General features: G+C 41.9%; 6 protein-coding genes across 10 annotated transcripts; 4 read left to right on the top strand and 2 right to left on the bottom strand.

Moving 5' to 3' along the window:
- Positions 1 to 349: 349 nt before the first annotated feature.
- On the bottom strand, positions 350 to 13319 carry SOD2 (superoxide dismutase 2). The gene is made up of 5 exons (XM_081293794.1): positions 13160 to 13319; positions 12838 to 13040; positions 7262 to 7378; positions 4576 to 4755; positions 350 to 1955 (listed from the first exon to the last, which is right to left on the bottom strand). The coding sequence occupies exons 1-5, from the start codon at positions 13180 to 13182 to the stop codon at positions 1810 to 1812; spliced, it is 669 nt and encodes a 222-aa protein (XP_081149920.1). The 5' UTR covers positions 13183 to 13319; the 3' UTR covers positions 350 to 1809.
- Positions 13320 to 45107: 31788 nt separating this feature from the next.
- Positions 45108 to 77222, top strand: WTAP (WT1 associated protein). Of its 2 annotated transcripts, none has more exons than XM_081296679.1 (8): positions 45108 to 46205; positions 55047 to 55084; positions 58108 to 58163; positions 61164 to 61222; positions 62487 to 62614; positions 67592 to 67770; positions 74110 to 74264; positions 75947 to 77222. In XM_081296679.1, exons 2-8 carry the CDS (start codon positions 55055 to 55057, stop codon positions 76528 to 76530), a joined length of 1191 nt encoding a protein of 396 aa, XP_081152805.1. In that variant the 5' UTR covers positions 45108 to 46205; positions 55047 to 55054; the 3' UTR covers positions 76531 to 77222. The 2 variants fall into 2 exon arrangements, with proteins under 2 accessions (XP_081152805.1, XP_081152806.1); XM_081296680.1 differs by lacking the exon at positions 45108 to 46205 and adding an exon at positions 46338 to 46445.
- Positions 77223 to 83624: 6402 nt separating this feature from the next.
- On the top strand, positions 83625 to 100299 carry ACAT2 (acetyl-CoA acetyltransferase 2). Of its 2 annotated transcripts, XM_081296721.1 has the most exons (9): positions 83625 to 83783; positions 84421 to 84555; positions 87258 to 87439; positions 89394 to 89511; positions 97069 to 97212; positions 97873 to 97995; positions 98895 to 99049; positions 99546 to 99656; positions 100027 to 100299. In XM_081296721.1, exons 1-9 carry the CDS (start codon positions 83729 to 83731, stop codon positions 100195 to 100197), a joined length of 1194 nt encoding a protein of 397 aa, XP_081152847.1. In that variant the 5' UTR covers positions 83625 to 83728; the 3' UTR covers positions 100198 to 100299. The 2 variants fall into 2 exon arrangements, with proteins under 2 accessions (XP_081152847.1, XP_081152848.1); XM_081296722.1 differs by lacking the exons at positions 99546 to 99656; positions 100027 to 100299 and adding an exon at positions 99246 to 99432 and having other exon boundaries at positions 98895 to 99084.
- LOC308650597 (T-complex protein 1 subunit alpha) lies at positions 100295 to 109448 on the bottom strand. The gene is made up of 12 exons (XM_081296720.1): positions 109241 to 109448; positions 108581 to 108666; positions 108288 to 108416; positions 107057 to 107154; positions 106469 to 106579; positions 105902 to 106083; positions 105548 to 105674; positions 102340 to 102515; positions 101859 to 101982; positions 101204 to 101396; positions 100911 to 101074; positions 100295 to 100598 (listed from the first exon to the last, which is right to left on the bottom strand). The coding sequence occupies exons 1-12, from the start codon at positions 109302 to 109304 to the stop codon at positions 100382 to 100384; spliced, it is 1671 nt and encodes a 556-aa protein (XP_081152846.1). The 5' UTR covers positions 109305 to 109448; the 3' UTR covers positions 100295 to 100381.
- Positions 109449 to 109517: 69 nt separating this feature from the next.
- On the top strand, positions 109518 to 116428 carry MRPL18 (mitochondrial ribosomal protein L18). 3 transcript variants are annotated; one of them, XM_081296723.1, is made up of 6 exons: positions 109518 to 109657; positions 110258 to 110418; positions 110641 to 110821; positions 113480 to 113596; positions 115059 to 115290; positions 116055 to 116428. In XM_081296723.1, exons 2-6 carry the CDS (start codon positions 110367 to 110369, stop codon positions 116124 to 116126), a joined length of 654 nt encoding a protein of 217 aa, XP_081152849.1. In that variant the 5' UTR covers positions 109518 to 109657; positions 110258 to 110366; the 3' UTR covers positions 116127 to 116428. The 3 variants fall into 3 exon arrangements, with proteins under 3 accessions (XP_081152849.1, XP_081152850.1, XP_081152851.1); XM_081296724.1 differs by having other exon boundaries at positions 109520 to 109657; positions 110293 to 110418; XM_081296725.1 differs by lacking the exons at positions 109518 to 109657; positions 113480 to 113596 and having other exon boundaries at positions 109822 to 110418.
- Positions 116429 to 117395: 967 nt separating this feature from the next.
- On the top strand, positions 117396 to 137621 carry PNLDC1 (PARN like ribonuclease domain containing exonuclease 1). The gene is made up of 19 exons (XM_081294040.1): positions 117396 to 117554; positions 117965 to 118022; positions 118305 to 118378; positions 120185 to 120224; positions 120896 to 121019; positions 121251 to 121339; positions 123078 to 123178; positions 124913 to 124989; positions 125110 to 125253; positions 125746 to 125815; positions 127035 to 127120; positions 128482 to 128537; positions 130949 to 131013; positions 131415 to 131468; positions 131621 to 131663; positions 132989 to 133088; positions 133378 to 133553; positions 133682 to 133780; positions 135458 to 137621. Exons 1-19 carry the CDS (start codon positions 117479 to 117481, stop codon positions 135519 to 135521), a joined length of 1596 nt encoding a protein of 531 aa, XP_081150166.1. The 5' UTR covers positions 117396 to 117478; the 3' UTR covers positions 135522 to 137621.
- The last annotated feature ends 4647 nt before the right edge of the window (positions 137622 to 142268 follow it).

Below are 142268 nucleotides of genomic sequence, written 5' to 3' on the forward strand. Positions count from 1 at the left end.
TTAAAATCTGGAAGCTTAAGAGTCAAAGCTTTATGTGTCAGTAGATTCTGCAAATCTTTGTAGCTCAAGTTAAACCCTGATGTAGCAGATGTGCATTCCAAAGCCCATCTCTCAGAAAGTCCCACTTTCCTCTAAGGTCTATTAGAGGCCGGCGGTAACCACATGCCCCCCATTTGCACTCTATGAGAGCCATGTCCCTGTGATATAAAGGACAGCAATCAATCTCTAGAGTGTTTCAATCCACGCACGCACACACATACACCCTTATCAATAGTCAACACTGTTGACATTCAGAAAGCTAAATACTTTTCTAACTGAACTGTGAAGAAAAAGTATCTTGAATTTAAGGTTTGTTTTTTTTTTTTCAAACTTCAGTCTTCAATATTGAAATTGCTAAGTTACTCCATTTTTCCATGAAAAGAAATAAAAAAATTAAGTTGGGGGGAAAATGTTTAAAAATGACCTTGGGAAAACATTACTAAATAGGTTAAGAAAAAAACCTACATATAAAGAAAACATCCCAATAGAAGATTGGGATACTCACAAGAGCAAAACGGATAATAAAAAACAGAAGAAATGAAATATTCAGTAATAAAACTGTGAAATAAATTAAGAAATGCCCAAATGATAAAAGCCATATGGCCATCAAAGATAATGAGGAAGATGATGAAAGATGGGGACCTGTGACATGGCCATGCAGATACCAGCAGAATGCCTGCCTGCCTGCCGTGTGAACAGCAGGTATATGGTGCTCCTGCGCAGAACTACCCGGAACATGAGCTGAAATGCTTCACTGACCATGGGGAGTTTTCCCTTTGTTGAAAAATGATATAAAGGTTTTGGAGTGGCTATACATTCTTTAGAAGAAAACAGAAATATAAAGCACGTCTTTGGAAAGAAATCATCTGAGGGGACACAGTGCTGACGCCAGGCAGAAGTCCATTTGCCTGACTAGGGAAGGTGGCTTGTGGCCAGCACAGCTCTCAGGAGAGGGAGGCCCTTCAACAGGATGGAGAGATGGGGAGTGCCCCAGAATGCCCATGGCCTCACCCTGAGGTCCCCACTTTCAGCAGTGCCAACCAGGCCCCGATGTGCCCACCTAAAGCACTTTCATAAATATATACTTCTGTGTTCAAGAACAAAATTTTACACCAGTCTTTTGTAAGTCCAGATGCATAATTATCTTCTTATAATAAAGCAGCTTTCAATCAGCAGTAAGTCATATGGTTTTTAAATGACAAGATGATGTTAGCTATTTATACATGTGACCACAGACCATCACCATATCATTGGGTGATAGCCATCAGAAGTACCACTAGACAGAGCATTATTACATAAACGAAAAGAACAATTTTCAACAAAAGAGAAATATCAGTTTCCTATTTTACTGTGACAACTGGGGCAAAAGATTACATCTTTCTCCAAGTGCAACAGAATAGAATTACAAAGCCTTTCCCACAAACCCCCAAATATAGGATAGAATATTTTTTATTGTTCTTTGATGACAATTATAAACCACTAGTAAGTTTAGCTCTCTGACAAAAATGTTCAGTTAAGATTAAATTATACAGAGCAGTAATGATTCTCAAACAGTTGCCTAATAACAAAATTTTAAAATAGGAAATTATTCATAGCACTAAATTATTGTTATCAAATATCAAATATGCGAACATCAATGAATCACCATATGTCATCATATATCATCAACATCAATAAATGCTGTAATCAAGTGCCTTGTTAGTATACTGCAGTACTCTACTACAAAAATAGTCATAAGGAGTTTAACATACTCAATATAATGATGATGTTTTACTTTTTGCACGCCATGTACCTTTCAGTTACATTCTCCCAGTTGATTACATTCCAAATAGCTTTTAGATAATCAGGTCTGACATTTTTATACTGAAGGTAATAAGCATGCTCCCATACATCAATCCCCAGGAGTGGGATAAGACCTACCAGAAAGAAGAGAAAAAAGAAAAAAATCTTTAAATTTCAATCTAAAAATTATAGCTTCTCAATTTAAATTTTATTATTCTATGCACACAAAAATACCATTTACAACAATTTCACCTATTTGTTTATTTTCTTTCTTTCTTTTGGGGGGAGGGGGGTACCAGAGATTGAACTTGGGGGAACTCAACCACTGAGCCATGTCTCCAGCCCTTCCTTTTTTAAATTTTATTTAGAGACAGGGTCTCACTGAGTTGCTTAGTGCCTCACTGTTGCTGAGGCGGGCTTTGAACTCACGATCCTCCTGCCTCAGCCTCCTGAGCTGCTGGGATTACAGGCATGCACCACTGTGCCTGGCTGTTTCTTATTTTTTGTGTAAGAATATTCCTATAAATAAAAGATTTTAAACTTTACTTCAGAAGAAAATGTGATAAATTGAAAAAAAATTATTGAATTAGAATTGAATCCCAGCTACTTGGGAGGCTGAAGCAGAAAAATCTCAAGTTTGAACCCAGCCTGGGCAACTTAGCAAGACCCTGTCTCAAAATGAAAACTGCTGGGGACATAGTCTAGAAGTAGCACAGTCCCGAGTTCAATCTCAATTAAAAAAAAAAAAAAAAAAAAAGACTTGGGAAAATCAAGTAACTACCGTACTTTAATAGCTGTTTTTAAAATACCAACAGATTCGTAGAAGAACCAACCAGTCCCCAGCCTTCCTCACAGTGGTCTCAGATGCCACAGTAAGGATGTGCTATGTCTCGGGGCGGGAATATGGTTGAGGCTTTGTGGTCTCTTCCAAAAGGCATGAGAACTTGGGTGCTTATGAGAAACCTGCTCTGCTCCCCAAAGCTAACTGTAGTCTCTTAGGGAGTAAACACCAGTTATGAGGCACTAATAAAAGAGCAAGTTTACCAGGAAAAGGACTGAAGAAGACAACATACTATTTTCAGAAATCATATAAGGTAAATGAAGAACTCAGTTCTACCCATAAAAAAAGACACAGGCACATCCATGTTTGTAGCAGCACAGTCCACAACAGACAAACGAGGCACCAGCCTAGGTGTCCACCAATGGATAAATAAAATGTGGTATGTATAAAAATGGGGACTGGGGTCGTGGCTCAGCAGTAGTGCTCGCCTAGCATGTGCGAGGCCCTGGGTTTGATCCTCAGCACCACATATAAATAAATAAAATAAAGGTACTCCCCAAAGATTCCACCAAAAAAAATAAAAGATAAAGGTATTGTGTCCACCTACAACTAAAAATAAACATATGAATAAATGGAGTTTTATTCAGTCATAAAAAAAAATTATCATTTACAGGAAAATAGATGAAACTTGAGAACCTTATATTAAACGAAATAAGCCAACCTCAGAGGGGTCAAGGGTCATATGTTTTCTCTCAGATCAAAAAGCTAGAGAGGAAGAAGGAAAAGAAAGATGGAAGGATCTCACGACAATTGAAGGGAGATCAATAGAGGAAGATCCAAAAAGGGAGGAGGAAAGGGAAAATACTGGGGAATATATTGGCCAAATTATATTATTATACTATGTGCATGTATGAATATGTTAACAAATCCCACCATTAGATACAACCATAGGCACCAAATTAAAAAGGAAAAAAACTCTCAAACTCTTCTACCAAAATAATTCTCAACAGTATGTCTTGACCAGTTGTGAGATGTGTTGCTATCAATTTATCATTAAAAAAGCAGCAAAAAAATGTCATGATTTTTCCCAATATGTAAAAAGTCATGCCTTATCATCCGATGGGCTTTCTCCAAGCAGGAGAGAAAGAAGCATTGTGCTCAGATCCACAGAAACCAATCTTCCCAACAGGCACCTGGAGCTGCACCCGACTCTGCAACCTTCAGGCTCACAACTCTTTGATTCTTTTGGGACTTTTCCAAAAGAACTGTTTAGATTCCAGCAAAATCTGAGCGTGTCAGGGAAGTGAGTCAGGTGAGTGCAAGGGGGGAGGTGGCAGAGAACTTCCACTGCTTAATGTTAAGAAATCAGGTAAAATTCATTCCATCACAGCTTAGAGCCCCAGCTGACTGCCTATGACTTCTGACTCTATCCTATCCTCTCCAGTGACATGTTATTTGGGGTTACCAATTCAATTAGACTCAACAGAAAAAATGGATTTGCTGAGTCCAGCCCAAAGTTTCCAAGTCAAACACTTACACATACCAAGACCAGCAGATAGGTAGAGTGTGAAAACTGGAGTTCTCGCCTCAGCCTAACCAAAAGTTCTGGCAAAGGGGAGGGCACTGGAAAAGATGTGGGCCTCACTCCACTTGAGCTTCCCTCTTGTCATCTAGTTACAGTCTTTTATTTTAGTGCATATAAGTAATTAAACTAATACTGATTCTCTGTAGAACAAAGTAGGATCTAGATTAAAATGATTGTTAGTGTATCTACAAAAATTACATGTGATATTTTACAAAATAGCAGACTCTTGGAGCATTTTTTACCTACTCAAGACTCTGGGTATAAGATTTGTTTAAACTATTATATATCCATGGTAAGTTTAAACACTGTTAGTTTTCCTTATTCCTAGTTACATGCCTACATAAACCACATCTCCCAAAGGAAATAAGTAGCAGTTTTTAAATCTAACCTGTTGTTCCTTGCAATGGATCCTGATTAGAACAGGCAGCAATCTGCAAGCGTCCCTGCTCCTTATTGAAACCGAGCCAACCCCAACCTGAGCCCTGGACACCAGCAGAGACAGTTGTCAGCTTCTCCTTAAACTTGTCAAAAGAACCAAAGTCACGTTTGATAGCTTCCAGCAACTCTCCTATAAAAAAAGATTCAAAACACAAACAGATTTCAACAATTACAATAAAATATTATGTATATTAAAATATTCTTGTCACATGGCCCAAGAAGATAAACATAATCCAGCATACACCACACCAGCTTTCCTCCTGCTGACAACAGGATGGAGTTTCACACTTACGATCCACATGGTTCTTAGTGAAGCTAGTCTAATACCATTAGGGATTTCTTTATTCACTGAGCTATTTCTTTCTTTCTTTTTTTTTTTTTTTTAAAGAGAGAGAGAGAGAGAGAATTATTTTTAATATTTATTTTTTAGTTTTCAGTGGACACGACATCTTTATTTTATTTTTTTATGTGGTGCTGAGGATTGAACCCAGTTCCCCACGCATGACAGGCGAGCATGTTACCACTTGAGCCACATCCCCAGCCCCTCGCTGTGCTATTTCTACCAGTGAATAAATTCATTTTCCATTGCTTCTTTTAAAACTTTCCCCCTCAATAGAAAATTTTACTTTGACTTCTAGCCTACTTACTCTATGTCCCCATTGGGGAATAAAAAGTTATAGCTGGCCAGGCACAGTAGCACACACCTGTAATCCCAGCAGCTCGGGCGGCTGAAGCAGGAAGATTGAGGGTTCAAAGCCAGCCTCAGCAAAAACGAGGTGCTAAGCAACCCAGTGAGACCCTGTCTCTAAATAAAATACAAAATAGGGCTGGAGTGTAGCTCAGGGGCTGACTGCCCCCAAGATCAATCCTTAGTACCAAAATTTAAAAAAAAAAAAAAAAAAGTTATGGCTGTTATTCAGTTCTCCAAGGCATCCTAGATCTTTCCTCCTGCTTCAGCCTCCTGAGTCACTGGGATTACAGGCATGCACCACTGTGCCAGGCTTGATCTTCTTATCGTGATTGTTTTAAACAGGGTGATTTTCCCTTCTATTACCGAATTGAAGGTATACTTTAAGAGCTATAACTGGGCTGGGATGTAGCTCAGTAGTACAGCACTTACTTAGCATGCATGAGGTTCTATCCACTATACTGCAAAAAATGGAAAAGAGAGCCATAAACTTTTTATTCTGTAGCACTGTAGAATTAATTCTACATTGAGCATATCAACTAAATCAACTGGGTCATATCTCACTTTTCATAGACTACTGGCTTAAAAGTAATCATCTTTTATAAGTGCAAATGGAATCAAAGGGTACAGATAATAAAAAATGGCAAAGAATGCCAAAACCATTGGTTGAATATAGGTATATCTGATATTCTGGTAGCTGACAAACCTCAAAAGCATTAAGTCTCAATTCTAAGGCCTCATTCAGAAGAAATAAATTATCCACTTTCCCAGACTTATTCCCCCATTTAATATCACCCCAAAGGAAACTTTGCAGGCATAAGATAAGCTGCCTTGGATAACACTGATTAAAAACAAAGAGTAAGGGCTGGGGCTCAGTGGTAGAGTGCTTGACTAGCGCATGTGAGACACTGGTTTTATCCTCAGCACTACATAAAAAAAAGAATAATAAAAAATAAAATAAAGTTGTTGTGTCTATCTACAACTAAAATATATATATGTTTAAAAAAAACAAACAATAAAATCACAGAAACTTAGGGTATGTGTAAGGAGTCCAGACTTATGGGCTCCAACAGAGACAGCTGTCAGCTTCTCCTTAAACTCTAAAAGGAACCAAAGTCACATTCGATGGCTTCCAGAAACTCTTGTATTGAAAAAATAAGAGACCTGTACTTATGCTTCATACCTTCGGCTGGGGGTGGTGCGGGGAGCGGGGTGGAATAATGAGTCAGACAGCCACACTGACAGACAGTGAACCAGACACTGCTCTGTGTGCCCCTCGTTACCTGCAGCAGTTTTTGTTGTTTTTAATTTTTGCAGTGCTGGGCACGAACCCAGGGTCTCACACATGCTAGGCAAGTGTTCTACCACTGAGCTACTACTTCAGCCCTATTTGTAATGTTTTAAAAACACCTGGAAAACCTATTTTTTTGTGGCAAGTGACCTCATAACAGGAACATTAATGACACAGACACCTTTCTAAGCACTTTCCATTTAGTTTTGAAAACAGCCCCATTATTCCCTCTGTCTCACACAGTATCTTACCCTGGACATCCCAGGCTAGTAAGTGGAAAGTTAATCCTTTCCAAAAACTGTTTCTCAGTCTTTCCCTAATATTTAAACCAAGAAAGGGCACTGTAGTGAAATCATGTGTGTGTAAAAACTGAGGACGTAACTACCTGAATGAATTCTCCTTTCCTAGTCTTTCCCTTCGAAAGTTACAACTCTGCTATGCCCCTTGCTATGAAAAATATGCCAGTATGGTACTTTAGGGAGAATTATGGTAACAAGAAAATCAACAATGCACTGGGGATATAGCTCAGGAGTAGGGTATACTCTTGGCATGCATGAGATCCTGGCTTCAATCCCCAGCACCAAAGGGGAAAAAAAAAAATCAGCAATCTTTACTACTGTGCAAATATACAGATAAGGTGAACCAATATATACCAACCTTTGGGTTCTCCACCACCATTAGGACTCAAATTTGTCCAGAAAATGGTGTGATTGATATGACCTCCGCCATTGAACTTCAGTGCAGGTTGAAGGGCTACCTGAGCAGTAACATCTCCTGAAATGTAAAAAAGCAAACACATTTTTAAAACATTTTTATTCTTTAATCACTCTAACACTGTTTTTTTTTTCCTTTGTGAGTTAGCAGATAATTGTACCAGCTTGCTTGTTCTAAAATTCAGCAATTTCAGATTCTATCAAAAATCGGACTCTCCCCAAATTATACACCCAGTGGATTTTCAGTTCAATTAATCACATGCAGAACTGGTGAGCACAGCAGAGAAGGTAAAGCTAGGAGAAAATTCACTCCTGACCACCAAAGGCTGAGGGTTCTCTTGAATAAAAAAGACTTCGGCAAATAAAACACTAAAGAGAACAAAGAAAGTACAGTAAATGAGCTAAAATGCACGGCTCAGTGTACGTACAACAGGGAAACTTTCTGCTCTCATTTCAAGACAGACAAATACTGGGAAACGTTTTAAAGTGACATTAACAAAAAACTCAACTTGTTCACACTGAACTCCTGATTTGCAACCCCAAACTTACTCCTATGGCAGACCCCATCTCAGTGAACGCCAGCTGTCCCACAGGACATCGATGTCACCTTTAATTCCTCTCCTTTCACACCTTACACCCAATCCACTAAGATACCCATCAGCAAAGCCAGCTCTCCTTTAAGGACACAGTGGTGCACGCCTGTAATGGCATTAACTCTGGAAGCCACAGCAGAATTGCAAGTTCAAGGCCGGCCTCTATGACTTAAAAAGACCCTATCTCAAAAATTAAAAAATAAAAATGGCTGGGAGGAAGCTGGATTCAATCCCCAGTACCCCTCTCAAAAAAGACATCCAGAATCCAATCCCTTCTCCCCAACTTTGCTGCTACCTGTTGGTGCACAGCACTAGCATCTCCCACCTACTTTGGAGCCACAGTCCTGTTTCCAAAAGATGTCCCTTCTCACTAGGAGCCCGCCCCAAGTCTTACACCTAGCTGTAAGGAGGCATGTCACCTGTCACCTGACCCTTTGCCAGCCACACTGGCCGGGGAGCCTTCCAAGACAAGCTCAGCACGCCCCCTCCCTGCCAAGGATGACCACTGCTGTCTCTGCTGGAACCACTTCCCAGCTGAGGGCTTAGGCTTCACCCTCTGCCTCTTCTCATGTCTCCAAACAGCACTCTGACCAGACTTTGGCCAGGATATACAAGTTGGCAGTTCCCATCACCCCTCCAGACTCTGCATCCCATCTCTCCTAGAAGGCGGTATAACTCCTGGCACACTGCTTCATCTGTCTCCCGGCGGAGGAGGTAGTTTGGTTTTGTTTTGTGTTTGTTTTTTGGTACTGGGGATTGAACCCAGAGGTGTTCTACCACTGAACTATATCTTCGGCCATTTTCATGCCTCAAACTTGTGATCCTCCTGCCCCAGTCTCCCAAGTCACTGGCACAGTGGCTTTTGTGTATGACTTCGGTTCTCAATTCCTAACACACTACCCACTGCCACCTACACAGCAGGCACTCAATAAATATTTGTTGATTCACTAGATGATTAAATACATTGAATACGTAATGAAAATAAATAAATAAAATTTAAAAAAAGAAAAATGGCAAGAAAAAATACATTGAATACAATTTTTTCTTTTTTTTTGTTATAGTTGGTGTACAGCACTAGCATACCTTTGTTTTATTTATATTTATGTGGTGCTGAGGATCGAACCCAGTGCCTCACACATGCTAGGCAAGTGTTCTACCACTGAGCTACAACCCTAGTCCTTGAGTACAATTTCTGAGGGGAAAAAAAAAACTTTCTCCAACCTATAGTTTAACAAAAAAGAATGTCATATTTGGACAATCTGGATATATTCTCAAAACACTAGATAAACTGAAACCAAAAAGGTTTTTCTCCAGCTTGCTAAACAAGTAGGTGAAATAAGTTTTTTTCTGCTCCTTCCAGAAACTACAGATTTTTTTTTTTTTAAAGAGAGAGTGAGAGAGGGAGAGAGAGAAAGAGAGAGAATTTTAATATTTATTTATTTTTTTTTTTAAGTTATTGGCGGACACAACATCTTTGTTTGTATGTGGTGCTGAGAATCGAACCCGGGCCGCACGCATGCCAGGCGAGCGCGCTACCGCTTGAGCCACATCCCCAGCCCCAGAAACTACAGATTAACTGAAGTATTAGGAAAACAGAAATTCCCTGTACAAAACGTACCAAGTTCTTACTATTCAAATTACCAAGAAAAGCAAAGTGAAAGTGAACCACTGGACTCTGCTCTCCAGGAGCTGGAGTTGTAGAAAAAGTTCTCAACCCCTGTTCTGAACGTCTAGGTGCAGGTAAGGTGGGGCATGCCTGTCATTCTAGCGACTTCAGAGGCTGAGGCAGGAGGATCAAAAATTGAAGGCCAGCCTGGGCAACTTAGCAAGATTCTGTCTCAAAATAAAACATAAAAAAAAAAAAAAAAAGTGCTGGAGAGTTTAACCCACGGTACTGAAGGCTGGAAATAAAAAAAAAAAAAAGAACCTAGTTAAGAAATTCTATCTTCTGAAACAAGGCCAAATCTCTAATTGTTAGCAATTCAGAAGGAGAGGATTAAGTGATATCTGAATCCACAGATAACCTCTTAGGATTTTCTTTCAGAAAACTTATTTCACCTACTTGTTTAGCAAGCTGGAGTTGTGGCTCAGCAGTAGAGTGCTCGCCTAGCACATGAGAGGCCCTGGGTTCGATCTTCAATACCACATAAAAATAAGTAAATAAAGATATTGTATCCAACTACAACTAAAAAAATAAATATTCAAATAAAATAATTTTTTTTTAAAAAATGTATAAAAATATATTTATAAATCAGTGTTTCCCTTGTTAATTTTCCTTGGAGTCACCCTAAAAATGTAAACACTGGTTTTATGCTTTTTTGTTGTTGCAGTACTAGGGATCAAACCCAGGGGTGCTTAAACAGTAAGTTCTTGAGGTTCTCACTAAATTACTGAGGCTAGCCTCAGATTTTTTTATCCTCCTGCCTCAGCCTCCAGTCTCTGGGATTATAGGCATAGGCCAGCATGCCCAGCTTGTTTTTCCTAAATGAAAAAGAAACATGTTTACTAAGAGATAATTTAATAAACTCAACATTTTAAGCTGGGCAAGTAATGCACATATGTAACCCTGGCTACTTGGAGGCTGAAGCTGAAGCACTGTAAATTCAAGGCTAGCCTGGGCAATTTAACAAGACCATGTCTCAAAATAGAATAAAAAGGGCTGGGGGCTAAATGTAGTGGTACAGGCCTATAATCCCAGCAGCTCCGGAGGCTGAGGCAGGAGGATAAAGAATTCAAAGCCAGCCTCAGCAAAAGCCAGGCACTAAGCAACTCAGTGAGACCCTGTCTCTAAATAAAATACAAAAAAGGGTTTGGAATGTGACCCAGTGGTAGAGTGCGCGAGTTCAATCCTTCGTACCAAAAATAAAGGGGGGGAGGGGTGGCTGGAGAAGTAGCTCAGCGCTTCCCGGATATATGCCAACCCTGGGTTCAATATCCTTAATCCTCAATATCTCAAAAAAATAAAAAATAATAATCTCAACATCTTAAAGTTTACTTAGCCAATTTAAAGCTCTTAAGACTTTTCTGAAGTTTAACTTTTTTTTTTGTTTCAGATCAGGGTTTTCCCCTGAAATGCAATAAAAAAAGGTAAGAACTTCTGGTTGAAAAGACAGTTATGATGAGATTATTAAGTTATTTTATTTATACTCTTATCACAATATTGGAGATATGAAAATTTACTTGATAATAATTTCAAAAATATAATTTCTATGTAAAAGAAACTCTGCAATATAATACTGCAATACAACAACTTTTTTTTTCAGTGATATCATTAAGGAAGCAAAGCTTTGATTCCACAAGAAAGGGATTAAAACTAAGATGTCTTTAAAATATTGGAAAGACGGTTTCCCAGGTGTCAGATGCTGCCTTGCTGGAAATACTTTCACAACGGGGAGCTTCCCAGCTTCCCCATTACCACATCAAACGTTTGTTATTTCCTAAATCACAGCCTTTTCCCGTATTCAAATCATCTAACTGTTGCAAGCAAATCTTCCAGAATGTGGTAACTTCCTCCTCTTTAGGTGTAGCCTTTTATTTACCTCAAACACAATTTGGCTGAAATACTACATCTTTCCACTAGATGTCCCTCGTCAACCAAACGTCACTCTGAAAATTACTTAACAAATTTCATAGGCCTGAAATGCAACAAAAACACTTTTTTGAAAAAAAGGAAATTTTCTTTACTGTGTAGTTTATCAAGCAATATAGTCTGAAAACAACTATCAATTATTTTTCAGTTGTGCAAACTAATGGAACGAAAACAAAATATTATTTACAGAGATATTAAAACAATATTCCCATATACACCTTCAGAGCCATAAACACAAAAATCCATATACTACTCATTTTATCAACTCAGCACTTGAAAAGAAAAAACAACCAGGTGCCTATAACTCCAATGATTTAGGAGGCTGAGACAGGAGGATTACAAGTTCAAAGCCAGCCTCAGCAACTTAATGAAGCCCTAAACAACTTAGTAAGACCTTGTCTCAAAGTGAAAAATTAAAAGAGCTGGGGATGTGGCTTAGTGGTTAAGCATCCCTGGGTTCAATTCCTGGTACCAAAATAAAAGTTAACTCCATATTATATTTTAATCCAATTTACAAATATTGTTTCCCACAGAATGACTATTTTTCTTGTGAACTTCAACCCCTAAATTAAATACAGAAACCAAGTCCACAGGGGCCTGACCTGTCTCACAACCAGGTTAAGTGCTTTTTGGTAATGAACATCACAATGCTGACTCCTGCCTCTTCTCTCCCGCATAAAGTAAATCAAGTTTCACAGTGCGGGGCAGCTCAGGATACAAGGAATCTCCCAGTCGTAGACTGGACTCTCAGGAAGTTCCAGGAAGATGTCAAGGACCACTGTTCCTATCACCTAGCAGTCTCCTTCCTTCTCCCACTATCAGAGAGACCACACCTGACACTGCTTGCTTAACGCTACAATACACTTGAAAAAGGAGGCAGAGAGGCTGTCCTCCTCCACTTGAGGCCCAGACACAGAGAGGAAGTGGGGACAGCAAAGCCCCAGGCCACCTTTCAGGACTGACCCCAACACTCAAGAGCACTTGCATCTGGGCCACAAGTGTATGGGTGCCCTCAGACCTCCTGCTAATGATTGAGAGACCAAACATTTCCAAGAGCACACACATTACATAACGAGTGCAAATTTTAAATGCTTATGTGCAAACAGGAGCTAGAGCTTCTTTTACAACTCACCAATATGGGTAACAAAAAAGGGCTTAACACAGTCAAACCCACAACTTCCTTCGTGGGATTCTGTTTTCTGGGACGGTAAGAAAAGTTTAAACAAACCAGTCAAGACACTTTTCTACAATGATCATTATTTGCGGGCGGCCCTCATACGGGGCGAACTCGGGGGTCTCCGTGCGGAGACGGCGCGGGGCTGCGGCGCCGGCACCCACCCTTGGCCAGCGCCTCCCGGTACTTGTCCTCCGTGACGTTCAGGTTGTTCACGTAGGCCGCGTGGTGCTTGCTGTGGTGCAGCTCCATGATCTTGGCGCTGATGTGCGGCTCCAGGGCGCCGTAGTCGTAAGGCAGGTCGGGGAGGCTGTGCTTCTGCCGGCAGCCCAGAGCCCCCAGGGCCGGGGCCAGCCTTGCGCCCGCGCTGGAAGACAGAGGGCACCCGGGTCACCTGCGGCCCGCCCTGCGCCCGCCTCCCGACGCGCGCACCAGACACCTGCCGCCCCCGGCGGAGCGCCCCGGGCCCCGGCGCTCGCGTCTCACCTGCACGCTGCCCGGCACAACATAGCGCTCTCCGCCGTCGGCCGCCGCCTTAGAGCCTCTCAGACGCAACGCCGAACCAGACCAGCGAGCGTGTGGCCGCGGTGTCCTGGGCAGCACATAAGGACCTTCGCCGCCTGGGCCCCGCCCCCTCCGGCCGCGTCCACCACAGGAGGAACGCGGGGGGAACCCAGGGCGGTTGGAGAACTATCATCCCGCGCAGGCCTCACACCCTGCGTCCAGAAGGCTGGAAGAGGGAGCGGTAAGCTTTTTCTCAGTCGTGACCACCCTGCTGCCTATCTGCCTGGGCTCCGTGACGTGTAGCGAGAGGAAGTCGCACGTTTCCCCCCCCCGATGTAGAGTTGGTATGGCCCGCAGGCCCGCCCTCGTCTCCGCCCCTCCGAAGGCGGGGCCTGCGAGGCCCGCTGCAGCCCTCCCCCTCTAGGCCGCGGTGGTACTGCTGCTGCCGCACGGGGTCTGGAAGCCGCCCGGGGAAGGTTTGGGGACTTTTTCTCTCCCTAAGGGCCCCAGGGACCGTCCCTTGGAAGGCAGCCAGCGTGTTAGTGGAGGGTGAAGGGACAGTGCCCTCATGTTTTGTCTTCTTGCCAGGTGCCCTTAGTGACCTTGCTTTGCCAGTAAACTGGCCTTGAGGCCTTCACCAGGCCAGAAGCCAGGCCAGCCCCATCCCGCTGGCTGTCTAACAGTAGTGCTGCTATGAACGTCTACCATGGACTGCACTGCAAGATTTACATGCATTTATCTCTGTAAATGTATGTGTTGTCGACTCCAGGCGACAATGAAATATTGTCGCTGAGATTAAGCAGCTTGCAGTGGTCCCACGGTTAATAAGGTAAGAGTCCGGGATTAGAGGCAACAAGGTGGAGAATGCCACTAATCCCAGGGCCTCTGGAGGTTGAAGCAGGTGGATCACAAATCGCCCAGCCTGAGAAATCTAGTGAGACTCTGTCTCAAAATACAAAACAAAAAGGACTGGGGATGTAGCTTAGTGGTAGAGCATCCCTGGGTTCAATCCCCACTAAAAAAAAAAAAAAAAAAAAAAAATGTTGGAATTAGAACCCAAAACACAGAAGTCTATACTTCATGACTACTAAGCCCAGTCAGTCAAGCTGTATGTATTTGTTCAGAGTGACTTATATGAACCAATTACCCAGGAGAATATAAAAGATGGACAACAGGGAAATCTTTCCTATGCTGCTTTATAGTCCAATAAGCTGTATCAAACGTTTTCTCAACAATTTAAAAATATCCTCAATTGTGTTAATTCGGAAAACACTAAGCTGTCTTTGACATGATTTGGGTCTTTACTGAATAGAATAATATCAAAAGAAGCAAAGCTAGGAGTGGGGATGCTGGCTATAGTCCTAGCTACACAGTAGCTGAGGTGGGAGGATGACTTGAGTCCACAAGTTGGAGACCAGCCTAGGCAACACAGCCAGACCCCTCTCAAAAAAAAAGGTGGGTGGGGAGCAGAGTTTCTGTTGTTTTCTTCCACACCCTTTGCAGCCTAAGGATGACTAGGTTTCCCGTCAGGCAAAGAGGAACTTCCAGGAAGGGCTGAAGTTGTTTACAGATGGCAGGAAAATGAAACTCAGGGCATATTTGGGTGAAGGAGGAAATTCAGGTTGGGCCCTCATGATGGATTTTCTCTAAAACCCAGAAGAGCATGGATTTGATAAGATTGGTAAAAGGAAGTTAGCTGAGGTAAGACATCGAAAGTAGTTTTTCAGGCAAGGCAGTCTGGCATTGATATGAGGGCCAGGCTAGTTAGAAAGCTGTTGCGTTACTCCCAGAATGAAGTACTACCAGCAATTTTTAGAGTACTAGCTATGGGAACTTTGGGGAGAAACAACATTTTGAAGGGTGAAACAACAGAATTCAGTGATGGGTTGGGCACTGTAATGAAGGGGCTTGATCTAGTCAGAATAGAATGTCACACAAGGAGAGAGTGGTCAGGCTATATTTGTGCACTTCTTGTCTGTAGAGATATGCTACTTTGAGACTAACTGACTCCTAGGATATGTCCTTTTGAACAAGCAACAAATGTTGGGGACAGGGGGAATGACAACAGCAAAAAGAAGTATATCTAACATAATTAACTGCCTCAGCTCCATCCTTTCAGAAGACCACGCCAACCTCTGGAACACCAAGCACTGAGACCAAGGTGGTTGGGGGTGGGAGATAAAGGGAAGTTGATTGTCATCTTTGCATACCACACCTAATAAAAAGGCTTCTTTTTCTTTTTTAGATGACCACTGAAAGGAGTACCCCCCACACACATACCCCATTCAAATGGCCCAGGGAGTTACGTGTCTGTTGACTGGGTTCTGTGCTCTTACTCCAGGCAGCTCATGACATCCTCTGCAATGTCAGGTCACCATGAGTATGCACTTCCCTCAGAGACACTTCCTCAGGCTACTTCACAGCCATTGTGAGACCCCTATAGTATATGTATTGATGGGAGCAGGCAACCAATGTGGGTTGAGATGAAATTTTAAGCCAGCTGTAAATTGCATTCACATCCCAGTAGCAGCCAGTTGCAGTGTCTTAAACACAAAAGAGTATATTCCCTCACAAGGTCTGGGGTAGACAATTCAGTGATGTCATCAAGGACACAAGCTCACTAGGTGTAATGACACACACCTGAAATCCCAGAAACTCAGGAGGCTGAGGATGGAGGATCTCAAGTTTAAGGCCAGCCTGGGCAACTTAGTGAGACTTTGTCTCAGAATAAAATGGGCTGGGTGTGGGGTCTGGGGAATAGCTCAGTTGGTAGAGTGCTTACCTCACACGCACAAGACATTGGGTTTAATCCCCAGCACCACACAAAAAAAAGATGGGGGACTGGGTGTGTATCTCAGTGGTAAAAGCCCCCACAGGTTCAATCACCAGGACCAAAAAGACTTAAAAAAAATCAAAAAGAAAAGATGCAAACTCCTCTATCCCCATAGCTGCCTCATGATCTGTTAAAACTTCTAAAGTACCAGCCATGTTATTACGTTTCCAGGAAGGGGAAAGAATAAAAGGTTGGGTTCCATTTGTCTCCTTTTATGGATCCTCTGTGGGAGATTCACCCAACAAATTCTACTCAAGACATCACTGGTCAAAATTTACATAAAAAGCTACAGTTATCCAGAAGGAAAGCTGGTAAATGTAATGATTTTGCTGTGCACATTTTCAGTTTTAAAAAATGTGGAATTCTGTATCTAAAGGAATAACAAATAGTGAATTAGAAAATGACAGTTTTTGTTACAAATCCTTCTATAACTTTATTTCCACACCCTTAGACATAAACACTATCATTAATAGAATCATCTTAGGTAGATTCTCTTGTTTTTTCTTTTATGCCTTCTTTTACTTTGGTGTGTCACAGATCTTACCATACAGGAATCTAAGTGAGAAGGTCTTGTATCCAGTGTTGATCATAATCCCGAACACCAAAATCATGAATGTTGCAATACAAAATCCTGAAATCACTATTTTGAAAGATTATAATCCTGAATGTGGAAATCCTGACTGCTGAAATTCCCCAAACCTCAGTTTCGACATTGGGGAAAGCTCTCTAATGGGAGTAATCCTGTTCCGGGAAGTGATTGCCATGACAACAACTTGAGTTTAAAAATGCATCCTCTGTTTGTACTGAAGTTCTTTCCAGCTGATGAAATTTCAAATTTTTTTTATGAAGTAAAGCTGTATTTGCTTAAAGGAACTAGTGAAGTTACTGACTCACAGTTATGTGTGAATGAAATTGACCAAACTGTGTTATGTACATGTGCAAATATGCCATAATGAGCCCCACTATTGTGTGTAATTAAAACACACCAATTAAAACAAAAGAAAAAATTATATGCTCAGTTGGATAAGAAGACACAGCTGGGTGCAGTGGTACATGCCCGTAATCCCAGCAAGATGATTGAAAATTTGAGGCCAGAGCTGGGGTTGTAGCTCAGTGGTAGAGAGCACTTGCTTTGCACTTGTGAGGCACTGGGTTCCATCCTCAGCACCACATAAAAATAAATAAATAAAGATGTTGTGTCCATCTACAACTAAAAAAATATTTTAAAAAAGAAAAAGAAAATTTGAGGCCAGCTTTGGCAACTTGGTGAGACCCTATTTGAAAATCAAAAGGACTGGAGATAGAGTTCAGCACTCCTGGGTTTAATCCCCAGTACAAGAAAAAGGAAAAAGGAGATACTTATACAATAGTGTTGCTATTCAGTTGCCAGTATTGTTTCTGCCAAATCTGTGATCTGCATATGGGGGTTATGGAACAGATCTAATGACCTCCAACATTGAACTCAACCCTGTTGAGAGCCACAGCCAAAGGGGCCCCAGAAAACTTCCAGCTGCCAGCAAACTTCAGACTGCCAGCTGATGATTGGTTCACAGCGGCTCCAGCAACATCTAGCTGATTGGCTTCTCTGCGGTGATGTTCATTGGGCTGTTTCCCTGCCCTTCAGACTGCCAGCTGATGATTGGCTCACAGCGGCCCCAGCAACATCTAGCTGATTGGCTCCTCCACGGAGCTGCTCATTGGGGGACTTCTTTGGCTCCGCCCACGCGACCCAGCCAATCAGCCTCAAGAGCAGGAGGATTGTGGGAGGTGGTGAGGTTTGTGTGGGGGTGAGAGACTTGTGGGAAGCCGGTGGTGGCAGTTGGGCTCTGAGGGTTTTTTCCTGAGGAGCGGTTTTGTTTGGCATTTGTAGTTCTAAAAATAAAGTTAGTTTCTTTTGACAAGTGGCTCCTGAATTGTGCCCAGCCAGACTGCGGCATTTTTGTTTTAAGTTGCCTGTCCCTGGAGATGAGTGAGACGGAAGAAAAACCGCTCACATCTGAGGAAAAACTATTTGCATCTGAGGAACAGATAGGGAGAAAGGACGGATACACATTTCAGGAGGATAGAAAGGCTGATATAATGAATTATTGTTCCATTTTTATTGCATTCTGTCTCGGTTTTGTTTGGCGTCATCTTGTTGGGTTGTATTATAGTAGAAATACGGGATCAGCAATTAGTAAAAAACAAACCGAAAGATTGTTAAGTAAATTGTTAGAGGAAGGAGGCATCCCAGTAAAATCAAGAGCAGTCAGGGCATACGTTGATACAATACAACAATGTAGCCCATGGCTTTTTAAGGAGGAGTTGTTAGATATATCACAATGGAACCATCATGGTGAAGATTTAAAAAGAATAGAAAAGAACAACCCAGGGACTCTGCCAGTTGGCACATTGCCATTGTGGACGTTGGTATCTGGTTTGCTTAGTCCAAAGCCTTCAGTTCAGACAAAGGTAGAGGAAGGAGAAGACATATTGATTCAAGTAAAAGAGAAGGTCTCTCAAGTTAGTCAGAAAGAGGAAAAGATTCAAGTAAAAGAGAAGGTCTTTCAAGCTAGTGAGACAGAGGAAGGAAGTTTAGAGCAGAAAAAGCCATCGAGAAAAGTTACAACAGGAGACGGCTAATAACACCTTTCTATCAGAGAGCGTAAGTGTCCAACCAACAGCACCACCTCTACAGGAGACTGCTACTAACAGCATTCTATCACCAGAGGGCATAAGTGTCCAATCAACAGCACCACCTCCATATGCTAGGAGACTCCCAACCCCCACAGTTGATAGTTGGGATCCTGAGACAGGATCTCAAGTATTAACATGCCCTGTATTTGAGGTAGGAGAGCAGCGAATTTACCAGGGTTTAAATTTCAAAACAGTGAAGGAGCTAAAAGAGGCTGTAACAACCTATGGTCCTCAAGCACCCTTCACTGTAAGCTTGGTCGAATCCATTACCAACTTAAACATGACGCCAGCAGATTGGGCTAATATTTGTAAAGCTGTGCTAAATGGAGGACAATACCTGTTATGGAAGGTTGCCAATGAGGAATTTTGCAAGGAGACGGCTAGGCGAAATGCAGCAGCTGGTTATTCTCAGAGAAATCTAGATATGTTGTTAGGAAAGGGACCTTATGAGGATCGGCAGCAACAAATTGCATATGATCCTGGTGTATATTTACAAATTGCTGTAGATGCAGGTAAGGCATGGAAGACTTTACAAGGACATGGAGGTTTACAAGGTTAATTATCTAAGATAATACAAGGAGCTAATGAACCTTACACTGAATTTGTAGATAGGCTTATTCAAACAGCTACCAGAGTTTTTGGGAATAAGAACAAGCAATGCCATTAATAAAACAACTGGCTTATGACCAAGCGAATCGTTGGTGCAGAGATATCATTAGACCATGGAAACAGGAAGATTTAAACACATATATTAAATTATGTAGAGACATTAATGAACAAGAGCAAGTCATGGCAGCTGCAGTAAAACAGGCTTTAGATGCCAGAGATATTAATGAACAAGGGCAAATTGTGGCAGCTGCAGTAAAACAGGCTTTATATACCAGGCCAAGAACATACTACAATTGTCAACAAACAGGACATTTTAAAAGGAATTGCCCCATAGGAGGAGGGTTTAACAAAACTAGGTATCAAAGGAGTAGAATACTGGGTATTTGCCCACGATGCCGTAGAGGGAGACATTGGGCTAATGAATGCCGTTCTCAAACCACCATAGAGGGTACTCCATTACATTGGGCTAATGAATGCCGTTCTCAAACCACCATAGAGGGTACTCCATTACATTGGGCTAATGAATGCCGTTCTCAAACCACCATAGAGGGTACTCCATTATCAAAAAACGAACAAGGACAAGGTGTTTATCCACAATATCGTGGACAAAGGCATCGGGTTCCGTTGCCAAAAAATGGACAGGGGGCCCCAATGCTCCGGGGCCCCAAACCACAAATATATGGAGCACTGGAGGAACCCAGCAACCCCATCAGGGTAGTGACCAGGACACATTGTCCATCAGATCCCTCATCAGACAAACCAGAGGGAGCACAGGGTTGGACATCTGCGCCTCCGCCAGATCAGTACTAACTCCAGAGATGGGAGTTCAAATCATTCCCACAGGGGTAAAAGGACCTCTTCCCAAAGGAACAGTAGGCTTATTATTGGGACGCAGCTCTTCTACTCTAAAAGGACTTTTGATAAGTCCTGGGGTAATTGATCCCGATTATGAAGGTGAAATAAAAATTATAGCCAGTTCTCCAAAAGGTATATCAGTAATTTCACCAGGAGATAGAATAGCACAGTTACTAATAATACCAAGCCTACATGATAAATTTTCCAGTCATGCTGTAGAAAGAGGTTCCAAGGGATTAGGCTCCACAGGTGTAGATTGGGCTATGCTTTCTTTAAATTTAGATTCTTGCCCCATGCTAAAACTAAATATTCAAGGACATGAATTTAATGGGCTACTGGATACAGGTGCAGACCTTAGCATCATCTCTCATCAAGAATGGCCAAAACATTGGCCATTACAACAAGCCACTCAAATGCTTCGAGGCCTAGGAGTGGCGACTAATCCCGATAGAAGAGCAATGGTATTAGATTGGAAGGATCCTGAAGGATGTGAAGGAACTATACAGCCATATGTATTGGATCATCTTGCCGTAAATTTATGGGGACGAGATGTCTTAGATCAATTAGGTTTGACATTAACAAATAACACCAATCAAAATGCACCCACTATAATGGCTAGACAAGGTTTTAGGAAAGGAAAAATATTAGAAAAACAAGAACAAGGTATAGCAGCACCAATACAAATAGATCAAGGAACAGACAGACATGGGTTGGATTTTCACAAAGGGCCACTGAGACAATAAGAATTACATGGAAATCAGAAAGACCCGTATGGGTTCCTCAGTGGCCCTTGACTAAAGAAAAGATACAAGTAGCCCATGATCTGGTCAAACAACAATTAGCGGAAGGACATATACAACCTTCTGTATCTCCCCATAATACTCCCATTTTTGTCATCAAAAAGAAATCTGGTAAATGGAGATTATTGCAAGATTTAAGAGCCATTAATAATGAAATGGTCATTATGGGACCTGCTCAATCGGGGATTCCTCAATTGTCTGCTTTGCCAAAAACTTGGTATGTTTTAGTTATAGATATTAAAGATTGTTTTTTTTTCAATTCCAATTCATCCTGAGGATAGTCCACGTTTTGCATTTACTATCCCTGCACTAAATCATGAAGGTCCTGATCAGAGATGTGAATGGAAAGTACTCCCTCAAGGGATGGCTAACAGCCCAACTATGTGTCAAATTTATGTTAACAAAGTAATCCAGCCACTTAGAAATCAAAATCCTATACTACAAATATTTCACTATATGGATGATGTATTATTAGCACACAAAGCTAAAAACACATTGTTAGAATGTTATGCCACACTTACAAATTTATTAAAAAATTATAATCTAGAGATAGCAATAGATAAAGTACAATTAAATTTTCCAATTAATTATTTAGGAATTCTATTATCCTCAACCATGGTCCGTCCACCAAAAATTCAAATACGAGTAGATCAACTCAAATCACTTAATGACTTTCAAATGTTATTAGGAGACATAAATTGGATAAGGCCTTATCTAGGTATTCCAACAGGAGAATTGGGACCTTTATTTGATATCTTAAAAGGTCCATCAGATCCAAATTCACCCCGAATGTTAACACCTGAAGCAAGAAAGGCATTAAAAATCATTGAAACATAAATGGAAAATATGCATTTGGATAGAATTGATATAAGTTTGCCTTTATTATTTATTGTACTACCAACAAAAAATATTCCTACAGGAGTATTTTGGCAAGAAGGTCCATTATTATGGATACATTTATCTTATTCTCCTAACACTATTCTTACTAGGTATCCTGAGGCTGTAGGACAATTAATACTCAAAGGAATAAAAACAGCAAAGGGAGTATTTGGAATTTCTCCCAATAAAATTATTACTCCATATACTATGAATCAAATTGATGAATTAGCTAATGAGTTAAATACTTGGGCAATAATCATGTGTAAATCTAATGTTTCATTTGATAACCACTTACCATCTAATCCTTTATTGTCTTTTTGGTCATTGCATCCTGTAATTTTTCCAAAAATGACAAGAAAAACACCTATCATGAATGCTCCAAATATATTCACTGATGGGTCAAAAAAATATATTCACAGCAGCAATAGTTACACCTGATCAAACTTTTACATTTTTAGTACCCAAACAATCAGCTCAAAAGGTAGAGCTTAATGCAGTATTACAAGCTTTTGTGATGTTTAAAGATTCTGTATTTAATTTATTTTCTGATAGTCAGTATATAGTTAATGCTATAGTATCCCTTGAAGATGCTGGTAGGATTTCCCCTTCTTCTACTGTTTTCTCTTTGTTTTCCACTATACAAAGTTTAATCTGGGACAGAAAAGATCCATTCTTTATAGGACATATCAGGGCACATACAGGATTGCCTGGAGCCCTTAGTTTGGGCAATGATTTAGCAGATAAAACTACACATGACATACATATTTTCTCTACACTAGAAGAAGCTATAAATTTTCATAAAAGGTTCCATGTCAACGCTAATACTTTACAAAAGCATTTTAAAATAACTAAGGAACAAGCTAGACAAATAATAAAACAATGTCAAAATTGTGTGACCTTTTTACCACAAGTTAATCTTGGAGTCAATCCTAGAGGATTGATACCTAACCATATTTGGCAGATGGACGTCACACACTTGCCAGAATTTGGAAAATTAAAATATTTGCATGTTACAGTTGATACTTCTTCTGGATTTTTGATGGGCTCCCTTCATGCCGGAGAAAAAACTAAAGATGTTATAGCTCATTGCTTACAAAATTTTGCCACTGTGGGCATTCCAAAACAGTTAAAAACAGATAATGCCCCTGGTTATACTTCTACCTTTTTTAAACAATTTTGCTCATCATTTGGCATTACTCATATAACAGGAATCCCATACAATCCACAGGGACAAGGCATAGTTGAAAGAGCTCATCAAACTATTAAAATGTACTTATTAAAGCAAAAAGACAGAATTGGGAAGGGGTATATATTCCCCAAAGATAAACTTAAAATAACGCTTTTTACTCTAAACTTTTTAAATTTGGATTCATCAGGACTTAGTGCTGCAGAAAGGCATATGTGTCCAAAAAATGTACATAATCCCAAGGTACTTTGGAAAGATGTTCTAACAGGACAATGGAAAGGTCCTGACCCAGTAATCGTCTGGAGTTGGGGGTCTGTTTGTGTGTTTCCACAGGAAGAACAGCAGCCGATTTGGATTCCGGAGAGATTAACTAAAGTCCTGACCCAGTGATTGTCTGGAGTCGGGGGCCTGTTTGTGTATTTCCACAGGGAGAACAGCAGCCGATTTGGATTCCAGAGAGATTAACTAAAGCGATTTCTACAGACCAAAAAGAAGATGATTTGGCTCAAATCCATAACAGCTGATATCCAAAACTCCAATTTGGCTATCCTTACATCTGCGACAGAACCAGGATGCTTTTTTCAATATCTATTTTATTATTGCCCTTTCCCATATCATGAAGTTCTATTTTGTTTTTTGAGCTCATACAGACCTAGGTTAATGTTTTGCTGATCAGTTCTATTTTTTTTTTTTTGACTATAGAGTTTTTAAACATTGCAATGGAGATTTCACCTGTAAAAAGTTATAAGGCCTTTACTATTATGTTATGTGTTGTATGTATTATATTATGTGTGCACACTTGTGTTTTGTGTTATATGTTTGAATGTACGTATGTCCATATATCATATATGAGGAGCACTCATGAAAAAATGGATCCAAATATTTTTTTTTTATTCACGTGATTTAAATGGTTTAATTTAAATTGGGTAAATAACTATTAAGAATTGTTTTAATATGTAAACAAAAAAGGTTAACAGATCTGTTTGTTTACTTTCACCTTTCCTTTTCATTATATTTAATAATTCTCTTCAAGATAATGTAAATTGTTAAGAAAATTGTTTTCTTTTAGTGCCTTCTGGAATGTTACATAATTTTTTCTTTAGCCATTATTGCCAGAATTCCTATCTTCATCCCAGTGCCGGTGAAGACAAAGATAAAACTAATCTACAGTTTCTGCAATAGCCATCACTGAACTGCTTGCAGAACTTGCCTAAACTATGTGTCACTTGTATTCATTGTGAACTCACTTGTATGCATTGTGAACTATCTGTTGGTGCAGCGACTTGTGGTAGTGTTGGGGTATTTTTGCTGATGATGTCATCAGTGGTACAATTTTTCCAACAAGAGCCATCAATTGGCTTGGTGTATCTTCCTCCCTTCTGCTTGTCATGACAAAGACCTCTCCACAGGTGTGGCTGTACTGGACCGGTAGTCAATGACGGGTAAGATCCAATTACAATGGTACCAACCTAAGACAGGAGGCTGACGCCCTGAGGTCAGCTCATCTGAAGACGGGTAAGGACCATATGTAGTATTGGACAACCTAAGGCAGGCACGGTCCCTAAGCCACATGCTTGTTGTTTAAACAGAGAGGGGGAGATGTTGAGAGCCACAGCCAAAGGGGCCCCAGAAAACTTCCAGCTGCCAGCAAACTTCAGACTGCCAGCTGATGATTGGCTCACAGCGGCCCCAGCAACATCTAGCTGATTGGCTTCTCTGCGGTGATGTTCATTGGGCTGTTTCCCTGCCCTTCAGACTGCCAGCTGATGATTGGCTCACAGCGGCCCCAGCAACATCTAGCTGATTGGCTCCTCCACGGAGCTGCTCATTGGGGGACTTCTTTGGCTCCGCCCACATGACCCAGCCAATCAGCCTCAAGAGCAGGAGGATTGTGGGAGGTGGTGAGGTTTGTGTGGGGGTGAGAGGCTTGTGGGAAGCCGGTGGTGGCAGTTGGGCTCTGAGGGTTTTTTCCTGAGGAGCGGTTTTGTTTGGCGTTTGTAGTTCTAAAAATAAAGTTAGTTTCTTTTGACAAGTGGCTCCTGAATTGTGCCCAGCCAGACTGCGGCACAACCCTGTCTTGTTTGTGTAGAGTTCAAGTTAGTTTGTTTGTTTTTTGACACTGGGAATTGAACCCAAGGGGTTACTTAACCACTAAGCTACATCCCCAGCTCTTTTTATTTTTTATTTTCAGAGAGGGTCTCACTAAGTTCCGTAGGCTTTCACTAAATTGCTGAGGCTGGCCTCAAACCTGCAAACCTCCTGCCTCGACCTCCCAAGTCTCTGGGATTATAGGGATGTACCATGAAACCCAGCTCAGCACGGTTCTAAGAACAACTCTCAGGAGCTACCAAATTACTCAAAAGTGGCCCAGAGAACTGAGGACAGTGACCAGGCATAAGGATCTTGGCTGGCTATATCTCCATCAACACACAGGAGGCATAGCCTTGTGTACCATTGAGGTTCTGTGCCAGAATGTAGTCCACTGGGAACTGTATGAAAGTCAGAGCATTTGTGGGAAACTGTGTTTCGTCCCAGATGCTACCATCCTGGCTCGAATCACCCTACTCTAGTGCCAGCTTATATCTACGAGGCCCTTTGGCGAGAATGTCGCCTATTTTGCCCACTGCAGTGTGTCTATCACTGGAACAAATTTTATCACTGAGATGAATATTTCTGAGGTGCACAGGTGTGAGGTGACAGGAGACCCAAGTTTCAAATCCACCTCTCTGATGCCAATGTTTGGGGATGTTTATGGGATAAAGAAGCAGGGTAATTTCAGGCATGGGAAAATGAGATTGGAAGGGAAGTAATCAGTGATCTGCTGAAACATAATCAGCCTTTGTGGCTCTTCATAGGGTACATGTTCAGAAAATGGCAGTGTGAACATGAGATGAGGGCGTTTTCAGCCTCCTGATGTCAAAAGCTCACCTACTGGATACCTGCAGAGGCCCAAGTGAAGAGTTGGTGGTTTCCCCAAAAATGGCCCTCAGGTCCCTGAAACATAACTTAGGCAAACATCTTCATAACCCATACCTCAGTAAAGATAGTGGGGGACTAATAATGTAAAATTATTTTGAAGGACAGCTGTGTAGCCTCCAAAATCAGCAATTTAAAGCCTACTAAAAGCAAGTAACCAGCGGAAGGGGTCTCAGAGTCAGAGAAGTAAAAAGTACAAAGGGTTGATAAGTGTAAGTGAGACTAGGCCATTTGTGTTTGATGACTGGCCATTGTCAAGGTTAGGATTCTGTTGTCCCATTCCTGAGAATGGCTCTCAGGTCCTTTAGAGAAGCTTCTGAGCTGCAAAAGATGTGTATTTACAATTATAAACCTTTGTTTTAGTAAATGCCAGTAGAAGGTTGTAGCCTATCAAGCAAAGACTCAGTTTTAAGAAATTTATAAAATTATGTAAAGTAAGACTGAGAGTGTTCCATAAATTAAGTAAAAGTCACAGGAGGGCATTGTTTTGAACTGATTTCCTGCATTGGGCCCCATAGGCTGAAAATTAAAATGGAATCAACTTTGCTGAAATTCCATGTCACCAAAAGTAAAGCAAACTCTTTATCTGACCTGCTGAAGAATCAGAATCAGATAGAAACCATCCAGATTTCCCAAGCAGACTGGATTGATAATGAAGTTAATCTTTACTCCACAAAAATTAGTCTGATATTAACCAATCATTTATTTTTCTATTGTTTTTGTCTCTTTCCTGCTTTCCAAGGAAAATAACTTTGAAATGATCAATCCATTTTTTTGTTTCTGCTTTCTTCAATTTTTCACTCTCTATAAATCTAACCTTCTTTGTTCAACCTATCGTAATACTCATGCTAGTCAGCATTTCTGTGATCAGTGACAAATCCTCTGAAAGGGAAATGAGGAAAACTACCCCATTTACAATACCCTCAACAACAACAAAAAAAAACTTTGGAATCAACCCAATGAAAGAGGTGAAAGACCTCTACAATGAAAACTACAGAAAGCTAAAGAAAGAAATTAAAGAAGACCTTAGAAGATAGAAAGATCTACCTTGTTCTTGGATAGGCAGAATTAATATTGTCAAAATGACCATTCTGTCAAAAGCACTCTACAGATTTAATGCAATTCCAATCAAAATCCTAATGACATTCCTCATAGAAATAGAAAAGGCAGACATGAAATTCATCTGGAAAAATAAGAGACCCAGAATAGCTAAAGCAATCCTTAGCAAGAAGAGTGAAACAGGTGACATCACTATACCAGACCTTAAACTGCAGAGCAATAGTAACAAAAACAACATGGTATTGGCACCAAAATAGACTGGTTAACCAATGGTACAGAATAGAGGACAGACTAACCCACATAATTACAGTTATCTTATATTAGACAAAGGCACCAAAAACATACATTGGAGAGAAGATGGACTCTTCAAAAAATGGTGCTGCGAAAACTGGAAATCCATATACAACAAAATGAAATTAAACTTTTATGTCTCACCATGCACAAAACTCAAAGTAGATCAAGGACCTTGGAATTAAACCAGAGACACTGCATCTAATAGAAGAAAAAATAGGCCCATATCTCCATCAAGTCAGATTAGGCCCTGGCTGCCTTAATAAGACTCCTATAGTTCAAGAATTAATAAATGGGATGGATTCAAACTAAAAAGCTTCTCAGCAAAAGAAACAATCAGGTGAATAGAGACCCTACATTTTGGGAGAAAATTTTTACCAAACACACATCAGACAGAGCACTAATCTCTAGATATAAAAAGAACTCAAAAATCTTAACACCAAAAAAAAAAAAAAAATAACCCAATCAATATATGGGCCAAGGAACTGAACAGACACTTCTCAGAAGATGATATATGTCAACAAATATATGAAAAAATATTCAACATCTCTAGCAATTAAAGAAATGCAAATCAAAACTACTAAAGATTTCCTCTCACTCCAGTCAGAATGGCAGCTATTAATAATACAAATAACAATAAGTGTTGGCAAGGATGTGGGGGAAAAGGCACACTCATACATTGTTGGTGGGACTATAAATTGGTGTGACCAATATGGAAAGCAGTATGGAGATTCCTTGGAAAACTGGGAATGGAACCACCATTTGACCCAGCTATCCCACTCCTTAGCCTATATCCAAAGGACTTAAAAACAGCATAGTACAGTGATACAGCTACATCAATGTTTATAGGAGCACAAATCACAATAGCTAAATTGTGGAACCAACCTAGATGCCCTTCAGTAGAGGAATGGCTAAAGAAAATGTGGCATATGTGTATAATGGAATATTATTGAGCATTAAAAGAGAATAAAATCATGGAATTTTCAGGTAAATGGATGGAGTTGAAGAATATAATGCTAAGTCAAGTTAGCCAATCCCAAAAAAACAAATATAAGGAAGCCGATTCATAATGGGTTTGTGGGGGAGCATGGGAAGATTAGTCGAACTCTAGATAGGGAAAAGAGATGGGAGGAGAAGGGTGGGGGCATGGGGATAGAAAGGATGGTGGAATGTGATGGACATCATTACCCTAACTACATGTATGAAGACATGGTGTGACTCTACTTTGTATACCACCAGAGATATGAAAAATTGTGCTCTATATGTGTAATATGAATTGTAATGCATACTATCATATATAATAAATTAGAATAAAAATAAATAAAGCCAGTAAGGCTTCAACTGCAGCTCAGTGGTAGAGTGCTTGCCTAGCATGTGTGAGGCACTGGATTTGATCCTCAGCATCACATAAAAACATAAATAAAAATAAAGATATTGTGTCCATCTATAAATTTTTTAAAAAATAAAGCTAATCAAGATTTCAATTGTGATTTTGTTCTTTGACAGACACTAATTAATTAATTAGTTAATTTTTGGTACTAGGAATTGACCTGAGAGGAATTCTACCACTGAGCTTCATTCCCAGTCTTTTTTAATGTTTTATTTTGAGATGGAGTCTGCTAAGTTGCTGAGTCTGGCCTTGAACTTTGGCTCCTCCTGCATCAGCCTCCTGAGTCACTGAGATTACACATGTGCATCACTATGCCCAACTATAGGCAGACATTAGCTTAGATTATGAAACTTACTGCATAAAAGTCTAGATCTGCTCACATGACAGGAAACCAATTAGTCAAGGGGCAAAGCGATGGTAATTTTCTATGATGAGCAAGCTGAATGGAAAAACAGCAGTCTAAAGGACCATCTTGGCTAACAACCACAAGTGAAGAGCTTACACAGAAAACTTAAGGAAGTATGTTTTTACCCACTGATGAGTGGGTACCAAAATCATTAATCATGCACTGGTCTATTTGGGGCACATTCTGTTACTATGTGAAGGTCACCAGATATTCTGTGTTCTATAAATCTAAAGAATGGTTACTAGATATATACAAATAACTCAATAAATGAGCTAAGGCACTGAATAGCCTCTTCACAGAGAAGAAATACAATTGATCAACAAATATATGAAAAAGTGTTCAACATCTCTAGCAATTAGAGAAATGCAAATCAAAACTAAGATTTCACCTCACTCCTGTCAGAATGATAGGGAATACATCAAGAATACAGGAAACTTGGGCTGGGGTTGTGGCTCAGTGGTAGAGTGCTTGCCTAGTATATTCAAGGCCCTGGATTCAATCCTCAGTACCACATAAAAATAAATAAATAAAATAAAGATATTGTGTCCAACTAAAGAATAAAATATTAAAAAAAGAATACAGGCAATAATAAATGTTGGCGAGGATGTGGTGAAAAAGGTACACTCATTCATTGCTGGTGGGACTGCAAATTGGTGCAACCACTATGGTAAGCAGTATGGAGATTCCTCAGAAAACTGGGAATGGAACTACCATTTGACCCAGCTATCCCACTTCTTGGTTTATACCCAAAGGACTTAAAATCAGCATCCTACAGTGATGCAGCCACATCAATGTTTATAGCAGCTCAATTCACAATAGTTAGACTATGGAACCAACCTAGGTGTCCCTCAATAGATGAATGGCTAAAGAAAATGTGATATATATACTCAATGGAATATTACTCAGGTTTAAAGAAGAGTGAAATTATGGCATTTGCCAGTAAATGGTTGGAATTGGAGAATATCATGCTAAGCAAAATAAGCCAATCCCACAAAACCAAAGACTGAATGTTTCCTCTAATATGCGGATGCTAATTCACAATAAGGTGGGGGCAGGGAACTAGGGAAGAATAGCAATTACCTTAGGTTAGGCAGGGGGAAGTGTTGGGAGGGGAGGGGAGAGGATGTGAGATAGGAAAGATAATAGAATAAAACAAACATTATTACTGTATGTATGTGACTACAGGACCAATATGATTCTGCAACATGTACACTCAGAAAAATGAAAAGTTATATCCCATCTATATATGATATATCAAAGTGCATAAATGCATTCTACTAATGTATAACTAATTAAAACAAATTTTAAAATTTGAAAAAAAGAATGATTACTACCTACTGTGGTGGTGCATGCCTGTAATCCCAGTGACTCTGATGTTTCTCTTGTTCCTCTTCCCTGTAATGGCTGTATTTAGGTTCAGCTTTTCCTTAAAACTAGGAAAAACAAAAATTAAGTTTGCAAAGCTCCAGAACTAGTCAGCTCTGTTCAGTACAAAGTACCCCAGTTAATAATGAGACGGCTCATCAATTTCTCTTGCACTAGGTTTGAAGAGTATCCTCTCCATAATGAACATAAAACTCTTTCATCTCAAAACTGACCCTGGAGCCAGGCATGGTGGTGCACACTTGTAATCCCAGTGGCTAAGGAGACTGAAACGGGGTGGTGGTGGGGGGATCGTGACTTCAAAGCCAGCCTCAGCCAAAGGAGGCACTAAGCAACCCAATGAGACCCTGTCTCTAAATAAAATACAAAATAGGGCTGGGGATGTGGCTCAGTGGTCGAGTGCCCCTGAGTTTCATCTCCAGTACACCCTCTCCCCCAAAAAACAACTGACCCTGAACACTCCAACTCCTCTTGAACATACATCTTAGATTTGCCCCAGACCAGTTCAATCCTGAATTCAGTTCTTATAGGCTTTATTTCCCCAATTCCTATGAAATTTAACATATTGAAGTTTAACACCCAGTATCTCAGAGTGTGACTATTTGCGAACAGAAACTTTATAGTGGTAAGTAAGTTAAAGTGATGTCACATGGACAAACCCCAATCCAACATGATTGGGTGACTTTTTTTTTTTTAAAGAAATCAGATATTTTTTTTAACAGAGAGAGAGAGAGAGAGAGAGAGAGAGAGAGAGAGAGAAGAGAATTTTATTTTTAATATTTATTTTTTAGTTCTCGGCGGACACAACATCTTTGTTGGTATGTGGTGCTGAGGATCGAACCCGGGCCGCACGCACTCCAGGCAAGCACGCTACCAGTTGAGCCACATCCCCAGCCCGATTGGGTGACCTTATAAGAGATGAGACTCAGAGACACGCAGAGACCAAGGGGCAACCATCCACAGACTGAGGAGAGAGACCTGATGAAAAATCAATCCTACAAACATCTTGAACTTGAACTTCATAGCCACTAGAACTATGAGAAAATATATCTGTTGTTTAGGCCATCCGTCTTTGTGGTATTTTGTTATGGCAGCTGAAGCAAACTGATATACCAGGTCAGCAATTTCTGTAATCTGACCTGGTTATCAAAATTTTACCCACCGTTTGTGTTAATTGCAGCCACAGGACTTTCTTCCTACCTGGGACTCCCCACTGCACTCATCTGCCCTTCCCTGCTGTGTTCCTTCAGAGAGCTTGGTGGTTTCTACCTGCACTCAGCTAGCCTTTCTCAGCTGGCTCTTGTTCTGTCCTCACTAGGCCCTGGGTATTAGTGACACCAGCTCTAGCCGTAGGCAGAGACTGAAAGAGAAGAGGTGTTTCCTGGCTTGGCCTAGTTCACTTCAGTTTTTTTGTTTGTTTTTGTTTTGAGACAGAGTCTTACTGTGTTTCCCAGGTGGGTCTTGAACTCTAGGGCTCAAGGTGTCCTCCTGCCTCAGTATCCCTAGTGCTGGAACCACAGTTTCATGCCAAGGCATCTGGCTTGAAGTACTTTATGTCTTTCACCCATGTCAGAGTTTTGGTACAGGTGACATGTCTGGTATTTTTTGAGCAAGATGCTCTGGACCAAATCTGGGTAGTTGCTATGTCTGAAGTCCTGAGATAGGACTTGTGCATACAGCAGGAAAAAAAAAAAAAAGATAAACTGAGTCTCAAATGAGAACTGCCAAGCCAGGTATGGTGGCGCAGCCTGTAATCCCAGCAACATGAGAGGCTGAGACAGGAGGGCTTTGAGTTCTAAGCCAGTCTCAGCAACTTGGTGAGGCACTTAGCAACTCAGTGAGACCCTGTCTCTAAATAAAAATACAAAAAAAGGAAAGAAAGGCTGGGGATGTGACCTTGTGGTAAAACGACCCTGAGTTCAATCCCCAGTACCAACAACAACAACAAAAAAGAACTGCCAAAAATGAAAATTTTGGAATATGAGAAATTCCCATGAACTGTGGAAATGCAGGAAATTCCCTGAACTGTTAAAATGCAAAACAAGCCACTGTGAGCAACCAAGCCCACACCCTTGCATCCGTCTTCTTGACCCAAGAAAGGGACGTGATGTGGTTAAAATGTGCTAGTCACAGGGAAAACTGGCATGAGTTGCATCTCCACCTCTAGCTCAGCGCCCTCTGTAAATAGACATCAGACCAATACTTCTCTCTCTGGAGACAGCCTGTACTCTCTCTTTCTCTTTGAGGTGTACTCCTTTGCCTTCCTAAATAAATCCCTTCTGATGCCTGTCTCTGATGAACCTGACTGTGATCAGAGACAGACTCACTTCCATCTGGCTTCAGCAGAGGTGAGGGAGAAAAGCACTCTCTAGCTTTCCTCTCTCACCTCTACCCATCTGATGCCAGTAGCACTGACCCACCTCCAGGGTGACAACCAAAAATGTTTCCCAAAATTGCTAAATGTTCCCTGGGGACCAAACCCTTCCTGGTTAGGAGCCACTTTCATAGAGGTATAACTATTAGAAAATATCACGTCAAATGAGTCAGCAGAGGGTGCCAGACCATGAAGGCCATGTTGAGTAAGACCAGAGACAACAGAGGGTTCAGAGGACCAGAGGAGCTCAGGCTGCATCCTCAGGCCTGGGTGGTGATACACAGGGCACAGAGTGCTCATTGTATTTGATGATACCCCAGTTTCCCTGTGTTCAAGGCTTCTCAGTCTCAAATTAGCCATGGCCTGAAGCTGGTTTGAGGGGCTTACAATAAGTAAGAAGATAAATAATCTCTATGGGAGAATAAACAAGCTCTTAGGATCCATTACGAAGAAAGGATGGTTGGTTAAAAACAACAAATTAGAGCAAGAATTGGTGTACCTGCAAAAAAAGAAAAGACAAGACAAGAAAAAGAAAGAGGTTCATCACCACTGCATTACTCAGCTTCCTGCCATGTGATAAACACTTTTAAAGGAGAAAAGATTTATTTTGGCTCAAAGCTCAGACATTTCAGTCCATGGCTGGTTGGCCTGTTGTTTTTAGGCCTGGGGAGAGGAAGAACATCATGACAGGAGTGTGTGGCAGAGGAGATTGATCCCCTCGAGGCAGTCAGGAAGCTCAGGGAGAAACAGGAAGAGGCTGGGGTGACAAGGCATGCCCCCAGCAAGGTGTGCCCACTGGGCACCCCCCAGGAGCACCATAGACTGGGTAACAAGCCTTCAATACATGGGCCTTTGAAGACATTTAAGGTCCAAGCTACTATGCCAGATGGGGTGGGCCACACCTGCATTCCCAGCTACTTAGGAAGCTAAGGCAGGAAGGTCTCAAATTCAAGACCATCTTGGGCAATTTAGTGAAATCCTATCTCAAAAAAAAAAAAAAAAAAAAAGCTGAGGATATACCTTGTATACCTCTTATGTAGAAGGCCCTCAGTCCAATCTCCAGAACACATACTGAAAAATTTAAATAGTGATACCAAACAAGAGAGATACATTGGGCTGGGGATGCGGCTCAAGTGGCAGCGCGCTCGCCTGGCATGCGTGAGGCCCGGGTTCGATCCTCAGCACCACATACCAACAAAGATGTTGTGTCCGCCGAGAACTAAAAAATAAATATTAAAAATTCTCTCTCTCTCTCTCTCTCCTCTCTCACTCTCTCTTAAAAAAATATAAAAAAAGAGAGATATATTAACATTTTTTCTTTCTATCTTTTTTTGAGACAGGGTCTCTCTAATTTGTGAGACTGACCTTGAATTTGTGATCCTCCTTGGAAGCTTCAGGCTTCCAGGTTGCTGGGATTGCAGACATGCTGCACTGTGCCCAGAAGGTGTGTCTCATTTGTATAACTGACATTGTTACCTGGATTGAATGTAGGAATAATCTATGCTGGTACACAACAACCCATCTAGCCCAAGGTCAGGAACGGCCTAATGACATTCAGTGGGCACTTGACTCTGGCTTTCCAAAAATCAAGACCAAAGCCACCTAGTAAATTTTAGAAAAATAGGTCAAAACAAAACCATGCCAAGTTTTATTCTTGAAATACTTACTAAATGTACATTTCTTCTCCCTGCCTTCTAGTGAGATTCCTATATAGGACAGGGATACCTTGTGCCATTTATCCATCTTGTTCATTTGCTATTGGCAGAGTTGGAGGCTCCCAAACACTCTAGGGGCTGAATCCCCATCTCTGTGTCCTGGACTTCTTCCTAAGGTCTGTCTTGGAACATAACCAGCTGATACATGTATACCTCTGCCTCCTGTGTCCCTGCTGGGCCCTGCTCAGGCAATAGTCCTCTCCAAACCTTTGTTGGCCTGAACACACCTAAGTTTCCCATGGTTCTGGACGGGGCCTTATGCAGCCTGGTTTCTGTTATTAAGGCTCTGTGCCTCTCATTATTTCCACACAGCCCCCTTAGCTTGCCTCCTGCCCAAACTTGTCTACACTATTCAAACTTATTGGGTCATCTGGCTATATTAAGTATTTTATCTCTCTTATTTCTTTCCTAGGGAGCAAGAATAAAACCCACTTCTCCTGTGTCTAAGGTTTCTCCTATAAAGAAAGAGGCTTGATGTTCAGTTCAAGAGTATGTGGGCATAAATGGTGCACACCTGTAACACCAGTGGCTTGGGAGGCTGAGGCAGGAAGATCACAAGTTCAAAGCCGGCTTCAGCAACTTAGCAAGGCCCTAAGCAACTCAGTGAGGCCTTGTCTCAAAAAAAAAAAAAAAAAGGGGGGGGGGGGAGGCTGGGGATGTGGCTCAGTGGTTAAGCACCCCTGGGTTTAATCGCTAGTAACAACAATGAAAAAGTGTAAAGGCATATTAAAAAAAAAAAAAGGTGTTCCAAATAAGGGACAGTGACTTTTTTCAGAACATCAGTCTGATGAAATTAAACGTACTTTGTCGCCTTCTATGAAGTAGCGGTAGCCTTGGGTTGCTGGAGGATTGTCTTTGCACGTGGAAAACCTCTGGTGCGTGTTCAAGAGTGGGCCCTGGAATCAGCCGTCTTCATCAGAGTTCATGCGTTACCTTCTTATCTGTGCTGTCAAATGCCTCTGCTCTCCCATGGTCGAGTCACCAGCCTTTACTTCCCCAGAGGTCCCATAGCGAGGGATAATGGAACTTCATCTCCCATTCCGCTTGCTGCTTCTGCATCTCCCTATTCTTTTTCCTCTCCAGAAACCCAGCGGCTTCAGAGTTCCCCTAGCCCACCCGGGTCGAGGCTCCTCGCACGACTTTCCCCTCCCGCGAGGGATGAGCTTGGCTTTGATCAGATTCAGACTACCAAGTGGCCGCTGGCCTTCCCCCGTCCTCGCCACCGCTCCTGCCGCGGGGTCTGAGAGCCCACCTCGCCGCGGCGTGCTGCTCTCCTCGCGTCGCCAGGGGGTGCTCTTTCCCCGAGAACTGTCACCGCGCGCTTCCAGCTTCGGCTCCGCGTACCCGGGCTGCGCCGCGATCCTACCGAGGTCTCCCTGGTAACTACGTCGCCTTCCACGGGTCTCCGCACAGGCCTTTGCCGGAGTGGATGGGTGCCCACCGGTTTTTCTCCAGGATCGTCGGAGCAGAGCAGTTATTGTCTAAAGCGTTCTGTCCGGCAAGGGCGCCCCTTCCTGCTCTTTGGTTTGAGAGAGCAGGGTTTGCCCGGCGCTGTGGTGCACGCCTGTAATTGCAGCTCGGGAGGCTGAAGCTGGAGGATCGCGAGTTCAAAGCCAGCCTCAGCCATGGAGAGGCCCTAAGCAACTCAGGACTGGAGATGTGGCTCAGTGGTTCCTGAGTTCAATCCCTGGTATCTAAGGAAAAAAAAAAAAAAAAAGGTGGTTGTTGTTGTGGACTTTTGGTCTGTGCTTGTTGCTATTTCCAGATTTCCAGCATCTGGGATATTGGGGCAATAAAGAAACCTAGGCATCCCACTCCTTATACACTCTTTATATTTGTTTTATATAAAAAGCACAAGATTTTTAGTGAGAGGAACATGGAAATTATGACCATTCCATTTCCCCAGGAATGTGAAACTCCCGGGCTTCTATTTGGAAAGGGCTTGCTATGTGGACGATCCTCTTGATGGGAAAGCAGGGGTGAGAGGATTAACCAGGAGGTTATTGCTTTAGTCCATGAGATAAGATAAAGACCTAGATATGGCCAGTAGCATTGGGTCAGAGATGAGAATAGGGGGAAAACATAGAAAGCTAATGTACGCAGAAAAAAGGAAGGAAAATAAGTCATTTTTTCATCGTAAAGCATGTTAAACATCCCTATAATGAAAGACAGGTTAACAAGAGAAAAACAAAACATTTATTTTTGGTGCTGAGAATTTAATCCAGGGTCTCACCAATGCTAAGCGCACATTTAACCACTAAGCTACACTCTCCAACCCCATAACAAATTTATTATTATACATAAGCATGATAATTATAGAAAATATAAAACTCAAAGGTGGGACCACTTGATTTTTCACAGGATAAGAGACGGGAGCCTGTGATGGGAGCCTGTAGGTAATTTTTGAAAAGTAGTACATAACTTCTAGAAGAAATGAGCTCTGAGAACAGACAATGACCTGGGGCAAATTCCCTCTGAGCTCTGGGTGTGGTGTTTGCTCTTTAGTCTCTTCCTCTGTGATATGTATTTGGTCTTTCTCAGTTCATGAAATTTCAGGAAGAAGATTGAGGACAATCGTGGTCCTCTTAGGTGGATCTGGTCTTTGGGTAGATAAGGGAACTTCAAGGATACCTCTCCTTGTGCTTTGGAAGAAAGAGACAATCAAAGAGGATTAAGAGACAGGGATGAGGCTGGGGATATAGCTCAGTTGGTGGGGTGTTTTCCTTGCAAGCACAAGGCCCTGGGTTCAATCCCTAGCACCACAAAAAGTGGGAGGGGGAGGGGGGGCGGAGTGGAGACAAGGGATGGGAAAGAGCAGAGACTTTGGTTTGAGAGTATTTCTCCAGCTCAGCAGTCAAAGCTCCACACATCAGGGTATAGTTTTCTGAGTCCAATGTTTCTGTAGCAGGTGTCAGTTTGGCCACCAGTAGGATGATTGCCCATTCAGTACAGAGAATGTTTCTTATCTGTCAAGGGTACAATTTGCAATTTGTCAAAAGGCACATATTTTTGTATGACTGTCTTCAGGGTTGTGGTCTTCAGTCAGTGATAAACAGAGAACTGTCCTTTTCAAAAATTAGGAAAAAACTTCACTGAGTGTTCAACCAAACAAGATTTTATCTGTCCTATTCATACGGTTAAATAGAATTAGCAAGGATATGAGGTAGAGGGAATAGTATTTTGAAAAGTCCTGAAAAAGAGATTTCTCCAATACTCTTAATTTTAAATGTGGCAAGGTCTGGCTAAGCTTGGCTTGCTGTAAGAGAATAGTGAATTTTTGTTCCATCATACTGATAAACATTGAGGGCTGCTAAACATTAAAGCCATATGTCACAGAACCTCTTAGAGATGGAGCCCAGCTTTATTGGCATTTTCCTGTTTTGTTTTCCTGGTATATGACATAAATACCCTCCCTCTCTGTGTAGGTTAAAATGTGTTTGGCTAGGGGTAATTGGCTACCTAATGGGCTGTGATTTTAAATATAAGAATATTCCTGTTTTCTTAATAAAAAGCCCAGGGCTGGGGTTATAGCTCAGCTGGTAGAATGCTTGCCTCGGATGCACAAGGCCCTGGGTTCAATCCCCAGCACCACAATAAATAAATAAATAAATAAATAAACAAACAAATAAATAAATCCCAGGTGAGGTTAGAAGCTTAATATCATCCAGGATCCAGGGGCTTTATTTTATTTTATTTTTTAGTTGTGGGAATTGAACTCAGGCATGTTTTGCCATTGAGCTACATCCCCATTTTTACTTTCTATTTTGAGACAAGGTCTGGCTAAATTGTGGAGGCAGCCCTGCTCTCTTCCTGCCTCAGCCTCCTGAGTCACTGGGATTACAGGTTCACACCCTCTGGCAGGGTCTGGGGTTTTCCAACCTCGGTTCAGCATTCTAAGCAACCATTGCCTCCATGTTATGTGATGTAAATGCAAGCCATCACTGAAATGAGACAAGAAGGAAGGACCAGGAAAAAATTAAGTTCTCCTCAGTGCCTCTTATCAGGGAGGAAAATCTTTCTCACATGCCCAGGGAGATTTCCTTTGGTTCCAGACAGAATTGTTCAACTCTGACTCTCTCTCTCTCTCTCTCTCTCTCTCTCTCTCTCTCTCTCTCTCTCTTCTCTTTTAAAAAAAATGGGGCTGGGGGTGTGGCTCAAGCGGTAGCCCCTCGCCTGGCATGCATGCGGCCCGGGTTCGATCCTCAGCACCACATACCAACAAAGATGTTGTGTCCGCCGAGAACTAAAAAATAAAATAAATAAATAAAAAAAGTTAGGTAGTCAGTGTAGTTAGATCGGGTCTAATATCGAGTGAAATCTAAAATGGAGGCCATGGGCTGGGGATGTGGCTCAAGCGGTAGCGCGCTCGCCTGGCATGCGTGCGGCCCGGGTTCGATCCTCAGCACCACATACCAACAAAGATGTTGTGTCCGCCGAGAACTAAAAATAAATATTAAAATTCTCTCTCTCTCTCTCACTCTCTCTCCTCTCTCACTCTCTCTCTAAAAAAAATAAAATAAAAATAAAATAAAATAAAATAAAATAAAATAAAATGGAGGCCATGCTGAGAATGATTCAGGGAAACGCAGGACAACTCATGGAATGTTAATGAAGTCCAGGAAAAAGCCCAAGGCCAGAGCCCATCTCAAAGAAGTGTTAATGAACATCCCCTAGCAAACTTGAAGGTGCTGACTCAGAAGCCCTTCCTGCTCAGACTACTTCTTTGGCCCACCTGTGTCCCACCCCTCGGGCCTTCCCACCTACATTCCATCACTGAAAGAACTATGAAAAGGGGAGACAACAGCCCTTCCACGGATTCCACCTCTTGGGTCCCCTTCTTCCTCCGGGAGAAGTCTTTTCTGCTGTCCTTTAATAAACTTCTAATTTCTACTCTGACCTTGCCTCGGCGTGCTTCTCTGGTGTTATTCGTCAACATTGGGGAAGCAAGGACTCGTCACCGGTCAACAGCGGTAACACTCTCAGTACCAAATAAATAGAAAAAGGAAGGAAAACACTGTCCCATGCCAGCCATAATCCACACCTTGGGTTGAAGATACTGCATTAAACTCAGTCAAGGCATCATCAGCAAGAAGAGGCATACACCTTCCTGCAGCATGTGCCCTGGTCTCCCAGCAAAAGCTGGGAGGTGATCAGTGGTGCTTAGTCATCCTGGCACATTGAACTCTTTTTAGAAAGCTGCTATTATTTGCACTGACCAAATGACAAGGAGACACATTAGAGAGATCAGAATAGGGGAATTACTTCCAAAGTGTACCTTTTTTTTTTTTTTTTTTCATAATGAAGGGATTTCCCCTGGGGTTGGAGGCTAGAGTTCAAATCTAGAATGTCACCAGAAGGCCAGGTGTTGAAAGCTGAGTCTATTGGGGAGTAGTGGAGCCTTTAGGAAGGAGGGCCTGGTATGAGCAAATTAGGTTATTGGAACTGTGCCCTTGAAGGAGACTTGGGACCCCAGTCTCTCCTCTTCCCTCTCCTCTCCTCTCCTCTTCTGCCCTCTCTTCTCTTTTCTTCTTGAAGTGGCACCCCCTTTCTCCACAGAAAAGCCCTCTTCACCATGGCTGATTTTAGGACTATCAGAAAAAGACTCCACTGTAAATATAATTCCTATTTTCATGTCACCCTGTTTACTTGGCCACTGGCCAAGAAGATACCAGCACTCCAGGTGCTGGACACCCTCGTACTAGTTTTTCACAAACATATCCAGTATAATACTTTGAAGAAATGTGCAAACAAGGCCTCTGGCCTTGAGCTGGGCTTCACAGAGATGTCTACATTTTGAAGATAAGTTACAAATGGGCCCATGGTAACAGCTGGCAGGGGGAGGAAAGAAAGCTGAGAAGAAGCTCTCCCCTTCTCAGGTGTTGTCCTTGAAGAGTTAACTTGCCCAGAACAGTGAAAGCAAAAGCTGCTTTTATGTGAACTTCTGCAGACTGTGAACTTCTGAGCCCCTCCCCTTACACACTGGGTATAAAACTGTGAAACTCCCTGAACTCAGGATTCAGGGGATTGATTGATTACAGCAAAGGCTGTACCCTCTGAACCTGGCTGCAGCCAAATAAAACTGTTTCCTGCTATCTTTGGTGCCTTGCCTAGTTTGTACCTACAACATCCCCCCCCCCCCTCAGGCTTTCTGTCTACCAAGAGATAAACAGTCTTCCTTCACCTTGCACTCTAGCCAGGATGTTCTGTGTTGCAAAAGGGCCAAGTGATCCTTCTCTGAAACCTCTGAAACCATGAGCCGAACTAAACCTTTCCTCCTGTAAGTTAATTTATTGAAGGTATTTGTCACAGTGACAGAAGCTAACACAAAGTTAATGTCCCTATCCTTACTTTTAATTAACACACCATGTACATACATATTTGTGTGGTACAAGTGATCATTTAACACATTAATACAATGTGTAATGATCATATCAAAGCAATTAGCATTTCTGTCTCCTTAAACATTTCCTTGTGTTGGGAAACATTGAACTCCTCAATTCTGGTTCCTTATAAAATATATAATAAATTGCTGTAGATTACAGTTGCCCTACTATGTTATAGAACACTAAAACTTGGTGATTCAGTGGTAGAGTGCTTGTCTAACACACAACTCCTGGGCTCTATCCACAGTACTGGAAAATAAATAACAAAACAAAACAATAAAACCTCTAGAACTTACTCCTCCCATCCCTCCCATCCAATTTTGGTGCCTGTTATATAGTCTCCTTCTATGTTCCCAACCCTCCACCCATTCTTTTTTTTTAAAAAACATTTTTATTTTTATTATTTTTTAAAATATTTATTTATTTATTTTTTAGTTTTCGGCGGACACACATCTTTGTTTGTATGTGGTGCTGAGGCTCGAACCCGGGCTGCACGCATGCCAGGTGAGCGCGCTACCACTTGAGCCACATCCCCAGCCCCCTCCACCTATTCTTAACCTCTAGTGACCACTACTATACTCTAATTCTATGAGATTGAGTTTTTTTAATTCGTTCTAATTAGTTATACATGACAGTAGAATGCATTTTGACACATCACACATTAATGGAGTCTAACTTTTCATACTTCTGGTTGTACGTGGGGTAGAGTCGCACCAGTTGTGTAGTCATATATGCACATAGCATGATAATGTCTGATTCACTCTACTACCCTTCCTGTTTCCATACAGCCACCCCTCCCTTCACTTTCCTCTAATTCAAAATACTTCTATTCTTCCCAGCCACCACCATCCCTTATTGTGAATCAGCATCCGCATATCAGAGAAAACATTCTGCCTTTGGTACTTTGGGATTGGCTTACTTTCACTTAGCATGATATTCTCCGGGTCCATCTATCTACTGGCAAATACCATAATTTCAGAGATGAACACTTTTGAGACAGGGTCTCAGTATATTGACCAGGCTGATCTCAAACTCATAATCTTCCTGCCTCAACCTCCTGGGTAGCTGGGATTAGTAGGTATGTGCCTGGCAAGAGATCATCTTTTTTAGTTTCCCCATGAATGAAAACACACAGTTTTGTCTTTCTGTGCCTGGCTTAAATAAATAATTTCTCTTAAGGCAATTACTGATGATGGATAGGGTATCTCTCTTGGCAAGGAAGAGTAGAAATAGTATTCCAGCTGGAAGGAGTAGACCCAGAAAATGTACTGACTCATGAAAAGCATGATGGTCATAGTTGCACAAACTCTGAACCCAGGAGAGTATCTGGAAACCACTACCAGCTTCTTCAACTACCAAATTGCCACCATCTCCAGTCTGTCTGAATTTCTTGGGTGTCAATACCAAAGGTTAGACTATTGCTATTGTCTTTTTTTTCTTTTAAAAAGTCTTACAATAACTGAATGTTTGTGTTTCCTCCCTGAACTTCCTATGTGAAAACTCTAACCCCCAATGTGATGGGTTTGAATGTGGAGGTCTTGGAGAGGATTAGGTCATAAGGGTGGAGCTCTCATGAATGAGATTACTGCTCTTATAAAAAGGGACCCAAAGAGTTCTCTCATACTCTTTCTGCCAAATGAAGATAGGAGAAATCAGTCATATGGAAGCCAGAAGAGAGCCCTCATCAGAACCTGACCATGCTGCACCCTGATCTCAGACTTCAGCCTCCAGAACTGTGAGGAAAAACATTCCAGGGTGACCTCAAACTTGAAGTCCTCTTGCCTCAGCTTCACAAAAAGTTGGGATTACAGGCATGTGTCACCACACCTGGTTAGAGGAATAGATTTTTATTTATTCTGTTTTTATTTATTTATTTATTTTTGTGGTGTTGGGGATTGAATCCACAGCCTTGTGCATGCAAGGCAAGCACTCTACCAACTGAGCTATATCCCTAGCCCTATTTATTCTGTATTTATAACCAATTGTAGTCATCCCCCCCCCTTTTTAATGTGGTGCTGAGATCGAACTCAATGCATCAAGTGCTCTATCACTGAGCCACAACATCAGCCTGTTATTTTCCTTATGATGCTAAAATTGCCCCAAATTCGATCTGTGGGAAATCCTTTGAGCTGGCTCCCATGACTTTAAAATTTACAATGGCCATTGGGGATGTGGCTCAGTGGTGCAGTGCCCCTGAGTTCAATCCCTGAGTACCCAATACATACATACATACATACATACATAAATTTACAATGGCCACTACATGTTGTACTAATAATTCTAACCCATAACCTGTAACAAATGGCCCAAGAAATCAACCCCTTATCAACAATAACCCATCCTAAAGCCAACCTGCATTAATAAAGTCAGACTTGTAGGAAGTCAGACTGCTATCATAATAATCCAGGAAGCTAAGCAATAATGTTTATAAGAATCAGCTCAAAATGGCCAGGATTTGATTAAAAACTATCAGATTCTCTAATTTTGTTCCCAGTTGCAATTTTAATTTGTGCCCAGGCTTCCAATCAGGGAACTGCCCTTTCCCATTGTGAATGCTTTCCCCTTCTCTGCCTGCTCTGGATCCTCTGCCAGAACCAAGAACATGGTCCATTCCCTTACTGCACAGCAAGCTCTCAATAAATGGCCTTTGTTTTTCATTTGGTTTGTGTATTTTCCACACTTCACTGAAATAAAATTTATGTGCAATACAATGCACCCATTTTAATGATAGTGTGATGAAGTTTGACAAATGCCTATATTGGAGGTAATGATATAGAATACACAACATATACCTGGGTAACCATAATACAGAGCATTTCATTAGCCCCCCGCCCCCCCCCCCCAGTTCCCTTATGTTCCTTTCCAATTGATTCCTCCTCTCTTTTCCTCTTAACCAACTACTGATCTGAAGTCTATTACTATGGATTAGTTTTGTCTTTTATCCTAAATCCTGTTAACATGGCCTTGATGCCTAAGCACTTCTTGAATTCAGGCAATAAAATGACTCATCTCCCCCAGAAGTGGAATCCAAGGAGCTCTGGATCCTTTCAGAGGGAAAGGAATGTAGCAAAAAAACATCTGGGTGCTAGGGTGTGCATTTGTTATCTTAGGGTGAAAATCATCTTGGTTTGCCTGGGGCAGTTTTAACCTGAAAGTTCAGTTTCCCAGGAAATCCTGGCAAACAGGACAAATGGTCACCCTTGCTTCTAAGCCATTGAAGTGCATAGAACTAGGAAATTTAGGAGTTCAAGTTAGTATTTAAAATTTAATCTTAATATTAGAGATTTTTTCCCCCTGAATGTCTTTGGTCCTCTCTTTATATTGCATCTCTCTTACCCTCAAAGTCTTTTGTACATAGTAACATTAAAATACTTGTGTTGTCCTATGATAGACATGATTGCAAAACCACAGCAACAATATTACTGTTAATTATAAATCATTTGAGTGAAACAAAAGATTACTTTGTACTTCTTTTTCATCATTAGGATATGTCCCTCCATACTACCATTGTGCCAATTTAAACGCTCCAGGGAATAAGTCTTTCCTCTATGTATCTCAGGTAAGTTACTGATTTGTCTTAGTGTTAAGTTCATTTGTTTCAGTTTGCTTTCAACTTTGAGGTTTACGTGGTTTCCTTTTTTATTTACCTTTTCGAGATGTATAACAAAATTCAAGAACTCAAGTAAGCTTTGCTTCTAGTTCTATCCCCTGCTTTTCCCCACCACCTACTTTAGGTAATGATTTTTATTGTTTCTAGGATATCTTTCCAATCCCTTCTACCCAAGTATTTCTGCACCTTGCTTCATTCACTTAATATAACCTGGGACTCATTCCAAATCAACATCTAACTGTTTCCTATTTTATGGCTGCACTGTATTTCATTGCATGGAGATACCATAGCTAAACAGTTCCCTATTACTGGACATCAGAATTATTTCCAAACTTTTGCTTTCTCTGTCACTGCAAATTAACCTTGTGTCCATGTTGCCATTTGTGGAAGTGTAACTTCAAAACAAAGTCAGGATTTGAATAAGAATTAGAAGGTATGGGGTAAATGCACATGTAATTTTGGTACTCCACAAGGCTTGCATAATTTTTCCATTTCACCATGAAACGATTTTAATGTGTATTTCCATTACATCCTTTTATGTTTAAGGACATCGCCCCCCCTTTCTTCTGATAGTCATCTATTTTGTGTCCTTTCCCACTTTCCTCTTCCTTTGGTTTTTGAACTCTTTTCGGCTTTCAAAGAGTTTCTGTGATGTAAATTGCAAATATTTCTCCATACTGGCAGATTATATCCTTTGACCATCTGGAGGATGCTTAATCTTATCCTTATTTAAAAAATCACTCCGGGGCACCTTCCTTGGGGATGAATACTTCAGGTACAGTCGGTTAAGCAGACCAATGCTGAGGATTCCCTGGCCCCTCTAGAAAGCGGTAGGGCTTCGCTTTACAGGTAGCACCGTGGTTCCTGCTCAGCGGCCAGGCGGCGCTCACGGTCTGGCGCAAGGGAGCGCATGGAGGTAGGTTCTTTTTATCAGGTTCTTTAAAGCCTCCCAGGACTCGCCGTCTCCTTTCCGAGTTTACAGGGTGTCCCCGGAGGGACCGTCACGTCCTGCCTCCACTAGGGAGCAAACAATAGCGCCTGGCTTTCGCCTCCAGAGATATCCAGGCGAGACGGACCGAAGGCCAGGAGGCTGCCGTGGCGGCGAGGAGAGGGCGCAGTCCCCGGGTGCCTCGGAGTCTGCCCGCCCACGCCGGGTTCCCGCGGCTGCACCTGGTCCGCCGCGCGGAAGCATCGCCTTTCATAACACGCGTAAAGAGCGGCCAATCACGCGCCGCCTTCGCCAGATCCCTCCGCTCGAGGCCGCGCCGCAGTCGCAGGTGGTCCCGGCGAGCGCGTCCAGCGGCGGCCGCCGTCCCGTGATGCCACGCGGCTGACCTCCGACCTCGGCGGCCCGCCCCGCGCTCCGGCCGCTTCCCTCCCCGCCCCCGCGGAGCTAGCTGAGCCCCGGCGGCCGCGGGGTGCGCGCCGCACTCCGGGAAGGGCCGGGGCGTGGCGCGGGGGTGCAGCTGCTCCATTAGGGCTCGAGGCCCCGCTCGGGCCAGGCGGACGGCCGGCCTCTCTCGTCTTTTCCGTCCCTTCGGGGCCGGCCGCGGGCTTGCGGGCGGGCGGGCGGCTGCGGCCGCGGCCAGGAGGCGACTCCTTGGTGAGAGACCCGGGCGATGCTGGCGGGAGGCTGCGGCGGCGGCGCGTTCGGGCCGGCGGCGGGGCGGGGCGGGGCGGAGCGGGGCCGGCGGCGGGGCGGGGCCGGCGGCGGGGCCGGGTTTCCTCCCTCAGCGCCATTTTGTGGCAGCGAGACCCGCAAATAAAGGGGAGCGCCGGGGCTGCGGCGGCGCGGCCTCGGCCCTTGTGACTGGCGGCGCCCGCGCGGCCGCGGCCTGGAGAGGTAGGTGCGGGCGGGCGGCGTAGCGGCCGCGGGGCCCCGGGACGGCGGCGCGGCCGCCCCGAGCCGGGAAGCGGGGCACAGGGCCCGCGGGGCGCCTCGGGCCCGCCGCGCCGGCCTCGGGTTGCGGAGGCCGCGGTGCGCGGTACCGGCGGCCGGGAGATCGCGGGCCGCGCCGTGCCCTCCCCGTCGCCCCCTCCGCTCGCTCGGCGGGACTTGCAAGGGCTGCACCGCACTGGCGGGGCGGCCGGGTTCCGCGCCGCGCGCCGGCTTGTCACTGCGGCCGCCTGCCCCGCGGACTCCCTCCCTGAGCGAGGGCGCGCCCGTGAGGGGCCGGCGGCCTGACAGCGCGGGAGGTGGTCGTGCACCTCGCTCGCGTCCCGGTCCCTGCGGGGCTGCTGTTGGGCGGTGTTCAGGCCGCTCCCCGTAAGTCAGTGCCCTCGGCGGAAAAGCCCCAGCTCCGGTTCTGTAGAAGAAGAAAGTCAGTCCATTTGCTGGATCTCGGAGGATCATTAAAGTCTTCACTGGTTGTCAGATATAAAACGGTTCTTTCGCCCGGTGGGAAAGTACTTGGTCGAGCACCCCGGAGGCGTGAGTTGTCTGCCGCTTCGCCTAGCTTTTCATTAGCGATTTCCGTTGCCTTGGAAGAGCAGTGGAAGTCACAGATCTGTCATCACCATTTTACCCGTTTTTTTTTTTTTAATTTAAAAAATTTGACCCTTAAGTTCTCCAGGATAGGTAAACATGTAGACATTTAAAATCCCATTTAAAAAAATGTGGGGACGTATTTTCAAGATTGCTAAATTTTACTTATATTTTAATTCATCCAGTAGTATATGATTAGGCAAATTGGGGAAAGATTGCAGTTCATCAGTTAGCGTTGCGATGTGGTTGAGGTTAACTTCCTGAAGGGTTAATTAAGATAGGTGTGTTTTAAGAATGCTTTTAGATCTTCCCAATCTTAATCGGATGGCTAAGAGGATCAGTACTTGCACACACCTTTCAGTGCCAAAGGAAACTACCAAATTTTCTGCATCCTAAAGCATGAACTGTAGTAGATATGGAAATAAAAGTTGTAACAATTATGTTTGTACAGTACATTACAACTTTGAAGGTCTCTTGTGTCTTGAATGTATGTAGTATAGAATAGCCTTGAAAATATTGTTTAAGTAGCAATCTTGATAATTACTGTATAATGCAGTTGTATTTGAATCTTGCTCTTTGGAAGTTTATGTAGGTGAGTCCTTTATCAAAACAAGACTTAGATAGCTTTTTGATTTTATTCTTCTCATTTTTTAAAATTACTCCCACTTTCCTGCCAGTAAATAATTTTTATTTCTTGCAATTGCTAAGCATGGAGAAAACTTTTTAAAATATTTCTATGCTAGTATAATCCATTAGGTAATATTAGAGTGTTCCATCAGACTAGAATTCAGTATTATAAATGTTTTTTGCCTTTTTTTTGGTAGATGGACACAATACCTTCATTTTATTTATTTTTATGTGGTGCTAAAGATTGAACTCAGTGCCTCATACTTAGGCAAGCACTCTGCCATTGAGCTACCACCACAGCCTTGTTCTTCTTCGATTTGGGGGATATATTTTATGGGATTTACTTTCATTTACTGAATGCTTGTTGAAGTTTTCTTTTATGTTCATGTTCATGTTTTATTTATAAATCCTTGTACGTATAGCATTTTTATGGTACTGAGAGCATTGAGATTTGCAGCATTTGTGAGGCAGAAGAAGTTGGTGTCTTCTTTTATGCTGTTTTGGAACTATACCCCATAGAGCTAAGTGATTTGCTCAAGACACACACATGACTGATTGATAGAATAAGGAAGTTAGGAATTCCTGGCTTTCTGCTGCATTGCTAAAGCTACTACTATATCAGATGGTTGATTGCTTGCAACCAATTATGGTTTGTTTCAGTGATTTACATGCTTTTTCTAACTAAAGGTACATAGACTAGTGTTTGCTGCTGTACAGAGAGAACTGAGTTTCCTGCCTTAGGATCTAATGCTAAGAGCCAGGAAACTGTGGGGTTTGGCATACTAGGCACCCCACTAACCAAAACTGAGCTCCCCATCCCATGCTGTTTCTCTGTGTGAAGGTTTCAAGAATAAAGGTTGGTTGTGACATAAATTTGAGATATTACCTCTAAAGTATCTACATAAATAGCCTTTATAGATAGTTTTAAAATCAGTCATCTTAGACTTTTAAAAGGTAGCCAGATTGGCTATTTTGCTTTTCATTCTCTACCCCAGCTAAGCTTAATGGTTATTGAGGATGGGGGAGTGGGCCGTGTATCCATCTTCATTAGTTACCAACTTTTGAAAGGCACTGAATTTAGGGTCCACGCCCCCAATTTAATAGCTGATTTAATCTGAGCAAATCACCTAATGACTCAGTCATTTCCATCCTGGAAAATGGGGACTGACTTTTGAGTTTGAAGAGTTGTGATTATTAAATAAGTCTGACTCATAAGTACTGAGTGTATATTCTTCAAGATTCAGGATTCAACTCTGACTCCAAATGGTGTTTCAGTCATTCCATTTTTCTTATGGGAGAATAGTTTGTTCTTAGAACTTTGTATAATCTTTTGTCTTTATGTATCTAGAATTGACTTTAGATGGTTATTGTGCTAGTTAGTCTAAAAAACTTCAGGAATAATAAATTTGTTAGCATACTCATACATTGTGAATGTTAACATTTAAGGATCATTTTCTGTTTTGACTGAATAGTTGAACATTGTAGATATTTAAAATTTTAAAATTTTTTGTAATTCACCTTTTGTTAGAGTGTGCATTTAAATCCATCTATGTGGTATATCGTGAACTCTTGAGGAAAGATTTTTTTTTTTTTTTTAAAGAGAGTGAGAGAGGAGGGAGGGAGGGAGGGAGGGAGAGAGAGAGAGAGAGAGAGAGAGAGAGAGAAAAAAAAATTTTAATATTTATTTTTTAGTTCTCGGCAGACACAACATCTTTGTTGGTATGTGGTGCTGAGGATCGAACCTGGGCCGCATGCATGCCAGGCAAGCACGCTATGGCTTGAGCCACATCCCCAGCCCAAGATTGACTTTTCATCAACTAAAGTTAAGGGAATATTTTCTTGCAAATGCTGAGGCTCTAAATTTCCCGAATCAGATTACCTTATACACAAGGAATAACCTGTGATTCTAAGAGTTGATTTATGAAGAATGTTTATATGAAACAGATATTTATCCCTGACTTCTATGGCAAATTTAAGATTAAATAAGATTATTTTTTTGGTGCTGAGGATTGAACCCAGAGCCTTGTGCATGCAAGGCAAGCACTCTACCAACTGAGCTATATCCCCAGCCCTAAGATATTTTTATAAAGAAAAATTTGGATAGCATTCAATTCTAAAATCTGCCCAACATAAACTTTTTATGGTGTTTTTTTGTTTGTACTGGAGTTGAACCCAGGGGCACTTTTACCACTGAGCTATATCCCCAGCCCATTGTATTTTTATATTTATAGATATATTTCTTTTTAGTTGTAGATGGATACAATATCTTTATTTTCATGTGGTGCTGAGGTTCTTTTTTTTTTTTTTTTTTAAAGTTTTCCTAATTTATTTATTTTTTAACGAGAGAGTGAGGGGGGGGGGACAGAGAGAGAGAATTTTAATATTTGATTTATTTTTTCTTAGTTCTCGGCGGACACTACATCTTTGTTGGTATGTGGTGCTGAGGATTGAACCGGGGCCGCTCGCATGCCAGGCGAGCAAGCTACCGCTTGAGCCACATCCCCAGCCCGGTGCTGAGGTTCTAACCCAGTGCCTCACCCATGCTAGGCAAGTGCTCTACCTCTGAGCCACAACCCCAGCCCCTTATTTTGTATTTTGAGATAGGATTTTACCAAGTTGTCCAGGCTGACCTTGAATTTGAGATTCTCCTGCTTCAGCCTCCTGAATTGCTGGCATTATAGGCTGGTGCTTCTGTATCCAGCCTAACATCAGATTTTTTTTTAAGAGAAATGAACATAAACCAACATTAGATATTTAAATAATTGGGTTTTTAAGAATTCTGAAAATTTGAAATCATCAAGATTAATTCTGTGAAAGAAACAGGAAGGCCATTTTTGGGGGGAGGAAGGTTACTAAGGATTTAACCCAGGAGTACTTTACTATTCAGCTACATTTTCCAGCCCTTTTTTATTTTGAGACAGGGTCTCACTAAGTTGCTTAAGGTCTTGCTAGGTAACTGAGGCTGGCCTTGAATTTGCAGTCCTCCTTTATCAGCCTCCAGAGTTGCTGGGATTTCAGGTATGTACCACCACAGCCAGCCCAGGAAGGCTTTTTGATTGTTCTTGTCCACTTGTGAATGATCTCTTCAGGTTTTTCAACAAACACTGAATGGGAGTCTTGTGGTTTCTTGTGGGGGGCCATGCTTGTAATCTTTTTTGAGATAAGGAGCTAAGGCTTAGAGGTTCTATTCCTTTTTTGTTTGTTTTCCAAGTTTAATGTCCTTTCCTAGAAAACCAGGGTTATCCGAGTTTCCTTCATATGTTTTCTAGTCAGTCATTTATTTATATGTTGTAGTACCAGGTATTGAACCCAGGGCAGTTTCCTACTGACATACCTAATTAACACTTCCTAGGGAAAGTGTTGGGTTGTAGGGGTATATAATAAAGTTTAAACTAGAATTTATATGGAATAACATTCATGATACTTAAGGATTTTTTGTTTTTATTTTTTGGTATCAGGGATTGAACCCAGGGGCACTTAACCACTGAGCCGCATTCCCAGCCATCTTTTTATATTTTATTTAGAGAAAGGGTTTCACAGAATTGCTTAGGGTTTTGCTAAGTTTCTGGGGCTGGCTTTGAACTTTCTATCCTCTTGCCTCAGCCTTTCCAACTGCTGGGATTACAGGTGTGCGTCACTATGCCTGCTGATACTTAAGTTTTATAACCAAAATCCTACATACCAAGTTGGTAAGGTGCCTGGTAACTAGATAACAGGTAGGCTACCTAGTCTTAGTAATAAATTTAGCTGTTTTTATTTTTTATTTTTATTTTTTAAAGAGAGAGGGGGAGAATTTTTAATATTTATTTTTTAGTTTTTTCGTCGGACACAACACCCCTGTTTGCACGTGGTGCTGAGGATCGAAACCAGGCCACATGTATGCCAGGCGAGCGCGCTACCGCTTGAGCCACATCCCCAGCCCAATTTAGCTGTTTTTAAACTTTTTTCATATAATTCTGCTACAGTACTTATTATATTAAGGTCTGTTTTATCAGTTGCAAAATTTTATGTAATGATCACCAGCACCACTTAAAAAAAAATGTAATGGTCTGATCATCTTGGTTAATTCTGGAAGATAATTAGTTTGGCTTATTTAAATAAGTTCACCTTTATGATTTTACTACTAACAGAAGCATATTCATTTGTTTATACTTTCAAGTAACATACTTTAGTGCCCGGTAGGCAATAGGACATCAGTGAATGAAACAATTCTGCCATTATAGAGCATATTATAATTTCAGGAAATAGGAGGTAAGCATAACAAATGTCAGGTTGCAATAAAAATTATGAAGAAAAATGAAGGTTAATAGAAGGGGGATACCAAAAACTGGGTATGTAGTAGTTTGAGTGAGATGGGAAGCCTTTAGATTTTTGGGTTTTGCTACTCTACCTTCCACCCCTGCATTCCAAAATGGGAATTGTTCCAAGGGCCTTGTGAATGCTAAGCTCTTAGGAGCTGTACCACTGAACCACCCCCTACCCTACCTCTTTTTCTTTTATTATATAAAGTACTGGGGATCCAGCCTAGGACCTTGTGCAAGGTAGGCAAGTCCTCAAATACTGAGCTATATCCCCAACCCTTTTTAAATTTTGAGACAGAAGTCTTACTAAGTTGCCCAGGATGGCCTCAAACTTGTGATCCTCTTTCCTCGGCCTCCTGGATTGCTGGGATCATAGGTGTGCGATAGCTCACCCAGTCTGAATTAAACATATTTAGTGTGTGTCTATGTGTCACTATTCTGGTTAAATCTTAAAGGCTTCCCATCAACTTCTGCAATGTAGGAGACCCTGAAAGGCTGGGTGCAGTGGTGCACATCTTCAATCCTACCTGCTTAGGAGGTTGAGGCAGGAGGATCGAAAGTTCAAGCAAGCAAATAAATAAATAAATAAATAAATAAATAAGCACAGTTCAAGACCAGCTAAATAAATAAATATGTACAGTTCAAATTGTTAAAATTGTGGGTGATTTTTTTTTTTTAATTAAAGAGGTTCTTTACATTTACTTACTATATTTTTCTGTGAACAAATGTAAAATTACAAGGAGGTGCCAGGCTTGATTTCTGTTATAAGATTTTGTAGTCTAGTGGAGGGAAGATATAATCATGCAAAAATAGAAGCAGTTAGATCTTTGTGCAGATAAACATAGTGAGGGTTTCCTCAATGATTGGAATGAGTGATTGCTATCAGATTAGGATAGTCACTAAGCAACTTTCTGTAACTATAGCATAGTTTATAAACTGTGCAACAAAGGCTGTAAAGTTGGTAGTGATGCTTTAAAGAAAAAATAAAATAGTATATATTATGGAAATATGGTCATGACTACATAGGAGAGAAAAACTTGATTAAAGAAAAAAACCAAAATGTAGAACCAGGCAAGAAGGTATGTACCTATAGTCTCTTGAAAGTTTGTGCCCACCCCCCTTCTGGTACAGGGGATCCAATCCAATGCCTCGCTGATTCTAGGTAAGCACTCTACAACTGAGTTACACCCCAAACCACATATGAAGATTTCTAAAGAGAAGAATGAAAGTAGTAATTTATGATATGGTCAGTGTATGATTTTCTTCCCCTCAAACATCGATCTCTGAAAAACAGGGTTTAATGATGATATGATTAGAATATCTTGACTATATGTAGAGTTGGGATTTTGTGTATAAATAGTACTAGAAAATAATCTTGAGGAATCCCAAATATTCACTAAGAAATGAAATACCGTTTTAAAAAATTCACCTAAACATAATTTTTTAAATTACATCTCTAGTATTTTAGAGTTATACTAAATGTGAGTAAGTAATTTAAACTGGATAAAAATATTTTAAAATTTAAGAGAACAGTCATGAACCTGCTGTTACAAATAATACCTAGGAATAACAAAATTAGCTTGTCTTCTGATTAAATTCGAATATTAGGAAGTAGAAGAAGTGTTTGCAATATAAGAGCTAATTAGTTGGTATAAATTATATTTCAAACTCAATTAAGATGTTTGTTAACAAACGGTACAGGAACCCAAACTGATTCAATATTTTATGCTTATAGAATTCATATGAACATTTTATTGGGTTAATTATTCTATCACATATACCTTTTTTCCAGCCTTGTATTTCCTTCCTTCCTTCCTTCCTCCTTCCTTCCTTCCTTCCTTCCTTCATTTTTAATGTGGTGCTGAGAATCGAACCTAGTGCCTCATATGTGTGAGATAGGCACTCTACCACTGAGCTGCAGCCTCAGCCCTCAGCCTTGTATTTTAAGACATTATTTAAAGTATGTCTGTTATACATTTCTTTCTCTCCTTCCCCCTTCAGTTTCTTTTTTTTAGTTTTTGAATTGGTGTTTAACAAGTAATGACTGCTATTGGCCTCATTCTAAAAGACAGCATTATACAGTGGATCTGCAGTTAAATTCATTATTTATCTTTAAGGCAGCATGGTTAAGTGAATTTTGTATAAATATATTTGAAGAGCTATTTTTCAAACATTTGTGGAATTAGTGTAAAAATGATTTCATTAGGTATAAACATGTATTTCAAAACACATACATAGAAAGATAGCAGGTGTATGTGACACTGGAAAGTAGTGAATCGTAATATTATAATAGATTCTACCTTGCTATACAACATAATTCTGTAAAAGGAAAGGCTTGGAAACTGATTACTACCTACCCTTCTCTATTCCTTCAGCAACATGTGTAGGTGACTGCCTGTGGTCAGCGTCTGATTTGAGCAGTTACCACTTCTGCTTTCACTGGAGGTTGGGGTGGGGGAATTGTTAAGATCGAAGTGCAAAGTTGTATTTCTCTTGATCCTTTTTCTCTCTCTTTTTTTTAAGAACATTTATTTTTATTTTTTATTTTTTTTAAGAGAGAGAGAGAATTTTTTAATATTTATTTTTTAGTTATCGGCGGATACAACATCTTTGTATGTGGTACTGAGGATCGAACCCGGGCTGCACACATGCCAGGCGAGCGCGCTACCACTTGAGCCACATCTCCAGCCCATTGATCCTTTTTCTCAACATCAAAAGGATTCATTCCTTTGTTATAGGGAATTATTAAAAATTAACCAATAACCATGATAATGGAGACAACAATGGAACTCATTAACAAGGAGCAAATTTGGTGTAGGGTATACAGGGATTCTAATATCTTTCCACTTTTTTTATAAATTAAAACTGTTCTAAAATAAAAGGTTTACTTAAATTAAAAAAGGTAATGATTTAACCAAAACTTAGTTTACTAATAAATTGCTTTGAAAGAGTATTTTTTGTTCTACTTTAATTGGAAGATAATCGATTGAACCTCTTTACCCCAACTTTTAATTTTTTAAAAATTTTTTAGGATTCAAGATGACCAACGAAGAACCTCTTCCAAAAAAGGTATGTTTTCTCAGCAGTATTTTTTTAAATTTTTATTTTAGTTGTAGATGAACACCATATCTTTTTATTTATTCATTAATGTGATGCTGAGGATTGAACCCAGTACCTTAGGCATGAGGTGGTGAGTGCCCTACTACTGAGCCACAACCCCAGCCCTCTCAGCAGTTTGTAAGCACTTATTTTTTAATAGTAGAGTTTAAAGGACTCTTCTGTATTGTTTGCTTATTTTTTTACTCCTTTTCCTTTATAACAATAATAGCATCTGGGCCATAGGGGGATGCAGTGTGCTAGCTAATTGTATCTTACATATACTCTATATTTAGACTATTTGTAGCTTTTGAAAAACATTTATCTTGATAAAATTTCCATCTTTCTCTTTCACTATATGTATTTGTATGTATCGTACTTAATAAATAATGTATAATAAGTAAATGTATCTGAAAAAGCTATTTTTGAAATACAGATTATTCTGGGGCACACAATTAGTATAGAAATATTTTCATTGGGTATGTACTTAATAAGTAATCACTGCTATTGGCCTTCATTGTAAAAGTCTGCATTATATAGTGGTTCTCCACTTGAATTCATTATTTATCTTTAATGCAAAATGGTTAAGTTACACACATACACAATGCCAATTAAAAAAAGATTACTTTTCAAGTTCCCATATTGTTCCTTTTTCCTAATTTAAATCCCCATTATCAGAATTAAAAATTACTTCTATATATTTTTTAAGATTATAGCTAGCCATTCCCTCTGAAGTTGTTTTTTAACTTGAATTTTTCCCTGTTTTCTATCCCTACCTTAACTGATTTTAGACACTATTGCCTATAGTCTGTATACATACGTACACAATGAGTGTTACAAAAGAGTAACATAATTTCTAGGAGAAATTTAGGATTCAGTTAGTAAAGTAGGGTATTTGCTTAATAAATAGTTAATATTTTAGTGCACAACTTAGATAATGTGTCATAGCAATTTCTATCCTAAGTTTTAGAATCACATTATTCACAAAATGAATAAAGAATTATATTGTTTTACTTTTTTTGTGGGGGGAGGTAGTGGGGATTGAACTCAGGGGCGCTCAACCACTCAGACATATCCCCAGCCCTTTTTTGTATTTTATTTAGAGACAGGTTCTCACAGAGCTACTTAGCACCTTGCTGTTGTTGAGGCTGGCTTCGAACTCCTCCTGTCTTAGCATGAGGAGCACTGGATGTTTGTTTTAATTTCTTTGGGATACATAATGTTACTCCTTTGTAGCCATATGCACCCCTTCCCTCCAGCTCTAACACCACCACCCCCAACTCCTAATTTGCTTTCCCTTCCTGTGTTACATAAAGGAAATCTTGCAGTATATAATTTGATTATTTTTTCACTCAGCATAATTTTCTTAGGATTTATTCAAGTTGTTTTATTTATCAGTGGTTTATTTGTTTATTCCTAAATGGTATTCCATAGAGTGGATGTATCAATAGTTTAACAAACATCTACCTTTTAAAAAACACTTGGGTAATTTCCAGTTTGGGGCTTTATTTATTTTTTTCTTTTTTGGTAGTTGTAGATGGACAGAATGCTTTCATTTTATTTGTTTTTATTTTTATGTGGTGCTGAGGATTGAACCCAGTGCGTCACACATGTCAGGCAAGCGCTCTGCCACTGAGCTCCAACCCCAGCCCCAGCCCATTTTGGGGCTATTTTAAAGCTGCCATGAATATTTGTTTTAATTTCTTTGGGATACATGCTTAAGAATGCAACTGCTGGGTTACATGGCACATTGTGTTTAGTTTTTGTCGTCTTTGTTTTTGTTTTTGTGTTTTTAGTTTTAAAAAGAACTGTGTGGTACAACCGTGCATGCCTGTAATACCAGCTACTCAGGAGGCTAATATAAGAGAATCCCAAGTTCAAGGTCATCCTGGGCAGTTTAGAAGGATCATATCTCAAAATGAAAATTAAAAAGAGTATTTACCTATCAAATGTGAGGCCCTGGTTTTGATTCTAGTACCACATGAATAAAGAAACAAACAGAACCAGCTATTTTTCATGGTGGGCATTACCATTTTGCTTGCTTTTTTTTTTTGCACCAGGGATTAAACCCATGGGCATTTCAACCACTGAACCACATCCCCAACCCATTTTTTATTTTTTATTTTGAGATAGGGCCTTGCTAAGTTTCTGTGGCTGACTTTGAACTTGCTGTCCTCTTGCCTCAGCCCTCCCAGCTGCTGTGATTACGGGTGTACCCCACTGTACGTGGCCCATTTTTTCTTCTCACCAGCAATGTATGAAAGTTCAATTTCTCCAAATCTTCACCAGCAATTGTTACCACTTTTTTTAAAAGCCATTTTAATCAATGTGTAGTGATTCCTCATTGGAATTTTAATTTGCATTTCTGTAATGATGATGCATATTAAGATTCCAAATAGTGCTGGGCCCAGTGGCCCCAATATATTTTTTAAAAAATAAATGACAGTGGAATGCATTACAATTCATATTACATCTATACAGCACAATTTTTCATATCTCTGGTTTTTATAAAGTATGTTCACACCAATTCGTGTTTTCATACATGTACTTTGATAATGATGACTATCACATTCCACCATCATTGCTAACCCCCTGCCCCCTCCCTTCCCCTTCTACCCCTCTGGCAGTGGCCCAATCTTTAATCCTTGTTACTTGAGTATCTGAAGCAGTAAGATTGCAAGTTCAAGGCCACCCTCAGTAACTTAACAAGTCCCTATGTACTTTAGCAAGACCCTGTCTCAAATATAAAGGGCTGGGGATGAGGCTTGGTGGTAAAGCACTATTGGGTTCAATCCCCAGTAACCCCACCCCCCCCAAAAAAGATACCAGATGGTTTGCCTTTTTAAAACTACTGTACTTTTGAAAATATAATAATAACTATTTAGCATTATAAGTCTTGATGTTTTATAGGTCTCATTATAGAGCTCCTTTTGGGAATAACTTTGTGTATTTTCAGGAAGAGCAGCACTCAGTTCATTTTTTAATTCTCTTTATAGGTTCGACTGAGTGAAACAGACTTCAAAGTTATGGCAAGAGACGAGTTAATTCTAAGGTAAAGTGTTTTTTAAATCCTTTCTTTAGAATGTTGTATTTTTATTCTATACTGTTATGTTTATCCTTATGGCAAATATTATTTTGTTTTTAAAGTTAACATGTCCTTAAGTCATTTGATGTCTTTTTGAACATATTTACTTTGGTGTGTTTCTTCATTACATAAGGACTGAGAAACACAACACTTTATTTACAACATTAGCTTGGGTAACTTATAGACAAACATAGATAACATAGATTTTGATTTCTTTCTTTCTTTCTTTTTTTTGGTAGAGGTAAAATGTTCAGAGTTTGTTACTTGGGAGGCATTTGTACTTAATGTGTATAACTTGCTGTAAGGAAAGACCGGGCTCTGATTTTCAGTATAACAAATTAAAAACTTATTTTGATATATTTTTCTTACTGTATATTGAAAAAGTTGTTCTAAACAATGACATTCAGTTATGGGAGGAATGCATGATTTACTAATGTTGGGAAGTTACTCTTCCTTCTAGGGTTGACCTTGACCAATTCATTTATCTTAATGTCCAAAGGGGTTGGATTAAATTGTTTTGAAGCTCACTTCCAGTTCTGAATTTCTGTGTTTTTTTTTTTTTTTGGTACTGGAGATTGAACCCAGGGCCTTGTGCATGCGTGGCAAGCAATCTACCAACTGAGCTATATCCCTAGCCCACCTTATAAAAGTTTTACCAAAGGAGATTATCAAGTCCCATATTATAGTATTTAAATATAAGGAATCAAAGAATAGGATATTTTATGTTTTATAACTTAAGTATATTCTTTATGTAAAATTATTAACCATGGTTATTAAATTAAATACTTAAAAAGTTAATATTTTTCAGGGCAACTACTGGAAAATCATTGAACTCTGCTTTCCCTAGAAATTTCAAGGATTTTTTATTTGAAGGAAGCAAGCCTAACAGCTTGAAAGCAGGGAAGAGAAAAGATGTTTTATATGTTAAGGAGCCGGATGATAAGCTTCATCTGTCTACCTTTTGAAAGATTCTTTCCAATAGTCTGATAATTTCCTACTTTCATTTGTATTAAACTATTCTATTGTGGACTTTAAACTTTATCTTTTGCTATGTAGTCTCAGGTATTAAGACAGTTTTCTATTGAATACGTTTATCACTCTTGTCCTCTTTTGCTGAGAAAGACACCTGCTTGGGATATGATGTATCATATGTTCTCTTTTGTATTTCTGACAGGACTTCCTTGTTTATCCCTTCTTAGGTAATTTCCCTAGACTGCAATCCACTTTTTTTTTTTTTTTTTTTTTGGTACTAAGGATTGAACTGGGGGGGGCACTCAACCACTGAGCCACATCCCCAGCCCTATTTTGTATTTTATTTAGAGACAGGATCTCTCTGAGTTGCTTAGCACCTCGCCAAATTTCTGAGGCTAGTTTTGAACTCGTGGTCCTCCTGTCTTGGCCTCCCAAGCCGCTAGGATTGCAGGCATGTACCATTACACCTGGCTGTTTTTTTTTGTTTGTTTGTTTTAGTGCTGAAGATCAAGCCTGGGGCCTTGCACATATAGTAGGCAAGTGCTCTATCACTGAGCTGTACCCTCATCACTGCCCCCACCTTTTTTTTTTTTTTTTTTTTTTGGAGATTGGTTCTCCAGGCTGGCCTTGAACTTGTAGTCCTCCTGAGTAGCTGGGATGACCTGGGATATTCTAATATTTTTTTTTACTCTTGTCCAGGTTTGCTTTGAACTTTTAGGCTCTAGTGATCCTCCTGCCTCAGCCTTTCTGAGTAGCTAGGATTATAGGTGTACAGTACTGTATCTGGCATGTAGTCTTTTTCTTGATTTAATTATAGGAGGAAAAAACATGATAATCTTGCTGGGTGTGGTGGCACACACCTATAATGAGAAGCTGAAGTAAGATGTTTTGAAGTTAAAATAAAATTTTGGCCAGGTGTGGTAGTGCATGCCTGTAATCCCAGCAATTATAACTAAACTGTCTTTGGAAGATTAGGATGAATGAAAAATTCACAATTATACATTAATGAGGTAGCAATGGTATGTGGTGACATACAGTAGTCTGTGATTTCCGTTTTAATATGTATGGTTTTGCTTGAACATTTATATTTTTTAGTTCCTCTGAAATAGTCCCATGTATCCCCACCACCCCCTTTGATACTGGGGATCAATCTCAGGGCCTAACACATAATAGGCAAGTATTCTACCACTCAGCTACATTCCCAGTCCTTTTAAAATTTTATTTTAAGGCAGGGTCTTGCTGGTTGCTCAATCTAGTCTTAAACTGGTGATTCTCCTGCTTCAGCCTTCCAAGTAGTACTGCAAAAAGTTTGAGAAAGATCTTTATTGTTTATCTCCAGTAGTCACTAAGAGCTGCTACTGATCTATATATATATTGAGGACAAAGGAGTTACAACAAGAAAGAAAGGCTGCCTCACCCTGGTAACATGGCATTTGTATTACTTGACAAAGAACTAGAAGAAAGACGTTTGAAGGTTCTTGGTACAGAGGCATGGTAAATGTTTAGAGAGATGGAAATGCTGATTGCCCTGATTTAATCATTACATGTTGTACGCATGTATAAAATTATTGCAATGTACCCTGTGAATGTCTGTCCAATTATTATGTCAGTTTAAAAAGTAGGAAAAAATTAATACTTTGAGACAGTGACATGGTATTTTCACAAAAGAACATTTTACATGCCTTATGTTTTAAATGGAAAGTAGTATGGCGTTTTTCATAGACCTTCTGTAATTTACGCATCATCCTATGTATCAGTGATACCAAATGAATCCGGGATGTGATCTCTCCCAGAAGAGTATATTTAGGGAGTTTCCAGCAGAGAACACTTTTCTTTGTTTCCTTTTACCTGTCTTCTGTAAATATCTAGAATTGTATATCTCACAATTAAAAACCATCCAGCAGAATTCTCAGTATTATGGATATGATTTTCTAGAATATTTAATAAAACCAATTTCAAAATAATAACTAATATGTTGGATTAATTTTCTACTAGATGGAAACAATATGAAGCTTACGTTCAAGCTTTGGAGGGCAAGTACACAGATCTTAACTGTAAGTTTGAATTTTAGCTTTCTAAAGATTATGTGAATAGTCACCTCATTTTAGATTGTTATTACAAAGGATAATTCATTTTACTAAAGCAAATGTAATTTCTACTCAAGCATTTTATTGTGAGAATTGTCCAGGCACTCTGTTGAATGCTGGGAAATGTAATGATCTCTTGTGGAATTTCCAGTCTTTGCGGCCGACAGACATGTAGTAATCATATAATGGCATTAGTGTTTTTAGTAAAATTAAGTGCTGGTTTCTGAGAGAGTATATATTATGATAACTCAACACCTACTTGAAACTTTACCTGATATGTACCTCCTCCTACATAGGAGTTTGAATTGAACCATGAATTATTAGTCTAGAGGGAGCTGTGTTGAAGCAACCATTATGAGAACTTAAATTGTAATGTTAGGATATAGCTAGATATTTATAGATTCTTTTCAAGGTCTGCTAAAAGTAATATCAACAAATTTAATAATTTTCAATCATTTTAGTCTCACTTTTCACTGAGTAACATTTGTGAGTGTAAAAACCAATGTAGTTTTCCAAGTCTAGAAAGCTTAATATCCTGATGTTTTAATAATTATGTAACTGTATTATTCATAGAAGTTAGGAATATAATGAATTATTATGTTTTGGTACCAGGGATTGAACCCAGGGGCACTTAACCACTGAGCCACATCCCCACCCTTTTTTTATACTTTGATACAAGGTCTTGCTGAATTGCTTAGGCTTCACTAAATTGCTGAGGAGCTGGCTTTGAACTCTGTAGCTGCTGGGATTACAGGCGTGTGCTACTACACCTGGCATGAAAATTTAAAGTACTATTTGTCCATGCAGTTATTGGCAATTTTTTATATTGAATTGGTTAGAAAATACCAGTTGGCATTTTTGTGGATATTATATACAATAAACAAATTCAAATAATGCCGTTTCCTGTTTTGGTTTCATTGTGGTGTGACAGGTTCTCACTTAGTTGCTGAGGCTGGCCTTGAACTTGCCATAATTCTGCCTCAGCCCCCTAAGTCACTGGGACTATAAACTCATAACTCAGTGTAGTAGATAGTTGTGGAACATAATATCATTACTTCCTAAAAAGAGTTCTCATAAGCAAGAACAAATATCCTTGTTTTAAAAATAGGAGGAAAACTATACTTGATTGACCCTGTATTTTATTAATCTTGACAGAGATCATTGAAACTTTCTTTTGGTTTATCTTGAAATTATATTCATAATGTTTTGTAATTTTTTTTCTTTTAATCAGCAAATGACGTAACTGGTTTAAGGGAGTCTGAAGAGAAACTAAAGCAACAGCAGCAGGAGTCTGCACGCAGGGAAAACATCCTTGTAATGCGACTAGCAACGAAGGAACAAGAGATGCAAGAGTGTACTGTAAGTATTTCACATTGTGTAAGCCTTTAGTTGAGGAATTGGATTTTAATTCAGATTATTATGTGTTAATTTTAAATACAGTGGTAAATATGAATGCCTATTATTTATTTTTAAAATTTTTTAGTTGTAAATGGACACAATACCTTTATTTTATGTATTTTTATGTGGTGCTGAGGATTAAAGCTAGTGCCTCAAATGTGCTAGGCAAGTGCTCATAAAGAGTGTCTCATCATTAGAATTTAAATTTTCATCTGTGGCCAAGAAGGCATTCTCTTTTCATGTTTTATGAGAATTAGTATATATGACTTACAGATATATTCTCAATCTGAGGGTGTAATTAATTAAAAAAAACCTCTTTTTGTTTATTGCCTAATTTCTACTGTCTAGGCAAGGCATCTGATTCCTTTATCTTCTACTCTTGACCCTTTGCAAAGAACTATTTATTCTAGCATCAGCAACTTCTGTGTCTCCTTTTTAATTGTTAGAGCATAAATTTGTGCTGTTTGACATGTCTACATAGATCTGAAATCTAGTGTTATGTTTAATTGTCTGTCTTTGATAACTTAGATTCAGTGTGAGATTATCTTTGACAGTCCTAGCCATTTCTTTTTTTAAGTGTGTGAATATATAAGAAAGACAAATTTTATTTAAAGATCAGAGGCAACACTATCATTGTGAGCCAGAGGGATTATAGGCATGAGCTATTGCACTTGGCTTGTTTCTAGTTTCAAAATCACAAATGCTTCTTCAACTCTTATTTGATCAGTCTATGAAAATCTTCTAATGTATAAGGCATTATTTTGGTCACATGGATATACTAAAAGTATATAGTGTGTGTATGTGCATGTATGTATATATAGTATAAAATACATTCCTATTTTTGCTTTCTTATAGAGGGCCCAGTAATGATTCTTTCATTTCCTGCTCAGAGAGCATCTGCATTTCTTCAAAAGCCTTATTCTTTTTTCCTTCATTTCATAGCATAAGATCTGCACACATATTCATTTTCTCTCTCTCTTTCTCTCTCTTTTTTTGTAGTACTGGGGATTAAATCCAGGGCTCTCTACCACTGAGCTACATGTCCCCAACTCTTTGACTGTTTTTTTAGGGGAGAGAGGGCGGGTTGGTGATGCTAGGGATTGAACCTATGGCCTCATACATCCTAGGCAAGTGCTTTACCCTTGAACCACATCCCCTTCCCCCTGCACTTCCTTTTTATTTTTATTTATTTATTCATTTAAAAAAATTTTTTTTTTTTTAATATTTATTTTCCATTTCTCGGCGGACACAACATCGTTGTTTGTATGTGGTGCTGAGGATCGAACCTGGGCCGCATACATGCCAGGCGAGCGCGCTACCGCTTGAGCCACATCCCCAGCCCCTCCTTTTTATTTTTTGAGTCAGAGATTTACCAAGTTGCTCAGTCTGGCCTCAAATTTTTGATCCTCCTGCCTCAGCCTCCTACATTGCAGGGATTATATGCAAACACCACCATACCTGGCTACTTTTTCGCTTCTTTCTTCACTGAGGAAAAGAGTAGGGGCTGGGGTTGTGGCTCAGTGGTAGAGCACTTGCTAGCATGTGTGAGACACTGGGTTTGATGCGAAGCACCACATAAAAATAAATAAATAAAGGTATTGGGTTCATAAAAAAATATTAAAAAAGGAAAGAACAAAGAGTAGACTTTGTGACCCCCCCCCCTTTTCACCACTTTTCATCCTCTCAGTTTAGTTTCTGTCCTACCACTGCTACTTTTTTTCTCCATGAGCAGTAACGAATGTCTTAACAAATACCCTTCAGAGTGCTACTACCTGGGAGAGAATAAATGGATGGTGTAATGTCTTATGTCATTTCAGTGTCTTTTAAGTTCTTTCTCTCCTCCTGATTTCTACTCTTTACATCATAGTTCGGGTACTTCTTACTAGTTGCCTAGACATTAAGTATTATTGACTCATGTCTGAGTCTCCAGCTTTTCTACATACATACACATATAATGGCAGTTATGATCATTATCATGCTTGGTTGAATCCTGGTGGACAATATGCCATGACCCTTGTAGTTGTTTTTGTTTATTTTTTTTTTTTTCTAGTCATAGATGAACAGAATGCCTTTATTTCACCTGTTCAATTTTATGTGGTGCTGAGGATCGAACTCAGTGCCTCACACATGCTAGGCAAGTGCTGTGCCATTGAGCTACAGCCCCAGCACCCCTTTACTTTTTCAGTCTAGATTTTAAGATTATTTCAAGTAGAACCTAACTTTTTCATAGCTCTGCCTTGCATAGTACAGCCGGTTCCTTCAGTTATTATATACAGAGAGCAGGAGCAAAGCCCCAAGGAAAGTTGGGGTTTCAGCTGAGGGTGAAAAGAAAGGATGAGGATCTGGGATCCTGCATATTGTTCTCGGTAAGAGGGAGCCACTGAAGAATTTTGAAGCAGGAAAATTGTGTGGTTGATCAGATTGGTATTTTGAGTTGATCATTCTGGCTCACATATTTAAGATAGATTTGAGAATGGCCTTACAACAAGAAAACCAGTTGGTAGTTCTTAAGTAGTCCAAAGAAGAGGGAGGCGTCCAAATGAGATAATAAAGCCGCTTGTGATAGGGAGTGGGAGGACAGGATAGATGTTTTTGAGGCACAATCAGCACAGCTTGTTCAGCTGGATGTTGTTGGGGAAACAACAAGGACGTTTATGGGAGGAATCACAGCTGGATCTCAGGTTTGTCTTTTGTGTAACTGTAAGAAATGATGCTACTAGGACAGAGCCTATAAAAAAAAACATGAAATTTAAAGATGCAAAATATTGTGTTAGGAAATAAAGAGCAAAATATAGTGTTAGGAAAACTGAGGAAATGCAATCCCATCCCATCCCTATAGTGGTAAAGAAATTGATTAATAGTCTGAAAGGCAAAAAGTAAGTTTCAGTAAAATAGGAATTTTTTTAGTTTTTATTTTTAAATATTTTGTTGGTGTCAGAGATTGAGCCCAGGCCACCTACATGTTGCAAGTGCCCTAGCCCTTTCTGGTATTCTTTTTTTTTAGTCTTTTGCCAGTCAAGTCAAAATAACATAAGAGTAAAACTGACTTTGAAAGTACTTCACTCAGTGATCTCTCTTCCCCAGCATGTGGAATTTATTCTATAAGTTATGTTTGCCTCTCTTCATGACCAAAAAGTATTAATTGTTTGGAACTTTGCAAACCTATATATAGGAACAACGTAGAAACTGTTTTGGAGTGGGGTTTTCAGTTTTTGTTTTGTTCTGTTCTGTTATTGTGGGTTTTCTTTTCTTTTTTTCTTTTTCTTTCTTTCTTTCCTTTTTTTTTTTTTTTTTTTTTTTTTTGAGATTGGGTCTTACTCTTGCCTAGCTAGACTGATTGAACTTCTGGGCTCAGGCAGTTCTGCTTCAGCCTCCCAAGTAGCTGGGACTGCAGGTGTCTACCACCAACCATGCCTGGCTTAAATCACATTTTACTCTGTGATATCAGCATGTGATTTTATACAATAAGATATACCTTATTCTTCCTGTGTTAAATTATCTTAGTAGTTGATTTTATGTTGAATAAGAAGTTGTACTTTCTTGTTTAAACTGATTTACTTTTAAAAAATCTGCATTAAGTTAAACATTGTTTCTTTTGTATGATGAAATAGTAATTAAATATATTCCTAATCCACTTAGTATGTTTACGCCTTGTGCTAAAGCTTTTGTAGGAAATTTTAGCCTTCATCCTGTTTAAAAACAGCCTTAATGTGGAGCAGAATCTTGAATCAGTTCTACTTTGGATATGAAGAAAGTGATGAATTTAATACTAGTAACGGTATTTCACATTTTAGAAATGTGTTTTTAGTGTGCTAGTATGTAATCAACTCAAGTTGCAATTGAAGTTTTCATGTGTAAGTAGAGGGGTTCTTGAATGGTGGGAACAGCTCTATGCTGAGTGCCAGGAGGCCCCAGAACTAGAATTCTAGTCACAGTTGTGGCCGTGACCTACCTGTATCCTTGAACAGTGGTTCCTTTCTTTCTCAAAAATAAGCAGTTGGACTAGGTCAGTTAACTATCAGCTTTATAATTCTGTGATTTAAATCTACTCAGAAGGAAAATAAAAAGGATATGTACTTGATTTTGACTTAAGGTGCTTTAGAATTTTGCTTTTAGAAAGGTATAATGCCAACTTACATAACTATATGTACTGTATATTTTTAAATTTAGGAATGCAAATGTTTTTAAGTTATAGTCTTGTGTTTGGTATATTTTTAGGAGAATTTATGATTTTTTTTAATGTAGAATAATTTCATAGGCAAAAATCACAACAACTAATCAAGGACTCCACTGACTTTTCTTTCTTTTGTGGTACTGGAGATTGAACCCAGGGCATGCTGTACCACTTAGCTACATTCCCCATCCCTTTTTGTTTTTGATAAAAGGTCTTGCTAAAGTTAGCAAGGCTGGCCTTGAGCCTGCTATCCTCCTGCCTCAGCCCAGTTGCTAGGATTACAGGCATGTGCCACCCCACCTGGCTCCACTCAGTCTTTTATAATTAATATTTTAAACTTTGCCTTTTTTTTTTTTTTTTTAGTGTGTGTCAGTATTCTTTAGTAAATATAGCTTTTTTTTTTTTTTGGTGTGTGGTAGTTTTATATTTGCAATGATGAGGCCTTTTTGTTTCAGTGTCCCACATACATGGAGATGCAATCAGATGGCCACAATTCTTGCATGAATAACAACTTTCAATTATAGTTGTTCTTAATTTAATCAGTGCTTTTTCTAGTTGATTTGTGTGTGTGCAGCGAGAGAAGCCAGAGCTTTGCATTCATGCACTCTGTCCCTTAGCCCCTTAGGGGAAAAATTTTAAGATCAAAGGGGATAGGGATTTAATAAATGGAGCTGGTAAATCAAGTTAATGCAAGGGCATTTCCCCCATCATTTTACATATGTTTTCTTTGATTTGGTAATAATTGTTTCTTTTGCTTTGCACAGACTCAAATTCAGTACCTCAAGCAAGTCCAGCAGCCGAGTGTTGCCCAACTGAGATCAACAATGGTAGACCCAGCGATCAACTTGTTTTTCCTAAAAATGAAAGGCGAACTGGAACAGACTAAAGACAAACTGGAACAAGCCCAAAATGAACTGAGTGCCTGGAAGTTTACGCCTGATAGGTAAACAAATCATACTCCCCAGTCAAGACTTCCCTGACAGTCCCACTGCGAGAAAGCTGTGGTGGGACAGCCAAGTACTCGTTTCCACACCAAGACTCAGACTTTTTGAGCCAAAAAAAAAAAAAAAACCACATTCTTATACCGTGCAGCTTGTAATGATTAATGTAAAACTTACCAGATGAACCTTGTGTTTCAGCTCTTTTTTCTTCCCCTTCCCTTTGCTTCTGAGGCCTGATGTCGTCGGACTATTCCGAAGAAGAGGCCACCTCCGAAAAATTCCCCTTCTAGAACATGTAGACACTTGAGAAATGTTTCTGTTTGAAGAAAATAGAGGGAGAAACAGAAGTCTTAAGTCTGTGGCACACTGTGTCTTCAGACAGTTTGGAGGATTGAAAACCTAGAGATTTAAAAATCATGAATTGAACATGTAAAATTCCAGTAAAATGTAAAAACGGAATATGCATCGCTCTTAGCCTTGAGCATAATGACTTAGAGACACTGTGTATCAGTTTTGCCAATAAGACTGTGGACTTCATGATTGTTGTTGAACTTCTGGGTCAAAAGTCAAATGAGGTGATATTGCCTTTAAAGGTTTTTCTGCTGAGAACCAACTTTTAATAGTCATGAGAAAATCAAATAATAGCTGTCAGTACAAGTAGAGCATATATTTAACCATCTAGCTTAGGGCTCTCTCTTACATAATGGAGCCTTAAATCAATGTGGTTTTCATCAATGGTTCTAAAAACTGCAGACAACTGAGGACTGTGCAGACATGAAGGTGTGGTATTGAACTTCAGGTTTAAACTGTGTGAAGCGTTATGAACGTTCATTTCACAACTAGATTGTATAAGGACATTGGCTGTGATGATGAGACTCACTGCATTATTTTTTCTCAGTAGTGAACTTCATGAGTCCCCATCCCATTCAACAGGCACATGTTAAAAGAGCATTGTCACTGGTGTTAATGGGGGAATGTGTTCCTTCCTTGTATTGGGGCCTTTTGTATTACACTCTTGATATTAAATTAAATGTGCCTTGGAATGGTCGCTTTTTTTTCCCCAAAGTTCAAGGAATACTATGATTTTGTTGTACTCTTAACATTTTAATTTTGGGGGGCTATGGAGAGCAGATTCATTTTGGAAAAATGGTTGCTGTGCTCTCAAAGTGAAGGAAAAAGCTATCTCATTTTTAAAAGACCTACTTTGTTCCAGCTGGTATCATAAAAGACAAGGAAACTTGATACTTATTACTTTTTGACACTTTGTCCTAGGGTATTGTAGTAGAAATTAATGTGGGACAGTCTCACAGGGTGCCTGCCAGAAGATTGGGGACATAATATGTTGGAACTATGGGCTGGCCTAAGTGAGACATTTTGCGAACCAAAAAATGGTATAGTGACCATTTCTAGAAAATTCATATGATCATTTAGATAAATGAGGCATTATTTTTCTTCATGCTTCCATCCAATCCTGGAGATGAATTTTTTTTCATCAGAACATTCTATAAGTCACCAATTTGAATTTTCGCTTGGTGATAATGGAGTCTGAGATGAGTAGAAGATAAATGTTCCAGCTTGTCCCATCGTTTAAGTGCAGTTTTAACAAGGGTGACTTAAGTTCTTTCTTAATCATTCAAATCAATTGTAAGTATCTTGTATGTTTGTGCTTTAGGGAATTTATGGGGCAGAGGGTGGGTTGAGGTGGTTTATGTGACTTTGCAGCAAGAAATCTGCTTCTAAAAATTGTGTTTTAAATTATCTTATTGTGCCCACATTAAGTCTTTTGTATTTATTTTGTGCTTTTTAAGATTTATGGCCTAACTGTATTTATAGTAGGTCAAAAGGTAGTTCATCAAATGTATCAATTAACATGTACTCAAATTTAGCTAGCATCTTTCTTTGCCACTCAGGTACAGTCACTTTGAGGTCTGTGGGCTATTATTCATGTTATTGTAAAACTTTTCTCTTAAATGAACAAGATGATAGATGCTTGTATGTAAAATTGAAACACTTGGAAAAAGGTAGAAATGAAAAGTGAGTGTCACTCCTGGATGTGACCTCATTCTTCCACTCTGCTTTCCAGGAGTAGTAACCATGGTTGAATTTCTTGGGTATCATCAAGATAATTTGTATGCATACACAATCATTTTATGTGTATTGATTTAAACAGATGTGATTATACCATTACATACAAATGATTTGTAGATCCCCACCACCTTCCTTTTTTCTCTTGGGCATTTTTTAGTACATATAGTTTACTATATTTTAATGGTTACATAGTATTTCCATTTAGTGAATCATAATTTATTTTAATGAAATTTTGTTCTGTAAAATTAGGCTATAAATCCAAAGTTCTTTGGGTACTAAAAATACATTATTAATTTGGAACAAATAATGCTCCATCGATTATAATCAGTGTGTAATAATTCAAGTAGAATGGGGTTTTGTGTATGTGTGGTATTTTTTTTTCCACTTTAGTATTTTTCTGCTTTAATTTTATGGGAGAAAGATTCCTGAGTTATATTGTCCACTTTAGTCAAAATATTTCATTCATGTGTATAATGCATACATTTTAGCCTGTGTTTCAGCACATTTAAAGAGGTATGTTTTAGTATTTGGCAGTTTTCAGTTTGCATTTAATCACATAGGTAATTGTGTGCTCATTTCTGCAAAATAGCCTGCCGGGCCTCCCTTCACCTTGAAATACAATGTTCATTTCTTCATTCCTTTTTTAAAATCCTTCTCTTCAAATATTTCCCATTGTATTTGTTTTGTGAGTTATTTGGTTTTAGAAATGGGGTGTGTGTGTGTGTGTATAATTTAGAAATTATTTCAGAAACATTTGAATGAATGAAAAAAAAAAAGAAAAAGAAACATTTGAATGAGAGGAATGACCCTGACTTTTTTTCATCTTTCAAACACTTTTTATTTATTTATTTGGTACTGGGATTAAACCCAGGCCTTTTTAATTTTTGTTTTGAAACAGGGCCAGGCTAGCCTCATGTGCGATCCTCCTTTTTTTTTAATATTTATTTTTTAGTTGTATTTGAACATAATACCTTTGTTTATTCTTATGTGGTGCTGAGGATCAAACCCAGGGGCTTGCTTGCATGTGCTAGGCTGAGCGCTCTACAGCTGAGCTGCAACCCAGCCCAATATGTAGCAATCCTTCTGTCTCATCCTCCCCAGTTGCTGGGGTTATAGACCTGCCCCTCCAGTCCTGACTTTCAACTATTTTGTATGTTTTGTTTCCTAAACATTTTACTTACTTATTTAGTTGTGTTGGGGATCAAACCCAAGGCCTTGCACATGCTAGGCAAGTGCTCTATCACTGAGCTACACCCCACTCCCTGTTTGCTGGGGGCAGGTGCTGAAGCTTGAATGTAGGGCCTCACATGCTAAACATAGGTTCCACCCCTGATTATAACCCCAAGCCTTTTTTTTTGGGGGTGTGTGTGTGTGTGTGTGTGTGTGTGTGTCTGTGTGTGTTATGCATCACATAAATTTTACATGAGATAATTAATAAAAATGAGATAAAATTACAGAGTTTTTTTGAAAAGTGTTTTTGTGTTTGAGTTATCACTAATTTTAGAAGTGATAGTGTTATCTTAGATCAACTATTTATAAAAAGATGAGTTTTTTTAAATCTTTTTTTTTTTTTTTTTTTTTTTTTGCAATAGAATTTTTTTGGGAGCTCATTGGGGGGGATGCCAGGGATTGAAATCAGGGGCACTTGAACACTGAGCCACATTCCCAGCCCTTTTTTGTGTTTATTTAGAGACAGGATCTCATTGAGTTGCTAAGTGCCTTGCTTTTGCTGAGGCTGGTTTTGAACTTGAGATCCTCCTGTCTCAGCCTCCTGAGCCGCTGGGATTATAGGCGTATACCACCATGCCCAGCTTGCAATAGAATTTTCGATGTTTTTATATGGGGTTAAGTCAGGTCATTAATGTGTTTTACAGCTTTCTTTCCCTAATCTTTTTTAAATTCATAGAAAAGAATTTTCAATTTAATTGCTGTATGCCTTGCAAGAAATAAAGTTGTTGCAGCATTGGTAGCCAAGTGGAGAGAATTCCACTGCCTTTGACAGTGGTGTTCATTATATCTTTTTTGTTGTTGTTGTCCGTAATATCTTATTTCCTCATTGTTTGGTTTCTAAGTGCTTGTTCAGTGGAGGGTAAGTCTGAGGATGCTTATGAAAAATGGGATAAATCTGAAGCTACAGTAGCAATGAAGAACACCAGCTAATATAATTGAAATATAAAAGAATAAAACCCTTGTCATGTGCTAACTCGTGAGTTTCACCTCGTACTCATTTGAGTAGTGTTAAAGTGGGTTTTACTGTTCCACAGATTTTTGTAAGGAAACTTATACAGGCTTTTTGTTGGGTTAGAACATAAGCTGTGGCTGGGGATGTGGCTCAAGCGGTAGCGCGCTCGCCTGGTGTGCGTGCGGCCCGGGTTCGATCCTCAGCACCACATACCAACAAAGATGTTGTTTCCGCCGAGAACTAAAAAATAAATATTAAAAATTCTCTCCCTCTCTCACTCTCTCTTTAAAAAAAAAAAAAAAAAACATAAGCTGTGATAGTGAAAAGAACTTTGCCATACTACTTGAAAGGTTAAGACTTATCTATCAAGTGCTCCCATTTTTAAAGTTCTAAGTCTTGATAGAATCAGATGCACTCAGAAGTAATGTATCAGGAAAGTGCATTACTACTAGAACAAGGAAAAACTAGAATTAAAATATTTTTAACCAATAAAGTCATTTTGAGCTTAATTCAGTGAAAAGAATGTCATACTGTCCCTATCCACATCCCAAAGTTATTATCACAGTTATATACTTAAATTAATACCTTTAAAAGTACCAGTAATTTCTGTCAGTATTGCTGAGGCTGAAGTAAAGCTGTTATCAGGGCTTCTGATTTTACTTCTGCCATTGCTGTGCATGTGCTTATAGGAACTACAGTATATGGCACTAGCATTTGGAAATGGAGCTATTGAAAGTAAGGCACTCCTAATTTGGTAGACATTTTTATGTTTGCATTATTTGTCTTAAGTAATCCCTGATCGTTGTGATTCATAGTTAATCTTTTTCCACATCAGTAAAAGCTAAGCTGCATATTAGTATTAAATTTTAAAACTTATGCCCCAGTTTGGCGACTTAAAAAAATATCTATCTATCTATCTATATGATATATATATGTATGATATATATATATATATATATATATATATATATATATATATATATATATATTTTTTTTTTTTTTTTTAAAGAGAGAGTGAGAGGGGAGAGAGAATTATTTATTATTTATTTTTTAGTTTTCGGCAGACACAACATCTTTTGTATGTGGTGCTGAGGATCGAACCCGGGCCGCACGGATGGTAGGCAAGCACGCTACCGCTTGAGCCACATCCCCAGCCCCTATATATATATTTCATATAAAAAGTTAAACGAGACTGGGCGGCTGTGGCACATGCCTGTAATCCCAGCTACCTGGGAGGCTGAGGCAGGAGGATAACAAATTCAGGGTCAGCTTGGGCAATTTATCAGCAAGACCCTGTCTCAAAAAATAAAAGGGCTGGAGGTGATAGAATGTCCCTGAGTTCAGTCCCTAGGCTGGGGAAAGAAAAAGTTAAATGAGGCATTGATGAGTGAGTAGAAAAGAGCGCCCACCCTCCATTCCCACTGCTAGGGATCAGGCCCTTGTACATGCTGGGCAAGTGTTCTACCACTGCGCTACCCCAGCTCAGAAGAGTTTTAAGGCTTAAAATAGTAATACTGAAAGTGCTTCACTTAACAGAATAGATATATTCTTGAGAAGTATGAAATATTCATGTGCCAGAGAATCTACTTAGTAGGAGGAATTTTATATGTTTTTCTAGCAAGGATAAATATATTTTGATTCATTTATAGGTATTTTAAAGAAAGTATATTTATGACTGATACTGCATGTACCTTTTCAAGAACTTTTGTTTGATAAAGCTAAGTACCTGAGTGTAGTTAATATGGTATATGCAAGATGTGTATTACTTAACTGTACTGTTTCTATTTTAAATGATATTTTGAGTTGAATAGATTATTGATGTAAAAGAAACAACAATAAAAAAAGGCTTTTTGGGTACTCTCTGTATAGGGGTTATTTTTGCTGGTGTATAGGCAAAATACTGACATATAGAAGATGGACATGTTCCAGAAAAGAAGATGGTAATTATAGGGTGGCATTTATTGTGAAGTAGTTATGTTCTGTATGTGTTATATCTACTGCTGTAGTAATGCAAAGAAGGTTATAGAGATTTTTATCTTCATTTTGTGATGGTGGGCTCTTTCCTTTGCAGCCAAACAGGCAAAAAGTTAATGGCGAAGTGTCGAATGCTTATCCAGGAGAACCAGGAGCTTGGAAGGCAACTGTCCCAGGGTCGTATTGCACAGCTTGAAGCAGAGTTGGCTTTACAGAAGAAATATAGTGAGGAACTTAAAAGCAGTCAGGATGGTAAGGGGTTTTTTGAAAAGTTTGCTTAACTTTGCACTGGCTTTAAAACACTGCCAGGCATGATCACATAGATTAGATTCTGTGCATGCTGTTCTCTGTCTGGTTATATAAAATTATGAATGAAACATTTTTAGTTAAGTCAAAAAACAGCTATTTAATTTTAGGATTTCCCCCCCCTCTAATTGCTTACTCCACAAATTGCATAAGAAATTTTTGTTTGTTTGTTTGGTGGTTAAAAGGTGTATCTTTAACCATTTCTCGGTAAGAGTGAATCTTAGAAATGTTTAGCAATTTCCAGTAGTCTGAAAAGAATATAATTTTATCTATCAGGGTCCTAGTGAATAAGAGATTTAATATTTAAATTAGCTAAGACAACCCAAGTTTAATTGTTAGCCACTGTCCTCTTTGGGGCAAGTAGAGGTGCATCCAGTGCTCTTTCTCCTGTTTGTGAAGAGGACTGATAGTGAGGCACATAGCCAAACTGAACAGTTAAACTGAGGGATACCATATCTGATGGTTAATTACAAAGAGAATCAGTGGCCAAGTACTCCCTTTAAAACTACCTTTTAGTTGGGCACAGTGGCGAACACCTGTAATCCCAGTGGCTCCAGAGGCTGGGACAAGAGGATCATATGTTTGAGACCTGTCTGGGCAACTTAGTGAGACCCTGTTTCAGAATTAAAAAAGGACTGGGGTTAACTTGTACTACTTGTAAACATGTTAACTAGGAGATTTTTTTATATTAGTGAGGGACTTTGTTTTCCCAAAGTCTTTTAAAAACTTAACAGACGTGTATTTGGGGGTGGGGTGTGGGTAAAGGGAGTTGAACTCAGGGCACTTGGCCACTGAGCCCCATCCCAGCTTTATTTTGTATTTGTAGACAGGATCTCATTGAGCTGCTAAGCACCTCACCTTTGTTGAGGCTGGCTTTGAACTCGTCATCCTCCTGTCTCAGCCCCCTGGGCCGTTGGGATTACAGGTGCCATGGGGCCCAGCTCGGACATGTGTATCTTAACTAGTCTCCTAGTAGTATTTTATGTGATTTTGTTCTTACATGTGAAGCAGTCTTTGGTAACAGCACAGACCTCTTAAGAGAATTAAAGAACCATACTGTCCTGAGGACTGGACCTACTGTGGAGTTAAGACACTGACTAAGAGGGTGAGGAGTAAGGGGATTGGCTGTGGTGAACCCACAGGTAAATGTGGGTCATATTTTTCAGGCTGTAACCAGCTATGTGTAGCAGGATGGCTTGAATCATTTTCAGCTCAGTTCTTTAATATATGACTTGAAGTATCCAATTTGCCCCCATACTCATTTCTGAATGGCTATTTTAAAATTTCAAGTAAAAATTTAAAATGTGTTATGGTATTAGCATCATTGTTTCTTAGCTGGTCTTGGTGGCACACGCCTGTAATCTCAGCCACTCAGGAGGCGAGGCAGGAAAATTGAAGTTCGAATTCAGCCTGGGCAACTCAGCAAGACCTGGTCTCAAAGTAAAAAATAAAAAGGGCTGGGGATGTAGCTCAGTGGTTAAGTGCTCCTCAGTACCTCAAAAAAGAAAGAAAGTTGTATTTCTTTACTTGCTTAGTATTTATTGACTGCTTGGCTTTATGACTTTATTGAGAAATATTTTAAAATATTTTAAGAGATATTAAAGTAGGTTTGACTCTCCTTTGCACAGAACTAAATGACTTCATCATACAACTTGACGAAGAAGTAGAAGGTATGCAGAGTACCATTCTAGTTCTTCAGCAACAACTGAAGGAGACGCGCCAGCAGTTGGCTCAGTACCAACAGCAGCAGTCTCAAGCCTCAGCCCCAAGTACCAGCAGGACTACATCTTCTGAACCTGTAGAACAGGCAGAGGCCACAAGTAAAGACTGCAGTCGTCTGGCAAATGGACCAAGCAATGGCAGCTCCTCCCGTCAGAGGACGTCTGGGTCTGGATTTCACAGGGAGGGGAACACAACAGAGGATGACTTTCCTTCTTCTCCAGGGAATGGTAATAAGGCCTCCAACAGCTCAGAGGAGAGAACTGGCAGAGGAGGTAGTAGTTACGTAAACCAACTCAGTGCGGGGTATGAAAGTGTAGACTCTCCCACGGGCAGTGAAAATTCTCTTACACATCATTCAAATGACACAGACTCCAATCATGACCCTCAAGAGGAGAAAGCAGTGAGTGGGAAAGGTAACCGAACTGTGGGTTCCCGCCACGTTCAGAATGGCTTGGACTCAAGTGTAAATGTACAGGGTTCAGTTTTGTAATATTTTTCCAGCAAATTTTTATACAGTGTCATTTAATTTGGGAGAGGATACTGTCCAGAAAATTGATGCATACTTTTTGTCACAACTTGCCTTTTTATGGGTGTGTTTTTGTTTTGTTTGATTCTTTTCTTTTTCCCCTTTCTTTTTTCTTTTTTTCCCTGGCTTCAATACCTCTGCCACTTTGGAAATTGTAACAGTTGATTACTTTGAATGTTGCTAAAAGGACATTTTGTGTAGGGTCAAGTTATTTTTATATGAGTTAATGTGAAGTTGTAAATGGAAATCTTTCCTTAAAAGTATAACACAATGATGTCTGTATAAATCTGTGTCTCTAGAACCCGTGCTGTGTAAGGGCATTCTTCCTCATGCTGTTATATACTTCCGCACCATTCAGACTTGTTAGAGTAGATGTGGGTTTATGACTGCCAAGTTTGCCCAGTACCTTAGATTTTTATCACTAAAAGGTGGACTTGTTGATGGAATCCTATAGTAGTTTCAGTGTTAGATACAATTTTTTCCACCATACATCTGTGCATTTTCTCTTTAGGTGACTGAATGTTTAAGATATTTGTGTGCATAGTTAACTCAATTTTTATGAACTGTTGTATCCTGTTAATGCATATTGCTCTGTGACTCCAGTATATCTTACCTGTACTGACCAAACCTAAATAAAGATTTTTATTGTAACTCTTTATCTTTGGTAAAAATTTTTTGTTTTGTTGTTTTGGGTATGTTTAGCTTTCGTCACATTCTCATTGACTTGCTGAATTTCTAATCATTATCCTTTAACATGCCACAAAGCTGAAATTTAGGTCTGCCCATTCATCAGTTTTGATTGTGCACATGATGATTAATCTGTGGTTTTTTTTGGAAAATGAAGTTGGAGTTTAGGACTGTACTTTAGTGTTTTTTTCCTGACATAAAAATAATAATTTAAAAATATTTGAAAATACAGAAAAGTCTAAAGAAAATAGTCACCCAGCTATTTTTTTGGTTTGAACTGAAAAGCAGCTTATTTCTGTGGCCTGATTTTAGTTAATTAGTGTATCCTTGTAGTCAGTGATGTTTGTTTTGAAACATAGGCCAGTATTATTGGGTTTCACTAACATATCTGTATATACTATATCACTAAGTCTATGGGGGTATTGGGATGTAGGAGAAAATGCTAAGATTGCTAAAGCTGGTTCCATTTTTCCCCCCTCAACGTAATTATACATTAACTATCAAGGACTAAGACATCATGTCTTTAGAATTCTGTAACATATTTATATACAGTTGATATAAAACATGTCATTTCTGCTGAAAGCAAAATCCTTTTTAGACATAACTTGTAACCAATGAACCTCAGAAGTGGAGTTACAACAATAATTGTAACAGAAGTTCAACTTAATTTGGAAATGATGACTATATTTTGCTTATCTAGCTGACATATCTGTGGTCTTAAGTGGTGTATTAAAAATAATTACTGGGGGGGCTGTAGTTGTGGTTCATGGTAGAGTGCTCGTCTGGCACGTGCGAGGCCCTGGGTTCATTTCTCAGCATTACATAAAAATAAATAAAATAAAGGTATTGTGTCAAACTACAACTAAAAATAATTATTAAAAATAATAATAATGTATTGGGCTGTGGATGTGGCTCAGTGGTACAGTACTTGCATAGCATACACAAGGCCCTGGGCTCAATCCCCAGAATTTTTAAAAAAAAAACCTTTTTTCCTTCATTATTGGGTATTGTGCTTGCTAGGCAAGATGTCTAGTCTACTGTGCTGAATCCCCAGCCCCATCCCTGCTTTTTGATACAGATTGCCCAGGCTGGCTTCCGCCTCAGCCTCCCTAGTTGCTGGGATTGTAGGCATGTACCACTGCCTGGCCTGCAGGAAAAAAAAAGTTATATATATGTATATATATTTTAGTTATAGTTGAACACAATATCTCAATATCTATTTTTTAATTTTTATGTGGTGCTGAGGATCGAACCTGGTGCCTCATACCTGAGAGGCAAGTGCTCTACCACTGAGCTACAACCCCAGCTTTTGCACTTTTGATTAACCTTTTGTTCAGTCTTCTAAAGTGAATGAAAAATAATATACAATTTGAATTTTTATATGATTAAACATTTTGGGTTTTTTTTTATTTTAATATTTATTTATTTATTTTTTAGTTTTTGGCAGACACAACATCCTTGTTGGTATGTGGTACTGAGGATCGAACCCGGGCCGCACACATGCCAGGCGAGCGCGCTACCGCTTGAGCCACATCCCCAGCTCCCTGATTAAACATTTTGATACATGCTAAATTAATATTCCCTGAGCAGGGTGTGGTGGTACACGCCCATTATCCCAGCAACTGAGGAGGGTAAGACAGGATGATCACAAGCTCAAGGGAACTTAGTGAGAACCTGTCTCAAGATTAAACAAAAAAAAATTTTTTTTTAAAGGGCTAGACATGCAACATAGTAAAGTACCTCTGTGTTCGATCCCCAGTACTAGGGGCAGGGGGGATATCTATGGAATGGAACTCACCTGTCCTGTTATCATTGGTGTGCAATAGGAAATTAGATTTTCAAGGAGTAGTGCAATTTTATGACTAAACTTGTGTAGACTTCTTAATGTGACATTACCAGTTTTCATGTTTCTGTTGAATCTGCCTTGATGAATAACATAAAGGACTTAGGGTTGTACATAGTCAATACTCCTTATTTTTGGAACTGGATGATGTTTGCTGATATGACTGCTGGTAAGAAAACAGGTGATATCACAATATTCAGGTTGAAAAAGCGGCTTCTGGAATTAGTGGACTTGAATCTTGTCATTACCACTTACTTATTACATGAGTGGGGAAAAACTATGTAAACTCTCTGGTTCACTTTTTTCCCCCATAGAATACCATTAAGTGAGTTAATACATGCTTAAATGCTTTTTGACAATGTTGTCTTAGCTTGGGCTGCTTTAACAAAAATACTATAGACTGGGTGGCTTCAACAAACATTTTTATTTTTCACAGTTCTGGAGGCTAGGAAATCTGAGATCAGTTTGGTTTGACATGCTGGTTGATTTGGTTCCCAGTGAGGGCCCTCCTCCCGGCTTGCAGAGGGCCACCTTCTTGCTAGATCCTTCAGGATGATGCCCTATTTCTCATATCCTATCCATAGGGCTCCATTCTTCTTAATTACTCACCTAACGCTTTCACATTGGGATGCAACACATGAATGGGGGGGCACCAACATTTGGTCCACAGCAAGTGCCAAGTACATAGTGACTGCTCAGTAAATGTCAGCCACTACTGTATCACAGTGAAGTTCCAGTCCTTTAAGTCCATCTCCCTTTGTTAAACTACTCCCAATAGAAATTTTTATTTGCAGGGTTGGGGTTGTTGCTCAGTGGTAGAGCACTCACCTAGCATATGTGGGTCCCTGGGTTTGATCTTAAGTATCACATAAATAAAGAAAGGTATTGTGTACAATAAAAATTAAAAAGTATTTTTAAAAATTTATTTGAGCAGTTGATTTTAAAAAGAAGAGATAATAATAGCTTTACTTAAAGAATCCTTTAATTTTTCAACAGGTTATACTGTTAGAGCTGCCCCTTTAGAGTGTTGCCATTAGAGCTCCCTCAGTAATATCCCCCTCAAAGCTGGTAGCTGAACTATGATTCCAAGAATTGAGACACTGTTAGTCTTCCTTCATTTTTCAGTAAAAAGAACTGTACCTGAACCAGAGATGCCAACTCAAGCAGTCTTAATGACAGCTGTGCCAAATACTTAAAAAGTTGGGCACAATCACGTGAAATGGCAATGGAATAACCAAAAAACTACAATTATGCAGATTTTAAGTATACAGCTAAAGACATAGATTAATTTAATGGATTTAGTTAAGTAGTGTCTCTTAGAAGTAATTTGGTGGTTAGGAGCAAAGCTCAATGGTAGAGTGCTGGCCTGGCAGGCTCTAGGCTGGTGTTATCCACAGCACTGACAAAAATGTCAAATTTGGCCTGTGAAGGAAATACCAATAAGAGGAATAAAAACATTTCACAAGCCAGGTGCAGTGGTGCACACCTGTATGTAACCCCAGCCACTCAGACTGAGGCAGGAGGAGTGCAAGTTCAAAGCCAGCCTTGGCCTTAGCAAGGCCTCAGCAATTTAGTGAGACTGTCTCACAAAGGGCTGGGAATATAGCTTAGTGGTAAAGTGCCCCCGAGTTCATTTCCCAGTAAAAGAAAAAAACAAAAACAAAAACAAAAAACAAAAAAAAAAACAAGTCTTGCCTTGAAGGATGGACCAATTGACATTCACATAAAGTAGTGAATGCCTCTATGCTACTACAGGGAAGATTTCAAGAACATCTGTTTTGTTAGTACTTGTTACTTAGAGCTCCATGGATGAGCTTGTTTTCTCAGCTGTTATGTGGCTGACCACTTCCGATATACTTTCACAGAATTATGGAAAGTTATCCTGACAGTTTTGTCTCTCAGATGTTCCCCATTTCTCACACGAATAGCTCTTTATTCCCTGTACTCCATCAATATGCACTACTCTTCTATCATGACGGTGTCTTGGGCATTCATCTGTCTCCATGGCTATAATGAATACTTTATAGCCCTGAATAAAGTAATTATCTCTGATCTGGACCTATTATGGGGCAGTTGTGACGAGGCAGTGTGGAGCTACCCTTAGTGGTACAGAGCACACTGCCAACCTCCATCCTACGCAAATCCACTGGGGATTCACCACTCCTCACATGAATACCAATTTGCTAATTGGTAAGTTGGTGAATTCTGCTTTGTATCTAAAACCTGACTTGGATCCTTGCAACTGTTTATGAAACAACCAAGAATGGTTTCAAAGCCTCTGCAGGACAAACTAGCTCTGTAACACCAGTAAAATGGTGGCTACTTATAAGCACTTGGAAATTATGGTGGTTACCCACCCACTTCCTCTGCTAAGCAGCCCAGGTAACATGATTCTAGATCTAACTTAAGACTTTTTTTCTCTTCTTTCCTCCTCAATATTCTTAGCCCCCATCTGGCCCATACATACTTTTTAGTCAATATTGAGGATTTCTTGGAAGACAGCTGCTGCATGCCACTCAACAAAAAGTTACCTTCTCAAGATTTCCTCCTAAGCTGGTTCTAGATAGAGCCTCCAGGCAGGAGACAAGTGAATCTATTCTTGTCTCCAGAAGAATATATTCATATTTAATGCCCCTGATGTGCTAGGAGCTACATAACAAGGTCATGATGCAGATCTTATAGTCTAGTAGAGGAGACAAATGAAATTAGGAATTATATGGTAAATGAAAGGTAGGTGAGGTATAAGACACTAGGGGGTGGGAGTGGGAGGTCACCAAATATAGGAAATTGGAAGCTTTCCTGAAGTAAGTGAAGTTCAAAGGGTGTAGATTTCTGGTTTCGTAACAGAAGATAGTTGTTAGACTGCTCAGTGAGATTTTAAATAGAGAAGAAACAAAGGTGGGAAGAGTTCGATATGATTTTGGCTTAATTGTGTTAAATTTGATGTGCTGATGGGAAACTTAAGTAGAAGACCAGTCAGCTCAAGAGACAAGGAGGTTGGATAGGACTTCACAGCTGTCAACATCAGGTGGTAACTGAAGCCATGCAATTGCCTGTTAGTAAGGGACAAGGGAACGAATGCAAAGTAGGAACCTTGGGAATTATGTTAAGGGGCAGCAGAGCAAAACCACAAAGGAGAGTGAAGACTGGCCAGAGTTAAGAGGAAAATATGCTAGAATAAACCTGAAACCAGGGGAAAGTTCTTTGAATTCCTTGGACTCTCATACGCTCGGGGATAGGGAACAGCGTCTGGATTATCAGAAAGCAGAGAATTGCAGTGCACTGCTGTTCCCATCACTACCCCAGACCCTAAGGATTTCTTTCAAAGGAAACACCACTATTCAATTTTTTCCCTCTCAGAGACCCATCTCTGGGGCCTACACTGCAATTATCTGCTCTGGGTTATTTGACCCATTACATCTCTGCAAATCTTAAAGTAGGTTCCCAGTACCTAATGATTTTTTTCAGTCTACTTTGAAGTTCAGGAGGATTCTTTCTCCAGACTTGTCAACAGCTTTTCCCTCCACAATCTTGTGACACGGTCTCTTGTTCCATTATATAGTGTTCTCAACCAACTGCAGTGCTTGCCTAGAAGCCCTTTCCTTCCTAGCATAGTAGATTCTGCCTTGCTGAGAACACGGCAGTTCTCTGCAGGCAAGCCAGCGAGCTGGGCAAGCAAACAGGATGGGTATTCTTTCAGAACAGTGGAAGCCCCACAGCTGGCCTGCAGAGGTATTTCCAAGAGGAAAGAGCTAAAGCTGGCACTAGGGCACTGAGGTTCTGGGGCTGGGGTTGTGGGGTTGTGCTCAATGGTGGAGCACTTGCCTAGCATGCATGAAGCACTGGGTTCGATCCTCAGCACCTCATACACATAAAGGTTCATCAATATCTTAAAAAAAAAAAAGCTAGGAGATTCTGATTTGGGCCCAAAAGGGTATAGAAAGAGTTTGAAACAGAAGAGACCCCGCTCAATACACACACCCTTTGCCTTTCATCATCCAAACGGTCAACTATCCATCAAAGGAAATTCTGATTGTCAGACAGGAGGACAGTCCAGTTCCTTACCTTCTAGAAGAGGCCGGTAGTGCCGGCCCACCAAAGGCAAGGTGAGTCCTCCCGGTCGCGCCAAAGAACCCATGTAGCGCCCAGAGAGAACGAAGGGTTACTGGCGACCAGGCAAAATGTGGAGGAACTTTGGAAGACACTGGGGGCAAAAGGATACCCAGGAGCTGTCCCCAGTCCTACGGGTGGCAGGATTTGGGATTAAGTCTTGGGCTGAGGACAGATACTCTTTTGTTAACTCCATTCTCTAGTTCTGGAAAACCCTCGGAGGTCCACATAAAGATTCAAGGTGTGTCCGTGCGCATCCGCAGACCCGGACCCCGCGCCCTGGCCCCGGTCCCCCAACGCCTCGCCTGGTCTCGGTGCCCATCTCCTGAAAGCGCGGCCCCGACCACACCGCGCGTTCTGCAGCCACCCGGCCGCCCGGGCTCGCGCCTGCGCAGAGCGGACCACGCGGAGGCGGCGGGGGCGGAGCTGCCTTAGGCTCCGCCCCCAGGCACGGCCTGAAAGCCGCCGGGAAGAGCTTTACCGCACTCACAGGCGGCGCTGGGCAGAGGTGGTCGTGGCAAGATGAATGCAGGCTCAGACCCCGTGGTCATCGTCTCGGCGGCGCGGACTGTCATAGGTGAGTGACTGGCGGGTAGGCGCGGGGTCCGGGCCCCCTGCGCTTCAGTAGTCGCGCCGAGGGTCGGGCCTGTGTGGTGTGGGAAAAGGGTGGACAGGAGGGGTCATAGTCCGGCCGCGACCCCCAGTACTGCCGGAGGGCTCCAGCGCCCTGCGCCTCCCTAGCCCGGGCCTGCGGCGCCGCCCCCTGCTCGCCTGCGGCGCTCGCTCCGCCCCTCATCCTCGAATTGGCTCCTCGTGGTTGAGCCACTGTGCTGCCACGCCCTCCTATTGGCTGGCACAGGGAGGCGCCTTCTTGAGAGACCCCTGATTGGCCAGCTCCGGGACACGCCACCTGTCAGCTGTGGTCGCTGGGGCTGAACCACTGGTGGTCTGAGCCCAGGCACTGGGCGGAGCGGGTCTGGTAAAGCGAGGGTCAGCCGTGGTTGCCTCCACCTCCTTAGTGCGGCAGAACCCTTGGCCCGCCCGAGCGCCGGCTGCTTTCGTTTGGGCAGCGTGGGGCCGCATCCACACCTTCCGTGGCCTTTCTAGATGGCGCCCATCGCCCTGGCTCAGGCTCCTGGAGTCCCGAAGCGCGTGGTGGGCTTCTGCAGCGCGCCCAGGGTTCAGATCTCTGCTCTCTCCACAATTCTTTGTAGGCTCATTCAATGGTGCCTTATCTACTGTGCCTGTCCAGGACCTGGGCTCGGCTGTCATCAAAGAAGTCCTGAAAAGGGCCTCAGTGGCTCCGGAAGAGGTTTCCGAGGTTATATTGGGACATGTTTTGGCAGCAGGTAACTCCTGAGTGACCTCAGGAAAGGATGGGCTTATTAGAAACAGCCCCGTCCCCCGACCCCGGGCACACACCGCACACAACTGCCTCCATACATTTGCCCCAAATTCCCCCTGCTAGGATTTATCCTATCTTCCTTCTCCCAGCCTTGCAACTTCTTCAGCTCAGGATTCGGCTTCTTTACATGCTTTTCTTGCATGTTCCTACATCACTAACCTACACTGCCTTTCCATTCCTTAGAAGCAGGGCCAGCCTGATACATAGAAGAAATGCATTGTCCTCCACACATCAGTGAAAATGTATTACATTCCTCCTATGTGCCTGCACTGTGCTTATCACTGTCTGGAGGAAGAGGAGTCCTGAGAATGCCCCCATCGTACTTCCAGTTCCTGCTGGGTTTATAAATCAGTGATCAGTGACCATACCTAATTTGATATTAATACTCATTTTGGGGATCTAGGAGTGTAGCTTAGTGGTAGAGTGCATGGTTACCATGTATGTGGTAATGGGTTCACTTTCCCGCACCAAAACAAACAAAAATATTAGTTCATATTCACTCAATACTATAAATTCTAATTAATTGTAGTAATAATTCATAATACCCCAAACTAACTTCTGCCCCTACCCTGTCTGAGACCTGATGCATTTATCTGTGTACAGGTTGAATATCCCTTACTCAAAATGCTTGGGACCAGAAGTGTTTTCAATTTGTTTTTTTTTTTTGTTTTGTTTTGTTTTGTTTTCAAATTTTGAAATATTTGCTTATACATACTGAGATATGTTGAGGCTGGGACTCAAGTCTGAACATGAAATTCATTTATGTTTCATATATGCCTTATACACACAGCCTGAAGGTAATTTTATATAATATTTTTAATTGGTTCATGAAAAGTTTGTGTCACAGCTAAAGAGCCTGGAAGGTGTTTTTTTTTTTTTTTTTTTTTTTTTCCCTTGGGAACCTGACTTTTAACTTTGAACTGTCACATTAGATCATGTGTGGAATATTATGACATGTCAACACTCAGAAAGTTTTACATTTTGGAGGATTTTGTATCTTCAGAACAGACATACTCAACCTATATTTGCAGTTCCTCTTCCTAATTCTGCTCAGCTTCTCCTTATGAACCTTAAAAGATTTGTATGAATTGTGACACTTTATCATGACTCTCCAAGACTTTAAAGTATGACTGTAACAACCTCAGCCTGATTGTGTTCTGGCCCCTTCCTCCTTCCTGTTTTCCCAGACCTGTAATTCAGATTTTTTCATTTTTCATAGGGTGATTCACTACTGGTTTCTCTCATACCTCCTTCCATGTTTCATTGACTTCTTCTTCTTTTTTTTTTTGATACCAGGGATTGAACTCAGGGCCACTTGAACACTGTGCCACATCCCAGCCCTATTTTCTTTTTGTATTTTATTTAGAGACAGGGTCTCACTGAGTTGCTCAGTGCTTTGCTTTTTGCTGAGGCTGGCTTTGAACTCACAATCCTCTTGTCTCAGCCTCCCAAGCTGCTGGGATTATAGTTGTGTGACTGATACCTACCCAGCTGTTTCACTGACTTCTATAGTATATCTTACATAATTATGATAAAAATAAAGGGTTGTGGGGGTTGGGGCTGTGGCTCAGTGGTAGAACACTTGCCTAGCATGTGTAAGACACTGGGTTCAAACCTCAGCAGCACATAAATAAATAAAATAAAGGTATTGTGTCCATTTACAACTAAAAATGTAATTAAATAATTTTAAAAATTAAAAAAAATATATGGTTGTGAACTTGGGCATGGTGGTGCATGCCTGTAATCCCAGTGGCTGGGAGGATCACAAGTTGAAAGACAGCCTCAGCAACTTAGAGAGGCTCTAAGCAACTTAATGAGACCCTGTCTCAAAATAAAAAATTTGATTAAGAACTATGTAATGTTTTGAACAACCAACAATAAAATAATTTAAAAAAAATAAAATAAAATAAAAAATTTGAAATGTGGCTCAGCGGTTGAGTGCCCTTGGGTTCAATCCCTGGTAAAACAAAACAAAACAAAAAAACCTAAAACAAAAAAACCCAGCTTTGTTTATTGAGGGCCTACTAAGTGCGGGGCCTGTAAACTCTATGCTATGTGTTTCCCTTTTGCCTCACTTAATCCTTTTAATAAATGTCTTGAATCCTAGTATCTGCATTTTACAAATGAGTAAATGAGACTTTGAGAGGTCAAGTAACTTCCCAAGGTCACAGTTTGAAGTGGAGGTAGCACACGGACACAGATCCACCATACTTCTTAAACCAGGTATCTTCCACAATCATGTAATAAATATTCAATGAGCACCTACTGTGTGCCAGGCACTAATCAAACAGTTAGGGATAAGCACTGTGTCAGATAGGAATCCTCATTTTCATTCTATTAAATGCTAGCACTGTTATGTTCAGTAATCATTTCCTAAATTTAGGGTTTTGTCTTTTTAAGGTATTAAGAATTTCTTTGTGGAGGAGAAAGCTTCTATCTGTTAAATAGCTGAAGAGCAGCACAAGGCAATCTATATTCAAGGGCTAGACTGACTCATGGAGACTTATAGGCCTTTGTGCTTTCAGTGCAACTTAGCAGTGGGCTTTCAAAAGTGGCAGGTGGCATAGTTGGCAATTTTACATGTAGTTGCACCCTGATATTTTATCTTTCTCCTTGATTGTGTAGAGTCTTCTGTTCTTCTTCCAGGTTGTGGGCAAAATCCTGCTAGACAAGCCAGTATGGGTGCAGGGATTCCATACCCTGTTCCAGCGTGGAGCTGCCAAATGATCTGTGGGTCAGGCCTAAAAGCTGTGTGTCTTGCAGCCCAGTCTATAGGGGTTGGTGACTCCAGCATTGTGGTTGCAGGAGGCATGGAAAGTATGAGCAAGGTAAGTCCTTTGAAAAAATGCCTCTCAGTGACCTCTCACTGATAAACTTGTGCAGAATAAGCTGATGCGTATCAGAACTGGAATCAATAGTAAGTCAACAAAAATTGGACTCAACCTTGACCCTACCTAAGTGTGTATTAGTCTTCAAATTGGAAGGGAAATTCCATTTGAAGAAAAAACCTCTCAACTGGAACAGAACCCATTTTTTCCAAAGTATTGTTACTGAAGCATACAGTATTTTCTGAATCAAACTCATAATGTTCGTTTTGTCCTTGGTTTTAAATTTCTTTCCATTTTGAAGAAAGTCAAATTTAGATGTTAAATTTTTTTTAACATTTATTTTTTTAGTTTTAGGTGGACACAATATCTTTATTTTATTTTTACGTGGTGCTGAGAATCGAACCCAGTGCCTCATGCATGCTAGGCGAGCGCGCTACCACTTGAGCCACATCCCCAGCCCCTAGATGTTAACTTTTATCTTCCTGCATATGCCAAGGAGAAACCCAGGGACCAGACTTTGTTGACCTTTTGGAGGTAAACAATGTGGAAAAGAGAACTGCAAAGTGGTGCTCTTCTCCAGTAGGTTTGCCAGGTGGGAATTGTCTCACTAAGTCACATCCTCTAATTGGCACAGAGGTGAAAAGACAAAGGATATCCCCTGAGGCGGCTCAGGTCTGATCTGGGAATCCACTAGTCAGAGGCCAGTTCTCAGCTATTGCAGAGAGTCAGAAAGAGGCAGAATGAAGGTAGCAAAAATGATCGGTGATTTTGATGGGATCCTATGATATACTTTCTTAAGTGCTTTTGTACATATCGTCACAAAAGCCCAGTAGGATTGATGATATTATTCCCAATTTACGGGGAAGAAAATTGATGCCCAGAGTCAGCATTTAAGCACAGCTTTTGTTTTGTTTCTTTGAGATGGGTGTTTTTTGTTTTTTGGTACCAGGGATTGAACTCGGGGACACTTGACCACTGAGCCACATCCCCAGCCCTGAGTTGCTTAACGCCTCACCATTCCTGAGGCTTACTTTGAACTCTCGATCCTCCCACCTCAGCCTCCCGAGCCACTGGAATTACAGTCAAGTGCCACTGTGCCCAGCTTGAGAAGAGGTCTTACTATGTTTTCCAGGCAGATCTAAAATCCTGAGCTCCTTTTGAATCAGCTTCCTGAGTGCTGGAACTTGGGCATGTGCCACTCTGCCTGGCTAAATACAAGTCCTTTGGATCCAAGCCCATTACTCTTTCCATTCGGTTACAGGTGCCAGTGAGTTGGTGGAAGTTAAGAAATTTCTACCCAGAAATCCCTCTTATTAGTCAACCTACTTATTCTCATTGTATATATTATGTCTCCTGTCAAAATAAGTAACACATTGTTAGCATTACGGAAGTCCTTAGGTGATTGCTTCAATTTACAGATAATTAGTTCCCTCTCTGGAAAGAATAATGGGATTCTGCTTCTTTTTTTTGAGGGGGTGGTGGTACTGGGAGTTGAACTCAAGCCCTCTACCGCTGAGCTGTATCCTCAACTTCTTTTAATTTTATTTTGATCTTATTAAATTGTGCATTCTGGCCTTGAACTTTGATTCCTCCTGCCTCAGCCTCTTGAGTAGCTGGGTTTACAGGTATGCATCACTATACCTGGCTACAAATGGGATTCTTAAGGAAATAAGACACCAAATGGACAGGGTTGAGGGAGCCGTGGTAGTGGGTAGGTGGGAGAGTAGTCATTCCCTTTTTTTTGGACCAGGGATTGAACCTGGGAGCATTTCGTGCTGAGCTACAGCCCCAGCACGCCTCTTTTTTTCTTTGCTTTTATTTTGAGATAGGGTTTTGCTAAGTTGCCCAGACTGCTTGAACTTGTGATCCCTTTGCCTCGGCCTCCTGAGTAGCTGGGATTACAGGCATGTGCCACTGTTTCTGGCTTAAATCCACTTTTATTTCTTGTTTCCAGGCTCCTCATTTGGCTCACTTGAGAACAGGAGTAAAAATGGGGGAGATGCCACTGGCTGACAGTATACTCTGCGATGGTCTGACAGATGCATTTCACAACTATCATATGGGTATCACAGGTAAGGCAGAGGTAGCTGAGAATACACTAACTTTAAAAAGGTTGAAACAAGTCAACCTCCAGATCCAGCAGCCAGCCTACTTGACCTTTGTCTTAACTGGCAAGCTGAGTGTGGAATGGCACCCAGAGGACCCTGATAAGTATATGGTGTTCAGTACTTTATGGTGATCGGCTGGCTAGCCTACATTTCCTTTGGGCCTCATGCCAGAAAGTGGTCACAGTTGTAGATGCCAGTGTTCAGAACAGGGCTTTGGAGGATGGAGTGTATTCAGGCAAGGAAGTAGGCCGTGCCTCCCAAATGCCTGCGGCTAACTGACTCCATCCTTAAGTTACCACACAGTGTCCTCCAGCAGTATGTCCCACAGGCCTGGCAGAAGGCAGATATCAGTACAAAATGTGTGGCCACAAAGTGGGCCAAGAAGACTGAAGCCAGAGAAAAGAAAGCCAAGATGACAGATTTTGATTATTTTAATACACGAAGGCAAAGAAAGTGAAGAGAATAATCAAGAACAAAGTAGGAAACGTCACAGGGCAGCACTCCTGAGAGTGTCCCCTGGAAAACCACTTGCTGGAATGCTGCTGGTGTAGCTTTTGCTGCTGCTGCTTGAACCTCCTCCTAACCCCTAAGAGTCCCGTTTAGTCCCTCCTCCACTTTTAGGTCATCTGTCTTCAAGCTTCAATACTTTCTTTTGTTTAATCCACTGTTCTTGAGGCTTTCAAATGAATTTTTCATTTCTTTTCAAAGATTTCTCTTTGGTTCTTTTTCAAAATCTATATTTTTGAACTGCTCATTCACATTCTGCATTGTTTTCTTCAATTCATTCAACTGTTTGAGTGCTTAAAAAAATCATTCTTTTGAATTCCTTGTTTAGTATTTCATCCACTTTAAGATTTCTGAAATCGGTTATTACGGAGTTATGAACTTTAGGTGACATTACCTTTTTTTTTCTTCTATTTCTTGTATTTCTGTGTTGAGATTTGCAAATCTGTTGGGATTAATCTCCCTTCCACTTTTATGTGGTGTCCTTCTTAGTATGAGGCTTTCTTCTGCTAGCGAAACATGGGATATTGGTTTGTTGTATGTGTTGAGTTTATTTTCAACTGGACTCCATAGTGTGTAATCTCCCTGTAGCTTCTTTAGTTGTGATTTGTGGGTTTGCACAGAGTGTAGTGTTTCAGAGTGGGCGATACCAAGAGACACTCTGGTGCTTCAGAGTGGTGTGGGCAGCGTAATATGTGGGATGTGCCTCTGTGGCCACTTCTACCATGAGAGTGGCAGTCCTATCAGGAGCTGGAGATTTCCAGATGCTATTCATAGTAGGTCTGTTATAAATGATGATGATGCTGGCTGCTTCCGTTGTGTTGAAGCACCTGAAGCTCTTTTTCTGGTACCGGGGATTGGACCCAGGGACACTTAACCACTGAGCCATCCCTAGCCCGTTTTTTAATATTTTATGTAGAGATAGGGTCTCACTGAGTTGTTTAGGGCCTCTGGGATACAGGTGTGCGCTACAGCACCTGGCCCTAAAGCTCTTGTTGTCTTTACTGGAGACTAGTGCAGATCTGGGTGCTTCACCAGGAAGGGCAGCAGCTGGATTCACGGCTCCTCTGTGGGAATCGCTTTCCGTCCTACCAGCCGTGTACAGTGGGTCAGGTATGGCTGTGGTTGATGTAGAGGACCCACTTAGATGCGATGTCAGCCACTGTTGTGCGTCTTCTCTCTGCACCACTGTGGAGGTTTCTGCCTGGGAGCCAGCATGGGGACAGGTTCACAGCTTAGGGCTCATGTCCCTCTTCTTTAAGTAGAACTTTCTGCCAGGATTTGAGCGGGCTTCTGTTGTAGCTCAGAGGCTGAGCGTCTGTCCTAGTGTGCATGAGGCCTTGAGCCCAATTTCAGCACTGGAAGAAAAAGAGAGAGAATAAAGCAAAACGAAAACAGACAAAACACCAAGGGGAGAATACTTACATAAAAAAATAAAAAGGAGAAGGAAGAGAAAGATAATGATACAAATAGAAATAAAAAGGAAAAAAACGAGAAAGGCACTTAAAAATTTAAAATGAAATAAAGTAACAGACTAAAAGAAAATAAATAATAAAAAGTAACAATGACAAAAAAATAACAGGAGTCAATAATTCCTCCTGGCCAAGGTGCTCAGGAAATGCGAGTGAGGGCCGCTGGTCATGAGCTGTGCCCGTCATCTCCCTGGGTCTCCTAGGGTTGGAATCCATCAAGTACTGGGTGAGGGTCGGGGATGGGGGCTGTAGTTTGCTGGAATTTCCTCAGCTCTCAAACCAGTTGGGGTGCATGCAGGTTGTGTCAGATCTTTCTTGCCCAGTGAGTTAATGCAGACGTCGGCTGTGCCAGAGGTATATTCTCTTCAGAGGGTTTAGCCTGCACATCCAGGGCCTGGCAAATGCTGGGCTGTGGCAGTCAAGAACTTCTCACCAAGTTTGGGTGGAAAGCCACCTGTCCCAGGAGTATATTTGCTCTGGAGGTTTTTAGTCTGTGACCCAGAATTGTGGCAAATGCCAGAGCCTCCCAAAGTGGGAGTGGCAATTGAATCACTGAGTTCTGGGCTGATTGAGGATCCCGGGAACCAGGTGATCTGCTATCCTCAATCCCAGTGCCTTCAGACCTGGGCCCTGCAAAAACCAGAGCAACTGGTATTGCTCCCCATCACAGAAGCCAGGTTCACTGGAACCACTGATTCCAGAGTGCTCTCAGCAGGGTAAAGCTCTGGGCAAGTTTGTGTTGGCGACACTGCCCCAAACCAGGAGTGTCTCATGTGACTGCATTTCCAGTCAACATAGCGGGGTGTTACTGGAGATTATAGGGTTTGTTTGTTTGTTTGTTTGTTTGTTCAGTTTTTGGTGGACACCACATCTTTATTTTATTTTTATGTGGTGCTGAGGATCGAACCCAGCGCCCCACGCATGCCAGGTGAGCGCATTTCTGCTTGAGCCACATCCCCAGCCCTGGAGATTATGTTTATGCCAGCTTTTGTACCCCTACAGCAGTATAGTTGCATATAACAGGATCTTTCTCAAGATGGCTTCTGGCTGTAGCTTCTGAGAGGTTGGGAAGGCACTGAATTCCTTCTCTGAAGCTGGCTTATTGTGCTGTCTCCAGGTCACTTATTTACTTAAGCTATTTGTCCAAAGGTTGCAGCCTCGTGGAGGCTCGGTCATTTTGTGCCCTGCCAGACTGCGGCACTGGTACTTAACTATTTTTTTGCACTCCACGTTACATATTAGCCAGCTATCTAGAAGGCCCCTGGTTTTATGGTTATTGACAATGCAATTGGTAAATCAAAATGACTCATGCTTTTTTTTTGGTGATAGGAATTGAATGCAAGGACACTTTGCCACTGAGAGACATCCCAGCCCTTTTAAAAGATTTTATGGTGAGAGGGCCTTGCTAAGTTTTTGAGGCTGGCTTTGAATCTGTGATTCTCCTATGTCAGTCTCCTGAGTTGGTGGGATTATAGGTGTGTGCCACTGCACCCATCTCCATATTTTTTATTGGGGTACTATAGTTGTATGTAATGGTGGAATTCATTGTTACATGTTCCTACATGCACATGACAACATGACAATATTATTTGGCCAATATCATTCCCCAGTGGTTCTCCCCTCCTGCCTCCCCCTGGCTCTTTTCTTTACTCTCCTGATCTCCCTTTGACTTTCATGAGATTCCATACCCTACCACCTTTTCCTTTTTCCTCTCCACTTTTGCATGTGAGAGAAGGCATACGACCCTTGACTTTCAGAATTTGGCTTATTTCACTTAACATAGTGTTCTCCAGTTTATTTATTTTCCTGTAAATTATATAATTTCATTCTTCTGTGTGGGTGAATAAAACTGTATTGTGTGTATGTACCGCATTTTCTTTATCCAGTCATCCATTGACAGACACCTAGGCTGTTTCCCTAGTTGGGCTATTGTGAATTTTGCTACCATCAGCATGGGTATGTGTGTATGCTATAGTAGGACGACTTTAATTCTTCAGGATAAATACCGAGAAGTGGTATAGCTGTGTCACATGGTTCCATTTCTAGTCTTCTGAGGAATCTCTGCAGTGATTTTCATAGTGGTGGTACTGATTTACAATCCCACCACCAGTGTAAAGGTGTTCGTTTTTCTCCACATACTCTCAAGCATTTATTATTGTTTGTATTCCTGATGACTGCCATTGTGACTGGTGTTGATGACATCTAAATCTCAATGTAGTTTTGATTTCATTTTCCCAATTGCTAACTTTGTTGAACATTTGCATGTATTTGTTGACCATTTATTTGTATTTCTTCTTTTGAGAACTGTCAGTTTAGTCAGTTTAGTTCATTTGCCCATTTATTAATTGGGTTATTTGGTTTTTTGGTGTTAAGTTTTTTTTAGTTCTGTAAATATTCTGTATATTAATCCTTTGTCAGAAGAGTAGCAAGGTTCTCTCCCATTCTATAGGTTCTCTTCATATTGTTGGTGTTTTTCTTTTCTTTTTTCTGTGCAGAAGCTTTTAATTTGATGCCATCCATGTATTAATTTTTGGCATTATTTCCTGCTTGCACCTATATGTTAGGATGTTGACCCCACATTTTCTTCTAGAAGTTGCAGTTTCTGATCTTATTCCTAGGTCTTTGATCCAGGGTAGAGCTAATCTCATTATTCTACATATGAATAACACAATTTGTCAAAAAGGCTGTTTTTTTTTTCCTCTAGTGTTTTCAGCACCTTTGTCAAGGGTCAGATGACTGTATCTGAGTGGGTTTGTCTCTGTCTTCTATTCTGTACCGTTGGTTAATTATCTGTTTTATGCCAGCACTTACAGTTTTTGTTACTATAGCTCTATAGTATAATTTGAGGTCAGGTATTGTGATGTTTCCAGAATTTTTTTTTCTTTTTTTTTTTTACTTAGAATTGCTTTGGCTAGGGCTGGGGTTGTGGCTCAGCAGTAGAGCACTCACCTAGCACATGCGGGGTATTGGGTTCCATAAAGATAAATAAGTAAAATAAAGGTATTGTGTCCAACTAAAAAAATATTTTTAAAAAATTGCTTTGGCTATTCTGAGTCTTTTATTCTTTCAAATGAATCTTAGGACTGCTTTATCTAGTTCTGTGAAGAATGTCATTGGTATTTTGATGGAGATTACATTGAATCTGTATATTGATTTTGGCAAAATGGCCATTTTAACAATATTAATTATCCATGAACATGGAGGGTCTTTCCATTTTCTTGGGTTGTCTCCAATTTCTAATATTCATTGTAGAGGTCTTTCATCTCCTTGGTTAGGTTATTCCTAGATGTTCATTTACTTGTTATTGGTCTGCTCAGGTGTTTTTGTTCTCTTAATTCAACTTTAGTAGGTCATATATATCTAGAAATGTATCCATTTCTTCTTGGTTTCCAATTTATTGGAGTTTTCAAAATAATCCCTAATATCCTTTGAATTTCTGTGATGTCTGTGGTGATTTCTCCTTTTTCATCTCTAATCGTATTAATTTGGGTCTTTTTCTTTTGTTAGGCTATGGGCTAATCAATCTTGTTTATCTTTAAAAAAAAATTCTTTGTTCATTGTTCCTTTTTATATGTTTTTCTCAATTTCATTGATTTTTGACTCTGATAATTATTTCCTTCCATCTATTGGTTTTGGAATTGGTTTGTTCTTTTTCAAGACCCTCAAGTCAAATGCATCATTAGATTTATTTGGGTTTTCTCCGATTTTCTTTTTCTTTCTTTTTTTTTTTTTTTTTTTAAAGAGAGAGTGAGAGAGGAGAGAGAGTGAGAGAGAGAGAGAGAATTTTTTTTTTTAATATTTATTTTTTAGTTCTTGGCGGACACAACATCTTTGTTGGTATGTGGTGCTGAGGATCGAAACCGGGCCGCACACATGCCAGGCGAGTGCGCTACCGCTTGAGCCACATCCTCAGCCCCCTCTCTGATTTTCTTATGTGACGTGACACTCAGCTATCTTTCTTCTTAGAACTGTTCTAATAGTGTCCCAGAGGTTCTGGTATGTTATATCACAATTCTCATTGGATTCTAAGAATTTTTAAATTTCTCCCAATTTCTTCTATCACTTACTTATTCATCATTCATAAGTGTGTTGTTAAATCTCCATGTGTTAAAATAGTGTTTCTAGTTTTTTTTTCCTAATTTCATTTTATTTTGATGAGATAAGATGCATGGACTTGTATCTTTTTCTGTGTGTCTGTGTATATGCTGAGTTGCTTTGTGGCCTCAAATATGTTCTATTTTGGATGTTTCCATGAGCAGCTAAGAAGAAAGTATATTAAGCTGATGTCAAATGAAATGTTCTATAGATGTCTGTTAAGTCCATTTGATTTAAATTTTTTAGGTCCAAAGAATCTTGACTGCATTTATGTTTGGATGAGTAATATACTGATGGGAGAGGTGTGTTGAGATCATCCACTATTATTGTACTGGGGTTGAGGCTTTAATTTCAGTAGTGTCTGTAAAGGCAAACTCTTCTTTTTGATATAAAACCAGTTAGTCCATATCAAAAGAATGTTGGCATTAGAAATCATGAATGAAAGCTAAAACTAATGAAGAAGTTTAATAAGAAGATATTTTCCTAGACTTAGAACAACTTCCCATAACCTACTGATTAGTTATAAATGGAAAAATAGTACCTGTAGAGTTAGAAACCTGGCAGATACCACTGTAACCAGGGACCAAATCTGACATCATCTGGGATACATTGATTACTTTCATGTCCTGACAAGATTCCTGAAAGATCATGCCCTGACAAGATTCCAGAAAGATCATGCCATCATTTGGTGGTATTCTGCCTTTAAGCAAAATTGTCACATAGAAGCTTGAGGAAACATGAGACAACCCAAATTGAGGACATTTGATAAAATAGCTGGCCCGTGCTCCTCAAATTTAACATGCACAAGGCCCTGGGTTCAAATTTCCAGTTAAAGAGGAAAAAGAAAATGTGTAGTTCAAAGTCCTTTTCATAGAGCAGACCATGCTGAAGAATCTCAGAGCTGGAAGAGCAAGTTTATGAAACACAAAGGTAGTCTAAAGAATGTTCCAGATTAAAGGATACTAGAGATGAATAGTTAAATGATGTAATATATACTCCTGCATTGGATTCTGTACTGAAGAAGAAAATATCTTCCTATTGACTAGTAGGATGATAGGTTAAATTTGAATAGGGACCAAGAATTAGACAGTAGTATTAAATTTTCTGATTTTTATAACTGTGGTTATGTTAAAAAAAAAAAAAAGGCCTTGTTTTTGGGACATGTACACTGAAATTAAAATTCAGGGGTGAAAGGACAGTGTATCTCCAGCTTTTACTCAGATGGTTTGGAAAGAGAATGTTAAAGCAAATGGGGCAAAAGTGGCCTGAGTCATTGCAGCATTTTCAGATCGCTGCCAGGACAGGGCATTGCAGACAGCGCCCAGCATTGCACCTCAGCCCACTAGGAAGCCTGCTAGTAGGTGTGGTCAGCACTGCTTTAAGTGTGGACAGCTTGAACTACCAAAAGCCAGTTTATGAAAATATTGGGTTTTACTTTGTTTTTCCACAGCTGAAAATGTAGCCAAAAAATGGCAAGTGAGTCGAGAAGATCAGGACAAGCTCGCAGTTCTGTCCCAGAACAGGACGGAGAATGCACAGAAAGCTGGCCATTTTGATAAAGAGATTGTACCAGTATTTGTATCTTCTAGAAAAGGTGGGTAATAAAAATCATAATTTAAACCTTGACCTATTTATAGTAAGAATCATATATAGGAATTTTTATACATTTTTATCTTAGGTTTTTCAGATTGCAAGGATATTATCCTGGTTATATCTGAATGTAGGGGAGAGGAGATGCTGTATTTATGGGACATGGTAACATAGAAAACTGTTATCAGCCATTGGCTTGTGATTATTAAGGGGCAACAGCTGACCTATTTCCCATATAAGCTAAACTAAACCTTCTCAGAAGTCAACATCCATTAATTCCTGTTGCTTCTGTGTGTGACTCATATTCTAGAGAATGGATCTTGTAGAGAATGGTCACATGTCATTGTCTAACACAGAATGCTGCAATCAAGTTCCTTCATTGATAACTGACATCTCACCTCCAGGCAATCTTGAGATTGGCTGTAAGACATCCTGATTCACTCAGTTTTAACCAGCCAAAAGTGCTATGATGCAAACTCTAGCACCTTTTGCTTTGACATCTCCCTCAGGAAAGGTTACGGATTTGGAACATATAGTAATTGTACTTTTCTTCTACTGGAATGAGTGGGTATATATTAACAATCTTTCTGCCAAATATGAATCCTCATTTCTGGGAAACCTATCATTCCCAGGACAATCTAAATCTTGGCTTCTCTTCTTGTAGGTCTCACTGAAGTTAAAACAGACGAGTTTCCTCGCCATGGGACTAACCTTGAAGCCGTATCCAAGCTAAAGCCCTACTTTGTTACGGATGGAACAGGAACCATCACCCCAGCTAATGCTTCAGGTTCAATTTTTGATGGGTATCTGGGGAGATCTATTTTCTGCAAGGTCTAACAAGTGAAGTGAATACCTTTTTATACACAAAATGGTTCTTAAAATTCATTTTAGTTTAAGGAAGAATTCTATTTGATCATTAGCCTATATTGAATTTGATTTCTTGGTAGTCCAACTAGACATAGAAAATACAGTATAAGGCTGGGGAGTGGCCCAAGCGGTAGCGCGCTCGCCTGGCATGCTTGTGGCCTGGGTTCGATCCTCAGCACCACATACAAAGACGTTGTGTCTGCCGAAAACTAAAGAATATTAAAAATTCTCTCTTAAAAAAAAAAAAGGAAAAAAAGATATACAGCTGCCTTTATGCTTTTCTAATACAGAAATTCCTAGTACCCTTCTGTGATTCCCGAGTATATTTATTCCAGTAGAGACTTCCTAAGTCTCTACTACTCCACTTCTATAACCTCTCCATTCTTTCTCTTATTCCCAATATGGTAACTGAACCAAGGCACTTTACCAAAGCTGCATCCACAATTTTTTTTTTTTTTTTTTTTTTTTTGACAGGGTCTCGCTAAGTTGCTCAGGCTGGCCTTTAAGTTGTGATCCTCCTGCCTCAGCCTCTTATGGTTAGAATCACAGGCACATGCCAACATGCAGGGTCAAACATACCAATTCACTTTTTTTTTAGTGTTGGGGCTCAAACCCAGGGCCCCATGCATGTTTCACAAATGCTCTACCACTGAGCCACATTCCTAGCCCCAAATGGCTTTTCTACACTATAAAGTCTGAATTGTGGCAAATGGCTTTGCCAAGATGGCCAAGTAATTTAATGTCTTCAAATGGAAAAGTGAAATTCTTTTAAGTAAAATTAATGAGCATCGTGGAAATCAAGTCGCTTCCATTTTATAGGAATGAATGATGGTGCAGCAGCTGTGGTTCTCATGAAGAAGTCAGAAGCTAACAATCGTGGGCTTTCACCTTTAGCAGAGATTGTTTCTTGGTCACAAGCAGGTGTGGAACCTTCCATCATGGGAATAGGACCTATTCCAGCCATAAAGCAAGCTGTAAGTGTAACTTTAGATCTCATCCTTCAGTCTAGGTAAGAACTCTTTAGACCAATAACCTGTGTTCCTGTATTCAGTTCACTTCACTTCTAATTTCTGCTTAGTCTTCCTACTACTTGGGATGCCAGGATTGTGCTTGGTTTTGTCAGGTTTCATCTGCTCTTTCCCTTTGTAAAACACAAGTCCTTATTGGTAGCTTTGAGTTGTTTCTTACCATGAAGAGCAGCATTCGGCTCTTTTCTATTCCATCATCTTACATGGACATGACTGATGCTACTGGTTCAATATTTATGAATTTGGAACTTTTGAGGGATGTTTTTAAACAGCACACCCTTAACCTTTTGGATAGAACTAAATCATTGGGCTGATCTAGGAACACCACATAGTGGTAGTTTAAGAGATCCTTAAATGTGGAACATTATCTTCATAACTCAACAAACAAGGTTTTAACTTTAAGCCTTTCAACCAGACCTATATCCCATTTATCTTTCTTTAGGTTGCAAAGGCAGGCTGGTCCCTGGAAGATGTTGATCTGTTTGAAATTAATGAACCCTTTGCAGCTGTCTCTGTTGCAATAGCTAAAGAACTTGGATTAAACCCAGAGAAGGTAAATAAAAAGAAAAATCAGTACAATGAAAATATGAAATTAGATATTTTTAGGGTTGTCCGCTTGGCAGTGGATGATATTGGGACAGATTAATTACAAAATAACAAAGGGGGACTGCAGTTGTGGCTCAGTGGTAACGCACTTGGTTAGCATGCGTGAGGCACTGGGTTAGATTCTCAGCACCACATACAAATTAAGGTCCATCAACAACTAAAAACTATTTTAAAAAATAACAAAAGGTTGTCACCAATGCATATCAAAGGTTATGATTTTATTTCTAAGCAGTCATGATGAAAATTGAGCTTGATATTTGGTATTTTCACCTCTATCTGGAGATCAAGGGATCTAAGACAAATCTTTTTCTTCTTAGGTCAACATTGAGGGAGGGGCCATCGCCTTGGGCCATCCTCTTGGAGCATCTGGCTGTAGAATTCTTGTGACGCTGTTACACACATTGGAGAGAACTGGTGGAACCCGTGGTGTTGCTGCCCTGTGTGTGGGAGGTGGGATGGGAATAGCAATGTGTGTTCAGAGAGGATGAAATACTAACCACACTACTTAAAGCAACCTGAACTTCTTAAACTAATAAAGTTTGTGATGACCAAAGTGAGGATGGAGACCATCTTCACAAAACAGAAGTTGATAGCATGCTGTACTTTAATGTATACTACTCAAGGTATAAGACATTGCATTTAACATTGTTATAAATAAAAGGGAGATTCAGATCAGTCATCAAGGGCTCCAGAGTGAACAGCATCTTCATAACCTCCATGCTTATCATCTTTACTTTCTGGGTGTAATTTAATAAGGTCATCAATCCGAAGAATGGTAATCGCCGCTTCTGTTGCAAATTTCAAGCTCTTCACTTTAACTACAGTTGGTTCAAACACTCCTGCTTGCTTGTTGTCTCGAGGTTTACCATTGATCAAATCAAGACCAATCCTACAATTAAGGTGACATAGCTGATTAAATGGTTGCTTAGGTGGCCTGTTAATTCCAAATATTCCATTCAAATATTAATCTTGAAATACTGGCTTTATGGTTACACTTAACAAACACAGCACTGTGCAATACAAAAAGGAAGAAACCCTGTTCCCAGACATCTAAAACACGTTATATGCTGCATGATAACATTTTGGTCAATGAAAGCCCAAATATAAACATTGGTCCTTCCTAGAAGATGATTACTATTGCCTATACCTTACAATGTTCTCATGATGATCACTGTGAAAAGGAGAAAAACTATATGCTTACCATTTTAGATTTTTACGTTCTGGATTAACTTGAGCCTCATTATGAAAAGCTCTTAACTTTGCAACCAGATCTATGGAGTCTTGGGCAGCATTAACTGCCAGTGTATTAGGAATAACAAGAAGAGATCTTGCAAACTCTGCAATAGCAAGCTGTTCCCGAGAGCCCTAAAAGGAAAAGATAATTAGGTTCTTTACAAAAAGGAAAATCCTAAGGTTCACAGCAGCAATTAAGAACCCAGACAAAGCATGTTAACAAAATGCCAATTATAGCCCCTCTTGAAAATCAACTCTTACCATGCTGGTTGCATAGTTTTCAAGGTATATGGAAAGGGCTGCTTCTACAGCACCCCCACCAGGAACGACAGATTTCGACTCCAAAACTCTCTTCACCACACAAAGAGCATCATGTAAAGAGCGCTCCATCTCATCACACATGAAATCATTTGCCCCACGTAAAATAATCGATGCAGATGTTCGTGCCTTAGTACTAATAAGAACAAAAAGTAAAACTGTTAAAAAAGAACATTTATGAATACTGTACAAAAAGAATGTCTAGGGCTGGGATGTAGCTTTGTGATAGCTCTACCACATTTGTCTAGCAAGCTCAAGGAATTGGGGTTCAATCCCCAGCATTGTAAAAAGTGAAAAAAGAGGGCTGGGGTTCTGGCTCAGTGGTAGAGCATTTGTCTAGCAAGTGCAAAGCTGTGAGTTCAATCCTCAGCACCACACGAAAAACAAACAAAATATATATATATAAAATATAAAACACTGTCTAGACCATGCAGAAGAGATGAAAGTAACTTCACCTCAATTTACAATGGCCCAATATTGTTTTATCCCACACGTATAACTGCTTATATCACTGAGAGACTATAGCAGCAAATAAATGGGAAGGAAATTTTTTACTCAATGAAATGTGCATAGCTTTAATTTGGAAAGTAGCTCTTACTTTTTGATTAAGATCAATTCATCATCACAAATTCTCTCCTGGACCACTTCTTCTGCTTGTCCCAACATTGTAGCTTCAAAAGTTTCTTCACCTTCCAAATTGGCCAGGGTTGACAGAATAGTTGCTATAGGAGTTAAAAAGATCTCTAAATATTGTTTCCCATGATATTAAAGTCTTAAATAAAGAAACATTTATGATAAAAGTGATGCATTACAAATTAAAGGTTTACAGCTAATTATCAGATAATTAAGTTATATTTTATACTAATATGAAACTATCATTTTGAAGTGAATAAAATCAGTTCATGAATTCCCAACAAACTAAAGAACTTTTCCAGGTCATGAAAAATAGCTCTATATTTATTGTGGATAGCGCTGAGTGTTTTTGAAGCTGCTCAGTGCCAGTACTGCAATGTAAGGCTTGTGCCAGAGAATGCATATCAACACAAGGTTTTTTATTCAAGGTCTTGCAGTTGTAGTACCTCCAGAAGCTTTAGCAATACGCTTAAGATCCTTTTTCAAAACTCTTCTAACTGCCATGGCGCCAGCCTCCACAAAGTACTTCAGACACATATCATCAATTCCACCAGTGGTTAGAATAACGTTGGCACCAGTTGCCAGGATCTTCTGAATTCTCTCCTTGGTGATATCTGATTCTCTACAGAGAAAGTATTTTCGTTAACTCGTTACTTTCTGTGTTTTTTAATACTACAACTCTTAACTTCCATTGAATACTTTTCACAAAGATTAGTGTAGCTCAATGGTACAGTGCTTGCTTAGCATGCACAAAGACTTGGGTTCAATTACCAGCACCACGAAATTAAAAACTCCAAAATACTTACCATGAAATAACTGTAGGCTAAGTTATATCAACTGTTCTTTCCTACCCAGAAGCAAAATTAAAATTAACCACTTTGCTCTCCTCAACTCCAATTTGAGTTCCTATCAAGTATGGTTAGAAAGAAATAGGAGGCCCTGCCTTCAAGAATCTTATAGGGAATTACAAATTTCTCAGGGCAAATGTTTAATAAAGGGATCAAGAGTTAAACTGCAGAAATAAGTAGGACCAGAATATGAACCTGGCAGGCCACATTAAAGAGTCTATATGGCTAAGATGCTGGTGTTTCTAAGCAACAGTAGTGTTACCAAATCTGCTTCTTTTTACATGGAGTGAGGACTTGAACCCAGGGACTCATGCATGTTAGGTAAGTACTAAATACTGTACCTCTGAACCATACCCTGCTATCCTTTGAATCTGTATTTTCAAAAGGATGCCAATGTCCATATGAAAGTTGCAGTGGAAAGATGAAGGACTGAAGACATGGGGACAGTAACTGGAGATACAGAAGTATCCCTTATGAGGACCGACAGCGTGAACGAAAGTCAAACTACAGGCACAGGTAAATGGGAGGTATGGGCAATCAAGAGCACAGTTTGGGATGTTGTAAGTTTAAAGTCTCTGTTATTCAGGGAAGGCTGCAAAGAGGAAGTCAGTATATAAATCATAAGCAACTCTAGTAAGGAAATATAGATTCAAAGTCAATATACAATTGAAGTCATGGAGTAGATGAGATTATTCAAAGATTTTTTTCAAGTAGTCAATCATGCATTCATTTTGGTCAATGATAGGCCAAATAAACATCAGTGGTCCTATAAAAAATTATAATGAAGCTGAAAAATCCTTATCACCTACTAGCATTATAGCAGCTATCTTGTCACAATGCAGTGGACACACGTATGTAGTGATGATTATTATAAACTAATGACACTTATCAGTTGTATTAAAGCACAATCAAGCACAGTACATAAAACTTAAATGATCAAAAACGACTGTTACTCATCTGTAGACTTACCATACTTATTGCCTCTGCCTCTCAGGTAAGTGAGACTACAGACTACAAGGATGTACCACCATACTTAGCTAGTTTATTATTTTATAGAGTACTACTACTCACCCGGTCTACTAAATAAGTACTGTGTACCAGATACTGAAGAACCAAGGCTACAAAGCCAAAGAAATAATTCCATCTCTATATTCAGAACTCACATTATAGTTGTATACATAGCAGAAACTGTGTAAGCCCAAGAAGACAAAGACTGGGAATAACCCAGATTGAGGGAAAGCCTCCCCTCTTTAAAGGCATGTTAAGACAGAATTGGCCAAAGGCTTAATAAAGATCAAGAAGAAGGAGGCTGAAGATGTCAACTGACTTTCATGCTAGTGTTATTATTAGTGACCCTGACACTGGAGAAGAGGGATGAAAAAGGGATCGAAAAGTAAAGTCCCAGCAAACATGTTTATATCACTCTTGTGGTACCTGCTTGATAAGAATGGACAGGGAGTAACTATGTCAGGTGGATGAGCAAAATGCTTTAAGGACAGGAGAGCTCCAAGTGGAATCCAGCAAAGGAAGAGTTGACTTAAAGATGCAGTTGTTAAAGAACAATCAATGAAGGAGGGCTCTAAGGGAACAGACTCTGGAAAACATACTGCTGGAGAATTCCCCTATGATAGAAAGAAAGAGTAAAAGGATACACATGCATATAGATTTCGAAGATGGGCAGCATTTCTTGCTTCTAGATTTCTTGCAGTCTTTGGTTAGTTGTTTATTCAAAGTAACCAAATAGCAAAAAGTAAATAAATAAATAAAAATAAAAACACACTCCCAAGAAGAAGTAGAGAATAGAACAGCAGTTATCAAAGTCTGGGAAGGGTGTGGGGGAGAGATGCAAAAAGTTTAATGGGTACAGGGACAGGAAGAACTAACTGAATGTTTCAAAATAGCTAGCAGAGAGGATTCTGAATGTTCCCAATACAAATAAATGTCTGAGGCAACAGATAATGATTATTCTGGTCTGATCATTACCCAAAGTGAAGCCACACTGCACTCAAATATGTAGTTACTACATGTTAAAAATAATGATAATAATAATAATAAAATGAGTGTGGATAAAGTGGAAGAAAGCAGGCAAAATCCCTGGGAGCAAACTACCTTCACAACTAGCTCTTCCTGTATGCCAATCGAGTAACACCATCTGCAGTCCATAGTATCCAGTATACAGTAGCAAAAAGTCTGAACTGCTTCTTTGAGGAAATAGGTTCTTGGCTTTTATACCTTTAATCTCAAATCAATTCATAAAGCCAAAAATTCCACAAAAAGTTCAATTTTCACAGAAGTCATAGCACCCCAAATCCCTTTTAAAACATCATCACATTTCCTATTTTTTTTTTTCTAGAGGTTCATGTAGAACAGTTTGATTTGGGTAAATGTTAAGTTTTTCAAAACTCTGATACTTAAAAAGTCCAGTTCTATAGCCATCAGAATGATGACTATTCTGGCCTATGAGAAAACTCATTCTTTCCAGTCTACTGTCGCCTGGTTCAACACAAAGGAGTTTTACAAACACCCCTGACAAAGGTAAAAAATCTCTCAATATAGGGCCGGGTGCAGTGATTCATATCTGTAGTCCTGGCAGAGGAAGGCTGAGGCAGGAGGATCACAAATTCAAATCCAGCCTCAGGAAAAGTGAGTTGCTAAGCAACGCAGTGAGACCCTGTCTTTAAATAAAATACAAAATAGGGCTGGGGATGTGGCTCAGTGGTCGCCAAGAACCTGTATTCAATCCCCAGTACTAACAGATTAAAAAACAAAACAAAACAAAACAAAACCAAAAACCCCCTCAACATACCTCTGTCTAATTTGGTCCAATTTTTCAGGGTCTGTAATAAGCACTTGTACACCAAGCTTCATTTTTGTTTTCTGTAGGCTGAAGTCAAGGCAAGCAATTTTTGCATTAACTATTCTCTTGGGCATGCCTATAAGTGAACATAATATTTTGTGATAACTATAACAATATTCAGTTCACATAATACACCTATCCCTAAAATTAAAATAAAAATTATTAAGCCTTAAATATAAAGGCATTAAGGGGAGATATTTCTTTTAATTTGCACGCATCTTAACTTTTTTTTATGTGCTCAAGTTACAAAAGATGTATTTTAACTATAGAAATCTCATTCTATGATTAAATCTCAAACCTTACCCTGAGATCCCACCACACAGTTAAGTGCATAGCCATTGATCAGCATGCTCTCCATCTGACTTCTCCCATGGGCTTTCAGAATATTAACAGAATTGATAGGATAGCGAGGCTGGCCTCTTATATCTGTGTATTTAATAGCAAGTACAGCATCTACTACCATATTAGCGAAGAAATCACCATCTCTAAGCTGATAGTTAAGGATAACAACAGAACGAATGAACAAAGGGTACACATAAAAATCAAAGGCAATTGAAAGTGACTTTCTTTTTAGCAATTTCATCAAAGAAAAAATATTTATCAAAGTGACTTATTACTTATCACCATCCACAGTTCATATCACTTACACATGCTTTACATTATATTTTTACCCTTGAAATACAAAGACAGCAACAGGCAATTTCAACACAATGTCATGTCTCTGACAGATTTATCAATTTGCATTAAATTGATAGTTAAAACTTTTACTGTTTAAAAAAAAAAAAACCCAAACCTAAATCAGGTTCAATCCCTAGCACTCTACCCACCAAAGGGGTAGGGGTGCTAAACTTTACTTGGATGCAAGGATACATTCCAATAATTTTGGAAGACATGGAAGTCTTAGCAGCATTAATTAGGCAATCTCTTCCAAGTTCATCTGTGTTAATAATTAAGTTTTCACTGATATAGCGCACTGCTTCCCTGTTTAAAGGGACAGAAAAAAAAGTCAATTCAGTACTCAAACCTTTTAATGTTATCACATTAAAAAAGACACTTTTTATATTTTTTAGTTATGAGTGGACACAATATCTTTGTTTTATTTTTATGCAGTGCTGAGGATCGAACCCAGTGCCTCACATATGCAATTCGAGGCCAGTGCTCTCCTCTGAGCCACAATCCCAGCCCTAATATTATCACATGTAACAGTTTCAAAATGTCAAAGGAAAGGACTTTTTGTTCAGCCATTTCATATAGAAGGAGAACACTTGAAAATCCTCCCTCTTCAGATCATGGCAACTTTAATCTATCCCATAAGCATAGCCACTAAAGTCTATTATTAGAAGAAAATGTGGTAGTCATATGGGAAAAATCATTACTGGCTCTAGTTCAAGTGTTACTTGGTTGTTAAAACACAACTTTTTCAAACTAAAAAATTCCTGAGAATGCAAACAATCTTACTTGCAAGCAAGTCGATAGCCACTAATAACTGATGTGGGATGAATTTTCTGTCTGACTAATTCATCTGCATTTTTCAGAAGTTCTGCTGCAATAATAACCTGTTGAGAAAACAGTCATGCGCTAAGATGTCTGGCACTGGATATATCATGCACCCACAAAAGCAACACTAAAGTCGTCAGGTATTATTAACCAGAATGGTGAGTGATGGAGAAATGAATAAGTGGCTATTAAAAATATGAAAAAAGGAAAACACTACAAAATATTCTGTATGTCAATGGCCAAACCCAACAGATGAAAGTCAGAAAAATGTTCTAAGAAACTAGTTCAGCAGTAAAACGGAAGACAACAAATACATCTATTACCTTTAGAGATTAAATGCCCAATGGAAGCTAAATTGCTATTGAAATGACTTGGACGGTTTTAGACTTTTGGGTTAACTCCTTTTAAGGAATGCTAAAAATGTCTTTTAATTAGACTTTTAGAGCTAAGGATATAGTTTGGAGGCAGACTGCTACATCCAATCATTATGACTGCCTTTTGCATGTAAAATAAATAAATAGTAATTTTTAAAAAAACATGTATCATCCTCTCCTTTATTTTTCCCTCCTCCTTTTGGTGGAGTTTGAACCCAGGAGCATTTAACCACTGAGCCATATCCCTAGCCCTACTCCCCCCCCTTTTGGGTACAGGGATACTGGGGACTGAACCCAGGGGCACTCACAACTGAGCCACATGTCAACCCTTTTTTGTATTTTATTCAGAGACAGGGTCTGGCTAAATTGCCAGAGACTGGCTTTGAATTTGTGATCTCCCAGTCTCAACCTTGCAAGCTGCTGTGATTACAGGTATAGACCACCAGCTGGGTCATGGGGTTCTTTAGATAATTACAATAGCAAAGATTTTAGACATTTCCAAGCCTCAGGTGATGGTGGGTAAGAGAAAATATATTTCAGAAGCCATATATAAAAAACCTTATGTATTAATACTAAGAGAAAAAAAGTCCCCCAAACGTGTGAAATCCAATATTTAAAATGATGCTGAATTTAATTAGTTTGAGTTTCTTTTCTACTTATATTGCTCAAACTAGCTATAATTATCAAGTTTTGTTTCTGAAGCACTGCTTGAGAAACATACCGTTTTCCTTTTTAAATATGTAACTTATTTCTGGCCCACAGCTTCAAATGGGATAAAAATAAGTATTCTTTAGCCCCTCTCCCAGGTGACTACCTACCACTGAGGTAGTTCCATCTCCAACTTCTTTGTCCTGCAGATCAGCCAGCTCACAAAGAACTTTAGCAGCAGGATGTTCTACCTCCAGTAACTTCAGGATGGTAGCACCATCGTTTGTAATGGTTACATCCTTCAGAAATTTCCAGGAAAAGTGAGATAAATTCAGATATCCTTATTATGACACATTCATCTTTGATATACTCTCCAATATCAGGTTCTGAAGAAAACAACTTGCAGAAAAAAAAACTTCAGATCTTTTCTTTTTAGAGCAACCAACACAACAGATATACTTACACCAATATCATCCACCAACATTTTATCCAAGCCAACTGGACCAAGAGAACTCTTAACGATATTGGCAATAGAAGCTGCAGCCATAACTGTAGACAGTTAATGAAAAAAGTACAGTAAAATCAGAAATGCACAGCTCTAAAGGACAGTTATCTCATCCACAGAAGCAAAATAACATCTCACAACCTCCAAACTGCTCGGATCTACAAACGCGCCCCAAGGAAGCCTAAGGAAGGGGACGGGCAAATTTCGTCCTGAGCGTAGGCGGGACGCCCCGTTTTTAAGGGTTGGCTGCCCGGCTGGGTGATCAGGCCCCGAGCGCCAGCGGCGTTCCGTCATTCTCCGGCAGTCGCCGAGGGTCGGGGCGACTTCCGCGGGCACTCGCCCGCCTGCAGTTCCGACGGGGCCTAGTCGCTGGTGGACGATCCCCGACGGACAAAAGGGGCCGCGGGCGGCGGGCACGTGTCTCCGCACGGCTGCCGCGAGTTGGGAACGCCGGCGGCGCCCTTGGCGTCCTCCCCGACGGCGAGGCCCCGCACGGCGACAACCGCCCGGGTCGCACCGGGCCACGCCCTCGGGAGCCCCTTCCGCCGAGGGAGACGCGAGGGCGAGGGCAGGGAGCCGCGGGCCGCCCGGGCAGGACCAGGCCTCGCCCGCCCTTACCGTTCTGGGAGCGGATGGCCTCCCCAGTGCTGCGGTCCCCAAACACGGACAAAGGCCCCTCCATCTTCGCGGCAGGGTTTGCGTCGAATTTCACTCACACCGCAGGCAACCCGTATCTTAATCCCCAGGCCGGGCGGTGGTCACTAGAGAAGTGGCGGCGGCGTGGAGAGACCCGAGCGGCTCCGCGGGGTCTGCTGGGTAACTCCGCCCCGCCCGCTGCCTCACTCCTCAGGCTCGGCCGCAAGGCCTGGCGGGAAAAGAAAGGGCGGGAACCGGGAGAAACAGGAAAAGCAGCTTCAACTCAACGGAAATAAGAGGACCAAAAAGGGGCAGGTTCAGTAATTTTGCCCAATTAGAGACCGGAAGAGAAAGGCCGCTGAGGGAGGAACGGTTGTCAGGAGTTGGAGGACGCTGGAGGTAGGAAGTACACTTCTGCGGGCAAGGTTACGCATGCGCGTGTGCACATTCTCGTATCTTCTGGAAAAGTTGGACAGTGGGGCGGAGTTTGAAATCGTGTTACAAGAACGAGGCGTGCTCTTCTTCACGGTAGAGCTGGGGTTCTACTGGGTTCTTTAACCTTGTGCTCTTGCCTATCTTAAATACTTGTTCGGGAAGCTTGCGGCAGATTGGGCTTTGTTGTGGGACTAACAGGTATGACCTTGCGAGTCTGTACTTGGTTAGTATGGAGCCAGGTTTTCCAAGGGTCACAGGGGAAAGCCTTCAGTTCCCAAAAGACGGCACCCTTTTTGAGGAAAAAGTGTGAACATTGCTCTGCCTCCTTTCCTCCCAATACCCGATTACTGTGTCCACGCTACAATGATGGGCTTAAGGGACCAGACAACCCAAATACGGCAACTTCAAGTTGTGTCTTGGGGGCCGAGCTCGGTGTAAAGGGTAGTCTGCAACAAATTGCGTTTCTATCAGGTGATTGGTTGGCGCCTAGCGTGATTGCGCCTCGACGTAAGCACTGATTGGTAGAGCGGGGTTAAGTGCGGCAGGGGCCTTGTTGGTTTGAAGCTTCAAGGACATGCGCGCTTTGACTTTTCCCTGAGTTAATATGGCGGGTTAGCCGCTGAGACAACCGGAAGGCAAAAGAGGCGAGGCTTTGCCGGTGATCTCCTCAGCGATGGCACTTAGGCCGCGGCTCTGGAAGTTGGTGTTGGTTCGCAGGAATCCGGGTAATTAATCTCGCCCCGCTTGCCAGCCTACTTCCCGGGGCCTGCCCAGTAGATGCGAATCTGCATGTCCTCTTCTTTTCGACTTGTCCCGAGAAGAAGCAAACGCGCCCTGGGCGCTCCCTCGGGACCCGAGGACCGGGGAGCGGAGGCGGTGGAGTGAGGCCGGCCCCGGTGTCCACGGCGGTCGTGCTTAAGCTCCATGTGGCCGTGTCCGTTCCCCAGAGCGCGGGTTTGCAGCCCTCTGCACCACGCCGGCGGCGGAGCCCCACGCTGAGCCCCTGGGAAATGAAGCCGTCGCGCCCGAGTTCACCAACAGGAACCCCCGGAACCTGGAGCTCTTGGCTGTGGCCAGGAAGGAGCGGGGCTGGGGGACAGTGTGGCCCTCGCGTGAGTTCTGGCACAGGTAACCAAGTCAGCCTGCGACGGCCCGACGGATAGCGCCGCGCCTCACAGATTGCTGTGCTCAGCAGGACGGTGCGGGACGTCGGGAAGCGGAGGGGTCCCAACCCTTGAACCTACGGGTGCCCTGCAGACGACAGTGTGGGCGTGGGGAGCTGGGTGCTTACCAGGGTCGCGGAGGAGGTGACGAGGTCTGAAAGATAGAAGAAGGAGCGTTCTAGCAGAGGCAGCTGGGTGCGACTGCTCTTTGTGGGTGGGTGGGAGAATCCGTAGGCCTGTGTATCTGAGTTGTTTGGGCAAAGCGGGGAAGATGAAATTGAGGAAGCACGTAGAAGGAGGTTAAGTCATTAGCTTTGCAAGTTAAGGTAACCAGTGAGAGTGGAAACTGCAAGATTTAAAATTTGAGCCTGAACGATCTGGTTTTTAAAGTTCATTCTAAGTCTGGGGTAGAGTGCTTGCCTAGCAAGTGGGAAGTCCTGCAAAAGGAGAATAAAAATAATTCTAGCTGCTTTAGGGAGAATAAACTTTTAAAGAGTGAGAGTAAAAGGAGGAAGACACACGTCTTGTGCATGGTAGGCAACTGCTCTACAAATGAACTACATCCCCCAGCCCCTTGGTGGGTTATTGAAAATATTTGCCAGGAACGATATAAAAAATGTATTGTTCATTTAATCCTTAAAAATACTTCATGGAGCAGGTACAATAATTTTCTCCATTTTACAGGAACGGGGCAGTTGGGGGGAGACACCATTAGTGACTGCCAGAGCTAAGTTTAAAACATGTAAGAGTTTATCTTTGTAGACATCAAATGCTTTGATGAAGATGGTGGTTTTATTATTTGCAGTAATGGGGGGATAAAACCCAGGGCCTTCCTTGCGCACGGTAGGCAACTGCTTTACAAATGAACTACATCCCCCAGCCCCTTGGTGGGTTATTGAAAATATATGCCAGGAACTATATAAAAAATGTATTGTTCATTTAATCCTTAAAATTACTTCATGGAGCAGGTACAATAATTTTCTCCGTTTTACAAGAACGGGGCAGTTGGGGGAGACATCATTAGTGACTGCCAGAGCTAAGATTCAAACATATTTTATATGACCTAGAACCAGGACACTAAATTATTACCACTATGCTGCAGGACACAGATATTATTTCCTTGATGAAGATTTGTTAGCGTTTTTCCTGTTGTGTGTGTAGTGCTGGATATTGAACCCAGGGTCTCACACATCAGGGAAGTACATTACCACTGAGCCACATCTCTAGACCCCTGGAGTAGAATTATTTCTAAAGGACTACACACAGTTATCAGGACAAGTTAGTAATCATAATTATGTAAATGCATTTATTTATTCAGCAAATGTTGGGCCTGTATCACTAGGCATTGTGCTAGATGTAGGAAAAATAATGATAGAGCATAAGACTAAAGGGCTCACTAGAACCCCAGTTCTACCGTGGAAAAGGACTTGCCCCTTCTGAAATTCTTGTCACTGAAGTTTTTATAGTTTCATGATGGAAAGCAGAATGAGCATGATGTCATAATTGCTATGATACATTTTTGCTTAGAGGATACAGGGAGGAGTCAAAGGGAGGAGGCAGTTCACTTTTGAAATAACCTGGATCTTAAGTCTAAAATTCTTTTGAAACATCCAACATTTCCTTCACTTAATATTTGAATCGTTTAAATTAGACTTATTTCCCCCACTCACTGGGTCTGCCCTATTTACCAAATTATCACTACAGAATTTTGAAAGTCTAGGAAATGACCTTAGAGATGGAGTCCTACCCCTTCATTGAATACATAGTTGAAGACAAGGGTCTTAAAACTGTGGCCTATGCAACTTTCTATGAAGTATAATTTTTATTAGCACCACCAGCAAAACCAAGAGAATCCACAGTTCCAAATCTAGTGCCTTTCCTGCTTTGCTTTAGGAGTGCTAGTGAAGATCTTCTAATTTGAGTGTTTTCTTTAATTTGAGCTTAATTTAATTTTGATCTGGAGGTACGGATCAGTATTTGTATACTGACTGTGTATGTGTATACACAAAGCCCTGAGTTTAATCCCAGTAGTAAAAAAAAAAAAAAAAAAAAAAGGAAAGAAAGTGGAACAGCCATCCCTAGGTATGCACAGGGGATTAGATTAAATATCTTACATAAAATGGCACAGTATTTACATATAATTTATATTCTCCTGTTACTCAAAACCATTTCTAGATTGCTTATAATACCGAAAACAATGTAACTGCTATGCAAATACTTATTATACTGTATTGTTTAGGAAATAGTGACAAGAAAAGTCTGTGTATGTTCAGTACAGATATAATTTTTTCCCTCAGATATTTTCCACCTGTGGTTGGTTGAATCCAATGATTTGCAACCCCATGTTATAAAACCCCACAGGGACTAGTTTTATATGTATCCTTCTAGAGTTATGCATATAAGCAAAAATGTCTTTTTTTAAAATTATTCTTGTTAAATCATAAACATTGTTCTAGAATGTTCTTTAGCCCTCCCACTACTCCCTAAGCATATACTTAAAAATACGCCTTGTAGATCCTTCTTCCTGGTGGATAGGAGGATTGGTTCTGGAGCCAGATCCCTAGACCTAATGCCTGGCTCCATTGCTCCCTAGTTGTAATCTTATGTTATTTTTCTGTGTCAGTTTCTGTAGTTTAAAAAACACATGGAATGCCAGAAGCAGTGACACATACCTGAAATCCCAGCTGCTCCAGAGGCTGAGGCAGGAGGATCTTGAGTTCAAAACCAGCCTTAGCAAAAAGTGAGGCATTAAACAACCCAGTAAGACCCTGTCTCTAAATAAAATACAAAATAGGGCTGGGGATGTGGCTCAGTAGTCCAGTATCCCTGAGTTTAATCCCCAGTACCCAAGTGAAAGAAAAGCAAATGGAAGTAAGATGGGATTATTTTGAGACACGAGCTATACCTATAAACAATTAGGATAAACCTAACACAGTAAGTGCTCAGTCAGTGTTAGCTATTGTAATCATAAAATGTTACCTCTTTTTAGTGACTGTATAAAAAACATGGCATGCATGTTTTAGTTAACTAGCTCCCTATTGATGATTATCTTTTATGATTACAGTGTTGTAATGAATTGTCTCATCCATTCATTTTTTTAAATCAGAGATTGCGTGTATATTTTCCTAGATTTAAATGTCATTAATATTTTCTGTTCCTTTGAACAGTGTTCAGATCTTTTACTTCTTAAGTTATTGGTAAATTTCTTATTTATTATAGGAGATTTTTTACAAATTACAGAAGTTAGTCCTTTAAAAAATAGAGGAGTTTAAAATATTTTTCGGCCAGGTTCTGTAGCACAAACGCCTGAAATTCTAGTTATTCAGGAGGCTGAGGTAGGACGATTACAAATTTGATACTAGCCTCAGCAATTTAGTGAGACCCTATCTCAAAATAAAAATAAAGGTCTGGGGATGTAGCTCAGTGGTAAAGTGCACCCAGTCCATGTACCAAAATACATAAATGATAAATGTTTTTATTCTTTTTCATTGCTTTGTCCCCCATTCGTCCCTTTCCCCTGCCTATGCTAAGGATTACCCCCAGGCCTCATAGATGCTAAGCAGGCACTCTACATTGGACTACACCCACAAGTGCATTGTTTGTATTTGAACTTAATTTTTGTTTGTTTGGTTTTTAACCATGTAGAAAATCTGTTATCTTTTATTTGACATCTAATTATTCTATAAAAGCCATGGTTGATTTCACATTTAAACAGGCTTATCTTATTTTGACATTATAAAAAAAAATTCCCTTATTTTCTTTTAGTACTCTTCTGATTTCGGTTTTTACTTTTAAATCTTTGCCCCATTTTTCATTTATTTTGGTGTTAGCTTGAAAATAAAAGCACAGAGTAAGTATATCCTTATCCAGGATATAGTCAGCAACTTAGTTGCATCTCTTCAAGATTCCTCTTTTGAAGTATATGTATGAAAAGTAAGACTCAGCTCTTCAGAAATACCAAGTTTCTCCTTGATACTTGAGGTTAAGTGCAAATATTTGATTTACTGTTATTGAGAATAGTCTCATTAAAGACAGGGAAAACACCTGTCTCAAGTAAAAAGCCAAGTAAGTATGTTGAAGTAAATCAACCATCCATTGAATTCTCAAGGGATACTTAGGCATTCATTCACTTGAAGTAACTTAACTTTAGGATGGATAGATGGATAGTTTTTTGACTTTTATCCTCTTCTCTTCCCATTTAGACTGCGAGTTATAAAGACTCAGCATCATGTAGAAGCGATTGTAGAGCATCGAAATGGCAAGGTCGTGGTTTCAGCATCCACTCGTGAATGGGCTATTAAAAAGCATCTTTACAGAACCAGAAACGTGGTTGCTTGTGAGAGCATAGGACGAGTGCTGGCAGAGCGGTGCTTAGAGGCAGGAATCAACTTTATGGTCTACCAGCCAACCCCTTGGGAGGCAGCTTCAGACTCGGTATTTTTTTTTTTTTTTTCAGTATTTTTTAGTTGTTGATGGACCTTTATTTTTATTTATTTGTTTGTTCATTTATATGCACTGCTGAAAATTGAACCCAGTGCCTCACACGTGCTTTGCAACTTCTCTATCACTGGGCTAGAACCTTAGCCCCCAGACTTGGTATTTTTGTTTCCATTTGTGTTTACTAAAAAAGTATTTTAGGGCTTAGGATGTAGCTCAGAGGTAGAGGGCTTCCCTAGCATGTGTGAGGCCCTGAGTTTGATTGCTGGCACTGAAAAAAAAATTCTAAGAGGTATTGTATTGATTCTTGATGTTAGGTACTTATATAATAATAGTTTCCAAGTGTTCTCCATTTTGGACCCTGGGGTGAGTATTCTGACATTACCTTATTTAATCCTTACAGCAGTCTAGAGTTAGGGACCAATTATTCCTGTTCTATACACAAATGAACTGAGGTCAGAGTCATTGTTTGGTTGATTTCAGAGTGACTGATTCTCTAGCCCATCATGTCATCATGTTTATGTATTGAGATCTTGTGATGTATTTCAGAATGCTGCTGATCCCTGACATTTCTCAATTCCTTTTTTTCTTACCTGTGTCATTCTTAAGATCCTTCTCTGAACAACCAGTGTAGGCTGGGAAGTTAGCAAGAGCACATCAGTTGTTATTTCTTTGTCTCTTGGAAAGCAAAGTTTATTTTCAGCTTACTGATGAGCTTTATTTTTTCCTTTCCCCCCCCCCCCCCTGATTTTTAAAACAAGATGAAACGCTTACAAAGTGCCATGACAGAAGGTGGTGTAGTGCTACAGGAACCTCGAAGGATCTATGAGTGAAATAGAAGCATAGAAGTTTTGAACACATAAATATAAAACTATCAGCTTCTACAGCTGTCTGAGAAAGCATCTGGAAGAAAAACGAGCTTGGAAGTTTTGTAACAACGGAGTTCAGTGGAAGATTATTTGTAGTTATGGTCATCCCCCTCCCCTTTTGTGTGTGGTGGTTTTTTTGTTTTAATCAAATGCTAAATACTCTCTCCTCTTGGAGGTGAGAAGTACAAAGCAGACACCAGTTAACTTTTGAAGGACAAATTAAAAATTGCTTGTAAGTTACCAAATAAAGGCATATAAGAACTATTGTTTTCTGGTTATATGAAGTTTCTTGCCTGTGAGCTCACTATTTTAAGGGTAACATCTGATGTTTGTGTAAAGCACTTATTACTACATCGGCTCATGATGAGTGATCCCAGTGAGAGTTACTTGCTGCTCAGATTGTGGGGCTGTTTTTTTTAAAGTGGGAGATGTCACTATCGGTCTAAACTTAGAATCTTAGGATAAGAGGGCAAATGCTACTAAACTCCCTGGGGCCCTTGATTCCCAGTGTTTGGAGAGGCAAATTTGAGAGTAAAGGTGCCCTGAGGAACTGCAAATGGAAGTGGAAAGGAGGGGTAGTGTGTGCTCAGATTGCTGTGAAGTGAATAATACATGAAGCAAAGTGTTAACTGTTTCCAGCTACCTGGGGAAAATTAATTGCTTAAGTAATTAAGGTGGCTTTGAAAGCATAATTTTCCCAATTTTTAGGTGTGTTCACCAATTACACATTTATTTAAAAATGAAATGCCATCAATCTGAATATGCAGTGTAATTTTTGAAAGACAAGTCTTTGCGCCAATTCTCTTAACAGTGTGACTTATGTGGAGACTTTCAGTATCCAGTGGTTTACTAGTCCCTTTTGATAAATAAATATCCCTGTGAGGACGTTCAATCTTACAGATTATTATTATTCCCTCAAAGATTTGAAGATCACTGTTCTAGAAAGGTGTTCACATGGAAATCTAGAATTAAAGGGAAGACGTGTAAGTAAGATTGTGTACTAGTGAGTGAAAATTAGCTAACAAAAACAGGGCCTCCCCTGGGTGTAGGCGTGGAGGTGGGAATTGCCGCAGGGAGTAGGCGAGTGCTTAAGACAATCTGGGCGCCAAGGACACCTTCAGTCTAACAGGCAGCTCTTCTTTGCAAACGACCTTCACCTAGGGAGCAAGTTAGGCTCTAGGCCGGTGGGCAGGTGCAGGCTATGCGGCTGCCGAGCGGGGTGGGCGGGTTTCCACGTGCACGAGCCCTTTAAGGCCCCGCGCAGCGGAAGCGCGTGGGTACTACGTGGCCTCACTGGCGCCCTCGGCCCAGCGGCCATGGACTTGGGCGCAGAGGAGTTTGAGCAGAACCTCCCCTTCCTGCAGGAGCTCGTCCAGGACGCGGACTTTGTGGGTAAGGTATCGGGGACTGCGGGTCCGGTCACCAGAGTGCCGTGGACCAGCTAGAGGACGGGGTAGCACAGGTGGGAGACGGTTGTGGCCAGGCCGCAGGGGGCTCAAAGAGGCCCCTGCCCCTCGGAGGGACAGGCAGACTTCTTACGCCCGCAGGCAGGGGGGCGATAGGCATCACTCACGTGAGTGTTGAGTAGCCCTGATGTCTTGGGCCAGACTCCCTGAGGTCCAGGTACAACCCCCATGGTTTCGCTGGTCCTTGCCTTGGTTCTCTCCATTTTCCCCTTTTGCCCCCACCTGGCCTCTTGAACACAAAATGAGCGACGTGCTTAGGCCACCTGTGGCATCCACACTGTGGAGTGGTGTCTGCCCTGTGCTTGGGGACTCCTCTATCTTTTGCCTCCCCCTTAGGTCTGGACATAGAGTTCACTGGCCTTCGTTCTAGCCTTTCCGGACCGCAGCAGATCAGGTAAAGCTAAAGCTGTCTTAAAGCCCAAAGAGCTGGCTGGCCTGTGTCCCCCAGCCAGACCAACATGATTCTCAGCAGCGCAGGGTTGGCTTCCCTGGGTGGGGCAGGTCAGTTTGTGTGGGCTGCTCCCACCTGTGGGACCTAGTATTAGTCCCCTAATGCTGGTAGTATTCCCTAGTTTCTGTAATAAGGAAAAGATGTGACGCCTGGTTGAGTGGCCAAGTGAGCCTGCTCTGGAGCCCTAGTATCTTGACCAGATCTTGTTGATGCCTGTTTTTTCAGTCTTTTTGATTTGCCATCCGAGTGGTACCTAAAGACCCGCCAGAGTGTTCAGCAGTTTACCATCTGTCAGATTGGTGAGTCTGAGGGTCATCTCTTCGTTATGAATCTGTTAAGAAGATATTGTCGGGCTGGGGATGTGGCTTAAGCGGTAGCGCGCTCACCTGGCATGCGTGCGGCCTGGGTTCGATCCTCAGCACCACATACAAACAAAGATGTTGTGTCCGCTGAAAACTAAAAAATAAATATTAAAATTCTCTCTCTCTCTCTCTTTCTCTCTCTCTCTCTCTCTCTCAAAAAAAAAAAAAGATATTGTCTTTGTTTCCTATTCGTGAAAATGGCTTTGTCACTTTTTCAAACACATTGGCTATCATTTTTGTATTCTTCTGTTTTTGGCTTTAGATCCAACACTTTGGAGTAAGCAGAAAATTTAACCAACATTAAGTAACAGTTACTGTTGTTCCTTGTTCCGTCTTTCAACTAAAAATGGGTGTATGATTTTGGATGTATAATTATATTACAAATATTTTGTTTTTCCCTTTGTTTTTACTTCATGGAGTTTGGGATTTGGAGATCTATATATCAGCACATACAAACATGTTCATTTTTTAACAGCACATAGTATTACAAACTATCAATGTATCTGTTAATCTGCTAATAAGCATGTTTCAGTTACACTTGTGTACAATTAAACAGACTTGCATTGACTGCCTTGGTGTTTATATATATGATCCTGTACTTTTGTGAGTATATACATCTGAGATACTTCTAGCAGTGGAATTGCAAAGTTACAGTATGTGTTGGAATATTGAAGTAATGATATGTAGTTTAGCATTGTGTTGTAAATGCAGGGCTCTACCACTGAGCTATGCCCCCAGCCCTCACTAAGTTTTTGTTGTTTACACTATTAGAGAATGTGTCTGTTTCTCCAACACTGGGTATTATCAGTCTGCAACTTTTGTCCACCTGGTAAAGGAAAAATGATTGTTAGTCTGTTTACATTTTATGATAGAAATGTTGACAACCTTTTCTATAAAGGGCTCCATAGAGAATATTTTAGATCTTGCAGACAATGTGATTTCTGTTATAGCTACTCAATCTTACCCTTGTAATGTGAAATCAGCTGCACATAACATATAAACCCATGAGCATGGCCCTGTTCCTGTAAAAAGCTTTTTCATAAAAGCAGACTTTGGGCCAGAGTCTACTGACTAGCTTTCACTATGGATGACGCTGGACATCTGTTTTCCTCCCTACCCTTGTCCTTTGCTGTTTCTCTTAACTGTGTGATCTCTGAAAAGTGTGGACAACAGCTCTTGGCGCTCTTGGTTATGTTCTGTTGTTCACCCCCTAACACACACACCATTTTGAATTTTTCTTTTATCCTTTGGTAATAGTCATTTAAAAGCTGTTAAATTTATAAGACTTACTTTATGGGTTTTGGTGTTTCCTCTGGTTAGTTTTAAAACTATGAAAATTGATTTTTTTTTTTAAATACTTGTTTGAAGAACAGGCCACAGTTGTCTTTTTTGTGGGGGGATAGGAGGATATTGGGGACTTAATCCAGGGGCATTTAACCACTCAGCTACCTCCCCAACCCTTTTTATTTTTTATTGTGAGATATGAGACAGGGCCTCACTAAGTTGCTGAGTCTGGTTTTGAACTTGGGATCTTCCTGCCTCAGCCTCCTGAGCTGCTGGGATTACAGGCGTGTCATTGCACCCAGCTTCAACTCTTGTCTCATTCTATAAGGATCTTATCCTGTCCTGCCACCCACATAGTTATATCTGTGGATGCAAAGTCCTGTTGGAAATGTTTGGGCTCTGTGTTCACCTCAGGGAGCTTATTCTCAGTATTCATTACTTCCGCTATTGTTCTTCTAGGATTGTCTGTATTTTCCACTATCGAAGGGGAGTTCAACAAGTACGTATAAAGAGCTTTTGCAAAGCAGGGCTTTTGCCCATCTGTGTTCTACAGCTATCTCCCCTTCATATTCTGCCTTGGTGTCTGAGTCATTTTGTCCTGGACACTCTGTTCTCTCCTACTTCTGGCTCTTCCACTGGCTCTGTCCTGCAGATTCCAGTTTACCTTCAGGTCTCTCCTGAAAGGTACCATTTCTGCAAGGCCTTTTCCACCACCCCTGCCTGGTACCTTATACGCTCCTGTCCTCTTTTCCATTGTCTCTTGTGCACCTTCACGAGAGCAGTTAATACTGTGTATTGTGATGAGGGTGCTGTCTGAACTGCCTGCTAGCTCACAGGTACCAGCTGGTTCCAGGAGTGTGGAAGGGTGCTCCCTTGATGGGGTGGCTCCTGCCCAGAGCAGCTGTGGGACTGCCTCTAAGCAGCAGCCCTGGTGGTTTTATTGAGAGCCTGTTTCTGTAGCAAACCATTTTCTGAGGGCAGGATCACTGCCTTTGTTCTTTGGCTCTCAGTGCCAGGCAAAGTATCTGAAGCACAGTTTTTCCTAAATGGATGAAAGAAAGAATCTACTCTGAAGCTGCTTAATGAGTCAGGGTGTGTGTGTGTGTGTGTGTGTGTGTGTGTGTGTGTGTGTGTTTTAAGTGCCTTTGGCTTTTTCTTATGTTTTTATAGGTATGTAGCCCATTCATATAACTTCTTTCTCTTCCCTACAACATTTGGGATTTTGGATTCAGAATTCTCTTTCCAGGCTTCTAGTGTTCAGTTTTTGAATCAATACGGCTTCAACTATAACAAGGTATGGCATTGGAGGAGGGGAGGGGGCAGGTTGAAAGTCCAGTCTAATGGGCCCACAGGACCCTTTTTCTCTTCCCGTTTTTCCCGTGAGATACTAAGTAGGCCTGGCCCTGCTTATCTCCTGAGATGGGGTACATTTGGGGTGGTGTGGTTATACACTCCTCTTCCTCTCCTTCCCCTTCCTTTGTGGCTTGGAGGATGACTCTCACTAGTTTCTGTTTTCTGTGTTTAGTTTCTTAAAAATGGAATCCCATATATGAATGAAGAACAGGAGAAAAAAATTAAGCACAACATCCTGACAGGGAACTGGAGAGTTCGCAGGTAGGGTGTGTTTCTTTAAGTGCCTCTTGGTTTCTTTGCTGCTGTGTCCTGTGGGGTCTGTGCTGGTTCCAGGAGTGTGGTGACCTTGAACCATCCATATGTCGTGGTAACTGCATCAGCCTCCTTTGCTCAGCCAGACGGTGTGGCCGCTGGTGCTGGGGATCCTCCACCTGAGGTGAGGAAAGGCAATCCTGTTTCCACCCCCCTTTCAGCTCCTGTATAAACCCCTCACTGCTTCAAGCGTGATTTTTAGCATTTAAAAATGAAAACAACAGAAGCTGACTCAGTTTGCTAACTCGCCAAGATTTCCATTCCAGTGCTAGAGGGGCAACCCCGCTCTGTTGGACTTGCTGTGAGATGGTCTGTTAGTGTCCAGTGTGCTCTGAGGGCTTTTCAAGGCTAACTCGCACATAGCCCTGACTGTGCCAGTCATTCCAGGCACTGACTCTGGACTTGGGCCTCCTTGGCTTGGCTGTGTCCCCCAGCATGCCTGACCCTGCTATGTGCGAGACTTGTATGACATTCCCGCTCCTCGGCCCCAACGAGGGCAAGATTGCTACCTCTTTGCTTTGGCTCCTGTGCCTGTCCCACACATTGCAGCCTCATACTGTCTGCACTATGGTCAGAAGTGACCAGAGCGAAGACAGTAGCACAGGGTGGCAATGGAACTGGCCACCCAGTTCTCGTCGGTCAGAACTGTTGACCAGTTGTTGAACGAGTCATTTAAGCCTTCTGGGCTTTAGATTCTTCACCTTTAGCAGGAAGGGCCGTCAACTCGACAGCTTATAACTTTGAAATATGATGACTGCATGGTCCAGGTAATGATCTTGTGTAATGTTGGAGAGCTTCTTTGTTGTTTTGTTATTGTCCTTGTTCCTGATTTTAATATAAAAATGTAGGATTTCATAAGGTTCAAAAAAATTTTTTTTTCTTAAATCTGACATTTTCAAATGTTGGAGAAAGAGCTTTCCTCACTTCAAAGAACACTGTCCTTACATTTCTAACAAGGAGCCCAGGGTTTGCCAAAGTCCTTCTTTTCCTTACGCTCCCAGTGGGTGTTCCTGCCTCTGGAAGCCTTACAAAGAAGACAGTCCTGACAGTGGCCTTTAGACCTGGTTAGAGCCGCTTCCTTTCCTAGTGTGACAGGTGGGGATCACATGAGCTCTAGGGACCTGTGAAGAACGAAGGCCAGGAAGTTGCCTGCCTTCTGCATGAAAAGATGGAAGAACAGTGATGTTGTTTTGGTCTTTTGTTGTTGTTGTTTGGTACTGGGGATCAAACTCAGGGGCACTTAACCACTGAGCCACATCCCATCCCTTTTTTTTTTTTTTTTTTTTTACTATTTATTTAGTTGTAGTTGGACACAATACTTTTACTTTATTTTTTATGTGGTGTTGAGAATCAACACATGCTAGGCGAGCATTCTACCTCTGAGCCACAACCCCAGCACCCCCCCCCCCCCCCGAGCCCTTTTTTATATTTTATTTAGGGACGGGGCCTTGCTAGGTTGCTTAGAGTCTTGCCAAGTCGCTGAGGCTGGCTTTGAACTCATGTTCCTCCTGCTCTAGCCTCCCAAGCTGCTGGGTTTGTAGGCTCAATCAACTGCATCCAGCTCATCTGTTTTCTTCGTGAGCTCACAATGTGAAAACCAGGAGCTCCTGAAACCTCTTGTTAACGTCATCTTGTGATTCTGGCATGGTTTTCTCCAACATTTGCATTTTCATGTGCCCATTTTCAGCTCTCTGGATAAAGACCAAATCAAGGTGGTGATTGATGAGGTGACGCGATGGCTGGACCTAGCTGAGGAAGGTGACCGGATGACTCTGCCTGGTATTGCTGGTAGGCAAGAGGCTGCTCCTTCCGTACTGGGAGTGTTGGGTCATGGTTACGTGACAGGAGTTGGGGGACCCATTCTCTTTCCCACAGATCCTGGTCCCAAATGCCTCTCAACTGAGTCTAATACATTTGCTTAGTAGGTGCCCAGTCCTTGGGGTCAGATAAAGCTTCAGAATTCAGAAATCAGAAAGTCGGAAAGCTTTTCAACCAACATTGAATTTCAAGGCCAATGAAGTCAAGTTTCATTTCAGAGCCATCTTGTTCATCCTGTCCTGAGTGCTCTATATCAAAGTATATCACTTGACTATGACTTGCTGTTTTTGTACCGTTTTTTTCCCTGGTGCCATAGCAGTGGGGGTTACACCTGCCAGCACCTCAGCACAGATTAAGGCAGGAGTCCCACATCATGCTTTCTTCACAGCCACTTGCTCTCAGTGCAAAAAGCCGATTTGGCTTAAGAAGCTGCTTGGTGAGGAAGTGGTATGAGTGCTAAGTCTCAGCCTTTGATGGGTCATCTGTAAGTATCCTATGTGAACATAGCATGCAGAAAAGCACTCTGCGTCTGTGCTGGTGCATACCCCCACCCAGTGGTGGGGCGAAGGAAGAGCATTTGAAGAGCATTTGAGTGTGGGTTTTTTTTTTGTTTTGTTTTTTTAGTTAAGAGCTGGATCTGCCCCCCCTGCCCGCCCCCGCCCCCAAGTGAATATCATTTTCTTTCTAGAAAGATCTGACTGTTTGAACTTGGGATTTTGCATTTATTTTCCAAATGGAAAAAGTAAGCCTGACCCTTTAGGGAAAATAATGCATAGTAATAACAGTAGTTATGAAAGACATAACCAAGTTTTGAACTTGCATCTTCTACCATAAGCTTGACAGCTTCCCAACACTGAGACCTTTCTGATAAGAATAGTGGTCAGATAGTCAGTTATACAAGTATCTTTTGTGGTTATTGTAAAGTAATAGTGCTAGAAAGTCCATTAACAGTGGTTTCAGATTCTTTGTGACAGCTGAGGTTTTAAGAAGTTACCACATGCCAAAATCATACTTTGTGTTATAGAACACCCAGAGTCATCCGACAAGGCTGGTAACACTTCTTCATTGTGTCAGAGACTGGGATTTTGTCACATTTCAGTGCAAAAGCAGATACGATTGCAGCCAAATATTAAAGTTTGCAAAAACGTACAATAATATATCATGATGTTTTTTGTCTTGGAAAGTAGTTCTTCTTATGAATTTTACTTTTGTTATTGTATATGGAGCTTTTTGTTTGTTTTAAAAGAAGATTCCATGTTTTTTTGATTTGAAGGTTTTAATTTCTAAAATAGTTAACATCAGTGGCTGTATCCAACAAAAACAAACTTTGGTGTCTCCAACTTAAAATCATCTTTGAGGTCAAAAACTGTGAAAATGCTGCCCTAGAATGCCATCACAGGCCCTGCATGCTCTGTCATGTGGCTGGTGAGCTTAGGCACCTCTACGACCTGCCTTTTGCTGTGATCCACGGCTCCAGTTTCTGCATTTCTTTTCTTCTTGGGGCTCTTTTTTTTTTTTTTTTTTTTTAAGTTGTAGACGGACACAATACCTTTATTTATATCTGTTGCTTAGGATTGAACCCAGGGCCTCACTCATGCTAGGCAAGTGCTCTGCACTGAGCCACCACCCCAGCCCGTCGTCGTCTTGGGGCTCTTGAAGAGGAAGGGCTGTGCCACTCAGTCGTGCCTTGTGTTTGCCCCACAGGGTTCCAGGCCTTTGAGGTCCAATTGGTGCTGAGGCAGGCCCTCCCCAACATCTGGACGATGCTGAAAGATCAGGGCGTGAGTCCTCCCTTGAAATGGGCTGTCCTTAGCGGCTTCATTGCCTCTCTCACCCACCCAAATCCAGCCTCTCTAAAAGGCTTTTCCCCTGCTTTGTTATTTGTCTATTTTTCATGTCAGGTGGTGGTGAAGAAGGTGAGTCGGCAGCATCGCTGGTACCTTGAGAACGCCTCTTGTGATCGAGCCAGCTGTTGGAAGGAGCAGATTCTCCTCTCTGCGAGGGGTTTTTCTGTTTTTTTCCAGATGCTGGTGAAAGCCCAGAAGGTAGGGAAAAAAAATCTCTTTTCTTGGACTTTCACAGTCTTCTGTATTTCTGGCCCTAGATGTTGAAGGATTCTTCAACAGTAAAATCTGATTTCTTAAGACGAGTCCTTTCTTCTCCTTGATAACTGGCTTCCTTGACCTAACCATTTACCAAATCGTGATGGGTTAGTGTGGGGAAAGGCTCTCCACAAGAAATCACTTTTTTTGCCTCTTCCTATAATACAGAGATTCCAGTAATTACCTAAAGTTTCTTGAAAGAGCTGTCTGCTTCACAGCAGGGAACCCTGCTTAAGTCCTTCCTGCCCCACCCTCCACTGACCTCCCCCAAGCAGTCCCACTCCCTCACATAAGACAGAGAGGATGAAACAGTCCCGTGACAACAATGGCAGTGGGTTCCAAAGATGCATCCTTCACAAGAATCTTAGTCTTTGGTGTCTGTCTTTATAATTTTTAAAATTTCATTTCTCTCACCTGCTGATCTACTCCAAGTAGCCCTTAGTGGGGCATAATATGATGATGGATCTGTTGCATCTCCATGAGAAGTTCTTCAGACCTCTCCCAGGTAGGGACAGACTTGTCATCTCCTTCCTGTATCTCTATTTGCCACCTGGCCTGTACTTCCCAGTGTCGACAGAGGTGCAGCAGGGTCCAGTCCTCAGATCTGTTACCATCTGCTCAGAGACAAGACCAGAGACTTCCTCAAGGGAGAAAAACCTAAATTTGAATTGGTATCCTTCCTCTATTCCTGAAGATGCTCAGGCCCATTGTGTAAGATTTGGCAAAATCAGAAATCATATTTAATCATATACATTTGGATTTGTATTTGGAAGTATTATTTTATGTCATTAAAAACCTACTAAACCTATTGCATGACATTTTTAATGTCATGTGATGCTGTCTTGTGGCTGTATCGCCTTTCCGTGGTTGATCTGAGCATATTGAGAGAATTACAGGAGGATTAGTGGTAAAATTAACAGTGTACACTCAACAAAAACCTGAGCAAACTGTGGGACAAAGTATTCACGGCAGGGAGACAGAGTGCAGGAAAGGAAGAGGCACCTGGCTGCCACAGCACCCCTCGTGAGGGCGCCCCAGGGTGGTGCAGGCAGGCCTGTGGGGAGCTTGTGCTATGGGGTGGGGACAGCGGGAAGCAGTGATCAGCCGCAGGTGCCCCATCACAGCACGTAGGAGTCCTGTGGAGACAGGGGCATGAGACCTGAGGGAGGAGGACTGAAGTGGCTGCCCTGTGGACTAGGGGATGTGGAGGCAGGAAGAGGGCTACAGGGCCCCTCGTTTGGGAGGTGTGTGTTGTGGGTTTGGTTTGTTTGCACTAAACCTCTTTTAAACTACATACAGGTATAACTTTGAATTTGTCAGTTAATAGTTTTTCCCCCTTTATCAGTATACTTCTCATCAAATGACTTTCAGCTGATTTTTCTTGGATATTCTCTGAACAGTCATTTATAAATGATTTTTCTTTTATCTGCCTTTCCAAAACACCATTTCTCCCTCTCTTATCCCATTGGCTAGAGCTTCTCAAACTGCATTAGAGGATATCTTGAGTTTAGTGGGGAACCTCTTGTTCTTTACACCTGTAAGTGGTGAGGGTAGCTTGAGATTAAAAAAATCCTCAATCGTCAGAAATAAGGTGGTTTTCAATTTCTATTTCGTTTCATTTGCTTTACTAGTTGACGTTGGTGGCAAGCTAGGTTAGATGGTGGTTCCTTCCCATTTTACCAACAAACTCACTCCCTTTTCACTCCCTGGATCTTTCCCCTCAGAAAGCTATGATCAGTTTAAGCAGAATATCCATGACCTGTTTCCTGTTCTCATTGATACCAAGAATGTGACAAAGGATATCTGGAAGGTAATGAATGAAATTGCTTGATTAATTGTGTCCACACTAATAACACTTTCCAAAAACTTTCCTTGAACTCTTATAAAATCGGTAAAAATCGGTATCCATTTCCTTTCATATTTTGTCACCTATGGTTGTTCATCATACTAGTTGTCATTTCTTTCCTTCCCCCATTCAAGCTCCCAGGTTTTGACTCATTTGTATATAATTGGGATGGTTAGAGTGGATAGTGCAATGATTTGATTCAGAGCCTGATCTATTTTTCATAAACATTTACAACATAATCAAAGTACATGAGGGTAGAAGGGTCCCCTCTCAAAGTCTTGAGAAACCATCTTTGCTGAGCGCGAGATCATGGCTTCTCTGGGGACAGTGAGTTGGAATCACTAGGTAAGTTACAAACTGCCTCCAGCCCCTGTTAGCTTCCTGTGTGGTCTGCAATGGGGCCAGGCCGTTTTGAAAGCTCCCCAGGTGACTGTCATGTAGTCTGGGTTGTTGTCCTCTACACACGGAAAAGGGAAGGGCCCAACTGTTTTAAATGCTTCTTAGAAATTGAGGACCAGAGAAAGGGGATTGGATCAATGTCTTCAAGCCTTAGGTTCCAGGTGTGGTGAAAGCTGAGGCAGGAGGATTGGAAGTTCAAGGCCAGTCTGGGCAAATTGAGTGAGACCCTACCTCAAAAACAAAAAGGTCCAGGCGTGGTGGCATATACCCTAATCCCAGTGACTTAAAAGGCTGAGGCAGGAGGATTGTAAATTTAACGCAGCCTAAGCAACTTGAGTCCCATCTCAAATAATAACAGGTCTGTGAGTGTAATCGGTGGTAAAGCCCCCCTGGGTTCAGTTCCACTTTATCAGAGGGGTGGGGGAAATCAAGCCTTAGGGTGATAGATTGAGCTATTCAAGAAAAAAAGCCACAAAAATAGGAGTGGGTCCCTTGGTCCCTCTTTGTCCAGAAAGGCTCTAGTTTTTGTACTTCATGGTTTCTAGCTTTGATGAACTCCTAGGACTCCGAGGCCAGGCACTCCCCGTCCCTCTCGTTCTAGAATGCCTGGTATCCCACAAGCGTCCAGGCCTCTGTGGAGCGCCTCGGGTTCCGTATTTCTAGACCCTACGCTCATCTGCGGAGGGAGGTGGTGTGAGGTGGTGGTGGGCAGTCGTTCCCAGCCTGGACTGTGGGGAGCCCTCTGGGGAACCCCAGGATCTGGGTCCCTGGCCCTGCACTTGAGGAGTGAGGGCAGTTGGGACGCTGGAGGAGAAGGAAGAGGTGGTGGGCATGGGGTTCTCCAGGACACTTCGGCGGCCACTGGATAAGACCTGAAGCAGATGGACAGTATTCTTCTCTTGGTGATTTGTTCTCCACAATTTCAGGAGCTGCATTTCCCACGGGTCTCCAATCTCTCAGAGGTGTACGAAGTGCTGAGCAGGTGAGGGGCGCTTCCGGAGCTGGTTCTGGGGCAGGGGGCCTGTGGCTGCAGCTGCTGTGTGGCTCCAGATCCCTCGGGTCTGGTGGGTGCTCTTCCCACCCATGGCACCGCTTCCTGGAGCTGGTGTCCCCTCCAGGTCCTGCTGCCTCAGCCCATCTCTGCAGCCCTCTTGGCCCCCATTTCCAAGAATAAGGCCAAAGATGGGAAGAAAGCCCTCAGCCCCTGCCTGGCCTCGGGAACACTTTTGTTTTGCTATCTTTCTCACATCTTTTGTCACCAGCAGACCCAAGCCCTTCCATGTGTGCCGGGCAGCCGGGGCTTGCCTCCCCGCAGTGGCCCTCTGCCCTTCTGGTTCCCTCCTCTCTGCAGCCTCCCGCTCGCCTGTCCTTCCCTTTAGCCTCTCCCTCGGTTTCTCTGGTTTCTCTTGGCATTAGCACTTAAAACTCAAAATCAAACAGAATCCCTTTTGTTTGGCTACTGTTGTGACCGCATGGTGCCCTCCATGCCTGTAGTGGAAAACATGGGAGGGGGCAGGTGGAGTGGGAGGGTCGTCACCTCTTCACTCTAGGAGAGTCAGTGCTGGGGGGCCGCCTGCAGCGCACCCATGTTACTCAGAGATGTGGCACCTGTTTTCTGTGCAGCGAGTCCCTTCAGTGGCCTTCACCTTCCCTGTGTCCAGTGCTGTCAGGGGTTCTCTTACGTGACGCCTTACCCTGCACTGGCTTAGCCTACCAGGGCAGGCTCACCTCTCGTCTAAGATGGTAGAATGGTGTACGTAAGGGACAAGACGTGGCACATAGTCCTGGACAGGTTTTTGCTTCATTGGGGCATTTGAGACCCTTGTCCTCTCCCTCTTCTTCTGGCTCATATCCCCTCCTGGATTCTCTTTTCTGGCTGGGGTGGGTGCATATGTGCAGGCGTGGACGTATGGGTGCATGTGGATTTTTCACCCATTCCATGAGCATTACTCAGTTCAGTTCGTGGGCTCCATCTCCTCTTGCTCAGTCCCAGGGGGGCCTCACCCACTCCCTTTCTGCAGCTGCTGCCACCTGGGTGCACTGTGGTCTGGACCTCCTCAGCCTTGGGGCACTTCATGTACCAGCTGCCTTCTTGACCTGCAGCACCTTCGATTTCATGTTGATCTCAGTTCCTCCATCTTATCCCTGTGCCTGGGCATCTGCTGTCTTTGTAGCACCAGATATGATACTGGGAGCCTGTGTGAAGAGGTGGGACCAGAGAGGGTTTTGTTTTGTCTTCTAATACACAGGCTCTGGTTCTAGTCTTCCTTGGCTTAAATCCCAGTTTAACCAGCCCTCACTGGTATTTTTGAAAGTTACCTGCAGAAAATTGTTGAATCTCCCTGTGCCTTAGTTTCACCTCACAAGGTCTTTGTGAGGATTAAATGAGCTTATCCACCACAGGGACTAAGACACTGCTTCGCCCTCACTCCATCTTTCTTAAATGCTGTCCATCATTGTTGACAGTCCGTCTAATCCTGTAGCGTGGGCAAGGTCGCCATGCCTGCCTTACAGACGAGGAAGTTGGGCTCAGAGAGGAAGCACACAGGTTCTGAAAGACTGGTGGGATGGTTTCCTCACTGTTGGATGCTGTCGCTGCTTTCACACCCCAGAGCCGAGTGTCCCAGAGCTGGGCCGCCTGTGTCTGTCAGCCAAGTCTAGTTGATGTTGCTCCATAAATCTCCTTAAAGTCTCCCCTTCTTCATTCTCGGGGTCACTGCTGTTGTTCAGGCCTTTATTTTCCATTCTAGTTGTGGTGGTAGCCCTCACTGGTATCCCAGCCTGTGGCCTGCCCCACTTCATTTCTCATACCGCCACTTGCGTGGTCTTTAAAATCACAGGTTGAGTTCTGTTCGTGGCTGAGTCTCTGGCACTCCCTGAGGCCCCCACGTGCCATTGAGCTCCTTCTCTGCCTGGCCCTGCCTCCACTGTGGGCCTTGGCCACGCTTTGCACAGTGTGTCCTGGTTCTGTGCCCCTGGCTCTGCCTCTTCTCTCCTGCACCACTGCCTTCCTAATGCCTCTAGGCCAAAGTGGCCCAGAGTGCACCGTCTACTCCTCGGCATTGCCTTTATGGGGGGAAGACGTGATTGTCTCTGTACTCGTCACTCAGGCCACTAGATGGCAAGCTCCAGAGGGCAGAGATGGCTCCTCTGTTTCTCTGGGCTGGGTTCAGGCTAAGCGTTTCCTGAATGCCAAGGATGATCCAGTTGGAGCCTCTAACACTGCTGGTCTGTCACCTGTCCTGTTGCCTAGTTACCAAGACCTTATTTGTATATGACTAGAGCTATGTTTAAGACACGTGTTGAAGACACATTTATAACTTCAGGGACTTGGGGGAACAAGAAGGAATTTTCAGCAAGTTGTTCTTTATCCTATTTTTAATTCTCTAATAGTAACTTGAATCCCACCAAGAATTCTGGACCAGTGATTGTTCATGCGAGCAAATGTGAAAAATATGGTATGTTCCCATGAGCCCCAGCTCCTTGCACAGGAGTGCTGCAGGCAGAGCTGAGGCTTTTCCTGGACCTTGGTCTCCCAGGCTGGAGGCTGTGGAGTTCAGGGTTTCCTTCTCTGTCTTCCTGTCCTGCTCTGCATAACTCCTGCCCTCAAGATGTGTGATCCCAGAAAGCCCCAGTGCTGTCTGTTTCCCCCTTGACGTGGGCTCCTGGCTTTGTCCATGCGGGGAGGACCAGAGGGAAGCTGGCTTGTGAGCTGGAAGAAGGCACCCATGGTAGCTGGTGGTGGAGCATGCTGTGGTTGCTGTGGACATGAGGGTGGTGGGGGTGGAGAGACTTCTTTCCCAAGTGCATTGCTAATGGTTTACTTGATCTCTCTCCTTATTATGGAAAAATGCTTCAGCCCAGAACAAGTGCCCCCATGAAGCAGCATATGATGCCTTTCTTTGTGGGTCAGGTGAGAGTTGCCATCCTTCCAGAGGAGACTGGCCTTGGTGGTTGCCCTCCCTAGGTTCTCGTTTATATCATGCCGGGTTGCATAGAAAGTGTGAGTTTGCATATTTCAAGAAGGCCTGTGACATCTCTAGCATTTTTTTTTCTTTTTTCCAGTTCTTCTGAAAGTGGCTCACCTGCTCCTTCAGAGGGTGCACAGGTGAGTGTTCTTTCCCTCCAGTCACTCAGTTAGCAGTCAGGAAACCAAGACATCCCAGGGCCCCCAAAGAGGAAGAATACTGCAGCCCTGGAAGAGTAGACATCCAGCCTCTGCCTGTGTGGCAGCCAACACAGTGGCCTTGCTTCACAGAAGCCCTTTCCTGCCACCCCTGCCTCCTGCCTGGGTAGGGCTGATCCTGCCCCCCTCTTGGCACTGGGAGAAGTAATGTCCAGGGACCAAGGGTTTGACTTGGGTTCTGTTGTCTGCTTCAGTGCTTCCCAGCTTGGTGTGTTTGCTGTTACCCCATGAAACTCCAAATTGGAATTTTGAACGTGTTTCCTGTGACAGCAGCAAACCCCATGCCTCCAGCACTGGGCACAACAGGGGCACCAAGTGCATGCTGTACATGTGCCTTCCATAGAGCCAGGCTGGGGACCCTTGCTTTAGGACTTGGCAGGCCTAGCAAAGGAGCTAATCAGACTCTGGCCTGCTCCTCAGGACTGACCTAGCAAGGCAACTTTGATCTGTGCTCTGTGAACTACCTATACTTGTCCATTTTTGGCAATGGATGTGATAAATACAAATGTTCTATGTCATGTTGTGAGTTTTATAACTTAAATGAGAAATCTACCAGTCTGGAGTCTCGTAATGCATCAAAGAATTTTTTCTGAATTTTTTTTTCTCTTTCTAAAAATTAGAAAGGCCCTCCTCCTCCCCACCTCCAGGGGGGAAAAATTCCACCAGCCCACCTTCCTCCTTCCTGTAGTTTGGCAGTGTCTGAGTGCCCAAGTGCCCACTGGCAGATGGTGTGCGCTGGGCAGGAAGAAGCTTCCAGCAGAGAAGGGCGGGCACCTTTCAATTCAGCTGAAAGCTCTCCTCTATCTAGAGAAGCCTCTGGCTGTCCAGGCCTGCCTGGTTCCCAACCAGTGCTCCCCCAGGGCCTGCACACAAGGTCTGGTCCCTGGAAGAGTGGGGCTGATGGTCCAGTAAAGTCAGGCGAGGGATGGCCATTTGGGGTCAAGTGGTGTCGTGCTGGGGAATGATGAAGTGGAGCCCCCTCACAGGCTTCTCGCTCTCTGAGCCTGCCTCCAGTGCTGGTCAGGGAGCGTCACAAAACTGTCAGAGGGTGACCCTCCAGAAGCTCCGCTCTTTCTGGAGAGGGCTCTTTGAAATCAGCCAGTTGAGAAGCCCACTGACATGGGCACGAGACTTGGGGGTGGAGAATTGCCCAAGGCAGCCGTTTCCCTGTGTCGCCAGATCCTTGGCTATGGCGAGGACAGTGGATAAGTGCATGCCTGAGCGCTTTGGCTTCTCTGTCCGTGCAGCAGCGGACCCATGCCTGAGCCATCCTTCCCTCAGTACCTCGACGTGCTGGCTCCTTACGTGAACCAAGTCAATCTTATCCGAGCTGGGGTCCCTAAAATCGTGAGTAGGTTTCATATTGCTCCCTTACCTTGCTCAGAGACTCCCTGTGGAGGTGGCCTGGTGTCGCTGGGCTGAAGGGGTGCAAGAGCTGGACAGGGCATTTACACCCCTGTGAAGCTGCTTGTTTCTTGTGTTTTTCTGCCCAAACCCACACGTTCTCGCTCCACCCATCCTTCTCTTTGCTTGCTCCCAGCCCCAAACAGTCTTTCCTAGTCCCTTCAAACATTATCTAATTGCATAAGATGTCAGCAAAAATTGTGGGAAATCTTGTGTTCTTCATGTTTCTTAGAATTTTTCTGGCCCAGATTATCCCAGTATCCGGCCTCCCATCCTCATCCTCACTGTTAGGAGGTGGCCCGGGGCCAGCGAGCAGCAAGTCTACCGAGAGTTCCAGAATCTCTGCAAGTTCGATGTCAGGCGACTCACTCGAAGCCAGTTCCTGCTCCTGACCAATAAGTTTAAGGAGTAGGTGCCCAGGCCCCAAGTCCCTCCTCTCTCCCCATGTCATCCTTTTTGCCTCCCCCTGCTTCAGGCCTAAGAGCAGTCCCAGTGGCCATACAGTGTGGCTGACCTTGGCAAATTTCTTTTGGCAGTGCCCGCAGTATCCTGAAGGAGTACAGGTGCCACCCAACCCTGCAGGTCTCCCTATACCGGTATTGGAGACATTCCCCCAACATCAACTGCGTGTTACAGTAAGTGGCAGGCTGGAAGCTGCTCTTCCGCCTGTAGCCCCATTGGGTCTGACTCAGCCCAGCTCGCTCACTGGTGAGGGCCGTTAGGGAGTTGCTGACAAGTGCAGTGAACTGTGGGGTCACTTGGTGTTCTACAGGTACTGGAGCATCTGCAGTGTTGGGCACTGTTGGTCCTAGGGCTTCGTGAGTGGGTAAAACAAAAGTCCTGCTCTCGCGGAGCTCCGTACTGATGGGCAGTAATCAGCAAGTGTACTAACCAGGGGACCTTGTGATGTGTCAGTTGGCAAGTGCTTATTAAAAATGAGAGAAGAGAGGGTCTGGCAGGCCTGAGGGGTCCTGTTCAAAGGAGGTGATGGAGGATGGGTCGTGTTAAAAACTCAAGGATGTCAGGGTGAGCCGGGGGGTGCTCAGGACAGTGCAGGGCAGGGTCCTTGAGTTGGGGAGGCACCTCACCGAGGGCCGATGAGGCCACTGTGAACGAGGATGGACAAGGCAAGGAGGAACTGGGTCCTGTCTGAGTGGGCATAGTAAGGGCCACTTGGAGGAATCGAGGATCACTTGGGGTTTGGGCAGAGGAAGGGCACCATCCAACTGTCTTCTCTGCTGAGGTAGGCTGGAGAGGAGGTTGAGGGCAGGGGCACCAGGAGGCCAATGTGTCTGTGGTATGGCCCAGCCTGGTGGTAGTGGGAACAGAGAAGGAGCCAGGGGCAGAACCAAGAAGAGCTGTGTGCACTGTTGTGAGGCAGGTTGCTCAGAAAACACACCAAGTCCTAGTTTTGTCCAGATTGAAGAGTATGTAGCCGGCTGGCCGGTGACTGCCCCCCACAGGAGGGGTTATAACTGTCTCTGCAAGGAACAGCCCCAAGACTGAGCATTTTAGGATATTTAAAGGCAAAAATCACATCCGGGTTGACATAACTGCAAGCAAGCAGGTACAGAAGCTGAATTGGGCAGTTAGCGAGACAATGCAATGGGTACATTGGTAATGCTCATGGGACTTTTCAGGTTGGTATAGCAGCAGGCAAGCAGAAGTGAAGGAGATCAAAATGACCCTATTTCAGTACACATTAGAGAATGGTTACTAATGTTTAGACAATCAGTCTCTGTAGATTGCCCAGGAAAAATGGAAACCAAAGAGAATAATTTGACATTGTATAAGAATTGCTATTTTGTGTTGTCAAGTATGTTATGCTAGGTAATGGGTACAGGGGTGGGGCCTTCCCATGGCAGAAGCATTTCTTACATGATGTGGAGTCTCAGGGTAAAATGGAGTCTGTTTGGTTATTGCCCATATAGCCTGGACCATAACATGCACAGTCAAGGTTCGCCCTGAGTAACTCGAAAGACAGACTTGCAGTTACTGAAGTTTTATGAAGATTCTGGTGTGCTATATAGGAGCTGGATCTGTAGTGGACAGCACTGCAGAAGAGAAATGGTAGCCTCCCAAACAGCTCTTTGTCCTCCTGCCAACCTCTGATCTAAATCACTAGGGAAGGTAAACTGTTTGTATCCCAGAGCCATGGACCCTGAGAGACGAGCAAGCAGCTCAGTGTTGGCACCAGGAAGAAAGGAAGGACGTCTGGGGTTGGCGGGAAGAAGGGGGAGTCTGCCTGCTACTTTGAGACCTGCCAGTGTCACAGAAGAACCAGGCTTCTGACCCACATCCTTGTCTTACAGAGTCTGTGGAGTGGTCACTACCTGGGCTCTGCTGGCGTTTCTCCTGGGAAGATCCAGATCCTGAGTGCTGCAAGCCTCTTGGCCTGTGTTCTGTCGCCAGGCCTTCCTGGGGCGTGTGTGCGTGTGTGTGTTAATATATGTAAATCTCATTCTCTTTGCAGGTGGATTATATTGTCCTTACTAGAAATTTTGTTATGTTTTGAATGTGAAATTCTGTAAATACTGTAGTGATAAATGTGCTATATGCAAAGATTTCTTTGTGGCAAAAGCTGTCCTTCCTTTTTGGAAATGACTGGGAGCGGTCACAGCTGCTGGGGATTTAAGCCAGCACCCTGGGCTGTCTAGAGCAGACATGACAGCTGCACACCAGGTGAACCAGGCTGATTTCCCTGGGAGAAAAATTAACAGCCAACAGGTTGCTGGAAGAATAGCTTAATCACAAAAGGAAAAAAAGCTTAATCACAAAGGGGGAAAAATAAGCTTGGCAGGGTCAATGTCATGTGCTGGTGACACTTTGGATCAACTTTTTAAACCATTAAGATACTCATTTTGAAGACAAGATTACCCCCAGCCCTGGAGCACACCTTGGGTCGGTCAGTCTAACCGATGCTTTTCTCTGTGGTGCTCCCTGCCCACCAGCTCCCAGTCGCTTCCCCCAGAGTGGGGTTCTGCTCAGCCTTGAACTTCAATTCAGCAAAGCCGCCTTCAACTCTAGATGTTTTTTCTAGAAAAAATAAAGCGTGCATGTAGCCAGGAGCTTGAACTTTTCCAGCATCCCTGTCCTGAGGGGTGGGAGACACGATTTCATGGCAGCTTATGATCAAATGACACCAGTTGTGCCTGCAGGGGCAATTTTACTCCTCAGCCCAGTGTCCAAGTAGGAGGCCCAGGATTTTAAAATTTTAATTGAATATCTTTGTTTACCTGAGGAGAGTTCCCCTTCTCTGTGGCCTTTGGGGGCCTGGTGCATCTTGGGTAGTCCACAGAACAGCCAGCAGGGTGCAGTCCATCCACAGTGGCCCTTAATGACCAGGGGACCCAGTGTTATGTCTACTGTTCCCTGTAGGAAAGGCTGGAGGGAGTGGGGAGGGCCCGGACAGTGTGGCGGGTTTGCAGGTGAAGTTCACTTTGATGCCTGTGATCTGAGCCTCCTACAGAAATGGCGGTGTCCCGAGCTGCCTCCTGTCCTACTGGGGCAGAGCTTGCTGAACTGCCACCAACCTTGCTGCTCTCTGCTCTGACACCTGCAGCTCTTCATGTCTGTTTTACCATCAGCTGTCCACTAAAACCCACAGCCCCGGGGAACCAGGTGCCCTGCCCTTCCCTTAGCTCTGTCTGCCTGTGGCCCTTCTTCCCTTTCAGGATGAGTGGGCTCTGTCGCCCTGCCCACCAGCAGCCCTGTGAGGCCTTAGGTGCTCTGGGGCCCAGGCCAGCCTGCACCAGCACCTTGCGTCTGCTGATGCTCTGCCCTGAGCCACGGGGTCATTCTTCTCTCAGATGCCCTCGGTCCTTCAGCGTACGGTGTCGGAGGACTCGGCACCACGGGCTCTGTGCCAGCATGACTCTGAAGCTTCTTGTCCAGCTGGCATCTCTCCTGGCTGCAGGTCACCTGCTGAGCCTTCCTAGAGTGTCCCACAGACATGCCAGACTCCGCCCAGCAGAAGTCCATGCCGCCTTCTCTGATGAAGCCCCAGCTCCTCCTGGTTCCCTGCCCTGCTCTGCTGGTGGTCTGCCCTGGCCCTCTCCACCCAGGCTTGCTCTGCTAGCAGCTGCTGGCTGTGTCTGCACCCTTCACAAGGCCAGGAGAGCCAGTACCTTGGCTGTGACAGTCCGGCTGCCTGTTCCTCCCCTCTCTACCATGACCTTCAGGCACAGGCGAGGGGGAAGGAAGACATGGCCATCTCCTGCCCACAGTCCTGTGGATTCTGTACCAAATCCTTGAGCCCTGAACCTCCAGGACTGGGACCCTGCTGTTTGCTGCTTCTGTGGGCATCTGTCTCTTCCTTGGGTTCACAGTTTCTCTTCTATCTCCCTGGGGCACTCACTCCCTTGCGTCTCAGATCAGTTAATGCCTCATTATGATACCCAGCTAGGCTGGTGTCCAGGGTTCAGCCTGCTCTGGGCACCTCGCGCCTGCCCCTGCTGAGACACTTGGTACTTTGTGCCCTGGTTGGGCCTGCGTGGGCGAGTACTTCAGACTGTGGGACCTGCAGGGGTGCCAGTGTCTTCAGGAAGGGGCCTGAGCTTAGATGTTGCTGGAACCTCTGGCATGTGTGTGTAGTGTTTTTGGGGGTTATTATTTTTTGGTACCAGGGATTGAACTTGGGGGCATCTGACCACTAAGCCACATCCCCAGCTCAGTTTTGTATTTTATTTAGAAATAGGGTCTCGCTGAGTTGCTTGGCACCTCGTCATTGCTGAGGCTGGCTTGGCGCTCACAATCCCCCGTGTCAGCCTCCCGAGTCGCTGGTATTACAGGTGTGCCCGGCTGATTTTCTTTTGACATAGGGTCTCATTAAATGCCCAGGCTGGCCTCAAACTTGCAATACTCTTGCCTTAGTCTTCTGAGTAGTTGGGATTATAGGTATGCATCACCGTGACCAACTGGGCTGTTTTTATTTTATTTTTTTTTGGTGCTGCTCATCTGTCTTCCACAGCTATTATAAATACCTATAAAATCACACAGAAAAGGGGTTTCAGCCTGTTGCTTTTGCTGAGGTAGCCATCCCAGTGTAGAGAGTAGCAGAGCTTGGTGAGGAGACATAGCCAGGAGGGGACTGGAGACCTACAGCCCCCCATGAAGAGGCACTCCCAGGGGCCTGGGATGTCCCCCTAGGCAGCACCTCCTAAATTTCCACTGTCTCCCAATAGTGCCCCTTCATGATCAAAACTTTAACACACAGGTCTTTGAGGGGACATCTCAGACCCAAACTAGGGCATCAGGAAATGAGCTGTAAAGATGGCCCAGTCTCATTATTTTGTTCTATCTGCCAAAGAGAAAAGGGATGAATGGGTCCCCCAAGCCTACCCAGCCCAGGCTGTTCTTACTGGGTCCGGCTGCTGTATAAGTGACGTGACTCCACATCATTCTAAGTTTTGAATCTTGATTCTTTGTAGTTTAACATTTTAGCATGAGATTGTGACTTAAAATAGCAGTCTTGGGGTTGGGGATGTGGCTCAAGCAGTAGCGGGCTTGCCTGACATGCATGCGGCCCGGGTTCGATCCTCGGCACCACATACAGACAAAGATGTTGTGTCCGCCAAATACTAAAAAAAATAAATATTAAAAAAAAATAGCAGTCTTCATCTTAATGTTAACTAACCTTTCTCTTTACATCCTTCAAGTACCTCTTTGTTTGGCTGCTATAACAAAAGAACCACAGACTGGGTGCGGGGCTTCAGCAACAGACATGTATACATTTCTCCTGGTTCTGGAGGTTGGGGAGTCAGATCAGGATGGCAGCAAAAATTTTTAAAAGGCACTAAACGAAAACACCCACCCAGGCTACTTGTGGGAGGCTGAGACCATGGCCTCTAGTCTGAGGCTGCGTGAGGTGGCAGCACTTCACGTGCCCTGGCTGTTGTTTCCACAGTTCCTGTACCAGCTGCTGACTGCCACCTTCAGAGTGTGTGCAGGATGAGCTTGGTGGCTGCAGGGTGGCTGCAGGGTGGCCGCAGAGTGGAGTTGGCCTCCTGGGGGCTGCTGGTGCCTTACACCTTCCCTCCTACCAGGTCCCTGTGACCGCCTCATGGAGGTGCTACTCTGTCACCTTGTACTGTATTTGCCGTGCTTCTTCTATTTATGAAGCCATTTTGTCCCTAGTTACATGTGTCTTCTTTGCGGTGTAAGCTCCTTTGGGATGCAGACAGTCTCCTGTCCCTGCAGGCTGGTGGCATGGTTCAAGGCTGAAGCTAGGCAGTTGCTGCCCTCCACCTAGAGGGAAAGCTGAGTAACTGTGACAGTAGGTTGGCAGGTCCCGGCTGGAGGAGGGCTGGCGCCTACATAGCAAGGGCCCCTACAGAGTGATGCCCCAAGTGGCAGGGAGGACGCTCTTGTCCCTTGTAAGCAATAACCTGTGGTCGTGTCCGGCAATCGCTGCACGCTAGACTCGGCTGTCCCTGCACTGCAGCTAAATGGTTCATTTGCTTCTCCCTGGACCTTGGAGGGGAGCACTGGCTCTTCCAGCCCTGTGGAGTAGAGGCTCTGAGACCCAGAGCAGGAGCTGCCTCCACCAGGGTGGGCAACTCTTCCTTCCCACGCTGCCTGCAGGGGTCTGGAGCCATTGGATATCCTTAATGGTTTGTTTTTCTTTTTCAAATATCAGAGCTGTCAACCATTTTGTTAATCACAACAAAATTACCCTGGCGTGATTTTAAACAGGTTAAGAAAACAGGACACGTGACAAACATCTGAAGGTCAGGGCTAAGCTGGGCGTGGTGCTGCATAAAGGTGATTCCACTACAGGGGCAGGCGACTGAGGCAGGAGGAGAGGAGTAATACAAGGCCAGCCTGGGCAACTTAGCGAGACCTTGTCTTAAAAAGTAAAAATCAAACAAAAATAGAGTGGGGCTGGGGTTGTGGCTCAGCCGTAGAATGCTCACCGAGCATGTGTGGGACACTCGGTTTGATCCTCAGTACCACATAAAAATAATAAAATAAAGGTACTGTGTCCAACTACAACTAAAAAACCATAAGGACAGGGCTTGCCCTTTTGTGGGACCTCAGCACACGCCCCCTGGTGGTGGTTGGTCCTCTGGGCTCCCTGGGCACTTCCTTTCTCCCAGTTCTGGAAGAGAGCCTCTGGTGTCCCCATGTCAGAAGTGTGGCTCTCGTGTCCCAGTGTCATCCAGACTCATTCACTCTGCTGCTGTCCCTCTCTACCATCATTGTGTTGTCTCATGTCCCAGCTGTCAAATTGCTGTCATCTTGAGACCCAATTCTGGAAACCTCAGCTGGTGCCAAGTGCTCCCTCACTGGCTCCAAGCGTGGAGAGAGAACTGCTTTCGACCAGTTCTCTGTGGGAGCAGAGCCATACAGGGTCCTCCAATGTCTGTTTTTATGGCCAAAGAGAGCTTGGGTGATGATTTTTATGGGTCTTGACACTTAATGAAATAGCTTGGACTGTTGTGTGTTGGACTCCAGGGGATGGTGGTGTTTTGTGGGGAAGACCTAATAGACAACCCATCACTGAAGCTACCTCTAGGCCCTTTCTATCCTCATGACCACACTTGTGGGGGCAAGCGGGGTGCATGCATTCCGAGCAGAGTTACCTTCAAAAAGCTAATAACATGCATTAAAATGTTATCTCGTGGGAAGATTCTTAATTTATTTCTCAGGCTTCTCTGTATGCCACAAGTTTTCACAGTATAAGCTTGTATCCCTTCAAAATCAGAAATGGCCTATTTTAAAATATCAGTATATATACCTTAGTATCTTAGTGATCACAATTCTATGAAAGTTATATATTTTGTTGAACAGGGAAAAGTATACACAAAGTTTACTACCTACCTAAGATTTGAGGTATGAGCCTTATGTAACTTTTTATATTAAAAAGTTATTGAAGTGAAATTAAAACCGAGAGAAGAGATACTAAAGTGTGGACAAGGTAGCTTTTCTTAAGTAATTAAATTGAGCTATTCAAGAAAAAAAGCCACAAAAATAGGAGTGGGTCCCTTGGTCCCTCTTTGTCCAGAAAGGCTCTAGTTTTTGTACTTCATGGGTTTCTAGCTTTGATGAACTCCTAGGACTCCGAGGCCAGGCACTCCCCGTCCCTCTCGTTCTAGAATGCCTGGTATTCCACAAGCGTCCAGGCCTCTGTGGAGCGCCTCGGGTTCCATATTTCTAGACCCTACGCTCATCTGCGGAGGGAGGTGGTGTGAGGTGGTGGTGGGCAGTCGTTCCCAGCCTGGACTGTGGGGAGCCCTCTGGGGAACCCCAGGATCTGGGTCCCTGGCCCTGCACTTGAGGAGTGAGGGCAGTTGGGACGCTGGAGGAGAAGGAAGAGGTGGTGGGCATGGGGTTCTCCAGGACACTTCGGCGGCCACTGGACAAGACCTGAAGCAGATGGACAGTATTCTTCTCTTGGTGATTTGTTCTCCACAATTTCAGGAGCTGCATTTCCCACGGGTCTCCAATCTCTCAGAGGTGTACGAAGTGCTGAGCAGGTGAGGGGCGCTTCCGGAGCTGGTTCTGGGGCAGGGGGCCTGTGGCTGCAGCTGCTGTGTGGCTCCAGATCCCTCGGGTCTGGTGGGTGCTCTTCCCACCCATGGCACCGCTTCCTGGAGCTGGTGTCCCCTCCAGGTCCTGCTGCCTCAGCCCATCTCTGCAGCCCTCTTGGCCCCCATTTCCAAGAACAAAGTCTGATGGCACAAGCAGAGAGAGGCTATTTGGACAGACCTGGCAGAGCTGAGGGAAGAGACCCCATTGTCCCCATTCCTCCATCACTCATTTATTCCCTTCAGCAAATGCTGTCTGAGCACCATACTGCGGAGGCATTGGGTTGGCTAGGCCCCAGGAATCCAAGGAACAGCAAAACCATCGAGGTCCAGTTTCAAGGAGTGTGGGCTAGAAGCATAGGAGGGGAGCCCAGCACTGAAATTAACATTCAAGTCATTTCCAACAGCGAGAGACACTGGAGGAAAAGCAGGAGGTGCTGTCAGAGCAGAGTGACAACATAGTATGACTGTGGGAGGGCAGCCTGCCTGCAGGGTCACCTGCACTGAGAGCTGGGGCCTGGTGGGTTCTGGCACTGCTGATTCTGTCTCAGGAGAAGAGCGGGCATCCTGGAACACGGGTGCATGAAGCCAGTTT

The sequence above is a fragment of the Spermophilus citellus genome (assembly GCF_964194105.1).
Source record: "Spermophilus citellus genome assembly, chromosome: 5".
NCBI classification, from domain to species: Eukaryota; Metazoa; Chordata; class Mammalia; order Rodentia; family Sciuridae; genus Spermophilus; species Spermophilus citellus.

Coding starts and splice junctions, on each gene's coding strand:
- SOD2 (XM_081293794.1), bottom strand. CDS start 13,182: ATGTTGTGCCGGGCAGCGTGCAG. Junction 7,379..12,837: donor CCGGGAGGCGCTGGCCAAGG/GTGGGTGCCGGC, acceptor TTTACATTTCAG/GAGATGTTACTGCTCAGGTA. Junction 4,756..7,261: donor TGGTGGTGGAGAACCCAAAG/GTTGGTATATAT, acceptor CTTTTTTTATAG/GAGAGTTGCTGGAAGCTATC.
- WTAP (XM_081296679.1), top strand. CDS start 55,055: ATGACCAACGAAGAACCTCTTCCAAAAAAG. Junction 61,223..62,486: donor CAAGTACACAGATCTTAACT/GTAAGTTTGAAT, acceptor TCTTTTAATCAG/CAAATGACGTAACTGGTTTA. Junction 62,615..67,591: donor AAGAGATGCAAGAGTGTACT/GTAAGTATTTCA, acceptor TGCTTTGCACAG/ACTCAAATTCAGTACCTCAA.
- ACAT2 (XM_081296721.1), top strand. CDS start 83,729: ATGAATGCAGGCTCAGACCCCGTGGTCATCGTCTCGGCGGCGCGGACT. Junction 99,050..99,545: donor TTCCAGCCATAAAGCAAGCT/GTAAGTGTAACT, acceptor ATCTTTCTTTAG/GTTGCAAAGGCAGGCTGGTC. Junction 99,657..100,026: donor TTGGATTAAACCCAGAGAAG/GTAAATAAAAAG, acceptor TTTTCTTCTTAG/GTCAACATTGAGGGAGGGGC.
- LOC308650597 (XM_081296720.1), bottom strand. CDS start 109,304: ATGGAGGGGCCTTTGTCCGTGTTTGGGGACCGCAGCACTGGGGAGGCC. Junction 102,516..105,547: donor TTGGACCAAATTAGACAGAG/GTATGTTGAGGG, acceptor CTTTCTCTGTAG/AGAATCAGATATCACCAAGG. Junction 101,075..101,203: donor AAAACTATGCAACCAGCATG/GTAAGAGTTGAT, acceptor TTTTCCTTTTAG/GGCTCTCGGGAACAGCTTGC.
- MRPL18 (XM_081296723.1), top strand. CDS start 110,367: ATGGCACTTAGGCCGCGGCTCTGGAAGTTGGTGTTGGTTCGCAGGAAT. Junction 113,597..115,058: donor AAAACCAGCCTTAGCAAAAA/GTGAGGCATTAA, acceptor CTTCCCATTTAG/ACTGCGAGTTATAAAGACTC. Junction 115,291..116,054: donor GGGAGGCAGCTTCAGACTCG/GTATTTTTTTTT, acceptor TTTTAAAACAAG/ATGAAACGCTTACAAAGTGC.
- PNLDC1 (XM_081294040.1), top strand. CDS start 117,479: ATGGACTTGGGCGCAGAGGAGTTTGAGCAGAACCTCCCCTTCCTGCAG. Junction 127,121..128,481: donor TGACAAAGGATATCTGGAAG/GTAATGAATGAA, acceptor CCACAATTTCAG/GAGCTGCATTTCCCACGGGT. Junction 131,469..131,620: donor TGCCTTTCTTTGTGGGTCAG/GTGAGAGTTGCC, acceptor TCTTTTTTCCAG/TTCTTCTGAAAGTGGCTCAC.